This window comes from Xiphias gladius, chromosome 19 (assembly GCF_016859285.1).
Source record: "Xiphias gladius isolate SHS-SW01 ecotype Sanya breed wild chromosome 19, ASM1685928v1, whole genome shotgun sequence".
Classification (NCBI taxonomy): Eukaryota; Metazoa; Chordata; class Actinopteri; order Istiophoriformes; family Xiphiidae; genus Xiphias; species Xiphias gladius.
Genome location: NC_053418.1, coordinates 15,339,930 through 15,461,825, shown reverse-complemented (window position 1 = coordinate 15,461,825; position 121,896 = coordinate 15,339,930). Strand labels below are relative to the sequence as shown.

The following is a 121,896-nucleotide window of genomic DNA, read 5'->3' as shown; positions in this document are numbered from 1 at the left end:
TATGTTCCATGTTTTAGGATGTTTTTGGATCACTGTCCTGTTGTAAAGCCAGTCTCTCTTCAGTTTAAGTTTCTTGTCTGACTGCGTGACATTTGAATCTAGACTTTGCAGTGTTTCCTGTGCCACCGGCTGCCACACAACCCCAAAGCGGAATATTTCCAATCCAGTGTTTAACTGATGTCAAAGGGGGTGTTACTAAGTACTGACTTAGTAGTGTACCCAAACTTTTGCACATGAAACATTTACAGTTGATTTCTATTTCTATTTTTTTTTTAAATAAGTTTTTTTTTTTTTTTTTATTTAAAGTAAAAGTGCATTAACTTTTTGAAGAAAAGCTCGTTTTTATGTCTGTTTGCTGTAGCGGCTGTATTTACTTCGTTTCACCTGAAAAATTAAATATAATAGGTAATTTGCCAAGGGGTGCCGAGCTTTTGCATACAACCGTGTGCGGATACGCCTTCAGACAGCGCTGAGGGCTCAAACGCCAAGCACGCGGTGCGCAGACTCCGGCGGGCGGTGATCATTGGTCAGTGGCACATTCGCTGCTCTGTGGAAGTTGGTCGTATTCAACAGTGTGGAGTGAAGTGACGTGGAGAACTATAGACATGACAATCAGATGTCCTCTAAAACTTCACCAACTGTGGGAAGAGTTGTGACCACATCTTCGCATATGCCGCGGTAGCGGGTTTAACACCGGTGACCTCACGTTTTCGGATTCAACTTTGACGAAGCAAGTTTTTCATCCGAAGAACAACAAGGCGCTCATCGGCTAGCTCATTAGCAACCAGGAACAGCCTCTGCCGTACCGATGGCTATCTAAAGTCAGCGTCATGCAAGTCAAACATCGTATTATCAGCGGAACCTAAACATGAAAAGGATTAAGAAAGACTCGATTGACCGCCGTTGACGTTTACGGAAACCGCAGTAGTTAGCTTGCTATTATTAGCCCGTCGACTGAGCAGGGGAAATATCCGAGCGAACTGTCAAAATGTGCTCCCTGCTCCGAGGTGAAGAGATGTGTCTGGCCCAGCTGTTTCTACAGTCCGGGTCAGCGTACGACTGCATCAGTGAAGTTGGAGAGCTTGGGCTTGTGGAGTTCAGAGACGTAAGTCCCCAAATAGAGCGGGTTTGATCTCCTGAAAGTCTCACGTCGAAAGTTACCTCTGAGTTTGCTAACACTGAAAGCACTCGACAAAGTGCAAGCATCTAACTTTACCTGTTAACTTAACGTAGACGCCGCCTATCACTGACTTTTACTTTATATCAAAGCAGATGTGACAGTTTTTCTTGTAACTTACAGAAGGAAGTCATCGATATCCCATAGAGAATATCTGTTGTAAAACACTGCTGTGAGGTGGCCCGTACAGGTACTTACTGTATGGTTTAGGATCGTTTGCCCTGAGGATCTGTGCTTGTTTCTCACAGTCTCCGTGATGAGCGGGGATGAAGATTGCTAATCTCTCAGTTCTTGACTGTCTCTTGCACCTGTTACAGCTCAATCCCAGCGTGAACGCGTTCCAACGAAAACATGTCAACGAGATCAAAAGATGCGAAGAGATGGAGAGGATCCTTGGTAAACATACACTGATCTTTAACATGCATTTTACGAGTGAGGCTCCCTATCTAGACAATTGAGTTGTAGTTGTATACAACCCTTTGGGTAGGAAATAAAATCCCTTTGCCTCAGACAGGATCAAAACGAAGCTGTGTTGGGACTGTAAAAGCAAAGCAGGATTGCATGAAGCCACAGAAGGATGTCTCATTGAAGTAAATTGAGAACCAGTGACCCTACAGTCATGAGGAATGTCAGCTGGTTGTAGATTTAGTTGAATGAAATGTCGTCCTTGGCTAAGTAAACCCTTTATTATTAGATTGAGAGAAAAGAATAACACACTGTTTGACTTTGCTTCAAATTTCAGTGTTGTTCAACGGATGTCATGGTATTTTGAAATTTTGAAACGTTTTTTTGTTTTGGTTTGTGTATGTTAGAAAGAGACTTCTCTTTATTTCTTACAGGATACCTTCTGAGGGAAATCAAGAAAGCAGACATTTCACTGCCAGAAGGAGATGTGAACCCAGTGGCTCCTTTACCCAAGCACGTCATGGCTATAATGGTTAGTTACTTGCTTGTGTATCATTTATCATTTTTGAATTTAATATGTTGATGGCAGTATTCCTGGACAGTTGTTAAATCAGTGTTGAGTTACTGCCACTGTACCTAAATGAATGTTGTGGAGTATTTACTCCTAGTCTGCGTAAAAACTGGTAGATGACATCCAAAATGTTTTTTTAAAACATGTTGTTATTCTCATTCTTATATTGCTGTCGTGCCTATGATCACTCGGTGTCCGTGTGTGTTCACAGGAGCAGCTACAGAGGCTAGAAGTGGAGTTAGGTGAAGTCACCAGGAATAAAGAGAAGCTGCAGAGGAATCTGCTGGAGCTGATAGAGTACACACACATGCTGCGCATCACCCGCAACTTTGTACAGAGAACTTCCGAGGTTAGTGTGTCATGTCATAAAGTGGCCGGATCCTTTACATCCACGTTTTCATTTTGTTTATACAGCAAGGATTTTTTTTTTTTTCTTCACAATATGGCACTTGGAATTTGCTCTTTGATTTGATTTTGGTTTTCGTCTTTACCCTCCTGCGTCTTGTCTTTCCTTTTAGCGAGAGCCCCTACAAGGACAGTATGAGGAGTTTCCCTTCCTAGAGAAAGACACAATGATGGACTACAGCAGCATGCAGAGGCTAGGCGCCAAACTGGGGTGAGGGATGAAATTCTGGTAGCCATACAAGCATTATGCTTATGTTAGTGTTTGGACTTAGAGTTTGAATTATATTAGAGTTGACAGAAGGCACTAGCTCTGTCATGGTTTATCAGCTTTCACAAATGTCATGACATTTAAAAAATGAAATAGTAATGTCACGTGATTTTTCCAGCCACTATAATATCATGAGGAAAAAGTAAATGGGTTGCACAGGAGCTGATATACACTCAAAGAAAGTTTCAAATTAGGCAAGTTGCACTTACATTTTAACTGTCTGTCTCCCATTACAAACCTTATACACAGTACACTCACAAACAGACAAGAGCCTCACAAGGTGTAACTAGACTAGCACTCAGTAGAGCGCACACCTCTGCCAAGGCGAAAAATGCCGTATCTCACTCGCAATGTTACGGAAAGTGATTTAAAAAAAAAAAAAAGGAAAAAAAAGCCTGAATCCACCTGTTTAACCGAATCCGCATGAAAATTTAATTGGTTCCTCCCTAGCCCATGCACCATCCCTCCATCTAGTTTAGTACTTTTTTGCGTAATGCTCCTGACAGATAAACAAACAAATCAACAAACAGACACGGGTGAACGGGTGCTATGTTAAGTTGAGCACAATGTGGCATCAGTAATGTAAAATTGTTTAAGTTATAGCGAAGCTATGATCACTGTGACATCACTTCACACATGTGAAAACACACACACACCGTCTCCCTCATCCCTAAGAAAGAGTTTTTAATGAAAGGAAGAAAAAAAACCCTCTAATTTTATCTTATTTCAAATAAAGGTTTTTATTTAGTGAAATAGTTACACAAAGGAGGAGATGTTTTCGAATTTGAAATGTAATTATGAGAGGCAACAAACAATGTTTAAGATGAATTTAGATTTATTTTTTCAGTTGTGATTTTTTTAAATTTTAAAAAAAAAATTTTTTTTAATCATAATATCATAATGTGATTTTTTTTTTTTAAGTTAAAAGTTATAATAAAAGTTTGTATGCCCTAGCAGGCACATATATATACACGTTACGCTGTCGGTGAATGTTTTCCTTGTTCTCTTGCAGTTTCATCTCTGGGCTCATTCAGAGGGTGAAGATCGAGGCCTTTGAGCGGATGCTTTGGAGAGTCTGTAAAGGCTACACCATCCTCAGCTATGCTGAGGTCGAGGAGTATCTGGAAGATCCTGACACGGTAGGTTTCTCAAGGCTAACTTCGTCCACGATTTGTGGACATAGTTGAGGTTTAATTACAGTACTTTTGTTATGTTTTTCCTGCATTACAGTGTGAGATTAAAATATCATCGGGGACTAATCTACCATATATACTCTATTTCCATAGTTTGTTAGGTAAGATCAAAGTGGATGTAAAACAATGGAAATAATTTATAAACTGATACACATAGATCCTTACCTGGCTTTGTGCCATGTTCAAGGCCGTGACTTTGCAAAGACCCATACTTTACTTCTGGAAAATATAATAACAATATTAGTAAAATATGAAATATTCCAATACAGTTTGTATTTTCAACATTTCAATCCTTATGCTATAATAGCAGTTTAGCATAATAGAAAAACACACACATGGGATTTATATTATATGGTGCATGGTGTTAAATATCACTAAAAAATATCAGTGTCGCTTCCCCTCATTTGTGTAGTGTTGCCATAGTGGAGTTTATGAAGAAACAGTGCAGAGGACAGATTATTGTTGAGCCTTGACAAAATGACAAATGTAGATTTGTTAAATAATGGGACAATATTGAAAATGACACTGGTGAAGCTGTTGAGAAGTCTGTTCTCATCCTCCTTGCTGTTCTCACAAACAATGAGTGCTGTGATCTTGTCCATTCACACTGAGTGACAGCACTAATCCAGTTATCCATTTCCTCTGCTTGGCCAGAAGACAGGCACGCAGGGCTGCGACTGATCACTAGTGGAATGTTAACATGGGTTGCTGAATGGTGCGAAAAGAGGAGGCTTGATATTAAGCTAAAAGCACCAGCAGTCATGCTTTTTCAAAAGTATGAGTAGAGAAAGCAGCGCATTTCAGCTGCTGTGTCCAAGGTCAAGAATGGACTTTCAAACTCAAGTACTTTTACAGCTTTGTTTTGGTAATAAACAGATGGGTTTTACAAATATAAATGCACATTTTCGGTTCATTTTTTATGTAGTATACATTTATTGAACAGATAATGAAACCGTCATTTGAAAATGTACTCGAGGTCTAAAATGACACTTCTCTATTATGTTATCAATGGAGCACGTGAGTCTTTTCATCGATATACAACAAATCCTCCTATTTTCTTTCCGCAGGGGGAGCCTATCAAAAGTGTGGTGTTCCTGATCTCTTACTGGGGAGACCAGATTGGCCAGAAAGTGAAGAAGATTTGTGACTGGTAATTATTCTGCAATACCTTATCCTCTGGTTGCCCTATTAATGGCAGAAAAAAGGGCTTATATCTGTTTGTTAAGCTTTGTTTTTTCTTTTTTTTTCTTCTTCTTCTTCTTTGTTTTATTTTTTTTACTTGCCTCAGTAGTAGTAGTGAGTTGTGAATAACGTACTTTTTCCCTCCATAGCTACCACTGTCACTTGTATCCCTATCCCAGTAGCAATGAGGAGAGGAATGATGTTGTGGAAGGACTAAGAACTCGAATTCAGGACCTGCACACAGTATGTCTAACATTTTTTAAAGGATCTAATTATGCAGATGTTTAAATAGTGACGGGAAAATAAGTTATTCTGTCATTCACTAAAGGTTTACTTTTTAAATGTATTTGCTTTCATCTCCCTGTTAAAATACAAGCTAGATCATTTCAGTTGGAGCTCTCCAGGGTTGTTTTTTGTTTTGGTTTTGTTTTTACTGGTGGTGGGTTTTTAAGATAAAGGAATACAACATTTTTAAAAACAGGCTTGCAGAAAATCTTGTGTTCAGTGAATCACATTACATCTAGTAAATATTTGTCTTCCTTACCTGACTTCTTATGGTAAAAGAACAAAGAACTGACGAACAAAATTAAATGGCTTATTTATTTTCTAAAAGATTAACCCAATTGTTCCTCCTGTGAGCCAGCCCTGCCAGTTATAGGGTCAGTTGAGTTTCTGTCTGGGGAAGTGCAACATGAATCATTTGGTAGCTTTAACCCACTGTGACTGAAAAATAGAATCGCACTCGCCCCCTGTAGCACATGAGCAACATGAGGCCTCAGCTGGAAGCTTTTTCATGCATGTTTTTCTTCACCCTCTCCCTTTTCTTGACTGCTTCTTGTCTTCCTTATCTCTTTGTCTGTTAATCACACAAAAACTCAGATGCCTCCTGTTTAAAATGTAAATGTTTATTTTCCTCTGTTAATGTTCCACAGAAATTCCAAAAATATGAAGTCTGTAAACTTCACCCTTTCTTGAAAGTCACGAGTATCTTTTAATATGATGCACCACACTGTTTATCTCTTACTGTTTCCAGGTACTTCACAGGACAGAGGACTACCTGAGACAGGTCCTGATTAAGGCCTCAGAATCCGTCTACACCTGGGTCATCCAGGTCAAGAAGATGAAGGCCATCTACTATATTCTGAACCTGTGTAGTTTTGATGTTACTAACAAGTGTCTGATTGCTGAGGTGTGGTGTCCTGTCAATGACATTCCCACCCTGCGGAGGGCTCTAGAAGGAGGCTCGGTGAGGAAACTCTTAACAAAGTTGCTCTGTTTTTGACTTTGGCCTCACTGCAGGCTTTCTTTTTCTGTTTATTTAACCGGCGAAGTTGCTTCATGAATTGCGATATTGTTATCATAAAAGCAAGCACTGTATGAGGGATTGATTTTATTTGGGCCCTTTAGTTTAAGAAACAGAAATTTTCCATGACTTGGTGAGGGTACTGAAAGACCACTGTTAATTCAGTTTGCAGGCTTAGAAGGACAGAGTTGTCAAATGTTTCAAGAAAATACGGTGAAAATAGTTTATGTTGATATGCTGACATTTTGATTTGACATTGATATTTCAGAGAAAAAGCGGAGCAACAGTTCCTTCCTTTGTTAATCGTATCCCCACCAATGACACTCCCCCCACCCTTATAAGGACCAACAAATTTACCTCTGGCTTCCAGAACATTGTGGATGCCTACGGAGTGGGCAGTTACAGGGAGGTCAACCCTGGTGAGTGGGATCTTTTGTTTTCCTCGACACCCCCAAAAATGACTAACACTCAAACTCTGAGTTTGTGTTTTTTTTTTTTTTTTAAAAGACTATCTGAAAAGCTCGGGTTAACTTCTTCAGATTGCCTTTTATGGAAATGTGATTCTATAATCGTTGCACATATTATTTAGCTTTTTTGGTTTTAATTCAGTTTAGTATGATATCTTTTTCTATTTTCAATTTAGGCTAAGTTGCAAATTAAAAATAGTTTTGTTCTTGTTAGTTTTTATGTCCTGTGTTATTGCTAATGATTTTAATATCCTGTTATCGTTATATCTTTCATTTTTTTTTACTTTTTAGAAGTGCTATAGTATAAAAATAATTTTTTTCCCCCCCTTTTTTTCCTGTCTGTCCCACTTATTTTTAGCTCCTTTCACAATAATCACTTTCCCATTCCTGTTTGCTGTGATGTTTGGGGACCTGGGCCATGGACTTATCATGGCTCTCTTTGCTTTCTGGATGGTTCTGTACGAGAGCAACCGCAAACTTAAAAACACCAGGAATGAGGTGAGAGAGTATTCCAAAGCTATTTTTTACCTTATACTCATTTAAAAGCTCACCTGAGTAACCAAACGAATGCCAGTGTGTGGCCAGTAACACTTCTCATCTGAAGTGTTACTGAGTGATTTGATGTGTGTGTGTGCAGATCTGGAACACATTCTTTGAGGGGCGTTATATCATCCTGATGATGGGCCTGTTCTCCATCTATACTGGCCTGATATACAATGACTGTTTCTCAAAGTCCCTAAACATCTTTGGTTCTGGATGGAATGTGACTGCCATGTTCAGTGCCAAGGTGTGGAGGTGAGTATTTCATGACAAAAAGGACTTCCTTATAATAGTAAAAACAGCTAAGCAGGCCCAGAAATGTTTAGGTAATTTAAGAAATTTAAGAAAGTGTTTAAGAAAATTTCATGAACATTTCATGTACCTTTTGTACGCGTTCAAAGATATAAAGATAAGATGACGTTTTTTGGATTTGTTTCATAATAACATACATTTAACACACTGGTCACTTTATTTGTGCTTAACAGCAAAAATGATCTCCATGGGAATCGTTTTCTTACTCTGGATCCAAATGTAACTGGAGTTTTCACTGGACCGTACCCTCTGGGAATTGACCCGGTCAGTACAGAATATTGACAAGGAGTCATCATGTATGACATCATTTATCATATAATAGCTCATGTACATAGATTTTAATCATTGAGGTTGTGGTGGATTTGAAGAGCCTTCATGTTCATCGTACTCAAAATCACAGTAGAAAGCATTCAAAAATGTGTTATTTCAACAGACCCTGTTACACATGCATACATACATGAGTATTTCTTTGTGTGCATACATAATAGCTGAAAAAAAATGCTAATCAGCTTCCTGGTTTTGCCACAAGGGTTGGCATTTTGCATGTCATGGATTTCCCTGAACAATGAGAACGACTTAGTTGCTCCATAAATTACGGAAATGGCCTATCAAGCAGGTCAGATTTTTGTAAGCGTATTTCAGAATCTAGGAATTCTATCTAGTATTTCTATATCTAGTATTTCTAATTTAGCAATTACGCGAGAGCATTTTATCTACTATTAGAATTCAAGATAAAGAGTTCTAGATGGACCGGCCGTCTCTGTGTGATAATATGATACTGAATCCCAAACTCGGGATATCGGCTAATACCAATTAACATCTGGATACAGTGCAATTTAAAATCTTTATACATTGCTGTGTGGAGCTGATTAGGATCATCTTCTATGTGTAAGGCAAGATGGGTGCAATTGAAAGTTTGTAATTTTTATAGAGTTGGGACTTTCATACCATAACATTCTTCATGGGCTTGTGAAATTTTAATCATATTTTTTTAAAGGGTTTATAAAATGGTACTGGTTTCAGGACTATGAAAGAGGCAATAAAAAAATTGTAAATTGGATCAGTTCACCACTATTAAAAACCACTGGTTATTTAGTTTATAAGTGGTAATGTTACTCACACAGGGACTCAAATTGAAATCCCGGAATTGAAGGGATTGGATCATTTGGATAAAAATAAGATTATTAGATCGCCTCCAGGAACAACAAGACATTACATCCTTATATTGCTATTCCTTATGGGATTTAAATAGCATTGCTGGAGTTAATCTTCTACCAATCAAAACTACCCATTGTATAACAAAGAGTATGTCATCTTTCTGTTGCAAAGATTTGGAACTTGGCATCCAACCGCCTAACATTTCTGAACTCCTATAAAATGAAGATGTCAGTGATATTGGGCATCGTACACATGAGCTTCGGAGTCATCCTCAGCACTTACAATCACTTGTAAGTACCAGTTAGTTCATTTTTTTTTTTTTTTTTTTTTAGTTTTTATTTTTTTTAAGATGTTATAGTTTTTAATAGCCTGCCTTATTTCCAACAAAAACAGGCACTTTAGGAAAAAGCACAACCTGTACTTGGTATTTCTCCCTGAGCTCCTGTTCCTGCTGTGTCTGTTTGGCTACCTGGTGTTCATGATATTCTACAAGTGGCTGGTCTTCTCTGCTAAGGACTCCAGACAGGCCCCGAGCATCCTCATCCACTTCATAAACATGTTCCTCATGCAGGGTGATACAGTGCAGCCGCTCTACCCAGGACAGGTGAGAAGCTAATGTAGAGCTCCCCTGCTGCAACAGTATACCCTATGTCCCTGTTCTTACTGAACAGATTAAATCCAATGTCGTTTAAAATACACTACAGATGTCACTGAGACGGATCATAACAATGTAATGCAATATTGTATTTTTCCTTCTCCAGGCTGGCCTGCAGGTATTTCTGGTGGTCATTGCTGTTCTCTCAGTGCCTGTCTTACTCCTAGGGAAGCCCATCTACCTTTATTGGCTTCACAATGGAAGCCACCGCCTAGGATTGTACAGGGTGAGGGTTTGAATGCATTTATGCCCATGAATGTTTGCCTGGATTTGAAAAATGTCTCCTAGTATTTTTTTCTCTGACCGTAAATATGCAAATCTGATTAGTTTGTCTGTGTGTTCTCAGGGATATGAGCGTGTGCGGCGTAGCAGTGAGGAGGAGTTCTACCTGATGAGGGCTCATGACATGGAGGAGGGCAGCAGTCACAGTGAGCTCTCCACTAGCGGAGAGCACCAGACAGAGGAGGTCAGGACCGCAACACAACTGGATAGTTACCTACTAGTCTTAACCATCCTTGTTGTTATTTTTTTACCGTTTTTTTTCTGAGTTTTGCTTTGTTGTTGTACTAGTTTGACTTTGCAGATGAGTTCCTGCATCAGGCCATCCACACTATAGAGTATTGCCTAGGTTGCATCTCCAACACAGCCTCCTACCTAAGGCTCTGGGCTCTGAGCCTGGCACATGCCCGTGAGTATGATGCTTTACCTTACAAAACTCAGGTAGTTTGTTCCTTTTTCAAACCTGTCCAGGCACACACTGAACGCAAAGGGAATTTGTAAAATCATATGTAACACAGATTTTGTCCCAAATCAAAGAGCCACCTCACATTTTATTCCCCCCTTTCCAACATGTAACAGTTTACTCTTGTTGTTCTAAGTGTGAACCAGATGACAGACATCATTATAATGAGAGGTGATAGCCATTGTGTGTTTGTTCCTTTGTTCACTCATAAACGTACAGTATATAACATTATCTGTAATGCACAGTCGTACAGCATGCAAACTGTAGACCAAGCGCAGCCTTGCATGAGAATGCGCTCGAAACGGGGTGTAGAGGCTGTGAGCATGGATACAGTTCACGCTAAAGCCTGCTGATGTTTCATTTGTGAATGTATAGTTTTCAGCCCTATAGAGCCCCCAATACATTTTCTGATACAATTCATTATGTACCAGATTTTTATAGGATTATGGCTACCTATTTTATAAAATTCAACAGCACCCAAGCATGATCAAAAAATATCATTAGGTTGTGGCCCCTTTTTCACTTCCTGCATTTGCTCACGTTGTAGGTATGAAGCAGTTCTCTAGATTTTCAGCCTGTAAGAACTGATTTTAGGTGAAAAAATTTAGGTGGACTTATCTGATGGTCTGACAAAGTTATTTTCAGGTTATTGGTTTTTTTTTCTTTATTTTGCTACACTGGAAGGGAAAAAAAATCCTCAATGAAAGCACATTATGAGGCGATGAGAGAACATCTTGAAATGTGCTCATGCACAGTATTTAATGCTTTCTTAAATTGATTTGAATTTCATTTTGCATAACAAATTATAATTAAATGGAAAATTGATTGCACTGCGGTCTTAAAAAGGCAGAACCAAACAGCCATTTAATATCTCTAATAGGATGATATAACCCTATGTGTGCAATGTAGCTATTCTGTTAGTATGACGTCTAATCATAATTTATCTGTAATGGAAGTGTTCCAGAAATTTTAATAGGTCTTTTCTACTCAGATTACTGGCATGATTTATACAGGAAATCGGGCAAATGGACCTGAAGGGTAGTTGCTCAGAACAAATTTAACCCTCAAGTTATTTAACAATTTTATGCCAAACTCATTCAGACCTATTTGCAACCTTGGTCATGACCAGGGACAGTGATGGGAGTCTAGATCAAAGCCAACCAATGTAGATCAATGACAAGCCTGAGTTCAGCCTGAATATTAGTAACCGGCCTGTACCCTTTGTCTCTCTTGTGATTCCCGAAATGGATGGTGCACACGCTCTTTTCTCTGCCCTCACAGAGCTGTCAGAGGTACTGTGGGCCATGGTGATGCGAGTAGGACTTCGAATGGACACAGGTCTAGGGGTTCTATTCCTGGTGCCTGTGTTTGGCCTGTTTGCCGTTCTCACTGTATCCATCCTTCTGGTAATGGAGGGTCTGTCTGCATTCCTTCATGCGCTTCGGCTGCACTGGTAAGATAACAGTAACTCCTAAAGTACTTGTGTCATTGACAGGGTAAGATTATCTGTTTTACAATCATAGCAGCGGTTTGTTTTCTTCCTCAGGGTGGAGTTTCAGAATAAGTTCTACAGTGGGACAGGAGTCAAGTTTTGCCCCTTTTCCTTCTCTCTCCTGCCTTCCGCCTTTGAGCATGAAGGCTTACTGTGAAGGGACTATCTGGTAATACTGTTAAATGGTAAACAGAGCCAAAAGAAGCCAGCAGTGTTCTGTGCTCATACAGAAATGTTCCATACATTTCATGAAGTGATTTTGATTTTTCTTTTCATCTTTTAATAATTTTTCATGTAAAAAAAATTGTATGATGAACTTCAAAGACTTTGGATTGAACGCTGCCCTCCAAACTGTTTCAAGAACAGACAGTGCAGAGTGTAATGTTGAGAAATTAATGTTTTTCTTATGGCAAATTTATGTAACACAGAGTATTTTGTACCAAGATCAGTAGGTTTCACTGCAGAACATTTTGTGAGGTTGAAGTGTGAATCTCAAATTTAGAATGTAACTCGTATACTTAAAAACATCAATTCTTTTGAGGCATTATCGGTAACGATTGTTGATGTCACTTGTATGGAGAACCACATCCCCCAAATTTAGAATAAATAAGTTAAACATTTATATGATTTTAGTATGAAATAACAGTAATAAGCAAATGGTTGGCCCCAACGTTTGGCTACACAGACAACACTTGATAAGATAAAGTTGTTGCTGTTTTTGGTCTTTTCATGCAATATTACAGATTAAATAAGATAAAAGATAAAAGAATGTCCATCTTTATCATCTCTTTTATGTATTTATTTCTGTTTCCTTCCGTTTCTTCACTATTGTAACTAGTTATCTTGTCATTAGTTTTAGCATAATTGTGTATATTAATACTGTTATTTTGACTTTTTTTTTTTTTTTTTCCACTGAGTTTTAGCTTTGGCTGATCTGGTTTCCATACACTGGGTAGTGAGCCAGCTTTCAGTTACATAGTTCTTCTCATATTTCTCAAGTTTTTGTTGCACTGACTGCCTTATTGAAGTACAACCAAATGACAGCATACTGTATTTTTCTTCAGTTTCCCCGTGTATTCCTACTTTGTGGTACCAAAACACTACAAAGGATCTTTGACCTTTCAGTATTGAAAGTGCTTGGCCAGGTGTGGGATTAGATGTATATACTTTTACATAATTATTTTTTAAAATTTATTATATTTTAAACTGTTGCATCAGAATTAAAGATGAATGTTAACGGGATGTGATTTTTACTTTTATGCATTCACAGTGTTGCCTATGCTTCCACTTACTGTACAGTTTAACATTCCATGCATAAAAAAGTGAAATCATTGATATTTCGACCCAGCTCTGCTGGTCAGGAGGCCCTTACTTCGAAAGATCTAAGATCTATATTCAACACAGTGGCTGGGCTTTATTAAATCTTATTAGGAGGAGATTGAATTATGTACTAATATCAGTTGTTAGTAGTATTTGCTAATTTTGTGAATTTGTTAGTATTGTATGGAATTGGTATTGGGTTTTTTTCCCAAGGGAAGGAGACATAATTGTCGTTTTATTATTGACATTTCTGCACTTTTTCAATGGCAACAAAGTTTGCTACAGTAAGATACTGTCACATGTTTCAAAGTCATGACCTCGCGTATCAAGTTTTAAAAATTGAACAATATGGTGTCATAACTTAATGATACAAGTGGCAATCACTGTTTTATTGGGATGGAGTAATGAATGATTTGCCATAATTAACAATGAATGTTTATGGGTTGGTTGAAAGGGTATTGTTATTTCCTTTAATACAGCCCTTGAGAACCATCTTTTTTTCATTATCAAACACTCCATGCTCTAGTTCTTTTTTGAAAACCCCATTTTCATCATCATGTCAATAATAAATTCTATTTGTTTGAGTTATTCTGTTTTGTTTTTTGTTTTTTGCACCAAACTGTTACTTTGCTCTAAGATGGGCTCAGTGAGAAGACCAGATCAGTTTGCTGAGAAACAGTATTTTTGGCAAGTTAAAAAAAACAAAAAGATATATCACAAGTAATATTATAATAAGGCATGCACTAAATAAAGCACTTTACTAATCAAAAATGTAATTATTTACTTAGAATAACAAAATTATATAAAATATGTTTTCATTACCATGTATTAATTGTTTAAACATTATGCCATAAAATAATTTGATTATGAAAAATTGATAATTTTCCCCTAATATGTCCAGTTATTTATCTTTGTGGACTTTTTTTTTTTTCATTATGCTTGTCCATTGATCTATTGATGGAGTGACTGGCTTGGTAGTCAATACCGTGCAGCTGCAGTGCCATCATGCCATTTAAAACACTTAATTTTAGACTGATATATCACATTGATATGCAAGTTACTTTACCACGCGAGGTTTGCGATTTATTTATGAAAAAATCATCAAGGTGTTCGGGTTAAATGGTACGTGCGTAGGATAGTCAGGCAGCTGCCTTCCAGCCCTCACCCTGGGAACCAATGTCCCAAAGTTCAGAACGCCGTAAGCGACGTTTGATGGTTGCCGAGGCAACGTGAATCCGTTAAGCAAAGCTACTGACCACCGCCAGTTAATTTGGACAACGGTACAAATGGCGACGTGTTAGCCAGAAAGTAGTTAAAAAATGGTCCACGACGATTTAAGAGTGGAGTGGGTTAGACAGCGGGTATCTGCCGGTTTCAATTTGTCGGACTGTCCCACCTGTTTTGACGAACTACTGAGCCGGGAGGATGGAGAAGAGGAGGAGAAAATTATCCGGTATTTGAACGATGTCTCTGAGGAAGACTCACCTTCATGTCTTCTGTTTTTCAAAACTGTAAGAGAGGAGGAAGTCGAAGTTGAAATTCCAGGCGGTAAGTTGGCTAAGGTGTAGCACTGGTTTTCTCTCTTTTTGTCAAACATCTTTTACTCTGTGATCATAAGAGGATACAGAAACATGAGGAATAAAGCTAGTAACAAGAAAAGGGCTACATACGTACTTCAATGAAACATTTTCAAGGCATTGTAGATGACCGCTTTCTGATTTGTCAGCTTTTAGCGCTTCAAAGTGAGGTTTCATTTCATTCTTTAACTGGTGAATTTGAAAAGATGTGAGCCAATAATTTTGCATCGTTATCAATTAAAGTTATGGGTCTCCAGTTATCAAGCAGTAACCGATCCTTTTGTGTTTGTGTTATCATTTAATTAAACCTTGGCACATAGTTGAGGGAAGCTTACAAAGTTGTATAGCCCCCCTAACAACATACAGTAAAAATTCAGAAATATGACCTTGAAGTACCTTATAATATTTGCCTGTAAGACCATCGTTACCTGGGGAATTATCTTTCAGTTTACTACTGTTCTTTTTCAGTTCTTCTAGGGACAAAGCTTGATCACAAGCTTCTTTTTGAGTTTTCCCAATACCTCGTGCCTCATTTCTTTATAGAAGAAAAAAACCCCAAGATGAGCTATGACTGCTATTTTGGTCAGAGTAAAGTTTTTTATAAAATTCTTTCACAAAGTTAGATATTCTTTGGGGGGCTTCAGAGATCTGTGCATCAATCATACATTTATGTATATTATTAAAACTGGTATTTCTTTTATCTAGATTATGAAATTATTTTGTGTTCCTTTCACCGTGTTCCATTGACTTCCATCTAGCTTGGATAACGCATCCCATGCCAAATTTTGATAAATATTCAACTCAAGATTGTAATGCAGTTAAATTTTTGATATCAGTTTAAGAGAGCTTGTTATTTTCACAAATAGAAATTATATCCCTAAGAAATCTGTCTTGTATAAGTCTTTTTTCTTTAGCCAATTCCTTTCCCCTTTTAATCGTCACGTTACGAATCTGAAATTTTGTATATTCCTGGTGTTTGCCATATAGTTTTTCTTCTTGAGCTTTCCTCTAATTTCCATTAATGATTTCTATGGCTTTTTCTTTGAAAAGTTTTTTACACAAACGTGTATTATTTAACACACAGTTTTTACAGTAATTTGAATTACATTTAACCGACAGGTTCCTTGTATGCAATATTAAAGAAATAATCTTGTGATCAGTAAATACTGATGGTTCTGTTTTGGCTTATTTTACTCAGTCTATTAACTTGTTCAATATGAGTCAAAAGTCAATCCTAGATCTCTTAGATAAAGCTGTTCCAGGTGAACTGGATTTGATGCAGATTTTCAAGCCTCCATATATCACAACAATTTACATGCAGGCATAAATTATTAAATTCTCCATATGTGCCTCTTAAAGATCTTTGTGGGTGACAGTTGTTTGTGGGATTATTGAAACAATTCCAGTCCCCTCCTAATATTAGTTTAGTATTCAAGAAGGTATTCAATAAGACACAAATTTCTTCTCCAAATTCTTTGAAAAGGATTGTGTTTCTATGGCTATTATTATAACCTTATATGTTACCCAAAACAAAAAAATAATCCATAAATTCAATAATTTAAAGAATCCATCTTCCAGAATCATGAATAATATTTTTTTAGCACTTTTCCCTGAAAGTATCCTTTCAATATAGCTACACCAGCAGAGTTACTATTACCATACGCCATCCTAATGTTATCTCCCCACTGATCTTTCAGTCTGAAGCTAAAGCATGTGTTTGTTGTAGAAAGTAAAACTGCCTTGAAACTTTACCAAAAAAAAAAACAGCCGTCCTCTTTATCTGTTCCCGGATACCCCTCACGTTAAATGAACAGAATGACAAAGACAAACTGAACAGTAGAACAGTAAGTTAACTCAACAAAGTTTATACCTTAAAATTGTATTTACCTAAAATTTTGTTTGTATTAGCATGCACAGAATAACCCGATAAAGCAATTAACAAATCAAAAATTAAATAATTTACATAGTGTAACAAAAATTATAAATTATGTATTAATTATCATGTATTAATTGCTTAAATGTTTTGCCAAGGTTTTAGCACTGTATTTTTAATTTTGTTAACATTTGAATAATAAGACTATATCTAACTAAAACCTTTATAACCTCAGAAAGGAGGAAAGACATAGACTCTTCAGATCTTAACAAGAAGTCTTGGACCCAAAGTGGCACAGAGATAACCTCAAGCTCAGAGGAGACAAATGAAGAAAGTCCCAGCCATGTGAGATCAAACTTTAATTCATACCCTCTTGTATTAATGTCTTTCACATTGTGACTGTGTTTGAAATCATCTATCAGTGTATTCGCAATGGAGCGGATAGAGATGATACAAATCTTTAACCCATTTCTGGGGTTGTCTTTTCAGATGATTGAGGTTAAAGTGGTCTATCACATTGAGCTTCATGTAGCAGTAAACAAATACCCAGAGAGATTTTTGAAATCCCGTGTCTTCTACTTTCTCAGGAACACAAAGGGTGAGAAGACAGTTCAGTATCATCACAATGAAGTATGTTCAAGCTTCTACAGCATATAAAAAGGATTAACCGATAGATTATTTGTGTGTTTTAAATAGAGACCATCGTTGAACCACTGGACATGAATGAAGCCAATATCCTGATGCCCAGGCAATTTGACATTGGCATGCATAGTGGAGACCCTCTTCTTGTGCTGCAGAACAAACTTGCCAATGTAAAATATAAAACAATTCACAAACAACCAAGCACAACTACTATCAGTTAGACAAAAACTTAAGGCACAACATCAGAAAAGCTGTAAACATCAACCATGTATTTCAAACAATTTCTGATTTTTTTGAATAATTAGTACAGGATGCATATTTCCACTGTGTTTCTCCTCAGGTGTACATACCCTTGCTTACTGTCCACCGGATGAAGATAACTGGTGCAGGTTATCAAAGCGGGGCGTATTCTTCTCAGGAGGAGACCAGTGGTGAGGGTGAAAAGGAGAGTTCAGCGAAGTTAAGTAAGCAAGTCATGATTCGTGATGAGTTGCTCCACAGGACACACAAGTTTTTGGGAGTGGTCAACACAACTCTCCAACACCTTCAGATACAAGGTTTGTTTTATGTAATAGACCGAGGGCTTGTTATTTTTAATTTCATGAATTTATCAGTATTGGACTATCAAAAAATAAGTAAAACTGTTATTGAAGCCTGCAGAATAAAGGGCAAGCCTCAAATATACTGCTCCTACTTTTTTTTAATACTCATTTAATCCCATTTCATAATAAACAGTAAAATCTAAAGATCACTCTCTTTGTCGCAGATGAGAGTACGCTGCAGATCCCTGAGATAGACCTGGAGCTGGAGGTGGATGTTCTGCTTTCTGATCCAGAGACGGTAGAGAAGTTGGAGCAGTGTGTGATGAACTGGCAGACTCAGATAACCATTTTTATTGAGGAGCAACAAAACAAAAAGCCACAGGTTTGTGACTCTGCCTGTATTCTGAGTTTCAACACAGGCAGACTTGGTGGTATTGAAGTTAAGGAACGTATACTTCAGCTGAAGGGCCTGTGGTGAAGCCCAGCATTCACATGCATAGTTGCTGCTTGAAATTTTGGAACGATTACCAACAGGATTAAATCCCTGTCAGCTCGAAATTAAATTATTAGGTAGCAGAAAGCATAAAACATACACGGTGATATCCCTCTACCAATGTGAAACATTCACTTTCCATTTTCCTCCAGGCACCTGGCCCTATGGCCGAGATAGCTTTTTGGCAGGAACGCACATCCATCCTGAGAGCTCTGTGTGAGCAGCTCAAACAGCCTGTGGTAAAGAAGATCTTGGAGGTGATGACCAAAGCAGATGCAGGCATTGTTCAGACCCTGGAAGGAACAGTTGCTGAACTTATTAAATATTATGTGGAGTCAGATGATAATTTACGCTTCCTCAGAACACTGGAAAGACACTTCATGGTGAGCTGCACTTTTGATAAATGCACTATTGCCAAATGTTCTTTACATTGACTTACTCTGTTCTCAGTCAACAATGAACAGTGTAACTACCAAGAGTTGGTAGTTATATAATACATACTTGCCAAGAATAATTTTAATATACATAATATATTTTTTGATTGTTCTGCTATTCTCACTTTCAGTTCTTTCAAAGTTACCATTGTCTGTTGTAGAATCTGGCTACTGGAGCAAATTTTGATGTCATCCTGGAGACCATCCCTCCTCTGATGGATAGCCTGCAAATTGTGTGGATAATCTCTTGCCACTATAACACAAATGAACGTATGGTCCATCTAATGGAGCGTATTGCCTGGCAGCTGTGTGAACGTGTAACTCAAGTCATTGATGTCCACACGTTATTCAAGTACGTATGGATACATCTAAATTTTAAATTTGGAGGTTCAGATCTTAGATCAAGTTTATAACTGTATTTTATAATGTCATAATTGTTCATAAGTCGGTCAGAATCCTTTATATAAGTAGGTTTTTTTGTAGTTTGAGTATAATTTAACAATGTGCTTTGCCCTGGAAAGAGAGAAGAGGGAAGTGGCAAAATCCAAGGTGCATGCTGCTAAACAGGTTCTGGACCAGTGGAAGTCATCCTACTTTGAGGTGCGCGCTGAAATTGAAGAATCAGGAAGGGATCCACGCTGGGAATTTGACCGCAAGAGACTGTTTGAGAGGACTGAGTACATGGCTACCATCTGCCAGGATCTGTACAATGTTTTGCAGGTCACTGTACATACACTTCATAAATACTGACCTCTCACACAATAAATGAACATGTGAATGTATTAAAAGCAGCTCTGAGAGAGTTCTCCCGGATTTCTTTTGTGCAGATTTTGGAGGAGTTCTATAACATCTTTGGCCCAGAGCTAAAAGGTGTGACTGGTGACCCAAAATGCATTGATGAAGTGCTGTGCAGAGTGGATAGTCTGGTTTTGCCTATTGAGGAGGTCAGTTTTAATCCTTTCAACATCTGTAAGATGAGCAGTTGGAAAATGATCATGCAAGACTTCAGCACTACAGTTCAGGTGAGTTCAGGACATCGCAAATGCAAATGTTGTGAAAATGTGAGTTCTTGATAAAAATAACTGTTTAATTAAGCATAGTAGTGTCAATGTACTTGTCAGTTCACACCAATAAAATTGCATAATTTTCTGTGTTCTGTACCGCAATCATCAAGCTGATTCATTTTTTACATGTATTTGCTCAGGCTATTGAGGGAGAGGCCATCATCTTCATTGATCTGTCTTTTAAGACACTGCGCTCTTCAGCTGTTGCCTTTGACATGCTCCTGAAATTCAAACACATCCGCTCCAGAGAGGCTATCAATAACCATTTGATGAGAAAGTTTAATGACATCCTGGCTCAGTATTGCAGAGAGGTAGTGCACTGTGAAATCAAGAAAATGTGCTGGTTGATATTTGACTTTGCAGTCTAATTTGAATTACTATCAAAGTATGTGATAATATCAAATCATTACAAAGCTTCTGTTGAGAGGATACATCGAGGTTAATCTTATTAATCCATATAAGACGTGGAAGTTCGTTGAACGCTGCTTCCATTTACTAAAATACAAGTCAAAAATATACTTTATCATTATAATTTTGAATAGAATGAACATGGTCTGCCACAAGCACTTTTGTAGAATGCCTAAGTATTTTTGTCTTTGTTGTAGGTTGACAGCATAAATGAAATCTTTGAGGCAAAGAAGGATAAACCGCCGCTACATAAGAATGAGCCTCCTGTGGCAGGATCCGTCAGATGGGTTCGATCTCTTCTCCACCGCATCAAGCATACCATCCTTCCCTTCCTGGAAGTGCCAGAAATGCTTGAGAGTGAGCAGAGCAATATGGTGAGTCATTTCATTGTTGCACAGCTGTATAGGTCATTATAAATATTCGACTGTTTAGACACCAAAATGTCATTGAAACCCTTTATGTGACCTTTGCTGCATTCTGCTCAGGCCAAGAACAAGTATGTGGAAATGGCCATGCAGATCAGGGACTATGAGGAGAGGAAGTATGCCCACTGGGTGGCTGAGACAGAATGCAACTTGCCATTGCTAATGAAAAAACCCATTCTGGTCATGATTACCACTGAAAACCAAATCCAGGCAGAACTGGTATTTATCTCTCACTATTTACTTACTTATAACTGTTACTCAGTGTTTTGCAAAAATACTTATACGGTAACTATTCTCATTCTCTTCTTTTTCTCTCAAATTCCCTGCCTTTGTTTTGATTGTTCTCATTTTCAGGCTGTCTCTAAAGATGTCCCACCAACTGAAAGCAGCCTACAGAGGAATGTGCGATACCTTGTGAACTTCGCTCCAGAGATCAGGGAAATCATTTCTGAGACACACAACCTTGTGGCACTGGGCTGCTCTGTGCCTTATCTGGCTCAAAATGTTACTCTACAGGAGCATAAACTCATCAGGTAATGATGCTCACCAGTAACTGCATGCAGAGTTTATACCAAACAGCAAAACCACTGATTAATGTAATCTCTTGCCTGACCTGTTTCATCCTTGGTCTTAGGTATGTTGATGATCTGAACAACCTTGTTAACTGCTACCACTCTATAATGGACAGCCTGAGTGAGGCAAAGTTCATTATGCTGGCTAAACAAATCAAAACAGTCCAAAAAGAGATGCATTTTGGATGCAAAAGACTCAACTGGAATTCCTTAGGTATGGTGCACACAGAGGCGGAAATGTCTGTGTAATTTCATTTATGCATGCTTGTGATCTGATGAAATTAATATTGTCTGTAAAAATGAAATCAGATAATATGTGGTATTTGATTTTAGGTATTCCCGACTTCATCAACAGAGGCATGCAGGCTGTCTCTAAATTTGAGTCAGTTGTCAGTCAGATTCAAAAGAATGAGAGGGATATTGATTCCAAGTTGCAATCCATGGTGATGGCCAACTTAGTGAAATTTCCAGTCACAGATAAATCAAATGACTTACCAGGTAGAACCAATAAAAGGATATTATTTATTAGATATAATAATTCAAACTTATTTTCATTGATTTAATTGAATGTTTTTATTCCAAGGTGTCAAGGAGTTCTGTGAACACATTGAGCGACAGCGAGTTAAAACTGTGAATTTGCTGAGTAGGAAGTATGCCGACATTGGACCTGTCATCACTAAAACAGAACATTTGATCATGGAAACCAGCAGTGGCAAAGCCAAATGTATGGCAGGTTATTACATGTACTGGGAACACAAGGTGCTAGATTCCCTCATAAAGATGGTGCTGAGGTAATTACATGATGTTAATGTTTTTGAAGTTATCTATTTTGTGAGCAGTATTAATCACTGCTCCTTTGAGATGCAGTACAATATCTGTCTTAACCATTGTAACATCCCTCTTGTTGACCTTTACATTTAGGAGCATTCAGGCCTTCAGTGTGGCACTGATGGGAAGTACTGCGCTTTTCCAGATCGATGCCATCCTGTCTGCCCCTAAGATTGTGTTGCAGCCCCAAAGCAATGAGATCTACTGGCTGATCATGCAGTGTATCAGAGACTGTGTAGAGAGCACAAAGGTGGGTTCATCGTGATTCTCTTATGTATCCCCGCTTTTTTTTTTTTAAATATTATTTGTAACACTTTAACACTGACAGTTTGACTTAATTCTGGCCAAATTTTGTGTTTCAGCAATTTGTGCGCTGGATGCGTGGGACCTGCATTGAGTGCCCTCCACAACGTGTGGGTGGTGAAGACGAACTGGTGACATTTAGCTTCTACAGTGACATATGGCAGCATCCTCAGATAAATGAAAGTGCCATGACAGTGTCCCAGAACATCCAGGAAGTGCTACTCTCTCTGGATCGTTACCTTAACCACTGGAAACGCTATCGGGCTCTTTGGGAAAAGAACAAAACCATTGTCAATGAAAAGTTTGCTGCAAGAAAACCATCCTGTGTCATGTATGATGATAAACTGCAGTTCCTTGCTCGTATCAATCAGGAGGTGATGCTGGAGCCCCTGTTTAAGAATGAGCACATCATCCATCTAAACCTTGAGCCTCTGGCTCACACAGTGCATGACACTGCTGAGTCCTGGATTAGTTCACTGGGTAGCCTGCTCAACAAGCCTGCCAAAGAGGATCTCTTCAACCTGAGAGATGAACTCATGGTACTGAATCATGCTACACAGTGTGTGCCTCATGTTTTTATGGTAAATATTTTTTGATTTTTATATGTGATTTTCCTTGATTATTTTATACAAAAGCAACTCTCTACGAAGCTGAAACAGAGCCCGGACACTTTTGAAGACCTGAAGTCTGTCCTTGGTACCATCTCAGACATCAGGGACATGTCTCTAGATGTGGAGCTGAGATTCACTGATATCAAGGAAAGATACAGAACAATGGCCATGTACAAAGTGGAGGTACCGTGTGTTTAATGTTAAATTACTGTCCCTTGAAAGCATAAGTTTTTATTGTTTCCCTTGTTGAAATTCTTGTGCTCTATATTCTATGCATAGGTTAGAGAGGACGAACTGGAGCTCGTGGCCAGTATTGGCCAGATGTGGAGTGACCTGTTTACAGAATCCAGACAAGTGGATCGAGGATTGACAGATGTCAAGAAATCATTTACTCAGGTAAGACATCAAACCTACTCAGTCTGCTTAAACAGAAATTAAAAGTACGTTTTTTAGAGATTTACATTTACAGTTCTCTTCCTATTCTCCCTCCAATACATCCAAAGATTACAAAGGAGAAGATTGAAGAGTTTAAGATGGAGTTATCTGTCTTTGCTGAAAGCTTCAACATGCATGGTCCTGGAGCTGTGGGAGATGATTTGGAGAAAGGTACTTGAACCCTGCCTTTACTTGTTATATCCAGAAGAATAATAAATGCTTTTAAATCTTGAAACGTAGTGGGGGAACCACTGCCTCTCTTTTGTTTTCTTTGCAGGACTGACCATTATGGGAACATATGAGGCAGACCTTGCCAATATAGTGTCAGGACGGCAGGAGCTAGCTAATGCTGAGAAGCTGTTGGACCTACCAGTCAGTGTGTACCCAGAGGTTATCAGCATGCTGAAGGATATGAAGGGCTTGAGACAAATATATGATGTATATAAAGCTCAGAAGGTGTGATGTGGTGGCTGTCAGTTAAAATTTTCAATTGGGACACAATTCTGATCAACATGGTTTTTCAAGTATTTAATGTTTGTCCCTAAATTTTCTAGGACGCAAAGACAGAGTGGTCTCAAACCTTGTGGGTGGATTTGAACATCCAACTGCTACAGGAGGGTGTTGAGGATTTCATCAAAAGCTTGAGGCAGCTGCCCAAAGATGTGCAGGCGCTGCCTGTGGCCTTCTTTCTAGAAGGACGCATGAAGGAGTTCAGAGAGTCTCTGCCTCTTCTGCTGGACCTGAAGAATGAGGCCCTCAGAGACAGGTCAGTCTTCAGAAAACAAAATGCCAGTTAATAATAGAGTATAAAATTTATATTTAGACCAGGATGTAAAAACGTATGTTTTTATTTTATTATTTTGGGCTGCAGACACTGGATGGAACTGATGGAAAGGACCGGCACTAGCTTTGAGATGAACCCTGACAGCTTCACTCTTGAGAACATGTTTGCTATGGAGTTGCACAAATATGCAAATGTTATAGGTGAAATTGTCACCTCTGCTGTAAAAGAGCTCAGTATTGAGAAGGCAAGCATCCGTCTTTGTGAATGATCTCAAACTAGAGTTAGGAATCATTTTATCAGTTTATCGGTGAAATCATAAAAACTTACAAAACATGTTATCTATGTGTGGGTGTTTGTATGTGTGCCTCCAGGCAGTGAAGGAGATGGTGGAGACCTGGGAGAACATGAAGTTCAGTGTGCAGAACTATTTTAAAGGGACCGAGGAACGTGGTTCTATTCTGGGTGCAGTGGATGAGATCCTGCTGAATGTGGACAATGATGCCATGAACTTACAGAGCATGGCAGGCAGCCGTTTTGTTGGACCCTTCCTTGGCACCATACAACAATGGGAAAAAGACCTGTCCCTTATTAGTGAGACCATAGAGGTCAGTGAGAGCAACCAAATCTCTCATCACACTTTAGCTGATCCGTAACATCCTTTCTGAAAAATATTTCTTACACAGGTATGGCTTCTGGTACAACGAAAATGGATGTACCTGGAGAGTATATTTTTTGGTGGAGACATTCGCTCGCAGTTACCTGAGGAAGCCAAGAAATTTGATAACATTGACAAAAAGTTTAAAGAAGTGAGTGTTGCCATAATATTAGCCTGATGAAAGGAAGCTACTCTGTTACTGCAAATCTCAAAATAATATAATTTCCTTAATTTCTTGTGTAGATAATGACTGACACAGTGAAGGGCCCAAACATTAAGCGGTGCTGCCTGGTTCCCAACCGGTTAACAGACCTGCAGGGCCTGAGCAATGGTCTGGAAAGGTGCCAGAAGAGTCTTAATGACTACCTGGACTCTAAGCGGAACGCGTTTCCTCGCTTCTTTTTCATTTCTGATGATGAACTGCTCAGCATTCTGGGAAGCAATGACCCTGCCTGTGTCCAGGAGCACATGATCAAGGTATCAGCCTTATGATACTTCACATACTCATATACTTCTTCAAAGTAGGGAGGAATAATGCTTTCCATGTGTGTGAAACACTTTTCTTGATTTTTTTCTTTTCTTTGTTTCACAAGATGTATGACAACATAGCATCTCTGAGGTTTGATGTGGAAAGCAGTGGGGAGACAGTAGCTGGAGCTATGGTGTCTGCTGAGGGTGAGGTGATGGAGCTAAGGAAGCCCATACCAGTGGAGGGCAGAGTTGAGGAGTGGATGACGGGAGTACTGCTAGAGATGAGGAGGACTAATAGACTCATCACAAAGGAAGCAATCTTCCGCTACTGTGAAGATAGGAGTAGGTGTGTGTAGACTGATGGTGTAGATGTGAGCAATTTTGCCGGTGTCTGTGTGTACAAGCTGCAGTAAATTTGTCATTCCCATGTTTCTCAGGGTGGATTGGATGTTGCTGTACCAGGGCATGGTGGTGCTGGCTGCCAATCAAGTGTGGTGGACCTGGGAAGTAGAAGATGTCTTTAAAAATGTGAAGAAAGGAGAGAAGCATGCGTTGAAGAACTATGCTAAGAAAGTGTACCAGCAGATTGATGAGCTGGTAACACGCATTACACAACCTATGAAGAAAAATGACAGACGAAAGATCAACACTGTGCTTATCATTGATGTCCATGCAAGAGACATTGTAGACAACTTTGTTCTAAACAGGTAAGCCTTTGCCAGCCTTTTTATCTTTATTCATTGTACATTGTGTTTGAAGATACACTTAATGAAAAAAAAAATCTCTTTCCAGTATAATGGACGCACAAGAGTTTGAGTGGGAAAGCCAACTGAGATTCTACTGGGTCCGGGAACACGACAACCTATTTGTGCATCAGTGCAGTGCTTCTTTCTCTTACGGATACGAATACATGGGGTTGAATGGTCGGTTGGTTATAACCCCACTGACAGACCGGATCTACCTCACCCTCACCAAGGTCTGAGAAGCTTTGCACATTTGTATAAACAAAACAAATGAATAAAAACCCCCAAGCAGAAACATGTAAATTGTTGTGGCAGCTTGTTTTGACAACACGTTGTCTGTGAATCTGGGTTTGTATTTGTGATGCAGGCCCTTTCCATGTACCTGGGTGGAGCTCCTGCTGGACCGGCTGGTACAGGAAAGACAGAGTCCATCAAAGACCTTGCCAAGGCTTTAGGCCTCCTCTGTGTGGTTACGAACTGTGGTGAGGGCATGGACTACATGGTAAGAAGCTTGCGCTTGAGGAGCTAGCAGCTTCTGAAAATACAGTCTTAGTACATTTAACATGTTCTGTGATGTTTTCCTCAAAAAAAGGTCACAGAACACAGAACAGTACATTCACTTCCGGGCATGTGCATGAACATACACATGCATTAACCACACTTTGTCTGCATTTTTTTTCCTTGAACCCCTCTCTCCTTGTTTGCAGGCCATGGGTAAGATCTTCTCTGGCCTTGCCCAGTGTGGAGCCTGGGGCTGCTTTGATGAGTTCAATCGTATTGATGCCTCAGTGTTGTCAGTTATCTCCTCCCAAATCCAGACCATCCGCAATGCTCTCATTCTGCACCTCAAAAGGTTTCATGTGAGTCTGTTGTAGTTATGCAGAACCAGTAATGAATACATCAAAAATTATTCCAGATTTTATGTAAATTCAAACATTAGAGATTAAAGGTTATTTCATTTGTTGACCTTTATTCCCCATAAACCACCTCCTTCTTACTATGCACATCAGTTTGAAGGGCAAGAGATCAACTTAGACAGCCGAATGGGGATTTTCATCACCATGAACCCGGGTTATGCAGGACGCACAGAGCTGCCAGAATCAGTCAAAGCCCTCTTCAGGCCTGTTGTGGTCATTGTGCCTGATCTGCAGCAGATTTGTGAGATCATGCTTTTCTCTGAGGGCTTCCTAATGGCCAAGGTGACGGAGACACACACAAAACACAAATGACATTGTTACTATTTAGCTGCTGCTCTTATCCCTAGTTATGTATAATAAACCATGTATATACAATATTACTATAATTTACAAGATTTATATTAGTGTTCTCAGGTAATTCAGAAAAGCAAGGATAATATATAATGGATTACTTTGAAAATTCTTTGCTATTCTTAAGCATGAAAATACAATTTTTCATATCAACATGGCTAAATCTGTCACTCTACACTAAAAACGGCTTGCTGCTTATCTACACATATACATTTCATACTAGGGATTTTATCTCTTCATTTTTGTTCAATTCAGGTGCTGGCAAAGAAGATGACAGTACTGTACAAGCTGGCTCGTGAACAGCTGTCCAAACAGTCTCATTATGACTTTGGCCTGCGAGCTCTGAAGTCTGTCCTAGTGATGGCAGGAGAGCTGAAGAGAGGCTCACCAGACCTCAGTGAGGTAGAGGCCAAAGAACATTTTTCATCTTTCATTTTCATTTAGTGAATAGAAAACTTCTCCTTTTGGCTTAAATTCAATTTGGAACTAGGGAGATATTTGTGATCCCACAGGTATAGACTGAAGCTTGATTGCTGTTGGGAAAATTTGGGGAATTTGCTTCGAGTGCATGTTTTAGATGAGATTTTATGACAAAGATTCAGGTAGTGTCCACCATTTGTTAATGCTTTGTAGTCTTTTGTCATTTATTTGCTGTTATTTACATCTTTTACTCTCCACAGGATGTGGTGTTGATGCGTGCCCTCAGGGACATGAACCTGCCAAAGTTTGTGTTTGAGGACGTGCCTCTGTTCCTCAGGCTGATCTCAGACCTTTTCCCTGGACTAGACTGCCCTCGTGTTCGCTATCCCAACTTCAATGATGCTGTGGAACAGATCCTGGAAGAAAACAAATATATCATACTGCCTAACCAGGTGTCTCATTTGGGTCTTAGATTTGTTTCTTCTTATTCAGGCTTGCTTACGCAAATTAAGGACTGTTGAGTTTCAGTGGCAAGATTTAGTTTCAGCATACGAGCGGATAGATGTTGATATACCCTATTCTTTATGCTGTCTTTGGTTTCAGGTGGATAAAGTGGTGCAGATGTATGAGACAATGATGACCAGGCACACTACCATGGTTGTGGGCCCAACAGGTGGAGGGAAATCAGTTGTCATCAGCACATTATGTCAAGCTCAGACCAAGTCAGTGTCAGTTTACATCACCTAACTTTACACCACCTTCCTGATCTTTTGTGTGGACAATTGTAACCTTTATTTTATCTAATTATCAGATTGGGATTGCAAACCAAGATGTATCCCCTGAACCCTAAAGCCATGAGTGTCATCGAACTTTACGGTGTTCTGGACCCTGACACTCGAGACTGGTCTGATGGGATCTTATCCAACATCTTCCGTGACATCAACAAGCCTACTGACAAAAAAGAGCGAAGGTTAAAAAAAAAAAAAAGACTTAAAGGAGACATTTGATCAATCAATCAGATGTACAATATGCCAATGATGCCATTCATTCATTCAAACATTGAGAAAAGAAGAAATAATTCTTGTGAAATACAAAATAAAGACATTAACTTTGACTCACAGGTACATCTTGTTTGATGGGGATGTGGATGCTCTCTGGGTTGAAAATATGAACTCAGTGATGGATGACAACAAGCTCCTCACTCTAGCCAATGGGGAACGGATCCGTTTACAGAGTCACTGTGCCCTGTTGTTCGAGGTTTGTCTGAATTTCAAGATTGCTGTCAGAATACCTCTCCCTACACTTTTCTACAAAGCAACTTTCAGGGCATATTATAAGAAAACTTCACCATTACAGGTTGGAGATCTGCAGTATGCTTCCCCTGCTACTGTTTCCCGCTGTGGGATGGTTTTTGTTGACCCCAAAAACCTGCGATACACCCCATACTGGCAGAGATGGGTGACCAACAGACCTGACAGGGTATGGGAAAAAAACATATAAACTATGTAATAATTGTACTGGCTTATAATTTTATAATATCTCGACATAATCTTTTTTTTTGCTAGGAACAAGAAGTGCTCAACAAACTGTTTGAGAAATATGTGCCCAGCTCTATTGACATGATTATGGATGGTATTATTGATGGAAAACAGGGCCAGAAACTGAAGACTGTTGTCCCTCAGACAGATCTAAACATGGTAGGTTAATTTCATCCATCTCACATGTACCCCAGTACCCGTGTTGTCATATTTATGCATGAAGAATTGAATGAAGATCAGTATTGTCCCATCTTCAGACTACTTGCATTAATTGCACATGTGTTGGTGGTATGTTCAGGTGACTCAGCTGTGCTTGACACTGGATGCACTGCTTGAAAGTGCGAGCAGCAGTGCTCAAGTCCTGGAGTGTTACTTCCTGGAAGCTCTGTACTGCTCACTAGGGGCCACATTGCTGGAGAGTGACAGGATCAAGTTTGATGAGTTCATCAGAAGGCTTTCCTGCTTAACCACAGTGCATGATGAGAACGCCCTGGCTGGACCTGGTGAGATCCCAGGTAAAAAGCAAGAATTTGTAGAATTTGTATTAGCATTCACTATCAAAATTATATATTTTTAATGCACGCTTTTAGGTACAGTTTGATTGTGGGAACATTTCATGTTGTATACTACAGAACAGGGTTGGGAGATATGACGCTCCAGTACACAATACTATTATATATAATATGAGATTATTAAAAAAAAGTTGTTTGTCCATCTTAGCTGTCACTGTTGAAAATCAATGAGTAGGACTGCTTCATGGTTTTAAGTTGAATTAATAAATATCATGATGAAAACAAACTTTTTTTTAAAACATTTTGACATTTTTATTCTCCACCTGAATATGTGCAAATGCATTTTATTGTATCACTTTTCTATCTTATTACTGATAGCAAAATGTCTGCATCCATACAGGATACTTGCCCACTCTGTATGATTTCCATTTTGATGGCACACAGGAGAAGTGGGTTCCCTGGAGTTCCTTGGTCACCAAATATATCCACAACCCTGAAATGAAGTTTGCTGATATCCTAGGTAAAGATCAGTTCTATGAGCTGTCAGGAAAAATTGTGTGTTCTTCATACATGTATAGGGATTTGATATGTCGTGGCCCTCCCAAGCTCCTTCCTCCACTTTGATTTCTTCATCCTCCATCTTTGATTTAGTGCCAACTACTGACACCACGAGAGCCAGCTGGATCCTGGAACAGATGGTGAAGACGAAGAGGCCAGTGCTTCTGGTTGGAGAGTCTGGCACTTCCAAGACTGCCACCATTCATAACTTCCTCAAGAACCTCAATGCAGATACACGGGTGTGTTAACTATCTAGCAATGTTGTCCAGCGTTATGTCATTTGAGTATAATTTCTTTAAATTTCTTCCCTTCTGTTTCTAGATTACTCTGATCATCAACTTCTCATCTAGAACAACTTCAATGGACCTGCAGAGCAACCTGGAAGCCAGTGTGGAGAAAAGGACCAAAGAGACCTATGGGCCTCCTATGGGGAAGAGACTGCTGGTCTTTATGGATGACATGAATATGCCAAAGGTACCTGCTCCAAGCTCTCAGCCATCTCCTTAACTGTAGTGAATGACAGTGCTCGCACGTTTGACATTATTATAATATACTATATGCTCGTCCAGGTGGATAATTATGGCACACAACAGCCTATTGCACTTCTGAAGTTGTTATTGGACCGAGGAGGCATATATGACAGAGGGAAAGAGCTTAACTACAAAATTCTAAAGGACCTTGGCTTTATTGCTGCCATGGGAAAGGCAGGAGGTGGGAGGAACGAGGTGGATCCCCGCTTCATCTCGCTCTTCAGCGTCTTCAGCATCCCCTTCCCTGCAGTGGAGTCACTCCACCTTATCTATGCTTCCATTATCAAAGGCCACACCAAAGTGAGCATCTCTTTCCTACATAAATCAATAAATATCAGGATCTCAGTCATTAAATCTAACCACTCAAATCTAATAAACTTGATCAAATATTTTAGCCATTTGAGGATGCCATACAGAAGGTTTGTGATAAAGTCACCTTCTGCACACTGGAACTGTACAACAACATCATCAAAGATATGCCACCCACTCCCTCCAAGTTCCACTACATCTTCAACCTGAGGGACCTGTCAAGAGTCTACAATGGACTGACCCTCACCAAACCTGACAGGTCTGATCTAACACGTACACTCTATTAACAGAGAAACAGAGACTTTACTGTTAGAGGTTTATATTTCTAAATGCCTTTGCTTTACATGATTTCTCTCAAACAGGTTTCTGACTGTCACCCAATTTGTGCGAGTCTGGAGAAATGAGTGCCTGAGAATCTTCCATGACAGACTCATTGATGAAACTGACAAAGCCTTGGTAATAATAAATAATAATAAAAATAATATTAGTAGATATTTACTGTAGATTCTTCTTTGTATTGACTGCAGGGACCAATACAATATGTGTAACTGTTCCTCCAGCTGTAATTGTAGGCTTAAAATCTACTGCATACTAAATAGTTTAGCAGTTTTGTATTTCAGTTTTCACATGTACCCAATGTATGTTTTTGCCATCAGGTGCAAGGCCACATAAAGAACCTGACTGAACAGCATTTCAAGTCAGACATGGAGGCAGTCATGAGAGACCCAATACTATTTGGAGACTACAGGACAGCCCTAAGTGAGACTGAACAAAGGGTCTATGAGGACATACAGGACTATGATGCTTCAAAAGCCCTGTTTCAGGTATTGTCAATTGTAATAGGAAAATAGTTTTTGACAGTTGTTACAATTATTAACTCCCATATTTTGTCTTTAACTATACTGAAAGACCTTTGTGTTTTTGCACTCTGCAGGAAATTCTAGAGGAATACAATGAGAACAAGTCGAGGATGAAACTAGTACTGTTTGATGACGCTCTGGAACATCTGACACGGGTGCACCGCATTATCCGCATTGATCGTGGACATGCACTGCTCGTCGGTGTGGGGGGCTCTGGCAAGCAGTCCCTCACCAAGCTCGCTGCCTTCGCTGCCGGCTGTGAGGTTGTAACAAGTGAAGGGTGTGATAAAGGGCTTAGGATTTGTAATGATGAACTAATTTAAAATTTTCCTTTCTTTGGACTTACAGTTTGAAAAAAGTAAATGTTATAAATGGTACAGTTATGCTTATGGCAGAGCAAATAAACTTTTTATTAAAGTCTTGAAGTGGCGAAGACGTTACATCAAATGTTTCATGTCAAGCAATGGGGGAAAATGTACAAAAGACACAAGACATTTAGAGTATTTCCATTCACTGCCATAAGAATTTAGCATCTTAGTTTTAAAAATTTGTCTCAGTACAATCATAGCTTCAGTGACGCTTTGGAACAATGTGGAAATAGCAGTCGTCTAACCCTAAAGCTGCTAAAAGAGAGAAACAGAAAGGGAAAATTAGGATTTGAGGGGTTAAGCAGCATTAATCTATATTTGCAAAGAAATCACATGCAATTATTAATGGAATGTGCTTTTCCCAGGTGTTTGAGATAACACTAAGCAGAGGATACAGCGAGTCAAACTTCCGTGAAGACCTGAAAACACTGTACTTGAAGCTTGGCATTGAAAATAAGAAGACGGTGTTCCTCTTTACTGATGCCCACGTTGCTGAGGAAGGCTTCTTGGAACTCATTAACAACATGCTCACTTCAGGTTGGATATCACTCTAACTTCTTTGCTCACAGTACATTTGTCTTTCTTAAAAGCTGCAACTGTAGTACTCTGATCATGCTCTCAATAGGCATTGTTCCTGCATTGTTCCCTGATGATGAGAAGGAGTCAGTTCTCAACCAGCTTCGCGATGAGGCTCTAAAGATGGGAGCAGGTCCTTCTAAAGAAAGTGTGTGGCAGTACTTTGTCAACAAGAGCACCAACAATCTACACATTGTTTTAGGCATGTCTCCAGTGGGAGACACCCTGAGGACACGCTGCAGGAACTTCCCAGGTGAAATACGGTGTCAGGCTGCACTTGATTGTAATATAATTTCAGATTTTATTTTACCAACTGTGTGTACTTTTTTCCTCAGGACTGATGAACAACACTGTGATAGACTGGTATCTGCCATGGCCTCCACAGGCGTTACTTGCAGTGGCTCAGTCTTTCCTCGGTGTGTAATTACACACATTTCGATCTTGCATTTGTTATGGAAAAGTTTGTTTTCAAATATCCATTTAAAGACTATCTTTACGTTATTTAGTTGTGATCAGACCTACAGCAGGAGTATTATCCCTAAAAACAGATTTTTCTTTTCAAGAAATTCCCAAAGTTTTGTTTATACTTTCTTTTTACAGGGGAAAGTCCAATGATTCCTGAGGTACACTCTGCAGAAGTGATAGCTCATGTATGCATGGTCCATAACTCTGTGGGTGACTACAGCAAGCTATTCCAGCAGAAACTCAGACGTAGTAACTATGTTACTCCAAAGAACTACTTGGATTTCATTAACACCTATTCTAACCTCTTGGAGGAAAAGGACCAGTATATCCTGGGTGAGAAGATGGAACATATAAATTTGGTATCTCTGTGGGAAGTGTTAGGCTGGTACCATATGGCTGTGCATTAACATGTATATGATGATTTGAGAGACTTTGTTTTGTTAACTTGCTCTCTCCCAATCCAGCTCAGTGCAAGCGTCTAGAGGGAGGTTTGGATAAACTGAAGGAGGCTAGTGAACAGCTGGCTGAGCTGAATGTCAAGCTAGCAGAGCAGAAGGTGGTCCTCGCTGAAAAGTCCACGGCTTGTGAAGCCCTGCTGGATGAAATCTCCACAAACACAACTGTAGGTCAGTGAGTAACTGCATCTATTAGTTTAGGGCTATAATTAACACAGTGTACTAAAGGCTTTCGAAAGTGAACACAGCTGTTACAAACCACTTATCAATAAATTTTCCTTCTAGCTGAGGAGAAGAAGACGCTGGCAGAAGACAAAGCCAAAGAGATTGAGGAACAGAACAAAGTGATCGCTGTTGAGAAAAAAGAAGCTGAAAGTTCCCTGGCTGAGGCTCTGCCAGCATTAGAGGCAGCCCGCAACGCACTGCAAGACCTAGAAAAATCGGATGTCACAGAGATCCGGTACACTCTCCTCCTTACTCAGAGCCTCATTTTCATTCTGTAGTTGAAAAAGCTAGCAATGAGGATGAATGAATAGATAAACAGTGACGTCTGTAATTCACCCAAATTCACACACCCAAACTGAACCTCAGTAAAGAAAATAGATGATAACCCAAAACATGTTGTATAGGGGGCTGATTAATATTCTAGAATTTCTAATTGAGCACATCTTGTATCAGTGACAGAAAAACAAATTTACACCATCTGTTAATCTATCCCCTCTTTCTCTCTGCCTTTATGATGGTGCGTTTTGCAGATCCTTTGCCAAGCCACCGAAACAGGTGCAGGTGGTTTGTGAGTGTATCTTGGTACTGCGTGGCTACAAGGAAATCAATTGGCAGTCAGCCAAGGGGATGATGTCAGAGGCTAACTTCCTGCGCTCGCTGATGGAGATGGACTGTGATTCCATAAATATCAACCAGATCAGGACTGTCAAAGGTAAGTCAGTGATCAATGGAAACCTCCCATAAAAATTCCAAATAATAATACCCATGTAGTGTATACATTTGCGTTTGTCAAGTATTCCTCAGTTGTTTTCTTTGCCATTTCACCTGGCTAGGCTTCCTGAAGAATCTCCAGACGAGCTTTGAAGAGATGCAAGCCATCAGTAAAGCTGGCTCAGGAATGCTCAAGTTTGTGGAGGCTATCATGGGTTACTGTGAGGTTGCCAGGGAGATAAAACCCAAGAGAGAGAAGGTATTGTAAAGTTTTGAAAGTGCTATTACATCATGCGCTATAAGAGGAACACAGATTAAACAGCTATATTTCCAATGTTTTTTTAGGTGACACGTCTAGAGAAGAACTTCTTTCAGAGTAAGCAGGAGCTGGAACACATTCAGAGTGAGCTTAGCAATATCCAAAAAGAGCTGCAGGCTCTTGGAAAGAAGTACCAAAGTGCAATGGAGGAGAAACAGCTGCTACAGGAGGAGGCTGAGCTCATGGAGAGGAGGCTGATAGCTGCTGACAAACTAATCTCAGGCCTGAGCTCTGAGAATGAACGGTGAGGCTGTAAGAGACACAACACATAGAGTCAGAACACTTGCCACTATGAGCCTAACCAACCCTGCTGCTTAGGGTTGCTTATTTGCTTCATTTTAATCTAATTTTCTTCATCCCTTTGCAACTCCACCTATCCCTCTTTACTACTCAAACTTTTCAACTATCCGCACTCAGGTGGACACAAGATTTGGAGGAGTTGAAGCAGAGACGCGTACGTCTCTTGGGTGACTGTCTGATCTCTGCTGCTTTCCTGAGCTATGAAGGGGCCTTCAGCTGGGACTTCAGGAATGAAATGGTATACCAAGTATGGGTTAAGGATGTGCAAGAGAGAGGCATCCCCTCGGGCCAGCCTTTCAAAGTGGAAAGCCTTCTTACTGATGAAGTAGAAATCAGCAGGTGAGAAGGAGTGTGTGCTCTCAACAGATTTTGAAACTTGAGGGGACAATATGCAATATGAATTTGTCCTATCAAATGAAAAGAATTATGCGTTGTGGGCAGGTGCTTATTGCAAATAGGTGGATTTCTCTTTATTTTGGCTTTACTCGACTCTGACTAAAGGGACTGCGTTGTTAAGTAGTTGTCAAATAAAACCTGTATGATGCTGTAGATGGGGATCAGAGGGCTTGCCTCCAGATGAGCTTTCAGTGCAGAATGGGATACTCACAACCAGAGGGAGCCGATTTCCCATGTGTATTGACCCACAACAGCAAGCCCTCAACTGGATTAAGAAGAAGGAAGAAAACAATAACCTCAAGGTAAAAAACATTTCATGCTCATACAAGTTATGTTATTCCCCTTCCAAGTCCCAGAAGGACTGCTTTAGACAGGTTCCCACTGCTGACAGCCTCAGAGTCAGCACTTTGGAAAGAGTAAGGACATGTGCTCCTGACACTCTGATCATCCCTTTTTCCCCAGATCTCATCTTTCAATGATCCAGACTTCCTGAAGCAGCTAGAGATGGCCATTAAATACGGTTTCCCATTCCTTTTCCAAGATGTGGATGAGTACATCGACCCTGTGATTGATAATGTCCTGGAGAAGAATGTAAAAGGAGCAGAGGGAAGACAGGTCATCATGCTGGGTGACAAGGAGGTGGACTATGATCCCAACTTTAAACTGTATCTCAACACCAAACTGGCTAACCCCAAATATTCCCCATCAGTGTTTGGAAAAGCCATGGTCATTAACTATACTGGTAAGATCCTTTGGCATGGCAACCAGAGTCTTTGTGTATAACATTTGAACAGCATGTACTAAATCCTTTGTCTGTCTGTGTTTGTCCATTCTTTGTATCTGTGCTTCATGTAGTGACCCTGAAGGGCCTGGAGGACCAGCTGCTGAGTTTTATCATGGGCTTTGAGAAGAAGGAGCTGGAGGAGCAGCGTGACCGTTTGATCCAAGAGACAAGCAACAATAAGAAGCTGCTGAAGAACCTCGGTGACTCCCTGCTAAGAGAGCTGGCCACATCTACAGGCAACATGTTGGATAACACAGAGCTGGTTCACACATTGGAGGAAACAAAGTCAAAAGCCAGTGAGGTCAGTCTGGCTACAGCAAGCATCAGTGAACTCATGGAAGAAAACCAATCTCACTGACGTCATTAATCCCAGTTTTTTCTTGTTTGATGTTGTGATCATCAGGTATTTGAGAAACTAAAGTTGGCTGAGAAGACATCTGTGGACATTGATAAACTCAGAGACGGCTACCGACCTGTTGCAAAACGCGGTGCTATTCTGTTCTTTGTACTAACAGAAATGGCTCTGGTGAACAGCATGTACCAGTACTCTCTAGCCTCCTACCTGGAAGTCTTTAACTTTTCACTGCGCAAATCTCTGCCAGACTCGGTTCTGCCCAAAAGATTGAAGAACATCATGAACACTCTAACTTACAGTGTTTATAACTATGGCTGCACAGGTAAAATAATTGATGCTGAATAATAGAATGCATGGAAAAGGGTCAGTTTCTTACAATAAAGCACAGTATTTATGATTATTTTATAGATTTTATAACCTGAACTGACTGCCTATCCCTAGGTCTGTTTGAGAGAGACAAGCTGCTCTTTTCCTTTAACATGACCATCAAAATTGAGCAGGCAGAGGGGGGAGCACCTCAGGAAGAGTTGGAGTTCTTCATCAAGGGTGAGATATCCAGAGAAGTTGAACTCCTCTAAAATGTTCAAGTATATTTAAGTGATCACAAATACACACAATTGAAAATGCACACAATGTTCAATGAAAATTGTATATTTTTCCACCACATGTGTGAAGGTAATCTATCCCTGGAAAAGAGCAAGCGCAAAAAGCCTTGTGACTGGCTTCCAGACCAGGGCTGGGAAGACATAGTGAAACTCGCAGAGCTCTTTCCTGAGCAGTTTGGTTCTCTGCCTGATGACGTGGAAAAGAATTCCACTGACTGGAAGTCTGTAAGTGACCACAGTGACAGGATTCGCTATAGGCATTTTACTTAATAAGTTGAGAGTTTAACCCTCATTCTTTTTTACCTCAGTGGTATGACTTAGATGGACCACAACAGGCTCCATTCCCCATGAAATATGAGGAGCACTTGTCAGCCTTTCAAAAGCTGCTGTTGCTGCGCTGCTTCCGTGTTGATAGAGTCTACAGAGCTGTGACTGACTACGTCACTATCACCATGGGCGAGAAGTGAGACTTTTTCTGTTCCATTAAATGCAGTTAAATGTGTTTGTGTGTGTGCGTGTGTGTGTGTATATACAAGCCCTGAGTTTCCTCATGTTTTCTTGTATTACTGCTCAGATATGTACAGCCTCCTGTGATCAGCTTCGATGCAATTTATGAACAGAGCACACCTTCCTCCCCCATTGTCTTCATCCTGAGCCCGGGCTCTGACCCAGCCAGTGACCTCATGAAACTAGCTGAGAGATCAGGCTTTGGAGGCAATAAGTTCAAGTTCCTTGCTATGGGCCAAGGCCAAGAGAAGGTACTGAAGAATTCTTTAAGCTTTGAGTCTGGTCAAGTGAAACAAGTATTGGGATCACTAAGTAGTCACAAAAGGTAACAATAAAAAGTAAGGAAGCCGAAGGTAATTGACCTCCCTACCTGTGATAAAGGTGGCACTGCAGTTGCTGGAGAGAGCAGTGTCCCGTGGTCATTGGTTGATGCTACAGAACTGCCACCTGCTTGTAAAATGGCTAAAGGAACTGGAGAAGTCCTTAGAGAGGATCACCAAACCCAATCCAAACTTCCGCTTGTGGGTCACCACCAACCCCATTAAGGATTTCCCCATTGGCATACTGCAAAAGTCCCTAAAGGTGAAAAATATTTTCTCTTTGCCTTCAGCAGTGTTGTCTTTAGATTGTTTGTAAATGGCAGGGTTAACTATCTAGGATCCAGTAGTGGGCACCTGGATTTTCTCAAGACGGTTTGTTATTGGATATTTTTAATTTATATGTTGGGAATAGTGTATCACCATGCTTTTTCATTTTCCATACAGCAAGGGGATACACTGTTTTTTTGAACTTTACACATTCAATGAGCATGGAAGAAACAGTTACATACTTCCAATAAATATCAAATTGTCTTTTAGAAACTGGTGTAGTCATCTCCTTTAACCTGTCTTGTTTAAATATATTGTAAGTTATTTGTAAAAAAAAAAAAATATCTCGAAACAAGGGAAACTACCATTGGAACATCTTAGTGTATGTGTTATCTTTATACATATGTATTATTTTCCTAAGAAAAGTAAGTTTTAAGGCTGAATATGAGACCACATGGACCACAAGACTGGACGGTGTGTTTACATGTAACTTAACATTGTGTGCAGGTAGTGATAGAGCCTCCCAATGGACTCAAGCTCAACATGAGAGCCACGTACTCTAAAATCTCCCACGAGACCTTGACTGAATGCCTACACCCTGCCTTCCGTAGCCTGGTGTATGTGCTGGCCTTCTTCCATGCTGTGGTGCAAGAGAGACGCAAGTACGGCAAGATTGGCTGGAATGTCCCCTACGACTTCAATGAGTCCGATTTCTTTGTAAGTTGCACGGGAGTCATTTACAATATGTTGGAAATAACTGATTGAGTTAGATTTATAGACTCTACTTAAGAGCCATAATATCAGTTGTATTTCACTTTTCAGTTGTGTAAAGAATGTAACTGCGCTCAACAGGTGTGTATGGAGATCCTGAACACCTACCTGACCAAAGCTCACAACCAGGGAGACAGCAATATTCCCTGGAAAGGTCTTAAATACCTTATTGGGGAGGTTAGGCTGAATTCATTGTGTTTTAATAAACTGTACATCTATTATCCTTCTAGCTGATCCTGTAAGTTTAGTGTGTATGTACATTGTTTTATAGGTGATGTATGGTGGGCGAGCCATAGATAGCTTTGATCGCAGGATCCTGACTGTCTACATGGATGAGTACCTTGGAGACTTCCTCTTTTACACCTTTCGGCGCTTCCACTTCTTCAGCAACAAGGATGTAGATTACAAGATCCCTCCAAATGGGCCCAAAACAGTATATGTTGGTCAGTTGTTATTTTCACTACTCTACATTCTCTTCCTCTAAGAAAAGTTAATATTCTGTCACCACTCACACAATTACCCTGTTATGTGTTACAGATGAGATTGAGACCCTGCCACTGGCAAACACACCAGAGGTATTGGGCCTTCATTCTAATGCAGAGATAGGATACTACACGCAGGCAGCTAGGGACATGTGGACTCACCTAATAGACCTGCAGCCTCAGACAGGTATGAGTTGGCATCTTTCCCACCTCCACACTGAACATCCCTAGAAATAATATTTGTTATTTTTCGGAAGTACAAGGTGTTCCATACTGTTGAAGGGTGTTTATTTTACTCTCTTTGCAACCATGCTGCCAATTCGTTATCTGTTATTGCCTTTACACACTCTCTTTTGCCTCAGGAGAATCGGGTGGAAGCATCAGTAGGGATGACTACATCAGCCAGGTGGCCCAGGACATTCAGAAAAAGCTTCCAAAGTTATTCGACATGGATGTGATCCGTAAAAAATTTGGTACAGACATTTCCCCGACCTCAGTGGTGCTGCTTCAAGAATTAGAACGTTTCAACAAACTAGTGGTCTGCATGCAGAGCTCTCTGGCTGAGCTGCAGAGGGTGAGAAGGAGGCCCAGACGCCAATAAGATATTTGGAAAACAAACCCACTTTGTGACTCATACAGGTTTGGATTTGTTCTAATTGTCTTGTGTCGCATAGGCTTTGGCTGGTGAGGTGGGTATGAGCACTGAGTTGGATGAGGTTGCTCGGGCCCTTTTTAATGGTCACATCCCTGCCATTTGGAAGAAGTTGGCACCTGACACACTTAAGTCCCTCGGCAACTGGATGAGCCATTTCAAGAGGCGTTATGAACAATATGACTACTGGGTGAGGATGAACACTCACGTACTCATATAACCTCTTACATGTAGCCTTCTGTAGAATTAGAGAATAATTAACAAACAAGTTGAGAATATATTTTCATGTTTGATGTAACTGTGTATCTTGTGTTCACCAGGTGGATGAGGGAGAGCCAAAGGTAATGTGGCTATCAGGACTTCATATCCCAGAGTCCTACCTGACTGCCCTGGTCCAAGCTGCTTGCAGGAAAAATGGTTGGCCTCTGGATCTTTCCACACTGTACACACAAGTGACCCAGTACCGCAGTGAGGCAGAAGTCAGTGACAAACCTGGGCAGGGTAATGAAATTACAGTTACCATTTGCAGCATGATCAGTGATAAGTTACAAAGACTTATAGTCTTTTTCTCTGCAGGCTGTTTTGTGTCTGGCCTGTATCTGGAGGGAGCGGACTGGGACATGGAGAAGGGCTGCCTAGTGAGGAGTAAACCAAAAGTTCTGGTTGTTGAACTGCCCATCCTCAAAGTCATACCCATAGAGGCATGCCGCCTCAGATTACAGGTGTGGACCACAGGCACTACAGGCCGCCATACTATACTTTAGGTCACTATTTTGATGATTTTTCCTAAAAATCGTGTGTATTTTCATGTATTTTGTACCACAGAATACACTGCGGACACCAGTGTACACCACGTCCTTGCGGAGGAATGCAATGGGTGTGGGGTTGGTGTTTGAAGCAGACCTGTTCACCACCATGCACATCTCCCACTGGGTGCTCCAGGGAGTCTGTTTATGCCTAAATGCCGACTAAAGACAGCCCTCTGCCTCAATGAGCTGGTTACCTTTCACACATTCTGTTCCAACATGTTAATTAATAAGGATGATGCCGACAGTGTCTGCTTTTTTAGAGAAGAAAATGTAGATTACAGGAAAACAAATTAGTTATGATTAAAGATGTTTTAAAAAAAACAGAAAACTAGATGGGATTTTTGACTCACTATCTACTTCATTGCTTTCATTATTTTCTCACTAGATGGCAGCACACAACAGTACTGAGCTAGTCATTATGGGCAGTGGCCCCAGGGATTTCTCCTTGGTGTTACAGTGGGCTAAAGTGCCATTAGGCTACAGTGGGTCCGGATCTTTCAGACTTAAAAGTCTACTACTGTTTGGTAATGGATAAATGTTTGCAATTCAGTTCAGTGTTTAATTTTTCTCTCTCTTTAACAAAATATTTCGGAATTCTGTCTTTTCTTAAAAAGGACAGCAGATAGTGAACATTTCGGCTGAGGTTGTAAGGGGAACATAAGCTGCCGCCTAGAGAGGAAAATGTAACATTCACCAAAGGTTGCGGAAGTTTTCCACTTTACCCAAGTAGCTTTTCAGCTTTTCTCTGCAGTATAGGCAGCAGTGTACGCTTTACTGTATCATTTTCTACTGCAGCACTGAGTAATTGAGGCTGCCGAGGCCATGATGCCAAAGCAGGTGATGTTTACTCTAAAAATCAGGCAGGCCCTGGAGGATCTGGCAGCTGGTGTGGCAGTGAGGTAACTGAAAAACAGAAATAAAAACTGCAACAGTTTTCAGCCATAATGTGTGCAACATACATCATGTAACCTGAGTTGTGAGAGTGCAGCTGTAATCCGGGATGTGCCGTTTTGATTAAATTGTGGACAGAAATTATCACAAGGCCAACAACCAGCAACATGAAAATATGTTAAATTTACTTAAGTCTCTTTCTTAAAAGTCGCTATCCTCATATGAGATCAATGTCATGCTTTTCATTGCTGTATTGTGTAGCCTAAAAGCCCCCCCTCTGAATGGCGGAGGGGAAAGGTTAAACAGGTCCCCTCTCAGTTTGAACTGGTACGGGTAAGATTGAAGATCAGGACATGTTTATGACCAAACACGGGAGGGGAAGGGTTGTGTTCCCCTGATGAAAAGAGGAAGAATGTTGTGCTGTTTAATTATGCCTACACAGACACAGACAATAGGCAATGCAGCTCTTTCTCTTTGGACAGTAAAAGGGAAGGAAATTATGGAAGCAGGAGAGCAACTACTCAAGAAATGAAAGATAAATAAAATCCTCTCAATGGACCCAGCCCCCATCTCTCTCCTCAGAGGTCAAATTATTTTCAGCTGCTCGAGACTGGAGGGATTTACTTTAACCCTACACTGCTCCAGCTCCTTCAATGCACCGTTACCTGCAACGAGTGGCCTCGTAAAATGCCAAGGGTGCCCTGAAACAAAAAACTGACACACCAAACCCCCAATCCGAAACAGTTTCCGTTTGCTGTGATTGAGAGCAGGTGGGCTTACTCAGTCCCATTCAAGTGCATGCACTGTTTGCTGCTTTCTCCAAGTAGTGTAGGGGGTGATTAGTGCTAGTCTGAATTCACCCCTGTGAGTGTCAAAGTGTTAACACCATCTCTCAACAGCTGAGGACTTCACCAGAACTACAGCATACTAGCCAGCTGCACGAGTACTCTTTGCAGACTGCAGCATCTTTCGCAGCTGGTGAGACTCGCAGCTCAGCCCATGGGGCCTGAGAGGTGTAGTCACCCCAACCACAGATACACATCTGGGGCCCCCAGTTTTTGGTTGCAGCACCAGGTGTTTACTTTGGAGCAGGACCGCAGCCCTGTGGTTACTGGCTGCTTGCGCTGTAAACCTACTTGTCCCACATGCATGGGCAGAGGGAGGTTACAGTAACCTCAACTATTCTATTGCCACTGTCCACCAGCACACTGATGGCTTTGATAGAGGGGCTACAGAACACAGCTGCATAAGGCAACCATTGGTCCAAAACATCTTAGATTCTGTAGATAGATAGATAGATAGATAGATAGATAGATAGATAGTGGAAATGTTGAGGCATATATGATGGTAAGAATACAGTGAGGAATCTTACTTTATGGGCTTTTAAATAAAGCCTTTCACATCCAACTGGGCCAGAACTTTGTCATAATTTGTTTTATATTCACTTGTGTTCTCCAAAAAACAGTAACTCATCACCGACACAGCTCCAGTGACTTCAGAGGAACCTCGGAGAAGCAGCAGCCCATATTTCATTTAGAACAAATACCATGCGTAACGTGCCGTCGCCTTGAGCATGCATTGTGCATCGTGAGAGGTTGAAACGGGGCAGGGTAAAAAAAAAAAAAAAAAAAGACCCAGCAGGCTGTGCTTCTCAAAGACCCGAGGAGACTATAAAACTGGTTCCATGCCCGCTGCTGCAAAGGCTGGGCTCGATACGCTCACAGAGAGAGGGAGGTAGGGCAGAGCAGAAAGAGAAAGGAAGAAGACGCACACTTTGATCAACACTCCCCCCCCCCATACCCCCCCACCCCCACACACACACACACAGTATTCAAGATTTATTTTCAAATGTCGGATCTCTGTCACAGGTAGAGGCAAACGCGCAGCGGGAGTTTATGGGGCGGCATTTTCCTTTAGCTCACCCAGGACTTTAAGGGAGCCTATTCTACAGAGAAGCGAGCGCCAGAAATCGTTTTTTGTTGTCCACAGCAGTGCATGTTCGCTACTTTGGTGAATAGGATGCGCATCTTCTCCAGCCGACCCGGCGCTGTTTGACACCCCCCCCCCTGCGAGCTGGATCCACTAACCGGGGGGAGTTGGGCTCTTTAAAAACTTTGCTGTCCGTACTTTTGATGCCACGGAAATGGGACCGTGCCAACGGGAGAGCGTGTCCGCGCTTCGCGGAGAAAGTTTGCTTTGGACTGTGCTGATACTCTGGCTGACCACGTTTGTTGACGCGACCTGGAAGACGGGACTTTACAAAACCTATTCAGCCGGGACGCAGCTGAGCAGAGACCAGACCGCCACCTCTCACACCTCAGTCTACCAGAAAAGGTAAGGAAAGCATCCACTTTGTCACTTCATTTTATTTTAATACCTACATATGCCGTACTGTATTTTAATCCTCAATAATGTCGTTATATGCACATGTTAACCCCTTTTCGTTTTGCTTCTACAGTCTATTTTTAAACCCAATAGCCTCGCTTGTTGTCAGTGCATGACTCTGCAGAGCTACTCCCATCTCCATCCATCTACCAGCTCCTATTGTCTTCCTGTCAGTCGGTTTCCTTTTTCCTGTGCTGGCAGCGCACATTGCTCGGCTGTCCCAGCTCTCCCGCGTTCTCTCCGTGCGGCTCCCGAGAGCACCTCCGCTGTCTCTGACGCGGGTTGGGTGCTCTGTTATCCCCGCAGCAGCAGCAGCGGGCGGCGGCGGCAGCAGCAACATCGTCTGCTCCTTCTCAGCTGTCAGCGTGCTCTTCACAGCACCACCTTCCGTCGACAGATCTGTCTGCGTCGAGCGGGCTCCCATGTGGGTTCCAGTGGGGAGGACAGGATGCATCTTGAATATGTTTTAGACTGTGAATATATGTCTGTAATAAAGTGCAGGAGATTAATAGCTTGAGCAAAGGTTTTCATGAAGTGATTGATCCTCTGTGAGTTGTTGACGAGGGTGTTTCTGAAAGAGGATCACTAGACTAAACACACAGACAAGAGCGTTAACCAGCCCTGCTTCCCTCCTGGACTGGGCCAATGTTTAGCTCGGAGACTAGCCATTGCTAAATGATGAGAGGACGTTTCCCATCTCACAAATATTTATGCTGTCATGTTGTGAGTGCGTGTGCAGATTGCGGTGTGCGGCTGAAACCCCTTCTCTCCGATGAGGCCCTTTCTCTTGGGTGTGTCCAGGTGGCTTTCAGCCTCTCCCAGCCTCGCCTCGCTTGCCTCACCTCCCCGCTCAGCTCCCCTGTCACTCATGGCCAGAGGTTTGTGGACGTGTTTACTAAACACAAGCAGCTGGGACTCCACTGCATCTGGCCCTGTTTCGGGAAGGGGAGGTGAGTTTACAGTCAGTTTGCTGCTGTTTGTAAGTGGCAGTGGAAGAATGGCAGGATAGACAGAGGGGAAGCTGCTCTTAGTCTGAGTCAGCCATTGTCTTTAAAAGGAGGCAGAGAGGTCAGCGGATGTGAGGTGACATGAGAGGAGCTAAAAGTCGCAGTCCACCTGCTGTCCGGCCTGATCTGTGAAAACAGCAGTTTATGATGTGTCAACAAAGCCGAAGAGTGGCAGCGGGATTTCAGAGAGCAGGAGACTCTTGTAGGCATTAGCAACTTGAACTCCCAACTTAGCTCGTAATTGTATTTCAGGCACTTAAAAACGAATAATTGTTCATTTTAGCAGACTGGGAAAGGATTCTGTCACGGGAAAACCTTCACTATGAACATCCTGCCGTACCAGCCTGTCTTCACACAGTGATTATCCAAATCAAAGGGGATTAACAGCTCTTGAGTAATTTCTTGACTGGAGCGGTGGGTCTGTAGAGGAGCTGATAAAGTGTTCGTTCACCCTTGGCGTTCTTAACAACTATATGAGCTCAGTGCACTGAGGGGTTACGGAGTTAGCCGCTTCTTTATTTCTTGTCTCGCCCACTTCTTTATCCTCCCTCGGAGGACTTGTCATGGTCTGACAGACAGTCTGAGCCCCGTTGCCGCCCTCATTCCTCACCCATCTTACCCATATCCACGTTTTCTTTGAGCATGGGAATGAAGATGACAGAGATTCCAGTAGGCTGAGCCCTGAGTGGCTTAAAGCAGAATGGCTTTAGATTTACCCATTCAAATAACCTCAATTAATGTATGTGCTCAAGGAAAACTTTTCATGGATATTACGAAACAGTCACCAGTTGAGGTCCATTAATAATTAATTACATTAATCAGGACGATTCTCAGGGAATGAGAACTTACACCAGTGTAGAGCTGCAACGATTAACTGATTATAAACCAAAAAATTAAACTGCAACTATTTTGATAATCAATTAATTTGAGTCACTTTCCAAGCAAAACATTTGATGGTTAAATCTAGTTCAGTGTGAGGATTTGCTGATTTTCTCTGTTTTATATCATTGTAAACTGGACTAGTGGCTGGACAAAATAAGACATCTTAAGACAACACATTGGACTCTTTTCTTTCACTGTTTTCTGATGTTTTATAGGCCAAACTATTAATCAAAGAAATAATGAAGAGATGAATTGATAGTGGAAACAATCGTTAGTTGCAGCCCTACATTTTCACAGAAAATAAATAAATAATCCAAAACAATCTGGGTCTAGCTTGTCAAATGGGAATTTCTGCTTTTTTCCTTAGTCTGCTATGATTGTAAATTGTTTCTCTTTGGGTTTTGGGCTGTTGGCTGGACAAAACAAGACATTTGAAGACGTTACCTTGGGCTTTGGGAAATTGTGATGGACTTTTTCACCCTTTTCTGATATTTTATAAACTAGATGACGAATCGATTAACCAAGAAAATAATCAACAGATTAATCGATGATGAAAGTAATTGTTAGTTGCAGCCCTGTACCAGTGCCCCAGTTACATTCAGTACACTGCAAGTGAACAGTCCACAAAGTCTCATTCATGATCAGCAGAGTAGCTCTTCACTGCCTCAGAAACTTAAAAGATGCACATGCCCGTTACACAGAGACACACTCAAAGCTCACAGCTATGCAGGCCTGAAAGCTCAAAACAGACAATGACAAATGAGAGTTTTGCTCCGAGGCTGCTGTGTAGAGTCACTTGGCCCTGACCTTCAAGGCCTCGCTGTGGTACTTTCATGATCTTCACTGTCCTCTGCGCATGGAAAACACAAACACGTCAGCTTTGAAACTGTTCTGTATGTTCTGTATTATCTCATTTAAAAAGTCTTCAGATGCAAACTGAACATACATCCTGACAGTTCTATTTTCATTTTCTATTACAGTTTGTTTTACACTTTAGCCTCATATAGGCTACTCTGGTTTCTTTGTGTTTTTCCTAGAAGCTGCAGATTATGACTCCAGGAAGGTCGTATCGCCCTCTCTTCATTAATTTCACTGTGACTGTGCTCTCTTTTTCTCTCTTTGTCTGTTGTTGTTGCACCACATTTATCTTACGCCTCTTCTATACCCTGTGGGACCAAGACTGCTTCATAATTGTCTTTCCTTCCATTTCCCTTTTCCCATGGGAAGCTCCCTTGTGTGACCCTTCTGATAAAATGACCTTCCTCTCCTCTCCTCTCCTCTCCTCTCGTCTCCTCTCCTCTCCTCTCCTCTCCTCTCGTCTCGTCTCCTCTCCTCCCCTCTCCTCTCATCTCCTCTCCTCTCCTCTCCTCTCCTCTCCTCTCCTCTCCACTCCTCTCCTCTCGTCTTCTCTCCTCTCATCTTCTCTCCTCTTCTCTCCTCTACTCTGCCTGGCCATTTGCCACATCTGTCTTTTGTCCTTTGTTCTCCCCAAGTATTTTTCCCACAGACAGAAATCTAGAGAAATTCCTCTAGATTCCTATCCATCGCTGCATTTCAAACATATCTTTGACTGTTTTGCCCTCCGCCTCCCACAGTATGTGAATGGATGGGTGGATGGAAAAGGGAGTTACTGAGACGTTTTTCACCAGAGCCTCACCAGTGTTTTGCTCTTGTCAGCCCTCTTGTCAGTTCACACGGCTTAACTCGCAGCTTGTTCCTCCCCACGCAGTCTGCTGCTGAAAGTGCACTCAGTAGTGTGATCATGAAAGATGCAGACTGCACAGCGAACAAGGCGAAATGAGGGCACACAAAATAACTAGAATACAGCATATATATATATGCCTTTTGACGAGTTCATGAGCTCCCTGTCAGCATTTGCATTCATTTACTGTTCAGCACGTTCCTCCAATGTATTACTGTCTTGGCCTCTGTAGCGTTGAGGAACAATTGGGCAAAAGCTGTGATTTTCCGTCCCTTTAAAATTGTGGCTTTCTTTCTTAACTGTTGGCTGTGGCTGTGTGTGACTGTGAGAGATGGTTGATGATTTATTTAGCTTGGGCCCAGCATTCAGAGTCTGCCATGTGTGCTTAGGGACCTGATACTTGCTGAGAGCCTGCTTGGTGCTTTTGCCAGTGAAACAGCATGGTACTTGTGGGTTTCACACATCATAACACAAGGGCGCCTCCAGTAAGAAGAAGGTGTTGACTACGAATCATTTTACAGTGAAAGACTGAGTGAACCGTGCACCTGTGTCCCTTTACGAATAAAACCAGACATAATTCAATAGACCATCATATAGTACTTCTAAGCAACAATATGAGGAAAGTTATGGTTGTAGGGCTCTTAAGTAAGACAGATGTTTAATCTTTAGTCTTTTACATTGCAGAAGAGATAATGATGTTACCTGTGCCCAGTCAGGACAACTCTCTTTAGGCATCCAGGGAATATATCATCATACCTCCATCCTTTCTGCAGTGCAGAAAGTATTGTTCTTGCAGCCTTGTAATCACTATGTAATTTAGTGATCAGTTTTAGCAAGTTATAAAGGTAATGCAAGTATTGGTTGTCAAGCCATTTGGGAAACTGTAAACTCTGTTATGCCAACTGCTGTTGTTATTTCATTCACTGAAGCAGCAGCAGTTGGCATTTCTTCTTTGGTAATTGCATAAGTGCAATGCAAAGAGAGAGAGAGAGTGAGACTGTAAAATTCACCCCCACCTCCCTCCTCGTAGCCCCTGGTGACAATCTTGGCTGTTCCCAGGTGGAACCTCCTCTCAGCCTGGGAAACTCAGATGTTTATCTGTTGGGTCTGGAGGATAAGTGGTGGGGAGGAGTTGGGGTTAGTTCCCCCTCCCCAGCTCTACCTGACCACAGCTCCTTCAATGTCTGAAATTTTCCACCGATGATTAAAGCAATTTTCTCTGGGCAAGGGGAAAGCAATCATAGGGTCATCGTGTAGATCCGTGTTCATTTTTGTAGCCTTACGGCTGATGGATATATATATATATATGAAGGGTGGACCAGTATTCAAATAGCATGTGTGGCAGATGATCATCGTGGATCATTGTGTAGATCCTTGTTCATTTTTGTAGGCTTACAGCTGACACACACACATATATACATATATATATATATATATATATATATATATATATATATATATATATATATATATATATATATATATATATATGAAGGGTGGACCAGTATTCAAATAGCATGTGTGGCAGATGAATTCCTTAATCACTTTTCTCGCTTTTCTTGACAAGTTTATGATTAATTCAACCTGTGCCTTACTTTTGCACAGTGCCTGTTACTTTTTAATAGCCCCTGGAATATGGTGTCTTAGACTCAAGCCTTTTCCATTCGTAATTTCTTCTGGCCGAGTAACTTTATCAAAATGCACCAATGGCTACAGTAGTACACAGGCATTTCCCAAAGGTGCCCCCCGCTAGCTGGTGCAGGTCCGTGTGTGCGGCCACCACAACATGTGGGGATCGTTAATGGGGTCTGGTTCACGGTTGCCTTGCATCCTCCGCCTTTGGCAGTTTCCTTTATTGTAGACTGTCTCTCACAAACACAAACATATGGTCTCACATATTGACAAACAGACTTTGGTGGGAGCACCCTCCCACTCTTGCAAACACATTGGCAGCAGAACACACAAAGTGTGGTTTTGTGCTATGAGCCACAGAGTGTCCTTTGTGGTTTCTACATAGAGCCCCGTTTCTATACATCTATTGATTGTGTAAACACAGGCTATAGTAATTGTTCTCCTTGTTCCTCCTCCAGCTATAGCCATATGAAGGTAATCAGAGTATTTATAGTCTATATTGTCAATAAAAAAATAGTAACATATGATAGCTCATACAGCCTCAGTGTGTTTTCCTTATATTAAAGCCAGGTAACCACACTTCAGGGTTTTTCTGATTTAAGAAGTAGCGGGATGAGATGATATGGGCCTCTCATGCTAAACTTTTCTCATTTCCCTGTGGTATCAGGATCAGATATGTACTCCTGTTAGAAACCCCATTGAGCTCTTGGTGAGGATTAAACAAACCAATTAGCTCTCAGTCTCCGTAAATCAGGCTTTACATAATTTGGTGACTTTTAGCCTGATGGTGGCACAAATGTGCTGTAGCGGGAAGCTTTTACTGAGCAAAAAATATTTAATTTAGCTTCTAGAGGCCAAAGAAATAACTTGTGGGTGAATGTAGGTCAGTTCAATTGACCTGGCCTGCTCTAAGTGACCATATCCTCTCTATTAGATCTTAACCCTTTGACGTTTACATAAATAGGTCAGTTCCTTAACAGCTTCAGTGAATCCCCATAATGTCTTTCAAGGCCTCTCTGGAAAGGGAGTGGGCTCATGACCCAGCATTAACTCATGTTGAAAAACTCAAATCTCCGTTTTGAGACCTCGTCTTCGTCTTTACTCCCTCCTGAGGGACTTGACGTGTTCTGAGAGCCCAATGCAAACGGATGTGTATTGACAGACCAGAGACGCCAGTGTAAATACAGCCCACAATGCACTCCTGCAAATTTCGTGGCTGATTAAAACTGTGTAAACACCATAAAGAGGTTCCAAAACAAAAGGTTGGGGGAAGGGAGGGAAGAATCGAAACCACCGGGAAGACAACAATGAATGTGACTGCATGGCTAATTTACTTCTGTGAGAATGCTATAGTGTGAGTCCACTTGTCTAATGGTGTTTGTAAAATATACACGGTTCCTCCTCGAATTATTTACTTTTAAAATGGGATTTTCCTATGTGCCTAAAAATAAAAAATTCAGGCAATCCTACTGTTGTTTTACTCGAAACTCGACATTTCTGACTTTCACTCACTTTACTTCTCCCTTCAGAAACTGGTGTCCTCATACGGTCACTAGGACGGTGACGTGCCAGGTGCAGAATGGGACAGTTCTCCAGCGGGTTTACCAGACATGCCGTTGGCCACAGGGATGTACAGGCGGCAGGTGAGAAAGCGAAGGGAGCTTACCCCTACTGCTACTGCTGTACCACTGATATGTGAACCCTTTAAAGAGAAGAGCCCACTTTAAAACACTTAAAGAAATTCTTTGGAAGTACAGCCTTTGTTATTTGGTATTTTTCACCTTATCTAAACTTTAAATGTGGTGGAGTTTTATAGAAGACAAACTCAAAACCAGTGTGATTTTCTCTGTTTCTGTGACTCATTTTTTATTTTATTTTTTTTACTTCACTATATGCCACATTCAAGTCATATTGTTTAGACCATATTTACATGCAAGCGGGTCAGAAAAACCATTCATGTTAGCCTCTGACAGCTATGTGTATGCGGCGGCTTTAGAGTTTGTGTGTGTTTTTTCAGCTATAGGACCGTGGTCAGACCTTCCTATAAAGTGGTGTACCGCACAGTGACCTCCCTGGAGTGGAAATGCTGTCCAGGATTCAGTGGTGCTGCCTGTGAAGAAGGTGAGTCAAGAGAGAAGGAGGCTTTTCATAGAGTCACACACACATGCAGACAGCAGTTATACAGCAGCTGATAGAAATGAACAACAGTTAGGGCTCTCGGAGGGGGCCAGCATTGCAATCTAGGCTTGAGAAATGGTTTAGAGAAACAAGTTCCCTTGACAAGTTTGACTTCTGTCAGTTTTCTGTTTCTTTCACTGTATCCTCTATCTTCTACCTACTTCTCTGTTTCCTCTTTTTATCATTCTTTATCTCTCCAAGCTTATTCATTTCCCACCATATCCCACCCCCACCACCATTTCCCACCACCTGCGTGTGTGCCTTCCAATACACGTGTACAAGTAATACTTATAAACAGGAGTGATTTCCATTAGGCTTACATAAGGCTGCTTCTGTCTTCAAAATGAAGTTATGAAATAAGATCCCTCAGCCTCTCCAGGGTGAATCAGATACCTCCACCTTATTAATCACTTTTAATGTGTTCATTCTAAGAGTCATTGTACTACGTAAGGGCTGATTCTTTAGTGTGATTTTGACTTTTATGGTCCAGCTGGAACCAAGTTCTCATCCTCTTAAAGTGCCATACTAGCACTGATATTTTCATTTTCAACTAAAGTAGCTGCCCACCACACACAAACACACACACACGCACACACATGCAAACATACACTCCCAGTGTATAATGGCTTCCCCTGGCACTGTCCTCCGTGTCTCCGCAGTCTGGGGAGAAGGGTGGAGCGTTTGTTTATGCTGGGACCCAGGACTTGACTAGGTGTAACATGAATCAATTGAGCTTTGTGACACACAGGACAATAAGTATTTACAGTGGTTAAGGTTGTCACTTTTTTTGCGGTGCTGAAAGCAGAGGTTGTTATTCTCTTTATGTTCCCACTCCCAGGTGAGTGAAGAACAGCTCTCATCCCTCCCAGCAGCCTCTAGTCTGCTACAGTGCTGCCTCAACTGGAGAAATGTATCCAGTTCTCCTGCCTGTTCACACATGGCACACATCAAAACTGCTTGAATATCATGCTTGTTTCAGAGCTCTCCCACTCTCTAAGTCAAGAAACACATTCACAGTCAGACACAGCAGACTTTACCTAACAAAAGCAGACGAGCACACAGTTAAACAGGGAGGAAATTATCCAATTAAGTTGTTGCTGGAGGAGATTCGCCTCCAGTTGTCATGGCAGTAGGGGGCTGTCGAGCCGACGGGGATGCTGGGATTAACCACTTATCTGAGCGTCGTTCCGGGTAGCTCAGATCAGAGGCGGCGCTGATTGGAAGTGACAGGTCCCATTCACAGGGCCTTTACTCTCCGGCACCATGGATGCTATCCAGGGCCACCGGCGCTTTGTTCTGCTCCTGCCGCATGAGCAGAACCTTTTGCCAGTGCAGAACTTGATACTCCACTGCTGTCTGCCTCATTCACCACTTTAAGGAGAAATAAAAGGTTGCCACACGGGCAAAGCTGGAGACCGGCTTGTGCTTAAATCTGTTGCTAAGTGAAGTTAAAGCTGCATTCGTAGTTCAGTGGGTGCAAGTTTCAAATCCAAGGTCTTAATACCTGTGTGTGGCTCCATCTGCAAATCTCTACACATTTCTTTGTGGATTTCCAGACGGCTGTGAGCACTTGTTTGACCTTGAGTGAGGCTGAATTAAAAAGGCACAGTAAACGAAGCACCTCTGTTACATAAAAGAACAAACAGCTGTCGTCCCGCTACACTTTTCGAGATCTACTGTCTAGGTCAGACATTAAGAACATATTGGTTTTGAACTCATAACTCTCTTAAATAGTTAATACCAGCTACATATCTTTAAAGACCTCTTTTGGAGTTCCAGGGTCGGTCATATACCTTTGCTCCCACCATCCCTTTTCCTCTGCTTGGCTGCTTTTTTCAGACTGTGGAAAATGTGTATGATCCACTCATTAACTCGGGCTGCCCGGCTTTTACTTCCCCTGTTCTCTCACCAGGCCACCTCAAAAGTCCCAGGCCATGTCTGACTCCCAAGGCTGGTCTGTTTTACAGCAGATCTCACCAATATCCATACCAGCAGTACTCTGGCGCTGGGGCTGCTTTAAGGTGCAAGAGAGGAAAGAAAGTGTGTTATAAACTGAAAGCATGGTCACTGATATGGTTATATTTTAAACGGAGATGAGAGAGTTTGTTTCTCCTGTTTCCCTCCGTTCTCACCCCTCTGCCTGCCAGCCGATTGGTCAATGTCTGCAAATCGACAGGTCCAGTCTGAAGTTAAGATAACGTGTCTCTGTTTAAGTTTTGTATTATGCATTTCCAAAACCAAAGCAGCAGTGTGCAGATATAAATGAGAGATGTGGGAAGAGATCACGCCATGACGTCATCCCGTCATACATAGGTTTAAGGGGATTTTTTGGCATATCACTTTCAAACTGAGGGCTCCAGAAGCAAAACATTACATCACACCCAGGCTGATAAACAAACTTACTCCAAACAGAGGTAAGATAACACTGCATCAAACAGGCACCTTTCACATTCGCTCTCTTTTCCTTACTTCCTGAACCCAAACCCAGGACTTGGCTGGAATTCCAGGCCAGTGGTGTAATTACTGGGTCCTAATTGTTTTCTATGAGGCTTGGGAGATATTGTCTTTCTTCTGGACCTGGAGCACAATGGTCTTTATCTCTGATTTAGCCTGAGAAAAAAAAGGCTAAGTATTTGCAGATGGAGGCACTTTCATAGCCTGCCAGAAACAGGGATTTAATGTATGCCTGGTTGGCTTTGGCATTCCAGGAAGGTAAAGGCTTGTTTACAGATGGGATATCCCAACTTATGCTACATCAAACACACATATCAAAATTATACCTCGTTTAGAGGCAATTTTGTGATATGAGAATATCAGATGTAAACCCTAAAACAACATTATTACATTAGAGCCGGCTCTCAAAGACTCTGTCCCATACAGGCTGCGTCAGCATCAACATACAGTACGTCAATAAAATGTGATTGCACACTTAGCAGTCGTGGAAATCTTTAAAATTCATAGGCATTTTGGACTTTTGCCCTCTGTCTGCTAATTTTGATGGAGTCTTAAAAGTGGGAAGATGACACTAAGAGACAGCAGTTGACATCTCAGCCCTGTTTTGATTGATGGAGGAAAGTACTTAAAAGAAATATGGCTGCAGCTTATCGCAGGAAGGGGCCGCCTTGCAGCAAAACATATGGGGGAACGCAGACTTGAATTAGCATGGCTGTCAAAATTCTGCCGCGGGGGTCCCCATCAAGCCATATCTCGCAGCCAAGCGGAGGCTGCGGTTTTTGGGTTGCAATTACGGTATGGCTGGGAGGCAGAGGCGCGCTGTCTGTAATAAGCCGCAGAAATGGTAATCTCTGTTTTCACAGCTCAGCGCAGCTTATCACAGGCCTACACTCTAAACCCCGCGCTTTAAACATCAGCCGGCTGCAGCTTGCCATTAGCAGAAGAAGAGTGGGAGTGCTTCGACATTGGTATATGTGTCTGTCCGACTGCCAGAATGAATGTGTGGGTGGGAGAGCGAGGCGTTGAGGATTTGTACAGTGAGGGATGCAGCTGTTCAGTCTGATTAGCTGCTTTCATGGCAGCAGGCTTTAGTAGCTGTGAGTGAAGGGACCACAGCCTCAGGTCAGAGGGGAGGGAGCTGAACAAGAGCAGGTGACCTCCACTCCCACTCCTCGTAGACCACACAGAGCAGCACTATCAAAGTCATTACGTTGACTAAACATAGAGTCACCTTTTCAGTCAGCCCTCCTCTTTTCTTTCAGTCACATTCCTGGATTCCCCTGGGTTTTTGCATTAGCAGGTGTTAAATACGTTAGTCTGTCTTGCTCCAGTTCATTCACAAAACAGGTTTGATGTCAGAAATAGCTGCACTCACACCCACATCCAGCTTATTTATCAATTCAACAGAAGAGATCTACAAAGACACATAAATTGCGTACATGCAGGGAGGCAGGCTGCAGCCAGTGAGCAGGAAAGGCCACACCAGCTGATATTCATGGTTATGTAAATGGCAAGCGGAGCACAAGTGCTGAGTCCAAATTGGAAGCAGCTGAAGTTAAGGCGAACTGGGCTGAGGGCCCCAGAAGCGATTAGACATGGGAGCATCCAGCCCTTTCAACCCACGCTGCTCCGCTCAGGGGAATCGCCATGATAGTCATTAATTAACAAACAACACCGCTGAAAATACCGACCAGCCAACCTAAAATGAACTAAACCAAACAGTGGAGGGAAGCTTTTCTTCTCTTCTCCTATCTGCCTTTCTTTCCATACTTTCTTCCTCTTATGTAAGTGTGTGCTGATATGTGTTTCAGGTTTATGAAAAATCCCCAAATTATACTTCATAGGGGGGTTCATGTATTTAAATTGGAATATAATTATGATGACATTATTATGACATTATTGTTAAATGTTCCATGCAAAACTCATACAGAGCACATGCTGTACAGCACAAAGCTTTCAGGCTGTGGAATAAACAGGGTAGGAGTCATTAGAATGTTGATTATAACTCCCCACGCCTTTATGGTTTATGTTTGTCTATAATATTATAAAAGCAAAAGGTAGTCACAGTAATGGTAGAATACCATTTTCCAGCACAGTCAGGTTCATTTAGACTTGTAGGAGATATGACTATACATATTATTTATCATTATATATATTTTATTTATGTGATATTCTGCCTGTGCATAAAGAACCATATCAGGTTTAATGTTTTACGCTCCATTTGTTGACCTGCATCTTCTGGTGTTTGTTTTAGTCTATTTAAGATTTGTGTCAAATCTAAAACAAATGGCAGGTAACTTCAAGAAATACAGATGCACAGATCTTTCACTGAATTATTTTTAAAGTTTCATACACACTTAGCCTTGAATTTGAGTTAAGTTTTTGTATCTGGCTGCTGGACTGGAAATGCCTCTTCTGCTTGCTGATTTATTTATTATTTCCCAGGAGTTCCCCCATGGGAGTGCATTGAAAACAATTTTTCCTGCAGTCGGAAAGAGATAAAGTGGGCCGAATCAGCAGTGCAACACAAATTTTAGGAATGAAAATAGACATGCACACCCACGCCATGGCAGCCGGGTTATTCTACTGTCCCCAGTAATGCAGAGGCATTCCTCCTCACCCAGTAGTCTAAGTGGACTGGTCTGCTGAGTGAGTGACCCACAAACAGCCAGGCTCTTTGCAGCCTGACAGATCACACAATCAGGAGCAGAGAAGAAAGATACTCTCTACCTGGCCAAGATAAGGCCAAGTGAAATGGCAACAGCGCTTTTATCACGTAGAAAGATAAAAAAAACTTTTTAAAATCCTGACCTTTTTAAATCCTCCTCACTAGTTGAGTTGTGGGCTCTACCTTCTTTCTCTCACCTCTGATCCACTTAGCAACTGATATCATTAAAGCTGCATTAACCCGTCTGCTCCCTGTCATAACACATCACCATCTCTCAGCTCGCAGGTAGAGAGTCGCATGATGTAGGTACTGCATAACACAGTGCTACTGTCTTTAGATCTTTAGGTCTGAGAAGGTAATGAAGCATATTTGGCATTTTGATGTCATTGCTGAGACAATAGCAGCATTGATGGAGGTCCTGTTGGTGCCACACAGCTGTGATGAGTTCAAAGGACCCAACTGCAGCCAGGATCTCTTTCACTGCCCCGGACTTCTTTCAAATCACCATCTCTTGACTAATTTGTCTGAATTCCAGTCACCTATCCACTTTTATTCAACTTTTCTCTTTCTTAATCTTCCTCCTCCCTTTTCATTTAGCTTCATAAAGCTGTACACTGTATTTTTCTTTACCAACTTTTGCTTTTACCTTCTCATCCCTTCACGTAGGGAATGCAACTAAAAAATTATTTTCATTATTTTTAACCTGATAACTATTTCTTGATTAATTGATTGATTGATTGAATTTATTTGATGATTAAAAATACAGAATAACTTTGCAGAGGAGTAGTTACAATCACCAAGGATTAAAACACAACAAAGCCTAAAGGCTTATTTCCATTGTGGTCCTCTAACCCACAACAAGCAACACAACAAAAACAGAAAACATCAGTTAAGAGAAAAAAATATTACAGTGGCAAGGTGGCACGGCTTACATTTTCCAGGGTCTTTTCATTATAAAAATTAGAAAAACAAACATCTTATCAAGGCCAAATTGAAGATGCACGCTGATGTGATTGATATTAGGCTTGATGGAAGATTATTCCAAAAATCATTTGGTCAATGAAATGTTTGGCTTATGGTGATGTATTCCCATTGCTTCCCTTGTGCATCCAAACATCCAAAACCCAAAGATATTAAATTTAGTTCCATTTAAAACAACAAAAAAACAGCAAATCTTCACGCTGGAGAAGCTGGAGCCAGCAAATGTAAACCATGAATCAATCATCAATTGATTGATTGATTTTCTCTCATTTGGCTAAGACGAGTCTCAACTCTACTTCTACAAAGATTCACACTCTCATTCTCTCGCTCCCGTTGAGTGATCTGAGTCCCTGTAAAATCCAGTTATGTCTCCCTCTTACCGCCGTCTCATCTCCATTTATAGCCACATTCTGGACCACAAAAACATAAAAAAATACAACGAAAACTGTTGCTTTTATGTTAGATATTCTTCTCTCACACTGAGTCAGACTGTGGCTTCTGTAAACTCCTAGTAGCCCTGATGATCTGGCTGCTCATTTGTCACTGTTATGAGTTTGTAAACATATACAACACCACATAAGAGAGGCTCAAGTGTTGTGGGCCCGTGGGTGGGGAATTCATGAAGCCGACCTTCAAACCTCCTCCGCTCCCATGTACACCAAACCACAAACAGTCCACCACATCACAGAGATCTTGCTGTGATGTGTTGTGGTGACATCATTTATGGCATCTTGTATCACAGACCTCCCAAACCCCCCCCCCCCAGTTGTCTTAGTTTCCCAGCCATTAAATGCTGCACTCTTGGATAAGGTGTAGAATTTAAAAGTCGTAGCCCGTGTCTGACTTTTGAACTCTACCCTGAGCTGGTCTTTGCATAATTTCCATTTGCTCATGTGGTTGATACAGTGCTCAGCGGGAATGAGGGGAGTGCTGATGGTTGTGATTAGTTCTGGACCGAAGATGAGAGTGGAGAGGAGGTTTGGATGAACTGCACCAGCAGTCAGTCTAATTAGAGACATGCCTGGTTGGCTTTTGGAGCTCAAACCTGACAGAGGAGCAGGCATTCCCCTCAAGGAGCCAATCGCCCTGACCAAAGAGAAATGACCTTACTTGATTGGCTAGAAGAGAAAAGAGAAGATGATAATAGAACTTGTCTCTAGAGATCAAATTTCTGATATATATAGCTGAAGCTTTACATGGCTGAAAAAAAAGAATCCATGGTTATCATAATTCAGGGCAAACTGTCATACATACACTAAAATCCAGACTGCTGAACACCCAGAATGGAGTCCATTATGCAGGTTACAAGAAACACTATGAATTCTAGCACGTAATCAAATAGTTTACAGGTTACCCATACCAATCAAAAGTTGTGAAATACAGACCTAGAGAGTTTGTAGAAGGCTGTGATTTGCGACAATGGCTATCTCACAAGATCTGAGCAGAAATGTGATTAGTTACTGTAATTTGATGTAAATCCGTCATCAGTTTTCTGAATTAAATTATTGTACAATGAATGCCCGATCATCCAGTTGTCATAGACCTCGCACCACATAGGCAGGAGAACATGTAGATGTTAGGTTATCCTCGGCCGAGTCAAAATTGGTTTAAAACTTTAAACTAAACCTTAAGCATTCATCATTATCCACCTTGCACTTACGTCCTAAGCTCCCATCTATAAATGTGATTAACGAGGTTTAACATCCGTGGTACTATTTCTTATTTAATGTTTTTAATACATTTTGTAAAGCATATTGAACTGATCATATGTATAAAAGTATGCTATTTAAAATAAGCTTGCATTGCCACGTGCTACACTTACAGCCGTCTTCAGTGCCGCGGTGTTCCACAGAAAGTGTGTGTATTTCATGTATGTGGAGTGCTGTATACCCTGCACTAACAGAGCATGTAAGACATGCATGATTTAGGAAAGAGCTCAAATCTGCTTTGCACACATATGGGCCAGCACACACATTCAGACATACGCATTCTGCAGCACTCTACAGACCATTTCAACATGGCATGGCACTTCCTTTTACTGTCTTCCTGTTCACTTGGAGACGCAGACGTCTTCTTGAGATCATCTCAGGGCCAAACAGTTATGTGCAGGAAGTGTGGCATGCTTCAGTGGTCTAGGTCTAGTCTTTGTGGCTGGTGGTGGCAGTGCTGGTGTGACGGGTGAGGCAGTGTCAGGGGCTCAGAGCCAGAGAGGCCCAGCGAGGTGAGTTCATTAACAACAGGACGTACCCCTGAACCTCTAAACCCAGGCCTGCATTCCGTCCGCTCCAGTGCCCCCTGGGACTCATCCAGGGGGGCTTTAACAGCCCCAGTGTTTTGGTTGGACCCTCGCCCACAGCCAGAGCTGAGCTGTGCATGACGACTCCCCCCTCTCCCACTCAATCGGGACCATAAATACAGTCCAGAGAGAGGGTGTCTGTGTGTTCCTGCTTCCTCAGGTGTTTATGGCTCTCTCACTCATTCACGCTGAGCTCACAGCCAGGGCCTAGCTGCAAGCAATCATGCACGCTCGCACACATTCATGCATGTTCAAGGCATCAAAAACACCTGCTCTCACGAGCACAGGCACATATATCAAGTTTGTATGTACAGACAGACACGTGACTCACACTAAAATTACACGCAAATTTTTGCACCACGGATGACTCGGGTCGAACAACCAGACAAAAAAAAACCGTGAGCTGAACTTGCCGAGTCGCTGTAGTCAATAAACTTGATAGAGGACACAACGCCGCACTCACTGTCTCTCTCTGTTTCCGGCAAGCATACACGCTGTATATCACCTGCATGTGTGCCTTATGACAGACATGCTGACGGGGCAGTAAATCATTGGTACTGTGCCAGAGTTTGAGCTCTAACTTCTCTGTCTGCTTCTATTGTTGACTGTGGGTTGAGGGACAAGAGGATGATGTCATGGTCCTTATACTTCTGTTGGCTGCCCTTCATGTTGTCCTCCTAAAGAGCTCCGTCCCACCTAATGGGGACCGGATTTCGACTGTGCGGATCCGCTGTTTTTCTGTGTCTTATGGGGTAGTAAATCGATCATTTTTAGCTTTTGGTCTGTTGATTAGACAAAACAACATATTTGGAGACATCAGGTTGGGTTTTACGAAATTATAAAAGGCATTGTACCATGCGGGTAGTTGCAGGTAGTGTGCTGCAAACTACTACTACTACAAACTACTGTAAGGTAGTTTAGATTTTTTTAAAATGCATCAAATGACATATCCTTCTCATTTTACACATTACAGAGTTAAAGAAAACGGAGATGAAAAGTATAGGTTAAGTGTGGTTACATATTTGTAGTTTTCCTAATTTGTGTATATTGAATAAATCATTATCTGAAATTAGGTACATGCATATACTGATATGTCAGAAACCACAGTTGTACAGTTCAGAGGATGTGGTACTGAACCACTGCCACCACACAAATTAGCCTCTCTGAGCCTTTTCAAAATGGTGACCCTCTTTGGACATCCACCGGCATTACATCCTATTTACAAAAGACCAAAAGGATTATTCTCAGTTAATTCGTTTTATATGAACTCTTCACTTTGCCTGTGTAAACCTAGCTACTCGAGTAAACAGAGCCCTATTGAAGCAGAGTTACTAAATCTGCGGCCAGATGGGATCTTGACCCCGAGACAAAGTGGAGAATTACAGTTTGTCCTGAAAGTCCGAGCTCAGCTCAAACCCCTTTTCATCCCTCTGGCCTCGCTCAGAGGGGGGGGTAATCTATTCCCTCCCTCATAGTTGGAGAGAGAGATGAGTGTGTAAAACGAGAATGGCTGTACTAGTGAAAGGGTGGCACGGCTCCAGTGGGACACATTTCCCCAAGCGCTGCCTGGCAGAAAAGGCAGAGGATGTATTTTTCTCCCTCTCCTGTTGTCACAAGCTGAAACTTGTAAAGAAATGAGATGGCAATGTTGTTTTAAGCCAGACCAAGGAAAAACATTACGAGGGACATGGAGAGAGTGGGGAATGGAGGGGTTTTCTTAACTGGAAAGGTCTGTTCATGTTACTGTTAAAAGGATAGAACTGAACTGAACAGAACAGACTGAAGTAATAACCATGATGTGCATCATTCATACTTTCTCTGCGAGCCATAACCACAATGTTCCATTGAGGTGATTTTTCATTTCATAATGTAACTGAACTTTAGAAGTAAAATTAGAGTTGAGGCTCCTATGTCTTTGTATGCTCTGTCTGACGCTCTCACTGACCATGCATCGCTACCCCCCTTGGTGAGGGTGGGTAGCCATAGGGACGCCAAAGGGGTGAAAGGGCAGAGAATTGAGGGGTGCAGGGTTTGTGCTTTGCTCCAGAATAATGGCAAGTATTGTTCCTTAAGTGGTAGCACTGTATCAAGACTATCATAGGAAATCTCTTGACATACTCATTTGCGTCAGTCTTAAATTTATGAAACACTTCGGATCTGCATGTTGGGAGCTGGTCATGCTAAGGCAGTACAATGTGTCCCTTTTAGCGCCTGAGTATCAGTAAATCAAACGAATGATTAGAGCCAAAGAGAGCGCTGGACAAGTGCCTCAACATTCAGGAAAATGATTGACTGAGATATCCAGGGGTAATTGGGTGCAATTCAAATTATGTTCTTTTATCTTTAGTTTTGTGGTGTAACTGTCCTTTGTTCCACTGTTGTCTATTCATCTACACTTTTAGACTGAAAGCTGGCGAACATGGATACCTGCCACAGATGCAGACTCTCCAGAACACATTATATGTGACAGTGAAGTCTCAGCTTAGGACTAATACTTTCACTCTAGATGTGTAATTGTGATTGAGGCTTCACACACTCCCTGATCCGCATACGGACAGGAGAGGGCACACTGGGAGATGAATTGCAAACACTGCCCGGGATCATTCATCCATCAGAGCTGGTCTTCTCGCCAAGCTGGAATTCCTTTCCCCTGGCTGCACCTGACAGTGCAGAAACCTTAGCCTGAACTATCGCCAGTACACTTTTTGTTCCAAAAGTGCAGCTGAGTTTGCTGGAGCTGTTCAGGAGGTTTCTCAGTCAAGACCAAGGCAGCCTCTGTCAGCAGCAAGCAACCCGCCTCCTCTCTGGAAGTGCCCGAAGGATCGATCTGAGAGACTGTGCATCAGGCGGGTTGGAGAGTGGATTGCTATCATCGGCAGGTTGGCTCTACCCGCTGAATTGAATTGTTGATGAAAAATGTAGATGTTGAAAGGAATGGCATAATGTGGTACAGTTCACTGTGCAGAAGGTGCGATAAATAGAGACATACTTGTTAACCAAGGAAGGTTCGGCCATTTTGGCCTGAATACTTTTTCTTCCATAATCCAAGATGAAAAGGTCCCCAGAGATGCTGCTAAACAATGTGTTTTGATCAGAAACAGGAAGTCATCATTGACACCCCCACTCTCAAAATCTAAACATCACTGAATCTGTTTGGCAACTTGTGGAGCACAAAGTTTACATTTGTCTGCGTCATCTCTTTTGCAGAATGTTCCAGTATCCCACATACAGTTTAGGACTTTTATGAGAGGAACGGAAAGGGCTGCTGTAATATAGCTGTTTGATGCTTAATGGCCAAAATTTGCTGGTAATCCACTGTTTCAGTGATGTGGCTGCTACAAATGTTTTTTTCAGCTATGAGTCATACAGTGCTCAATTTGAACCCCGAAGTTCAAAAACAACTAAGGATAGGCACTGTTTTGCACCATCAGTTTTGCACAAATTCCTAAAGATATGTATGTATACTTATATGACTCTTCTCTGTCAGAAGCAAAGGCGGAAATAGACTGACGTTATAGACTGACGTTGTACTTAAAAGACTTACAGGGTCAGGGTAGAAGGATGGGGCAGCAAGGCATGCGACTTTGACATGGGAAACTTCTGTTCACTGTCTTGTTTCCTGCCAGCATTCTCCTTATAACCGTGACCATGAGCTTATCCTGTAGTTTTTGTGCTTAATGTTAACCACAGCAGTCACTGATCAGAAAGCAGTGATGTGAATCATTTTTCTAGCAGTCATTTGTAACATTTTTTGGAGACACAAGGACACTGTTGTCCTGTCATCACCCTGTCATCAGATTGGAAAATGCTCAAATCAGTTGTGTTAGAAGACAGTAAAAAAAGGCCAGATTTTGTCGTTTGGTTTAGAGGACCCTGAAAAAGGTCTGCCTAAATACTATTTACCTATCTCGCCAATCTCACGACTTCTGTGCAAAATGTCACAGAAGTTTAGTCTGCATGAGTCAGCCGGTCGACAGGTAAAGGGATCATCACAGTCACTAGGAAATCAGCCCTGAGGTTCTTTGGCTGTATCTCATGTATGAATTATGATCATTCGTAGCGCTCTGAGTTTTCACCCTCATAACTTCACAGAAATAGGGAGGAGGACTTAAGTGCCAAAATAGTCTGAAATTACTTTGATATTCCACTTATATTGAGTCTTATCATCTCAATGCCGAGTGATGTCGTGTAATTCTGAAGCTTTCATAAAGCTTTAAAATGAATTACTTTTTTATAGTGGTGTGGTGCATAGTTTTAAATAGATGGGTGTGTAAGGAGTTTTAATGAGGTCGATTTGCCTTAAATTGCCACTTGTGATTTTTACAGCTTTCATAAGTAGTTTAACAGTCAGCAGATAAAACAGAAACAGCACCCTAAGTCGGCACAATTAACGTTCATGTTTCGTGTGCAGATGGTGAAACTTGATCTCTCTGTAGTGACTTTTATGAATCAATTAAAACACGATAAGAGCTCATAAGAGGTCCCGTTGATGGTTTTGCTTGACCACTGCATCCTGGAGTCCTTAATAAGCCGCCGCTCTGTACTTTAACCTCTGTCTGTTTTCTACTAATGTGAGAGGAGTAGACGAATAGGGAGCTTCAAGTGCCACAGTTTGATATACTGTACCTCAGACATTTTGGGGCTTGGAGTCAGACAGTGGGACACATCCATCCATTTTTCCTGAAGGACAAAACGTCTGGAGAGATCAAGTCAGTTCCTGCCAAGGTCTGCTCCAGAGCCCAACTCACACTGCCAGATATCAGCGATGAAGAAGGGAGGACAGTGAAGACACACACATCATGTTTGGACTACACACACACACAAACACACACACATACTGTACATGTACACTCTCGACAGACAGACACCACAAACATACACACACGTGGGAGACATATTCAGTCGAGACAGGCCAGATGTTTTATCTCAGTATGTATGTGTCAGAGCGCTCCACGCACTCTGATAGAGGAGCGTTAATCTCTGGAGGTCTGAGCTCAGCATATCGCCACGGCTGCTGTGATCAGGACCGCGCTGATGAATTACACCACGTCGACCATGGGGGGTCTCCCTGTACATGATTTAGATCTGAAAAGCCATAAAAGACCCTATACACCATAAGTCTTCGATAGACCTAGTACGACTCCTCCCTTGTGAGTCACTTTCTGAAACTCGATAACGAAACTTTATCTTCACCTTCTCTGACTGTCTAAATATAACCTCTCATCTCTAAATCACCTTTATACTGGCATAACGGTTATATCCTTACTGTAATAACAAAACTATGTTGATATGATGATTCATATTCTCTTGCTGATAATTGTATGTGATTAAAAAGCCCAACAGTATAAATCCTATTCAAATGAATCATTTTATTGGTCTAGTTGAGTGATGCTGTCAACACCTGAACATCCTATTAGTCCTTCGAAGGACTTTTTAAATGTGTTACAACATGTGAACTGGTATATGATGCTGTCATTTTTAAACTGTGACACACCCTCAAAAACCAAAACAGATATAAGCCAGATCTCAGATCTACACCTACTACTATTTATTAAGTGATCAACCAAAATGGATACATAAAGAATTATTTGATCTTTTTTTTTTATTCATTCATCATTTTTCAAACAGAAATCCAGACATGCTCTGGTTACAGCTTCTCAAATTTGAATATTTGCTGCTTTTCTCGGTTTTATGGTATTATAAATTGAATATCTTTGAGTTTAGGACTTTTGGTTGGACAAAACAACCATTTGTAAAATTGTGATGGACTTTTTTCACTATTGGAATTGATTAATCAAAAGAACGAATGAAAGAAAGAAAAAAAACACGAGATAATTGCTGTTAGTTGCTGCTCTAGTTACATGATTGAAATAAGACTGGTTCTTCAGTTGTTATCTCTAAATGGTTAGTTTTATTAAGGGCTGAAACTTTTAATGATAGATAAATCTTCATTTTTAAGCAAAAAATGTCAAAAAAAGTCCACTGCTTCCACCTTCTTAGATGTGAATATTTGTGTTATGTCATTGACTTCTATGACAGTGAATAGTTTTGAGCTTTGGACTGCTGATCAGACAAAACTTGTGCTCTGGAAAATTCTGCTGGATATTTTTTTTACTATTTTCATTTTATAGACCAAACAATTAGTTGCTTAATCAAACATGAAAAGTAGTTACTAACAGCCTTAGAGTTCTTTAGAGGTACGGCTACAGAAAACACTGATGTTACTAAAGTGTCTACTGTGGAGTAGCTGAAGTTTTTTCCTTTCCTCGATCAGCAGTTTCTCACAGTGTGAGTGTGAGGGAGTGCAGGGGAAGGCAGTTGTTGAAAAACTTTGTGAACGCCAGCAGGGAGGAGTTTGAAGGGAGCCTGTGTTCCTTTGTAATGCACTGCCGAGATAAGGGCCACATCCACCACGTCAGCCCCCGCTGGAGCCCTGCAGGGTCGGCCGACCCCTGTTGACCTGAAACTGTGATCACACACTCTGTTTTATTGGCCGACAGGAGCAACGTGATTGATGGCTCGGCATTGTTCGCTTCTCGTTTGGCCTGTTGTTTCTCTCTGCTGCTAAGGCGGTGATGGTCCTGCTACGTTTTGATCTGTGTTTCCCCCCTCCTCTGATCCTGTAATCTGCTTCCACTCCCCTGCATGTGCGACTCTCCTCTGTATCTGTGTGCTTTCATCCTTGTGTGTGTGTATTCACACAGTCAGCTCTGTCTGTGGGCATGTTGGGTTGAAGTACCTTTCAGAGATAAGACCCTCATTCTGGTGTGATGGCAGAAGGGTAGAGGATGTAGGGAGTGAAAACACTGTGAATAGAAGCATCACTTCTTCCTCCCTGTTTCCCTTTTTCTTTTCCTCTCTTATCGTTACACCTTTTTTTCATTTTTTCCCCAGCAGTTTTCTCGTTTTTCTCTTTGAGTGAACAGCAGCAGAGGCAGTAAATTCCAGTGCACTTTGAAACTGTGGGAGACTATCTGGGTCTCCATCGCAGTCTTTAGCCTGAGAGCGATGCAGAACGGATGTCACATTAACACTGGAGCACTCCATCACCTAGCAGCATCTCTGCCTTGGCAAACTGAGACCGGGCGAGAAAGAGTTTGACGTGAAATAACATTGACGGATGAATAGTGCATCAGTGAGAGCTTTCCTAGACTGAATCATCCAGCGGCCTCCACCGGTGTGTTATAGCCAAAAAGTGAGCTAAATCCCAAATCCCCACATCTGCTCTACAACTCGGAGCGCTCATTCTACAGTTAATAAATCTGCCTTTGAAGCATAAAATACCCTCAAGTAAAACACTGTTGGTTTTAATGTTTCAGCTCATTTCTTTTCCCCAGACTAATTTTTACATTATCTTTTGTTGCTGTATTTATTTCATGGTAGAATTTGAGGTAGTATTATTTTGATTATAAATGGTATCAAAGCTACCAAATGCCACGTGCTGATACACAGTGCATGACAGATCATAGTATTTTGTTCTATTGAACTTTTAAACCGACAAAATAGCAGCAGTGCTTGTACTTATACAAATATGGCTGTTAATGTTATTTAGATTTTTCATGTCTGAGATTTTTAGATGAAAACATAATTCACACACACAAAACTCCAGCAATACTTTAAGTTTATAAACTTTTAGCCTTCAGCAAGTTTATGTAGCACATTGTACAGTAATTTCATAGTATGTCATACTTAAGAAGCACTTTTTGGGAAAAGACCTCCTCCATTATATACCATTCTTACACATCCATGTGTGAATTCCCATTAGCTGGTGTATATGCTTTTATATTTATTTAACTTTTTTGAATTCTTTCATGCTCATCCTATGTAAATGTTCTTTGCAATCTGTTGTAAAATATGATGACCCCAATGAAGGTGGTTTTCTTTTCTTTTCTTTTCTTTTCTTTTCTTTTCTTTTCTTTTCTTTTCTTTTCTTTTCTTTTCGCTTCTTATCTTATCTTGTCTTATCTTGTCTTGTCTTGTCTTGTCTTGTCTTGTCTTTTGCTCTCGTGCCCAAACAGTCCAGGAACCTGATCTGGAGATTGACTTGTAGAAAAACACACGCAATCCCCTGTGTCTGTATTTTTGTCCTCTGCACTACTCAGCTCTGGATGCCCCTCTTTAGCTTATCATCCCTTTGTAAAGTGCACAGAGCACGCATACTTATCTACAATGGTGCAAAACACAAACAAACCATAGCCCCTGCATGCATGGGGGCCCACTTTATTTCCATCTGTCAGAGGAAGCAGACATGAGACAGAACCACATGTTGGAGTAACACTGCTCAGACCTGAGATTTCGTCACTGGGTTTGGGTGTGTGGGCGTGGAGGCTGGTGTTACTCCAGACAGAGAAGAGATAGAACATGAAGATGCAAAAAGACACCTGTACAGAGGGCACATGAGGCGCACAAAGGGCCTTCATGGATAATAATCTTCCATCTGTACTGATAAAACAAAGAGCAGGAATACGCCATCAAGATAACTCACTGCAGCTTAACTGGCATGCACACACAATCAGCATTTGTTTTGTGTCTGTGTGTGTGTTTGCCAGACCATGACTGTCATGATTATGCTTATCGTCAGGGTGCTGAAATCCTCTGAGGGTCAATTTGTTTATTTCCAAGGAAGTTTCCAAAACATGCTATAGGGATTCTCATCAGGATTGAGATGCCAAAGAAAGCTTTGGCTACGCATTGATTAGCCCTTAAAATTCCTACATGCAGTTGTTAGTGTCATCCCCTGCCTGCACAGTGTCTGCGTCTTGGCGTGAGTTTTCTCCCTGAATATTGCACACACTCAATTCCCATTTATATCTGAGTATATTTGAGGATATACTCCGTTTATTTTCAGTGTGCCCAGAGGATGTTAGCCAAGCTAATCCTGCTGTTTTATCTCTGAAAGAAGACCAGAGTTCACTTCTCTTTAGCATGTCTGTGTATTTGTCTTGCTGCGGGCTGTTTTGGTAATTCAAATACTTTACACATTGTAGTGTCAGAATGAAGACTTCCTCCACTTCCTCTGTGTTGCCTTAAACGGATTAAAGAAAACTTCCTGGTTTTTTTTCCTGCCCGGGTAAAGGTCAGACGCTGTATGGATCTGTTGAGGTGTTCTGAGGGCACTGCAGATCAGTCATCATGTTTGTTTTGTCTGTCTCCTGTTTTTCTGGATGTAAGTTTAGCCAGTGTAAAACCTGCGGTGTGTGCGAGTGATCAGGAGAATGAAGTCCAGATTGCTGCATAGTCTGTCACATATGTTTCATAGCACGACGGGATCATTCACGATTAAAAGCTCCCTCGGTCGTGATTTGCGTTATGTATTTTTGTACGCAAACCTTACCATACCTCCTGCAGGCCAGCCATCAATCAGCACTTTGACAGTTAGCACTGTGCTGGGGTTTGACCCCCACCAGGTGTGTGCGACCTGCGTCAGCGTCTCACGTCTTGCCTTGAGGTGACGTGTTCCCCTGATGCCTCCCTGCGACTCTACCTGAGAACGGGGTCACTGTTCCACACGCTATCACCCTGAACCCAAGAGGCCCAATAAGCTTTGATCCCACCTCGCGGCCCCTGGAAGTGAGTGGGGTCTAATCCCCAGAAAGCCTTAGAAAGACACAGAGGAATGCCTGGCACACAGCACACCATTCACCCAGGGATTAGACTGAGAGGAGCTCAGCTACTCCAATCACTCTGTGTGAGTATATATGTGTAGGTTTGTGGTGTGTGCGTGCATATGTACGTGTATGCAAATTCCGCACGCACGCATGCATGCACAAAGGTTGACAAAGTAATCCCAGAACCTCAAGAGGACTTTGCTAACACTGCCAGAAAGCCAGGTCATATTAGGCTGAATGCTAATTAGCAGTATTTGCCAGTAATAAAGGAGTTTTGGCAATCAGCTCTTTGATACTTTATGCCTCTGTGAGTTTTCAGAGCAGCAGGAGTTCCACAGAGGCCAAATTATCGGTGCCAAGGCTGAGGGTGTACTGGGGCTTGGTGACATAAAACAATTCAATATTTATCATCTTAATAAGATTGCTTTTCCAATAAAAATATACAGACAGAATCACACATAAAGTAATCACATTGATGTCCTCCACTGTTTAATTACATCAGACAAAATACATGTAAAACAAAACCCTCAGTTACTCATTTGTTAGTTTGTAACTCAGAATCATTAATTTGGAAAGAAGAATTTTTGTAAAATATTACCACGATATGTTCATACCATCATGATTAAATGATAACTGATCTGCACTTATATAGCACTTTTCTAGTCTTATCAACCACTCAAAGTGCTTTACACTACATGCCTCAATCACCCATTCACACACACACATTCTATACGTACAGCGCTTTTTTATACATACACACACACTCACCGATGATGCATTGGGGGCAATTTGGGGTTCAGTATCTTCGACATGCAGACTGGAGGAGTCGGGGATCTAACCACCAGCCTTCCAGTAAGTGGACTACCCACTCTACCTCCTGAGCCGTGAGTCCACCGAAAGCCGATAAAGTATAATGTTGGACATCTCGGAAATTTTGGCTAGTTAGGGTTACGTCCGATTTTAATCACTTTTTCCCCAGTAATGATGTAACTGTGTTAATTTGTCAATCTGGAACCTGAAGCATTTTCTAAACATCTGCAGCCTGGAAATTAATAGCAGCAGATCACCATTTCGATCATGCCGACACTCCTCTGAACAGATTTTTTTAATACTCTATTGATCCTGGAAGGAGAAAGCTGAGAGCCGAAAATGCAAAACTCGCTGCTTGTAGTTAAAGTTTAATTTTCTGCAGCAGCAGGAATATGTGTGTCTACAAGAATTACTGAATGCGGAGGCCTCGTCTGTCAGCACACTGACAGGAGGGATGCATTAGTATCAGGTGCATGACTGTGTTATTCAAACTCATGTCACAGATGCACAGTACCATGGTCAGTCTCCGTCCTGTGTGTGTGTTTTAACAGGTGCACAGTTGCACGGAAATATATAATGATGTAAAGAGTGATGCTCAGATTTAGCATTAAGTGGATGGTGAAGACAATGAGGCAGCAGTGTGCTGCAGACTCATCAATCTTACACTGAACCTGGAGTGTGGAGGGAGTGATGTTGATCCTGGCACTCTGCCACTGCTTTGAGAGCTTAGCCATATGTGATGTTTGTATGTAATAGAGCACCAGTAGGTTGACTTCATATGATCTAATGGAAGGGACGTGCATCTGATGTCAGTCTAGTTTGTGATTCTTCAGCTCTCTTACCTGGGAGTATTCCGCTCCATCCTGTGGTTTTTTCGAGATTTTTCACTGTTGTTCTGCACTCAAAGGGAAGTTTTTATTTGAGGAGAAGATATGATCCTTCTAAATAAGGGGCTTTGAGTCCCTGCTGTTGAACCAAGTCTGTGCCTACAGTAATAGACTGTATGTAACTCCGCCAGGTCCACAACAAAGGATTTCTTCAAACATGCAGCAGGTCGAACACACAGACACAGCCGACTATGCTTTGATCAGCCAAACTTCCCTGTCTGCTTTCCTTTCACGCATGAATGTATCTGCTGTCAGGGAACCTATCATGGCACTGAATTCTCCAAGTGCAGATATAACAGTGTCTCTGTAGTGATACACTGCAAGAACCTATGAACACTAAAGGGTTTGGTATGCTTAAAACAAACTAGTTTGTACAACATGTCAACCGCCCACATCTAAATGCTAAAGTGTTTGTGGCTGTTTTGGATCGTGGGGGTGAAAACCTGGCCATCAGCAAGAGTGTTAAGAAGCAGCAGTTGTTCAAATGGTTATGACATTGTACACTTTTGGAAAGTCTCTGCTCGAAGGCATTCATGGTGTCAAATCCTGTTTACTTTCTCTCCACTGCACACCTTACAAAATGCACCATTAAAGGTCTGCTGTGGAGTTTTCTTGTAAACAAAGTTGTGCTTACATTCCGTTTTTCACCAAGACACACTGTATGTCTCCTTGCAGTCTAAAAACGTTTTGACTACATTTCTTTCCTCGTAAAACTTTTGCAAAGTCAATATTTTTTGGGATATTTTGGGACCGTTGTTTTCATTCATGTTTGCTAGCGAGCAGTCCTTTTCTTTCTTGCCATTTGATGAAGAATTGCTACATTCCTATGGTCATTACTGCCACCAACTGTCGATCTGTGGAAGAGTAAGAAAATGTTGGCAGGAATACATGTCATGTCATCTACGTACTCGTGTGAGTACATGGGCATTGTCGTACGTTTAAATGAGATACAAACAAAATAGGGACTTGCTCTTAAAAACATTGCTCCATAGTGTTACTAGCGGTCAGAAATTCCCTGAAATGGGAACATTTGTCAGATTTTTGGTTTCAAAAAGTGGCAAAAATTGTAGGACATGGCACCCTCCATTCTGACATCACATAGGCGTCAGCGAGAGCGGTTCATGCACAGTTTGGCAAACATCAAGCACTTTGTTTGAGGCATAATGAGGCCTTCAATTTTGGTAATTTTCATAGTTTTTATAGCATTGAAGGATTATATGTTGACCCTGTAAACTGAGGAAATCTTATTTTTTTCACCTTTGAGTTTCTAGAACTGTTTCCAAATCCCATCGCCATCTCTTCAGATAAACACAATTCCTTCATTTCAACAACAGTGAAAAATGACAATAAACGGGTCATTCTTGAAACTGTGACACTCTAATAGAGGAGTTTTTACTCAACGGTTTATGTTTCTTCAGACTGTTTATATTGGCAGTCAAGCATAGTTACAATGAAGAGGGGAGTATCTAATGAGAAGAGGTTGAAAATAAAATTTCTTCTCAAAGACTCCTCTGCCTCAGTCCCATTTAAAGGTATGTGGTGAAACAGTGGTCTGCAGCTATTTCAGAGTGTAGCATCTAACATTCTTCACCCTCCACAGTAAAATGATCCAAACTTATGAAGGCAAAATGGAGATTAGGGTGTTATATGAGATGTCCCAGAGGAAACTGACAAATCAAATGATTTGTTATGGTGGAGGAAATGGACAATGCTCTCCGAGAGAAGCTGAATCGTGAGGAAAAATGAAACAACAGTGAAGAAAGATTTGGCCTACTTCTTACCACACATGTCTGTTGCTCTCAGTTCATTTATAGCCCTGCAGAGTGAGGCAGGTTTATGGTTTGCTATTGAAGCAGAATATCGTCCTAAAGGGAGCTGGAATGGCTACAGTCTGACAATCATGTACTGGCTCTGGATGGACGAGTGCAGTCACTATCACACAGTCATTGTGTTCGACTGGAGCTTTTTTGTTTGGTTGTCATGGATCCTGCTGCACAGTTGCCAGCGGGGGCTCGATTGTTTTTAGTATTTACATGGGTGGTTAAGGAAAAATACAGGTTATTGAAATCGTTTTCTTAACAAGACGTAGTCTCATGTGTACACACGCACAAATCACACCACAGGAGGGAAATCAAATTTGGCTGGTGTGGCAACCGTAATATGTGAGCGTTCAGACCAACCTTGGACAAATAAACCCTGTGTTGGACTGGACATGTCCTTCAACCACTGAGGGCAAAGGATTTACTCACCCAGCGCTGAGTGTGTATAGAAGAGGATATGGGGCAGGATGTTTAGCTGAAGGTTTGTGGATTGGCCTGCACTCTGCTTGGCTGCAGCTGTGGGCAGAGAGCTGCAGTGCTTGTCAACCTCTGTATGGTAATGAACAGGGTCAGAATAAAGGGCCTGTTGGCCAGGAATTCACGAGCATGTTTTTGCAGAGAGCAGCAGCGTGTAAACTCTAATTCTCCACTGCTGTTCCTATCGCAGTTGGTTTGGTTCGACATATTTTCATTGTTTAGTCTTTGCAACCTCTTGTTTGGATATTTTTGATCCTCCAGAACTTTCAATTGTTGCATCTCATCTTCCACTCTATTACAACTATGGTCTTATTCAGTGTTGGGCAGTAACGCAGAACTTGGGAACAAGTTACTTTTTCAGTAACGAGTAAGGGATTATGACTTAAAATTCAGCGATTACGTTACAGTTAGAACTCCAAATAACGCAACAATGCATTTGCATTTTAGAGGTGGGCTTGTTTGCTGTCTCAACAGGAGTTGGATAGGGGGGGTGCATTCAGTGGAGAAACAGGTCTAGGACATGTTAGCTTGATGCAAGGGCTTGAGGGCTCCTTCTTTACAAGTTGGGTCATCGAAGTTAGTCTTTTTTTTAGCAATTGAATAATTACAATGTTACAACTTTTTCAGTGAGTAATACGTCATAAGTAAGTTATTACAATTTTAAAGTTGCTTACCCAACACTCTCATTAATGAAGTTTTAGCTGTCATTTCTTTCAGAAATAAGATTGTGCTCACTATGTTATGAGCTGAGATTTCTGAACACGACTGCATTGCAAAAACAAAAGTCTGTTGATGATTGTACAAACCTATTTGAATGAGAAAAACAAAGGCGAACAGTGGAATTATTTCCCAAACTGCCCATGATAAACATCCATCATTGTTTACAGACTATATGAGCTAGTGGTTTTACTTCCAACTAAACTTAAAAGTAAAGCTTGTCAGCATCCTGTCTACACCCTTATTGTCTGTTTTTTTGCCCCATTGGTTATAAGCCCTGTTCTCAGAGCTCAGCGGTCATTTTAATGAGTATGATGATGTCACAGTTGACAGAAATGACAGCCAAACGTTAGAAAATAAGCCCCAAATTGTCATAAAGCTTAATTATCCTTTAAAGGAAAACCAGCTGTACATAATATTGATGGGGTTTTCCTATTTTAGTCACAAAGGCTTATAAAATGCAAACTGTTAAACAGCTCAGTGCATGATATTTAAACTTGTGTAGTCAACAGCAATAACTTGCAGTTGATATGTTATTGTACATGTATGTGTGTAGATGGAGGTCTAATTCTGGCCCATTGCTTTTAGATCTATTGTTTCTTAGCCACTTGCGGCAGTGTGTTGGCTGAGAGGTGTGGGGTTCAATTACTGCGGTGTGTGGGGAGTGTTTTATAGGGAGACGTCAAAGACAAGACAGACCCCTCCCTGCCACTCTAAAGCAGCAACAGAGGAGTGTGTGGTTTCATCCAGTCAATCCTGGTCTGCAGCTCTGCAGTCCTGTTTTTACTCGTTTCCCCGGTGACCGTAGGAGGGACAGAGATTGAGAGACGGGGGAAAAGGTTGCACATCCCTGGATAAGATGCCAACCAAGTTCACTGAAAGGGAGAGTGTCGCCAAGGAAAAGTTTACAAAGCAGCTATTATTTGGGTCAACCAGGTTCATTAGGGAGGAGCCGGGTCTCATTGGGCCTCTGTGTTATTGTGTCTTTCTTTATAAAAGTGAAGGGTGGGAGCTGGATCCTCAGCCTCTGCCACACGCTTTTATTAGACATCTGCCGCTTTCAAGTGGAGGAAATGTTTAAAGACTGCTGGGTGGATTTGTAGTGCAGCCTGTCCCGACCACATACTATCTCAAATCAGCACGCTGCAATTCAACAGATGTGCCCACCACTAAGTTTAGCCACTTTACGCAGACCGCAGCATTGTTTGCTTTCATGGTACAGAGAAAATTGTTTCCATTTTGCCCTATACTGAAGGTTTTTGTTTTTGGATACAACTATTCCAGCAGCAAACTGGGTTTATTCCATTTTGAAATTCACTCAAAATTCTTGGGGTTTTATTCTCTCATGTTTGTGTAAACGCCACATTCTCTTTCTGTTTTGTGACTCTCTTTGAACACAAACTGCCTATCTTGCTGTTGTGGACATTCAGGCAGCATGTTGCCCACTGAGACGGCCAACAGTCGCTCAGCCGTTCGATGAAAGGACAGAACACAACGCGTTCCTACACTCGGAAAAAAAAAAGGTTAACAAACAGTGGAGGCAGGTCTGCTCTGCTCAGTAATTAGAGGTGAATGTGTTGAGTGATTGTGAAACAAAGCTCAATTTTCCTGTAATTAGTATCTACAAGTGCCTTGCAGGTATGCTCAGCAGGGGTAGGTAGTTACGGGTCTCTTGTGATGAAACCTTCTGGAAAATACAACAAGCAGGGAGCCTGATGGGAGGGAGGTTATGGAAGGTGAGTGCTGCATCCTGTGCAGAGAGGTCTACCCTACAGCTGTCTGTGCCCAGTAAGGCCAGTCTCCTGTCGCAGAATGCCAACGGGAGCATATGTCCTTAGGCCAGACAAACACCTCTGTCAGCAGACCGCAGTCACCCCACCAGTCAGACTACTCGGCTTGGTGCTGCTCTGTAATTACACACCACTGCCTGCTAGGGAGGGGGCAGGAGGGGCAGCCAGACTGAGATGCAGACCCTGTCACTGCCATCAGCATCACTACAGGCATGTGCTGGAAAAACAGAGAGTAAGACAAATAGGGAGAATGAGTGAGAGGGAAGGTGAGGTAAAGACAGCCCTGTCTGGGACAGAGAGGCGGGAGGAGAGGCGGGAGACCCTCCTCCTTCCTGTGAAAGATTAGAGACTGTGTGTGTGAGCACATCTGGATTGGTTGGAAGAGCTGAAAGGACTGATGTGAGAATCGACAGAGCCAGAGGAAAACTGAAAAAGATTAGTGAGGCAACACTGTTGGTCACTGAACAGGCTTCTACAGCAAAAAACAAAATTGACTTAAGTTTGCACTTATTGTACAGTTTTGTAGTAAATTTAAGTATTTTTTCTGCATATCACAGTCAGAAAAGACAGCAAACTGAGGATTTCTCTATGCAGTGTAACTTATTCTCTGTGCATGTGACAATATTAGTTAAAGTGTGGTGGGCTTTGTGTTGTGTTATTTATGACAGACAAATCAAATCATGAAACGTACATTTTAAAAACAAGATATAGTTCAAACTCTTATTTTTAAGTTTAATTAAATTAAATTAACTAACTCACAAAAGTGAACAAGGTAAAACCAGAAAGCTGACAATATTCATGCTCAATATAATGGATGTAGGATGTAATTTCTTTGAGGTACACTTCAAAAGAAGTGTACTAAATAAAGACGTACTAAAAGTAGACTCACTGACTTTAAAACTACTTCAAAAAGAACAAGTATATGAATCATCTCCTCAGGTGCAGTAACCAGACTAAATGTAATGAATTATTTTCACCCTTGGTAGTGACCGAGGGAGGCCTTGCTCCGTGGAGGGTGTGGTTAGGGTGGTGTGGCGAGTGTGCGCTCTGCCCCACACTGCCTTGGCCTAAGTGTCTGTGCTGACTGATGAGGTGAGATGTGTGTGCGTGAAGTGAGAACCTCTCTGACCCTTCGTGCTGTCACCTCAGGGTCCTGGAGGCTATAGCACGGTTTCATTTGCAGCAGGTCTTTGCAACACCTCACCTAGACTTGTAAACCAGAGCAGATGTAGACTGGTTGCCTCGGTGCACTTGTTTTCAACTGAAACACGGTGTGATGGTGAGGATTCAGTCTCGCTGAGCTTACTTTTTCCTCTGGGTTGAATTACCTGACCTATTGTTGTAGCAAGGCTGCACTTCCTTCTCACCTGTAATTACATTTGAACCTGTCCAGTGTGTGGGCTGCCCCCCACTCTCAGGCTGAGTGGTGGGGAGGCAGAGTGGCAATTCCAAAGGAAGGAAATGATGAAGTGTGTCCCGCCCTTTAAGTTAGTCACCTAATAAAAGAAACCTGTGACCCTGGGAAAGCACAGTAAACACTGGGATTCAGATGCCGGTTTGCACTGGGCAGAGCACCAAGTACTGATGACCAGACTAAGACCCATCAGCTGCATGGGAGGTGGAAGCTGCTTTAATACATTTTAATGCTGGCTGAGATTGATTTGAGTCGACCATCAGTGAAAATGCTTTCCCTTGGTCAAGCAACCTGTGTAGAGGGGAGGCGTGCACCACATCTTCCGATGCCAATGGAAATACCTTGGCTAAGGGTATCTGCTGATACAAAGTACTGATCTGATAACCAGTGCTTTATTTTTCCGAAGATGTAAAATCTGTACACTTCACTGCAACAAACTCGTTGGAATAATTTTTATCAACAGTGTTTACAGCCTGCAAAGATTGAATGAATGTACTTGATTGCAAAAGTACTGAGTAGTTAGAGTAGTGGCACAAATCCTTAATACAAGACCCATCTCAAGATCAGGGTCGCAAATGTGTGTGTGACGCACTTTGATCAATGACAAAGCTGTTGACGCAGGTTGATTGATTGCTGTAAATGGATGAGACACAATGCATGTTCTGCTCCTCTATCACTGATAAAAAGCCTGACATAAAAATCTTTGATTGCTTGTTTGGGTTCTAGTGGCTGCCACATAATAGAAATTAAAAGAAAATGAAAATAACACGCCATATATTATTGTCTTACTTATTAAACTGATTACACTAAAGGCTATAGTTTTGAACCAGCCGTGAGATCTGTTCCCTGCCACCTGCGCTAAACTGCTGAACAGCGACAGCATCATTTGTAAAAGTTAAATTGCTTCACTTATGGTGTTTTGTCTCTTAAGTGATTTATTTACCAAATGTAACTTTTGTGAATCCAGGAATTGATAACTGAATGGCCATTACATTACTGTCTTGACATCTGGATTTTACAGAATGTAGCAGGGTCTGCCCAGTTTTTTGGGCAGACCCTTCTTTTCTGGAAAAGGAGTATTGGCCAAGCAGAGACAGAGTGTGAGAGCAGAATGAAACAATACCAGGTTCAGATCCCCTCACTTTGTCTCTTTTTGATTAAAAGTAGACAAAGGAAACGGTTCGTTCAGCGAGCGCATGTTCTGAGTAGACACCTTGTTCAGCTTGGCTTGGCTTATTTTGAAGAGTACAGTGTTCTCTATGAGTGGACACTGTGTGTGTGTGTGTGTGTGTGTGTGTGTTTGTGTGTTTATCTGAAGACAGCAGCAGCAGTCTGTCTGAGGCAGCGCAGAGACAGAGACAAACGCGTACCCTGGTCGGCTGTCAGCACCTGGACACTAATGATGCTGCAGCGCTGAGCTCAGCTAATTGACCAGACAGAGATGGATCAGGACCTGGCACCCTTCTGTGTCTGCTCGCTGCAGTGTGTGTGTGTGTGTGTGTGTGTGTGTGTGTGTGTGTGTGTGTGTGTGTGTGTGTGTGTGTGTGTGTGTGTGTGTGTGTGTGTGTGTGTGTTTTGATGTATGCGTTCACAGCTGGTACCAGGCCATGTACTGTATCTCCCCACAGCAGTTTCAAACTTTGAGATGACACAGTTACACTCAAGAAAACTGGACTGATAAGCCTTTAGAGGCTGTGCAACACAATTTCTCCTTCAGAGCTGTCTTCATACTGTATATTCACCCACACTCTGCTGCAGACCATATGAGAAGACAACAAAAGTCTTGCTCATACATTCATAAGGCTCCTTAAGGGTGGCCTGTCTACAAGCTGCCGAATCTTTCTGCAGAAGCAGAGAACAAATAAACCTCAGTAGGTGATGAGCTTCAAGGATCAGGCAGTCAGTGCAGCTGAGCTAGAGATCTGTGTTTAAGGGCTCTGGTTGGCAGGGCTAACTGGGCTTTTAGCATGAGGGCTCTGGTTTATTTGCACTGGGAGAGTATCACTCAAGGAAGGACCTTGGCCCATTAATAATACAACCACTGTGTCTGTATGTGTGTGTAATTGTCACACATGTACTTTCACACACACACACACACACACACACACACACACACACACACACACACACACACACACACACACACACACACACACACACACAAGCACACACGCAAACACACAGACAAAATCCTACACAAGAGTACATGCACACGTACCTTAGTTTGTAGAGTGAGAGGTGCAGCTGCAGTCCTGGTCACTGTGCCCTTGGCTCTCACTCTGGTGGTGCCAGCAGAGCTCCAAGTAGTTTGTTAAGGCCGGTAATAATAGCTTTGGAAAAAAGCTGCCATAATAAGAACAATAATTTAATGAGAGTAGCAGGTTCCTAATTGTTTCTCTAGAATCCAAATTGAAAATGCTGCATTCTGTTGATTGCAGTCAGTTCAGTTTCAGGGTTTCCCTCTTCTGTGCATGGCATAAATGTGTCCTCTGGTCTTGGCACACATTCACTCCCCTTCTGACTGAATTGTCGTGTCCCACTTTTGTTTCAACGTTTTTGGAATTTTTATTCAGCAAAGAGCCACTTCAGTCCTTAGTATGTTGTTTCTGGCAGAAATCGCAGTTTGCCTATCAGTAAAATGTGAGTGGGAAAGTGAAATATGACAACAAATGAAAACTGTGTACACGTTTAAGGCACATTCATCACCACATGTGAAAAGCAGTTCGTCTCATCTGGATCTGGACACTGTTTGGATTCAAGATACAGAGTCTGATCAGAGAGCCAGTGTAATATTGATGCATTATACAACGAAATTCAATTTAAACAAACTTATATCCATTACATTATAGTTGAGTTACACTGACAAGAAAATGTTTTCTTTTCATTTGACAGGCTATTGGTCAGTTCACTCACCTTCAGAGAGTAGTGTGAAGCAGAAAAAGAGAGAAAGTCCCGTCTGGGTTTCATCTGAGGCCCATGGGGCTACGCGTGTGGCTTGGCAGACCTATTGCACAGATTTCGGGAAACAGTTTCATTGGTGTGTCTAACCCTAGCCCCCGGCTACATGCTTACAAAGACGGTATGCTGTAAAAGCTCCCGTAGAATTTTGGATGGCTTGAGAGCTCCACAATAAACTTTAATTTAGATAAATTCAGTCTGAAATAGACGTTCTGCAAAATCTGATTTGCTTTTTTTAGAGGCTTCTTATCAACTGCCAGAGCCTTTTCCTGCTGCTTCAGAATACCTTTCTATACAATATACAGTGCATATCAGAAACAATACCTTAGGCCCTCCTTCATAACCGCCTCAATACACACTTTCATTATGAAATAGAAAAACACAACCTTCTCGCTATGATCTTTGCTCGTATCTTCCTCTTTTTCCTATGAGGTTATTGCGCCAGCAGGGGCAAAGATTGAGTGTTTTTTAACACATGACTAAACTCTGTAAGTGTGTCTGTGTTTGTGTGACTGTGTGTGTGTGTGTGAATGAGAATGAGAATGAGAGACAGAGCTGATGTCAGGACTCTGACCGGCTGAACTCTCTGGGGGTTATTTCTCTAATGAAGAGCTCTGACTCAGTCACTGATTAGGGCCCAGTGCAACATGGAGGCAAAAGGTCAAATAGATTCACACATTTATTTGACCGTCCCCCACCGAGAACAAAGAGTGGATACAATGCACCGTGTCCAGCAGGGGGCATTCTGTAACTGTGATGATGTTATTGTTGGCCAAGAGAGCGATGGATCACACTTCACACTTGAGGCATCCAAGTCATCCTCTGTCTTCTGGTCGTAGTTAAACACAGCCTGGATGCACACACCCCGCAGGCCTTCTAGTTAACAGACACTGTCACAGGAGAAAGCTGAAGAAAAGAGGGGTCTGGCAGGACTTTAAATTTGTTGTTGCAAGACAGAGAGTGGGAGTGTGTGTGTGTGTGTGTGTGTGTAAGAGACAGTTGTCCTTGTGCTAGAGATGGCTTAATACTTCATACAATAGCTCAAGTGTGGGTGAGGGGATCTTGGAGCTTAAATGTTCTTTTCTCTTAGAGGAAGAAGAGGTGCCGTTGGGAGGGGAGGGGCGAGAGCTAGATTTCCTATCCACAGCCCCCTTTGTAATTGAATGCAGCCATCTACACGAGCAGAGCGTCGTGTATGTGCACACGCATACGCACCTCTCTCTTTGTCTCCGCAGTCTTCCCTGTGTGGACTGAAGTGAGGTACAGATGAGTGAAGAGCGGATCAAAGTGTGTGTTCTCCTTGTCTCTGTGCAAGCTTTATATTTTTATCAAAATGTGGAAGAGTTTTCTACAATCTAGAGTGCATGCCATAATATATCAGTCTCAGGTTTTACATGGTTTAAATCCATCTACACTTGTAATCCTCTGAGAAATACCCAGAGCCCAAAACAGTGAAATCGTGAGCAGAGGTTGAGGAGGGGGGATTATTGGAGCAGTCTCGATTTACCCTAAACCATGTGTTCTGTGGACTTTTCATACTCTTCCTTTGCCCTTTCTCTCTCCCTCCTCCTTGGGTAATCACTCGACCTGTTATGCTTTCCTGTCTTAAGTTCCCCAGCGTTTATTTTTCCCCATGACAATAGGCTCTCCGTTTTCCTTTTCTGGGTCTGCAGTGAACAGAGACAGATCGTGACATGCGATGTTACAATAAGTGAAGGTGTTTAAGAAGAATACCGTTCTCCTGCTCCAGCTCACTGCTGCAGGTGCTATTTCGTGGCTTCTTTTAGCAAAGCACTTGGCGTTGACTGTGGCTGCCGGCCACTGAATGGAAAGACGTGCGTCCTGGTGGCTAATGAGCTGCTGACGCCAGCCTCTTGTTTGTATCAGGAGCACCTGGGCCGCCCAGAGCCAGACCAGGCCAGACAAAGGAGTCAGTCTAGCATTTCCACCAAGGTCTGCCCATTCAATGCATCCACAATCTAGGGAAACAAACTCCCACACTTCATACAGTGAAGGCAAGACATAATGTGAGCTGAGACTCTCAGCACAAGGAAACTATTGTTTATCCTGACACGCCCTCTCTCCCAGGCCTTGCGATTTTATACTCCATAATGAAACAAGGCAAAAGGAAAGAAACTTGGAAAAGATTCAGCATATACAATGTTTGTCTCTTGGAAATGTAAGAGAGACAAAAGCTGCAATTGGAGGTGATATCTGGTGAAACATCTTCATACAACCAACAAAACAGTCTACCCTCCATATCACTGGAGTGAAGACATTACAGTAAACCGAACATAACATACTGACACCTCTGGCCTATCAATGAGTGTTTAGTAGTTTAATCAGCTGAGTATCGTGGGCAACTATTTTTGCTTTTCTCTTTTTCTTTAGACTCAGTCATTTTTCTGTTGTTTTCTGTTCAGACTTCTGACTGCCGTCCACAGTCATTGCAGCTGTCATGTAATTCTGAGGATACATGGATGATTAATTTATTTGCATCACCTCAGTACTTCCATGAATAAACATACTGTATGTTTCTGATATTTTGTCCATCTGTCAGCTAGCGCTAGGGCTGCAACTAACCATTATTTTCATTATCAATTTATCTTTACCTGTCTTCTCAATTAATCAATAATTTGTTTTGTCTGTAAAATGTCAGAAAAAGAGTGAAAAATTATATTTTCCCAGAACCTAGGGCGATGTCCTCAAATGTCTTGTTTTGTCTGACCAACAGCCCAAAACCCAAAGATATTAAATTTTCAATGATGTAAAACAGAAAAGCACCAAATCCTTTGGATGGATTAATTCTTTCAGCTCTAATGTAAGCAGCATACTGCAAAAAACGTTTGAACTGATTTCCACTAATGTGGGGGACAAAAAGTTATTGGGCCAAGAGGTAACTGAACAGTTCTTGGTGGGGATTTAGATCTGTGATTCCCACCATTTGATTCCTATCTTATGTACGAATGGAGATAGAAACTTCCACATCTAAAGATGATATTTTAATGTCAGGAAATACATATAAGTTCAAATCCAAGCCATAGAACCTACATTTTTCTGTCTTTTTGTCTTCTATTAAAGATGCTGGGAACCAGCTTGTGGCTCAGGAGGCAGTGAGGAAACCATCTATGCTTCGCCGGCCGCCAGCACGCACAGGAGAGCCAATCTCTAGTAAGAACTGTAAACATGTTACTACTTTGACTATACAACGCAATGGCAGAAGTATATTACATGTTCAGGTGTCTGATATCTGAAGGTAAAGAGGGCAATTTTCTGTTTTTTTAGACTGTCTCAACTGCAGTCGAATCACAGCTTTGAGTGACAGGCTGAACACACTGGAGGCGAAGGTAAGATCTGATGCTTGAGTGATGACTCATTCAGCCACAGCATGTGAATCACTGAGAAACAAGACAAGTCTCCATTAAACAAGCATATTTTTTTAATTTCCCATACTTGTTTTATGTTTCCCTGTACCAGGTCCAATTACTCACTGTCCCAGCCACCATATCGCATCGCCACCTTCAGGGTAAAGGAGGAAATGCACCAGAGGCCTCGTTACTGATGGGGGCCGTGCCATCTAAGGGAGCTCCTGGTGAGCAGGGCCCTGCAGGTAGGTATACCACACTGTCATGCATGGATACGTTTTAAGTTAAGAAACAGTGCATATTTCCATTATGGGGAGTCCAGGGTTTTGTGTTTTGATAATTGAGTCAGCAATCCTTCATTGCAGCTTTTCTCTGTGAGCAGCAACTCTTTTTCTGCTCACCTCTGCTCATATCCTTTTTCCTCCTCTGCACACACTCATTTCCTTTAGCAAAAGTCAGAGCCCAGTTGTCTGTGCCGCTCACTTTCAGCGCTCTGTGGCTGTGTGGAAAGCGAACACTTCAGAGCATGAAAGTCCTCTCCTTCCCTGGCGTCGAGCCCAGCGCTGGCTGCGGCTAAAAACACACAGTTCATCAACCCTGCTGCACTGTCAGAAGAAGTTTAGAGAAGTGTACCAGTCATATAAAAATGTATCCTCTATGTGAGGGAATTTTGTGTGATTATATAATATTTCACTCTATGCACAATTGTTCTGATGGCATAAGTTTTCATTTGTAGAAAAATGCGACAACCCCGGTGAAAACAGATGCAGTCTATGGCAGTGTCAGAAATCACAGCCTCGTTCACTCATTCCCTACTCCCTAAATGTTGGACACTCCGTAGTTTACTCTATAGTGAGGCTTCAGACACTGACCCTCATAACTGACAGGTGTAAAGTCGCACAACAGCCATTTTTGCCTCTGTAAAATGCAACGCATTGGATTGTGGGATTGTTAGCAGAAAGTAGTGTACATTCCATGGACGCTGCACTGTTGTTGCCAACACTATATAGTGAACAAGAGTCAAGCTCAGAATTTGAAAATATATAAATATATAAAACACATAAAATAGCTGAGGGTACAAATAGTGCACAAAATATAGTAGGGAATATTTAGACACAGTCTACGTGTTGTTATCTGTCTGCCACAGTATATTTTTTATGCTACCACTGGATGGCTCCAAAATCTGAAATTTTCTACTTTTACACATAGTGGCTTTAAGCTCTGTATATCAGTAATCATGGCTGAGCACAGCAGAAGAGTTCTGCCAAAAGTTCCACATGTAAATAAGAAATAGAAAATTAAAAACGGCCACATTTACTGAAACCATTCATTTTACCCAGAGGAGAAACCTTTTCCATTTTGGGCACTCTGTGTTAGCTTTCCTTTAGTGCCACCCTCAGGCCAAACTGCATCGTTGCACACAAGATAAAGCATGTCATAATCAAAGGGGGAAATTACTATGAAATTTGCTGAGTGTATTCATGATCCCAAGGGAATAAACCCTTTTGATTTGAATACCTCTGTTGCCGTTCCTCTAGCGCCACTACTTGTTAAGGCTCTAAGAATAGTGATTAGTGTTATTATGTTGTTTGTTCTGATGTGGGGTGTAGTTAACATTGTTGCCTCTAGGGACTGCTAACACAGCTTTCATGTTGCTCCGGACTTGAAGCAGAATTATGAGGACTCCACCGATTTAGCATTGCAATCCTATAACATTTTCTGACTTGAAAAGGATCAAAATCTATCCAGCAGAACCAAATGCATCATCTTTTTTATTTCACACATCCTTTTTCCCTTTTAGTGGCTACACTACCCAAAATGCAACTTGATTGTCGACAGTACAGTTGGAGATTTTATGGGTATCTTATTTTAGCAGCGGTTAATGTAGACTCGAGCCACTAGCCTCAAGCAGAGATAAGGGGCATGCTAAGCTCATTGCTTTCCTTCTAACTCCACATCCCCAGATTCTTCTCCATTTTCAAACTTCAGCCCAAACCGACAATGTCTCAAGTGACATCACTTGAGGCAATTTATCAAACTACGTGAAGTTTTGTTCACGTAGGCAGTAATTACTATGAAGGACATGCAAACAGAATTCGATGTGTAAAATTGGAGTTCCCCTTTTACTCAGAGAGACTTATTAACATCACTGTAGCCAGAGCTCTGTGTCGAACCAATCACTAAAGGTCTATTTAAGGCCTGCTACAATTGAAATCATTCACGCGACCGTCCTTTTCAGAAATCCATTGGCTGAAAACACGTTAATGAAAAATCTTTTTGCTCTATTAGTTGGAGATATTTCAGAGAGTTGCCCCTCATAACTTAGTGGATTTTACACTACCTCTTCTCCAAGTGGTTTGAGCTCAGAGTTTTCTCACAGAGGTACATTTCTTAATTAAGCCATCTCTCTGTTTTCATTACAGGTCCTCAGGGTGAAAAAGGGAGAGATGGGCTTCCTGGCAGAGATGGTAAATTGTAATTATAGTTGTTTCAGTCAGTGTAAAACCATTTAAGATGTAAACCAGTTAAGGCTTCATGACTCATGACTGTTTCCTCCTCTTAGGGAAGCCAGGGTCTCGGGGGCTGCCAGGTCCTAGTGGGCCTCGTGGGGAGGCTGGGGCAAGGGGCCCATCTGGAACTCCTGGATTGAAGGGATCCCTGGGACCAGCAGGTAAGAGAGGACTGAATGTAGAAATACACACAGCTGGCTGAGCAGAGGAAGAAATTAACTTAGTTGTAGTAGATGTTGACACAGTTTGTCAATAAACATGTCGTAAAGATTTGAGAGAGATTGTTGAGAGTCATTGAGAGAGAGATGGAGGGTATTGCAGGGCAGTTGTATACTTGCCTATCCACTTAACCTATTGTCTGTAGAACAAGACATTTGAATGGGATACTATTGATCAAAGACTTGTGGAAACAACAGTGGAAAAATCAGAGAGATCTCCCACAAAAGACTGACCCATGATGTCCTGCTCCAGGATGTTTGTCTTTCTCTTAAAGCACTCAGTCAACTAACAGGCCCTCCGTACTGGAATTTGGGCATTTTGTTGGTTGGCTATTAAAATCATATGTTTCTAAGAGCGCTGTTTCAGTTGGCAGCAAATGCATTTGTTTTCAGGCTACATATAAACTCCCCAACATGTGCTGCTGTTCATGGTCACCTGCCAGAACAGAAACAGAGGTATATATCATATCTGTTCTATGTATTCAGACTTCACTGCTTATGTACAAATAATAAATGACCTGATGGGAAAAAAGTGAATCCAATGGAAGCTGGGACTTGAAGGATAATAAAGTAAATGGTAGTATAAGTTTGTCACAACATCTGCTCTCACTATAGGCTGTTATTCGTCTGCTCTGGATCATGAAGGGAGTGGTGCCTCTCCGTTGAGGCTAACATATGACCCCTGCTCTGTGCCTGCTGCTGGGTAAAGATGAGATTTAGAGCAAAAGTTAAACTACAAAACCACTTTCCTAGAAGCACCATGTGACTTCAATCTCAAATGAACATGAGCTATATATACACAAATCCCAGGTCCTTATGATTTCCATATGCCTGTGGTGTTATTGTTTTTTCTCTCTCCATTACCAAACCCAGTGCTATGCCTTGCATCCAAAGCTATGTTTCCTTATTGTGCTGATTTTTTTCATTTTAAAGAGAAAGATAAACTCAGGATTGGGATGTGTCCAATGTCAGGCAAAATTTAGACAAATATGTTTTTGAGCCAGGGGTTATGGGAAACATGGGGAAAAATTCACTTGTGATGTTAGGAGAAGTGACATTATAGATTATGATGAGTCCTGATAAGTTACAGGAGACTTGTATTACAAACTGTGACTCATATTTTGACGGGGCATCCCACGGCTGCTCTAGGGGACCATTATTCTGCAGGAAAAAAGAAAACTGTTTTCCCAAATATGTCACATAGACTCTAATGGGCCAATTTGACTGGCCATTTGAGCCACTTTGGTGCGGATTGTATCATACAGTCTCTCCAAAGCAGCCAAAACACAGCCAGTCATGCTGCAGTGTTTACCAAGGCTAAGTGGAAACGGCCCATAGAGGTGTCAAATCAGAGTTGCAATAACATCACCTTGCAAAGCAATAATTAGAAGACTGTCATTGTTAGTTGCATCCATATACAAACAGAAAGGTGGTGAGAGTGGGTCTGTTGTAGGGCAAGAGGTGGTATGTAGGGTGCAGCATTACCTCAGGAGAGCCTGAGCAATGAGGTCAGATGTAGTTGTGGTGGTGCTTTTTTGCCGCCTTCATAAAAAGGGCTGGGGGAGGGGGAGGAACACTTTCACTGACCCGCACCTAGCTACAGGCTGTTAGTGGTTCACGCACATGTGCAAAAGCTAGCGGCGTGTGTGCAGGGAGCATTTAATTTACTATGAACCAGTGCCAGTAACACTTTGCCGAATTGAACGGTGTTTATTTGAGTTTTCCTGTGTCCCTGAGTAAGTTCCCAGTACCAAGTCATTAAAGACCCTCCTCCTGTTAATTACAGGGAAATGTTGGCCAGTTCATGCACTTCTCCTCCTCTGTCCAACTGTTGATTTTACTCCACATGTTCACATACAAAGACACAAAGGCACACTCACTCCTGCCAGACACTATTATGATGTATCAATCAGCACTTAATCTAATCTACTTCCTCTCTGTTCTTTGTCATAGTGTATGTTCCTATCATCACATAACCCACAGTCATTTATTATTACCAGTCTAACCTCTGTGCTTTTCCTCAAGAAAGACACCTTAAAATCATATTGTGCTATGACATATTTCTGAAGTACAATATGTCTGTCACCACAGTGATGTTTCTGTCATCCCTGCTCTCAGGCCCCCGTGGTCCACCAGGACTCCTGGGAGAGAGGGGTCTACCAGGACCGCCTGGGCCTCCAGGGCCTCCAGGCCCTCCAGCGCCAGCCAGTTCCCACATCCCAGAGCCTGACCACAGTAAGACCCTGGTCAACTAACAGACTCCATACAGTAACCATGATTCACGCTCCACACCAAATCTTTAAAAGACTCTTTGCATTTGTTTTAAAATAGTACTATTCCATGCATACTTCTTCCTGATCAAAACCTGGCACCTGCATTACCTACAATGCAACTCAACCGCTGCCAGTTTAGTCAGAGATTTGGGTTTGTTATGCTTCTACCGGCTAATGTAGCCTTAAGCCACCAGCCTCAAACAGAGATGGGGAGTGGGCTACAGAGGTCTAGTAAGCTTACTTCTGTTTGACTCCACAACTCCAGATTTATTTTCATTTTCAATCTTGTTGTCTTCAGCCCCAACCAACACTGAAGGGACAATTTACATGTATACAGGGTTTTCATATATACAGAAGTAATCCCCAAGACCTGTAAGCAGACTTTGCAGTGTAAAATCAGTGCATTTCCCCTTTATTTGCTGTATATTTAATTTTAATGTCATTTTTTTCCTTTTTGTGGGTTTATAAAAATTGGACAACTGCTATGGTGCATCTTATAATTCTCACACTTTGTTTTTATGGACCTGGACCTGTCCCAAAGGTCAAAAATCCAGATGGAGAGTATATTCATGTCAGACTATCACTTCACCACCTCCTCCATGAATGGAGAGGTTTCTTTCTGGGGGCCATACCAGACAATGTTATCCCATGTCAAGAAAATAAAGCTTGCGATGAACCCAATATGAGTACATGTACACAAATTCAATCAAAGCCTTTGTTCTCAGGCAGGGTGACAGGTTTTACAGACTTCTAGCTTGATGTTCATGCGTCTTTAGCAGCCTCATTGACATGTTCGCTCCTTCGGAGTGAGAGCCCTCACAAGTTTTAGGACTAACGGTAAACAAAAGTAACAAAGGGAATGAGAAACAGACAGGATGACGGTAATCCTTTAACAGCTACTTGCTCCACATTGTCAGCTAGCCAAGTAGAACAGAATCAAAGAGTATTAAATGGAGGCAGAGGCAGTCTGAGATTGACACAGGCTTCACATGCTGGGATGAGAACCTGTCCACCACTGATGTCACTCAACAACTTCCAGATGTAGGCCACTCAGACAGCTGAGGGGGGGGTGTGAAAGACGGATGGGGGCCTGTGCCGGCTCTTTCAAGGTCAACACATCGGTGGGTTTTATGTGTGGATTCAGAGGTAAAACAAAGTATGTAGCACACGGGTTTGTAAGTTCTGGGTTCCTGTGGGTACGTTGAGGTTGGCATGGTGATTTCCGAGACTGTGAGCCATTTCTTTCACATCAAAGTAACAGCAGGGAGTATAAGGGCTGGGGGGTGGGGGTGGAGGGTTCTGTGGTGAGCTTCCTTTGGAAAACACAGGCTTATTTGGCTTTTACGTCTGCATCAGGAGGTTGGAATTCCCTTCTGCAGAACAGGAGAGGGTCCCTACACCGGCAGCAGCCAGAATATTAAGCAGGGAAGAGGAGGACCTTTCAGTTGTTTACAAGGATGATATCAGCGTTCCTGAATGCCCCCACACCTTTTCATTTCACGTTATGCCACAGATCCCGATGTGTACTTAGCAGGGCATGACGAGAGTGTGTAGAATTAGACGCAGACACAGGGAGAGTGGCCCTGGTTTAGATGTCAATTCTGGTCTTGATCTAGTAGTGGTGTGCTGCGATCTGGCAGCTGGGGGATGTTTCTGGCTGTCATCCCCTCCTCCTCCTCCTCATCCTCCTCCTCCTCATCTTCCTCCTCCTCCTCTTTGTATCTCCTGAGGTCTCATGCTATGATTTGATCTGTGTTTCCTGTCAGTATAAAATGACCCAATGACCGCACACATCCTCTATGGCTTGCATGTTCACCACCCTCTTCCTCTTGTCCTTCCTCTGCATACTCATGTAGTTGTGTGAGTTTGGTCAGTGTTGTGACATAGTGGATACTGATTACATGTTCTTTAGACAATATTGCATAACTTTTTTTAATGAATGTGAAACTCTGATCTACTACTGACAGTGCCTTTGAATACATTTTAGTGTAGTTTACTCCCCTGCTGAAGTCATTAGATGAAGTTTGAGTATTTTTTGGAAAACACTGCCCTCTAGAGGTAAGTCTAATTAGTGAAAGTGGCACTTAATCTCGCTGAGTTGAGTTTTCAGGCAGCATCAACAAAGTGAGGTTAACACGAGCTTCTGACAGCGGGCTCATACAGCAGCAATCACAGAAGTAAAACACTGCACACTGAAAGGCTTGTATAAGTTTTATTTCAGCAGTTCATATTTATTAAATCACAAGTGCAACTGTGGGAACAAGGCATTTTGCCACAGGCTTCTTCAGGTTCACTTCTCAGGCAGCACTTTCTCTCAGGCCACATACAAGTCATGCGTGGCCCACTAAAATTTGTCTCCCCAGATGGCAACCGTGGACCCTAACCCTAAACATCACAATCTATAAATGTAACCAAAATAGAACCATTTGATTGGTGGAGCGTATGGAGGTTTAAGTCCCAATGATTCCCTGAAAGGCAAAATCGAATTGATGTAATTGATGAAATAATACATAAATAATACAATAACACATACTTCGTACAGTAATTGAAAGCTCGTTTGGATAGTGAGGCTACAAAATCAGATCTTCTGTCACAGAATCTGCACCATGCTGTGTAAAGGTATGACAGGTTATTATCCCAGATCAATCAGATACTGATAAATCTGTCCTTAGCCAGGAGAGTAGCTTCTACATCCCATTAAACACACGCATTTTGTTTCAACTCCAGCTCGTGGAAAAGACCCCTTCTTCACCAACACATTCCATGACTCACGAGGGTTGCCTGTTCCAGGACCTCAGGGCCCCCCCGGGCCTGTTGGTGAGTGTTTATCAGTCTTTCTTATTGTGTTTATCCCTAACTGCACGCATGATGTTCGTGTTGTGTTTGATAAAATTCTCTCCCTAGACTCAAAGATTACAAAACTGAAAATGCTTTTACGCACAAAATACAGTAGATGAACGCTTATTGTCTGATACTTTGTACTGTTTTTTCCAGCACACTCTTTTTCATACAACTTTCCCAATCAGATGTTAGTTGGTCTCTAACTGAAGTCCCCTTTTTCCTCTTTCAGAGGGTTTTGGGTTCAGTTTTTGTGATTTTGTATGTAAATATGCTTATTCTTAACCACAGGGACCAAAACTAAATCAACACCCAAAGTTGAGTCAACACACTGAATGCTACTCTTAAGCTATATAAAGTCATGAACAGCTACAAGTACTGTATATATGTATGTCAGGTTGACAGCTAGAAACCAGCACCAACTCCTCCCAGGGGGTGAAGGTACTCACTGCTAATATCATTCTTTCTATCTATTATGCAGGTCCCCCAGGTCCCAAAGGCCCAGTAGGACCTCCTGGCCCACCAGGACAGAATGTAAGCTTGCTCAGAGCACAGTGGTGCACTGCGGTAACTTACCAGGTTTAGCACTGTCAGATTTATTGCCTTACAAATTTATTTCTGTTATTCTGAATTTCCTCTCTGACTCAATACAGGGGAAACCTGGAGCTCCTGGAACACAGGGCCCTGTGGGACCAAAGGGAGAACGTGGGGAGAGAGTGAGTACACTCAGAGCTGGATAATATTCGGTAGGTTTTCTGCATTTAACCATACATCCTTAAACAAACTCTCTGAGACATGCTTTTGGTTTTTCAGGGTCCTTTAGGTTACCCAGGAGAGAGGGGCTTCAGAGGCGAGCCGGTAAGCCACCTCTATCCTGCTGCGTTGAAGATTGTGGCCTGAGTAAACAAATGTATAGGGGGAAACATCAACACATGTCATAGCTGGTTATATTTCTGTAAACTACACTATCCAGCGGCACAATAAACTACACTGACCAGTGACAACAAAATCTCAGAGAGAATGAGCTCTTTCTGTTGGGGTAAACTGCTTAAACTGCTGCACTGCGTTTTTTTAATGTTTTGAAGTCAAACTAAATTTTTTCTTTCGGTAATACCTCTTCACAGGAGCACCGGGTCCCAAGGAGAGCCAGGAGAGAAGGGCTTGCCGGTAAGAAAGTAGTTCGTGGTAGTTCACGGTCCACATGGTGACACAGGGCCTGTGGGACCAAAGGGAGAACGTGGGGAGAGAGTGAGTACACTCAGAGCTGGATAATATTCGGTAGGTTTTCTGCATTTAACCATACATCCTTAAACAAACTCTCTGAGACATGCTTTTGGTTTTTCAGGGTCCTTTAGGTTACCCAGGAGAGAGGGGCTTCAGAGGCGAGCCGGTAAGCCACCTCTATCCTGCTGCGTTGAAGATTGTGGCCTGAGTAAACAAATGTATAGGGGGAAACATCAACACATGTCATAGCTGGTTATATTTCTGTAAACTACACTATCCAGCGGCACAATAAACTACACTGACCAGTGACAACAAAATCTCAGAGAGAATGAGCTCTTTCTGTTGGGGTAAACTGCTTAAACTGCTGCACTGCGTTTTTTTAATGTTTTGAAGTCAAACTAAATTTTTTCTTTCGGTAATACCTCTTCACAGGGAGCACCGGGTCCCAAGGGAGAGCCAGGAGAGAAGGGCTTGCCGGTAAGAAAGTAGTTTGTGGTAGTTCACGGTTCACATGGTAACACAGGGCCTGGACAGGAGGGGTAGTTAGAAAAAAAAAAGTAGAAAAAAAGTTTTAAGATTTTTTTGTTGAGCATTAATCGTTTCTCTGTGTCTATCTAACCTTTACTTTTCTTTTACCTCTTTCTCATTTTACAAGAGCAATCTAAATGTAAGATATTTTTAATTTATGTCATCATGTGTTCACTTTGCAATGCTATGAATCTACTCAGTGACCTAAATTAAGTCTAACCATGACCTACATCTCAGGTTATGGTTTCTCTCAAGCCCATACTTTCCTACCTGTTGATAGTCATAGTGTCTGTCATACATTTTTGTTATTGTTTGAATATATATGATTTTAGCTGTTTATCTGTCTAATTTTGTGTGTGAAATGTTTTGGTGTTAATGTATCTTTGTTTTTGTTGATCTTTGGGGTGTGCTCTGGACTGCTGTCCACTGTCACGACACTGTCCTCTTGACCCTAAAGCTGTCTGACTCCCTCTGCAAGCTACTGTCCCCATGGCTACCTTTCACAGTCACCCTTTCAGCATCTGACTTTGGCATATACATATAAATATACAAAATATGATAAACAATGTCAATATTGTCACACCACCATGCACCAGCTCTGGCAGAATGAAAGAATGTAGCTGTGTTGTCTTACATCCAATCAATTTTCTTTGATTTTACAGACCTCAAAATGTTTCAATGAACCACAAAGAAAATGTGTGAAATGTATATGCCAAATCACTCCATATGTGTCAGTGGTGGGTCCCGTTGGGCTTAGAGGTGTTGTGCTTTGATGTGAGTGGAGTGGATACAGCTACCCTCTTTTATTCCACAATGCAACCTTGCATGATTTCATCTTTACTTACTCACTGCGTCACATAAGATTTCTTTTCTGGATTTGAAAACCGACTACAAAATGAATCTAATGAGTAAAATAACACGGTGCTGTTAAAACAGAAATAAGGCAAAGTGGCTCTAAATTCCCAATTGTAATGTCATTACTTTTGTGGGCATTTGGCAATAAACCAAAGACTTTAAAATAAATAAAATGGATTAAAATTTTTACCTGATGATGGTGCGAGACAAAAAGTGAGAGGATCATAATATTACAGTTGCCCACTCTGAGGGGAACATGAATGTCTGTACCAAGTTTTATGGCCATCCATCCTAAAGTTTTTGAGGTGTTTCAGTCTAAGCCAAAGCGGTGGACTGACCAACAAACTGACATTGCCATCCCAAGAGCTTAAAACTAAAATGTAATCAGTAACTGTATGACTTGTGAAACTTTGCCTTTTTTCTTCAAAAATTGAGTATGTCCTTGGTTTTCCTTACTAATCAGAGCAATTCATAGTGGAATGAGTCACCTGGGCACCAAAAGCTTCAGCTATTCTCTGCATGCCTTCTATTGTGATGGGATTGTTTCAGTTGCCTCTGTCTGCTTTACTTCTCTTGTTCCATTTCTTTGGTTATTATTGAAGGTATGACTCATGAAGCCAATGCTTTATCCTTTAAGAAAAAAGAAAAATCAGCTTTCATTGAAAATCTATATTGGCTTCATTCTGTCAGATAACAATGGGTAACTTTTGTGACCACAGCATTAAGAATGAATGCTGTTTTGCTGAAAATACTTGCCTGGCTTAACTGCTACCCAGACAAAAGGAATGCAGATGGCATGGTCAAATCTAAATCCTGGGAGGCTGTAATTCAACCGTGTTATGTCACCAACATGAGCCTGGTCTGTAATGTGCATGCTGATGCTGCCCGGCCCAGCATGGCAGAGACTGACTTCATGCAGCAGCATGGCCAGAGAATGAGGGAGATACAGAGAAATACAGGGAACAGATAATGTCTGAGAGTGCTGGGCAGATATGTGGACTGTTTTAACCTTCTAACTGCTGAACTGTATTAGGTTTTAAGATTAATGACTTGCATCTTGGCGAGCAGTTCTTTGGCTTGTGCTCTTTACCTTGACGGCTGTATCTATCTTCACAGGGGGACGGAATACATCAGATCAGAGAGGCGCTGAAGATCTTAGCCGAGAGGGTTTTAATCCTTGAGACTATGATCGGTATTCATGGTGAGTAGGAGGCCTGAGGCAGGGTCAGCTTTAGGCAGGGGTCAAAGGTGAAAGGGGGGGGCGGGGCTCAAACTCCCACCATACCTCACTGCTGGGACAGGGAGTGGAAACAGTCGTGAGCAGCCCCAGGACTCGGGCTGGTGTTTCCACCCCCTCACACAGTCCCCCTGTCACTGCTCTCTGATAGGACGTTAGCTTGCAGATGTTCCACGACTTGCAGGCAGACCTTGAGCTTCTGGCCCGCAGAGTGACACTGTTGGAGGCTATCATCTGGCCAGGTAATGCTGAGACATCCTCACCCACAGCTCTGCCGGCCCTCACTGACCTTTCTGACAAGATCTAGAAAATGTTGATCGAGTGTAAGAAGCATAAAATTTCTGATTTCCACTTGTTACTGAATTGTTGATTGTTGATCTAGTCACTGAAAAGTAGATGCCTTTTAGAAATATATTACTATGTATAATTGTTTTGGTTGTGATGATGCTACGGTATGATGGCAGCACCGATATCCCTTTAAAGGTCCTGAAAACCTAATTTCTCAATCAGCTTCTTACTATGGGGCTCAGTTGGAAAAAGATGATACCACATAATTCAACAATTGCAACATTTGAATCAAAATCAGATGAAAAATGTTGTTTTTTTGACACTTGTTTGGTTACTGATGTCGCAAGCACTATCAATCCAATCTGATCAAACCCACCAACACACCCAAACAGACCTGCTGAAGATTAGCTGAGTTTCTGAGTTTCAACACTAAATAAACTCAACGAATTAAATAAATACCTAGGATTGTTTTTTGTTTTGTTTTTTTAATTTTAACTTTGATTTTTAATTGAGTCATGAATGTTATTAAGATTTAAAACCAAGTTTTCCAGGGTTTAATTTTAAGACCAAGATTAATCTTGTATAATCATGCTTTGTAGGTTAATGTGTACAGTACCAATGGATGTAAAGTATGTTAATCTAGCCAGTAATGCTGTAGTGATTAGTAAATATATTTTGTCCAACGACAGAAAATAAATCAACCACAATTTTGATAATCGATTAATTATTTAAGTCATTTATTAAGCAAAAATGCGAAGCAGTCGAGGGTTTTTGCTTCTCAAATGTGAGGTTTTGCTCTTTTGTATCCTCAAAATTGCATATCTTTGGGTTTTGGACACAACAGGCAATTTGTAAGTCCTTTGAACATTCTGACTAGTTAGCTGATAATTAATAATTTTGATATTTAAAAAAACTGGACAACTGGTATCCATGCTAAATAAGAACCCCACTCATGACATAGCTACATCAGAGTAGACTTCGATTAGGACTACAGAGTGCACATGTCAACACACACTGATGGACAGGGAGGCCCCGTTCCAACTGCTTTCTTTCTTCAACAGAGCCTGATCTAGGGTCTGGGGATGGACCGTTTGGCACAGCCTCCCCTAGTTTCTACAGGGATAAGCGAGCAGGTGCAATTCCATATCGGCTTGCTTCTCCTCTGTCCTCTGACACCAAGGTTCGAGGGAAGTAGGTCCCCCTGCTCACCCTGAGGATCGCAGGCTGGGTTGACTGCCCGTCCTACGGGTCTCATCGGCACTCAACAGATGTAGACCTTATCTGATACCCTCTCTGGGCTTTGCCGTCAGATTTAGGATGGTGGGACACCTCAGGGAAACTCCACTGATACGCCACAATGCTTCTCCTCCATCGGGAACCTGAGAGCTAGTTTGAACTCCACCCATTACCATAACCAACACTTCTCTATACATAATACACCCAGCAGTTCCTTCTGTGTCTCATTTGTTTGGCTACACAACATAAGCCTCAGATGGTGTTTGAAAAATCTGAATCTTCTGTTCCGCTCCTCGAGCTACAGACAGTTCAGGACAATAAGGGTTATTTAGATTAATCAATTGAAGGAGAAATCAGATGTGAGAAAAGAGACTGGATTTGAGTTTGTATTGCTTTCACAATGTAACTGCAATCCGAAGGGATTACATTATTTAAGTATATTGAGCATGTACAGTTTGCAGGACACAATTATACACACAAACCTCTTCTATTATTAATTTTGTTATACTTCTATCATATTGTTTAACTCAATGTTATGTAGTGCACTAAAAAATTAAGTCATCTCTACTCTAACTGAGATATGTGTTGCTAACAGTGAGTTTTAGTTTTCTGTTGTGAGTGTTTTTCCCCCTTAAAGTACACACTGATAAAGTGATTTAATATACAATCGTATATTGACATTTAATCCCAATATTTAAACATGTGCATTTGGATTTGGCTGCATATCATTGGAAACAATCATAAATATTGTTGCGTTCTGGTAAAAAAAAACAAAATGTTGAAATTAAACCTGGCTGTCCATTTCTTTAACACAAACACGTGCACGCACAAACACATGCACGCACACCCCCCTCACACACAGAGGAAATAGCAAAACAAAGGAACGTGAACATGTTTTTACCACTGCTGTGTTGGTAAACTTAGACTGCTTAAACAGTCCTGATGAAAAGACTTGATAATTGTTTTTTCATCTTATATCAAACTTACTTGTGAAACTATTTAAAAATGATCAGTTGTAGTTTATTTTGTATGCTGTTGTGTAACCATTTCATATTTTGAACATTTTTCTTGCATATGTGTTATTGTGTTCAGATAATCCTGCCTAGATGATTGGTGTAATAAAATAATGTTCATTGTTTTTTTTTTTTAACATGTCACCTGTCTTCATTAGTCTTACAACAATATTCATTTAAACACTGTCATAATGTAAATAAATTACATCCAGTCTCTCCGATGTACATCTTACGTACAGATACAGAAGCTGTCTCAAGTCGTTAAGTTTGCATTTACCCTTAAATATACTCACAGTCGATGAGGAAGAACAACTCGGTCTTTTCTGCTCCACTTTTCCACTGGAATTCTGATCATTTAAATAGTTCAATAAGAAGCCCACAGGGAAAATCCTCAATATTAAAGCTCAGCAAAACCCAAGCATTATTTATGTCTAGTTTACGGCATAGATGCAAATACTATTACAGACTCAGTCCTGGAGTGTGAGGTCGTCTAGTTGCTCTGCAGGGGCAGAGGGCTCTTTCCCTTTGAAACCACCACAGCTTGTTCACCAACGCTGTCATCAATAAGCAAAGAGATGGCGCCATCTAGCTGTTTTGAGGCTGCTAATGCCACTACAGCTTTCTCTGTGGGGAAGCCCATCTTCTCCAGCTGCTGGAGCCTGAGAGGAAACACTGGTCTTTTAGTCAACTGTGAATGATTACTTTAAATCACAAAAATGTAATGTGAAAAAAACATATCTGCCCATTCAAAGAGAGTGCAACATAACGTACATGGTAATAATCAATTATTACTAACCGCAATGACGAAACTGATGATTTAGGAACTTCCACTTTTGCATCAGGGTCATCAGGAGCTTCCTGTAACGAGGCCAGTATCCCTGCCCTTAGCATCTGCTCCTCCAACACCTCTGCCTCCGACAGTGCAGTAGACTCCTCCATCATCCAGGCAGGCATTGGCTCCATCCATGGGTGATGGTTCGGAACAGAGAGGTCCCTTGCGGGGGGAGCAGCTGCCTGATCTACAGGCATCATCTGAGAAAGTGATCTAGATCTGTGACAACAGATGAAGTTGAAATGATAAAATTGCCACTGTGGACATTCAATCAGACTTTTCTTGTGAGTGAGACAAATCGCACCTCTGTGAGGTAGTGTAGGTGGGCAATCTGAACTTCGCTGAAGTGGGAACAAATGCCCAATCAGGAATGAAATCCATTACCCTGGCCTCCTCCAGCTCCTGTAACATCCCAATGAAGGGCTGATGATCTGAGAGGTATATTAAGTAAGATAAAAAAAAGACTTGAGAGGGAACCGTTATGTTATTTATATGGAAATACAATTGATTATAGAGTTGTTGAGGAAGGGCAGACTTTAGCTCAAACCCTCAGTTACAAATAACACGCCTATATTCTGTGTTATCTAGACAATTAGATTTTGTATGCAAAGATTCTTCATGATTGAATTATGATTGAAGACACATAAAAGGGTGTCCAGGAATTAAGAAAGATAATAGTCATGGTTAAATACAGTAAAAAAAAAAAAAAAAAAGTGTTAAAAATTGCTCAGAGGGGCAAACTTTAAGGAAATATAAAACATTTAAATTTGTTATAAAATACCTTTTAATGACCCTGCACACCCACTCTGATGTTTTCAATCACTGTGGCTGATTAGACCTCGGCTCTGGTTGATGTTTGGAGGAGCTATGGCGTAAATTACAGGATGTCTTCCTTTTCAATATATACCAGTAAGAATGGAACAGTTGATGTCCCCCCCTAAATAGCTGAACAAAACTAACAGCAAACAGTGAGACAGTTGTCAGACAAACAGTCTGTCCACGCCAACATAGTTCTCAGTTGAGGTCTAATCAACCAAAATAAGTGAAAAAACAAGTGTGTGGTTGTACCTTGGGCATGTAGAGGCTTTAAGGTGTCCATCAAGGGAAGGAATAAGATATCACATTTGCTTTAGTAAAGGTTAACTATGCGGTAAAAGGAAAGGATACAGTTATGTCCGATGCATATGGCGCAGAAGTGAAGCAGGGCAGGTGTCCCCGGCAGCAGCAGCAGACCAATCAGCAAGTGAATCCAGGGGAGAAACCAGACCGGCAAACACCTCAGCAGCCGCTTCTGTGTCACCTGACGACACTGCGCTGTAAACAGAGCCAGATGGATGGCAGAGTAGCCACAGATCCGACTCGCCTCACCACTACCTACGAAGAGGACCAGGGTGTAAAGGAGAGGTAATATGGTCATTGTCAGGATGGAGAGGGCAAGGAAGGCGAATGTTCCCCATCGACGCTCCTGACACGGTCCAACCAGCAGCAGGAGTGCAACACTGACCAGCAGAGCAGACAGCTCATCATGACTGAAAGCATACAGGAACAAATCTGAGGAGATGGGGGAGAAAAAAAAAAAAAAAAAAAATGTGTTATGTGTTTTGATTTCACCAACACTCACTGAAATATCATATTTGCATGTAAAGCCTCACAAGACGGTTACCTCTAAACCTTGGGAAGTCTCCACCTGGACCTAAACTGAGACTTGCCTGGATACCCACAGCATACATCAGCAGCACGAGTGTTATCAGTGAAGATGTTCCCAGGCAGAATCCTGGGCGATCTGATCCAAACCAGAACCATACTGAGAACATGCGACCATGCATTATTAAGGATCAGCTGTAGTTTCTCCACTCACTTGTCCTTTTGTAGCACAGTACTGGGATACAAACATCTGTTCCCGTCCATGACAAGCACAGCATCTTGTGGAAATGAAAAGGATAGTTACAGATACAGACCTGGAGACTATAATAACAGCATAAATCTACACTGCTCAAAAAAATTGAAGGAACACTTTGAAAACACATGAGATCTCAATGGGAAAAAAAAAAATCCTGCTGGATATCTATATACCTCTATATCTCTCTAGATAAATAGATAGATAGATAGATAGTTAGATAGAATAGATAGATAAAGACTGGGTAATGTGTTAGGAACGAAAGAATGCACATCATTTGGTGGAAATGAAAATTGAGGGCTGAATTCAAAGACACCCCGAAAATCAAAGTGAAAAAATTATGCGGCAGGCTAGTCGATTTTGCTGAAATTCCATTGCAGCAACTCAAAATTGTACTCAGTACTGTGTATTGCCCCCACGTGCTTGTATGCATGCCTGTAAACATCGGGACATGCTCCTAATGAGATGACGGATGGTGTCCTGGGGTATCTCCTCCCAGATCTGGACCAGGGCATCAGTGAGCTCCTGGACAGTCTGAGGTGCAACCTGGGAGCGTAGGATGGACCGAAACACAATGTCCCAGAGGTTTTTTATTGGATTTATTGGAGTGTGGGGGCCAGTCACTGGTATCAATTCCTTCATCCTCCAGGAACTGCCTGCATACTCTCGCCACATGAGGCCGGGTATTGTCATGCACCAGGAGTAACCCAGGACCCCTGCACCAGCATAGGATCTGACAATGGGTCCAAGGGATTTCATCCCGATACCTAATGGCAGTCAGGGTGCCATTCTCTAGCCTATAAAGGTCTGTGCGTCCCTCCATGGATACGCCTCCCCAGACCATCACTGACCCACCACCAAACTGGTCATGCTGAACAATGTTACAGGCAGCATAACATTCTCCACGGCTTCTCCTGACCCTTTCACGTCTGTGACGTGCTCAGGGTGGACCTGCTCTCATCTGTGAAAAGCACAGGACACCAGTGGCGGACCTGCAAATTCTGGTGTGCTATGGCAAATGCCAAATCGAGCTCCACGGTGCCGGGCAGTGAGCACAGGGCCCACTAGAGGACGTCGGGCCCTCAGGCCACCCTTGTGAAGTCTGTTTCTGATTGTTTGGTCAGAGACATTCACACCAGTGGCATGCTGGAGGTCATTTTGTAGGGCTCTGGCAGTGCTCATCCTGTTCCTCCTTGCACAAAGGAGCAGATACTGGTCCTGCTGATGGGTTAAGGACCTTCTACGGCCCTGTCCAGCTCTCCTAAAGTAACTGCCTGTCCCCTGGAATCTCCTCCATGCTCTTGAGACTGTGCTGGGAGACACAGCAAACCTTCTGGCAATGGCACGTATTGATGTGCCATCCTGGAGGAGTTGGATTGCCTGTGCAACCTCTGTAGGGTCCAGGTATCGCCTCATGCTACCAGTAGTGACACTGACCCTAGCCAAATGCAAAACTATTGAAAAACAGTCAGAAAAGATGAGGAGGGGGAAAATGTCAGCGGCCTCCTCCTGGAAAACCATTCCTGTTTTGGGGGTCGTCTCATTGTGAACCCCTCTAGTGCACCTGCTGTTAATTTCATTAACACCAAAGCAGCTGAAACTGATTAACAACCCCCTCTGCTACTTAACTGACCAGATCAATATCCCAGAGGTTTAATTGACTTTATGAAATACTCTGCTTACAAAGTGTTCCGTACAAGTGGCTGCAAAGTCCTCTGCGATTTGTCTGGTCACATCCTCTCTGCCAACGACACTGAACTCGTACGAAGAGCCTACGACTTTAACTGATGTTCTAAAATAATTATAGCCCTAAAACTTGAGTAATACATTCTTTCAAGTAAGAAAACTCCCAGCCTGAAAATGTTTACAAGGCTAAGCGGATGCTCGCTTCCTTACCAGGTTACGTAGTCCTCTTCTTTGTGTTTATTGGCAGTTGGTAACTTAGCGTAAAGGTGCATTACCGCCACCAACAGGACACACTGCAAGTAGGTAAATTTCCCCTGTGTCTTCTGCATCTTTCAAACATTTAATTTTATGACCATTGCTACTGAAACCATTAGTTAATTTATCAATTTGTCGATCAACAGAAATTAACCTTTTATCAAGCATAATATCAAGTTGTTTCCAACTTCTCAAGTGTGAGGATTTTGCTGGATTTCTCTGTTTTAAACAGGAGAACAATTAAATATCTTTGGGTTTTTGGTTGCAAAAAACAATCAGTTTGAAGATGTAACTCTAGGTGCTTGTGAAGGGCATTTTTCTCTTTTTTTCCAGTGTTGGAAAAATAGTATTCTGAGAAAAAGTAAAAGTATTAATACCACACTGTCAGAGTATTCCATCACAAGTAAAAAGCATGCATTCAAAATCTTACTTAAGAAAAAGTAGCAAAATTGAATGGAAATTTGTATTGGTTCAGCAGAATATATGCCTCCTGTAATTGATATTTTGTTATATATTACATTATAAGATATTTAATACTGATGTAGCAATGTGTACGCTGTGTTTTACTGTTGTAGCTCCTTAAAGTGGAGCTTCTTTAACTTTTTTTATACAGTGTATTGTTTGGTAATTTAGCTCAGCGGTTCCCAGTCTAGGGGTCAGTGTGTTTCGAGATAAATCTGAAGGCTCCTGAGATGACTGATGGGGTAGAAAAGCAGAACAAACAAAGTTCTGATACACAAATTTAAAAAAAAAAAATTCAATTTTTTTTTTTTTTTTTGGGGGGGGTGTTCTGATACTTTCTTTTTGTTAAATATTCGATAATTTTACCTCTTTAGAGGTCAAACGGTCATTTAAATGAAACCATCTGAGAAGTTTATTGGGGAAATCACTATTTGCTTGTACTGCAAAAAACTTACAGACATCTTAAACATGACAAGGGGCCCCAATTAGACACTGCTCTTTTGTAAGGGATTACAAGCTAAAAATGTTGGGAACCTGGGTTGAATCCTTTACAATGAACAGTATTTTATAAATTTGTCATATGATTTGAATGTAAAATCCTAATCTGGAGAGTAATGCTAGCTGTCAAATAAGTGAAGTACAGTAAAAACTTCAATATTTCTCTGTGAAATTTAGTGGAGTAAAAATATAAAGTGGGCCTAACATAGGGTAATAGGTATACTTGAGTGTAGTACTTACGTAATTCTACTTAGGCCTATACTTCCACTACTGCTATTTTCTGACATTCTAGGGGACTCTCGATTGAAATATCGTATTTTACTTCTTTCATTGTTACTTCCGTTTCTCCTGTACAGTTCATTTCAGTCCCCGGTGGAGCTCAAGCTCCACTCACATCAGTATCTACATGCTTTTATACTTTATGTAGATTTCTATAGTGATATACTATAATAGTGAAATGAAACATGGAAAGATTTAATATCTTAGGTAATTAATTTTATAAAGTGAAAGTGATTGCTATTCAGGCGCCCTTTTACTGTTCAAGCAAGGACTCGTAAATCTCGCGATATTTTGTGGTCCCTAGGAAGAGAAGAACACTTCTCAGGCAGCCAGCTCTATCCAGTCGTCTTGCACAGGAACACTGAAATGGCGTCGGCTCCGGGTGAGTGAAAAATTGTGATATTTTATGAGTTTAAAGAAATTATGGTATTTAATCTAAACTAAACGTGAGTGGATTTATTTTAAAAGATATTATGTCCGTGTAATGATTCTTTTTGGTTTATATTAAATTGAACATCGTGACAATTTGCTAGCGCTAGGCACAAGGCCTAGTCGTGTTAGCTCCTCGAGTCGATGCGGTCTTTTCTACCGGATAATGTGTGCATACAGAGATTGATAGTGGACGCGAGATTACCAATTTTAGCACACTTATTTATTAAGGGCATTTGCCCATAATTTCTAGTTAGTTTTGAAGCGCCGTGTTGTTTAATTAGTATCTTAGTGAACGATGCCGTGGTGTCGTTGAATGGCGACCAACGACCGGTCGTCGTAACGTGCTGCTCGCGCGCAAACTGTTTTGTGCGAATGTTGGGTCGTTAGCTAACCAACGTTTTATCCGTTGTTGAACAGATTACAGCTCCTACAACCAGGCCAGCGCTCAGCAGGGGTAAGACAACTCAATCCTCAAAGTACACTTACTTGTAAAGGTTTTTTTTTGTTGTTTTTTTTTAAATAAATCTCTGAGGGTTTTTTGTAAGCATCGGATGCGCCATGGTGGAAAATAAATAGTACATTTACTCAAGTACTGTATCTGAGTACAGTTTTGAGGTACTTGAGTATATCCTTTCTTTCCACTTCATACTTGTACTCCAACATTTCAGAGTTAAATATTGTAATTTTTTCTGCACTACATTTATCTGATGTAGTCTCTAGTTATCAGATTGAGACTTTACAGGAAAATAAACTGTTTATAAAATACAATACATTGTAAACCGGTGGTTCCCCACATTTTTGGGTTGTGACCTGTTGTGAATAATGCAATATTTCACAAAAAGTCAAAGATAAGAGAAGTCCAAAAAAGAAAACAGATTTGTTATCAAACCCTTTTTTTTTTTTCTTCTTTCCTCTCCCATTAATCATGTCCCGTCCTCTGTTTTATCTGGTGACCCTTTTTGGAGGGGCCCTGACCCCCTAAGTTAAGGCCCACTGGACAAACGGTTTAACTGTATATAAAGATGTTTAAAACTAGCGCCACCTCAAGCAACTACAAAAGCAAAATGCTGCTTACACATTGATGCATCGGAAGTAACAATCTGGTAATGTCAGGTAGAATAGAGTACATTTACTGCTGATGCATATAAGTGCATTTGGCTGATAACTTTCCTATGTTTACATCAGTAGGTTTTTGAAGGTGGCCCTATTACTTGTAGTGGAATGTTATTACATTGCTGTATTGGTATTTCCACATCACAAAAGGCTCTGAGTACTTCCTCCATCACTATGGATGAATTTATGGCCTTACTGCAGTGTTACTATGGAGAAAAAGAGTTGATGATAATAATTAGTAATGTTTAGTTCTGAGGGGGGCCCTATTTTCTGACACTAAAACTTTTATTTTAATTTTTTATAGGTATGCTTCATACGCTGCCCAGCCATCACAAAGTTATGGGCAGTCAGCGCAGGTGAGATTTAACATAGCTGGCTAGTTGTCTGACTATAGCCAATTGCTTTGTGCTGAGCCAGAGATTTTTTGGAAAGATTGTGATAATTCTAAATTTGTTAATCCAAATGTACAAATAAAAATTGAAAAACAAACAGTTTGCACAACATTTAAGGGGGTAACTTAGCAATGGGAAGACATTTTTAGCCAGCTACAGGAAATCTTAAGATGTTTGTCTGATTTAAGAAAGTTCTTTAAAATGGGCTTCAAGTTATCAATATTCAAGTTAAATGTCTTTTTTAAGCATAGTAAATCATTACTATTTTTGCTTAATGTTTAGTTGATGTTTATTCTGCCAGGCAGAATAAACATATAGTATTTCCTCTCCCTTTCAGCAGACCTATGGCCAGCAGAATTATGGATCATATGCCCAACCTGCTGCTGCTGACAGCAGTTATACCCAGACAACACCTGCTGCTGGAGGCTACCCTCAACAACAGCAACAATATGGGTCCTCATATGGCCAACCAGCTTCAGGTCAGTTATTAAAGAAGGGACATTTGACTCATTTTAATGTGGTTCTGCTTAGAACTCTCTGGCGTGGGCTGGGTTGGACTGAACAAAACCAAGTCACACAAAAACACAAGACTTTGATTAATTTTATTAAATGCAGACACAAAAATCACATTGAAAGTGCTTAGATGCACATCAGATAAAACTCACATTCACAGGGCATTTGAAATCTGGCTACCCAAGATTACAGTTTTGCATGTTGCTTAACTGTACAGCATTTGTAGTTATTTATGCCTGAACATGCCTATCTGACTTGTCCACTGGTAAATAAGATATATTATAGAATATTGAATTGTAGTTCAACATCTGGTTTATCCGCAGTCTGGACAGTTTTTGTTCAAAAGAAGATTAGAAATTAAAAGATGTACTGTTAAAATCTAAATAATCATTGTCATTTCAGAATTCCCTCAAGTTTTAGATTTGTGACCAAAAAAAAAAAACACGCACAAGTAAAGGATTTTTTGCCAATGGTGTGTTTTCTACAGCTGGCTATCCTGCTGCCCAGTCTACCACTCATAGCTACTCACAGTCAGCCCAGGGTTATGGAGCCAGTGGTTATGACAGTACTCCAGCTGCTGCTGCTCCAGCTGCTTCCCAGTCTTATGGCTCTCAGCCAGGGTACACTGCCCAGTCTGCTTACCCTGGTTATGGCCAGCAGGCTGCTCCCACTGCACCACAGAGGTATGTACTCCTCCGTTAGGAACCAAATAACGAGTGAATTCCACAAGAATGTAGTTATGTTTTTACTTTAAACTCTGCCTTGCTTTGTCTCAGTTACAATTCTAGCAGCCAGCCAGCTAGTTACAACCAAAGTAGCTACACCCAGCCAGCGGGATATGGCCAGCAACAGCCTGGTTACCAGGCCCAGCAGGCAAGCTATGGCCAGCAGCAGGGGTACCAGCAACAGACCCAGCAGCAGCAACAGGCTCCTCCTGCTTACCCTCCCCAGACTGCTGGTTCCTACGGGCAGCCTCCAGCCAACCAGTATGGCCAGCAAGGTGGACCGCCCAGTTACAGTCAGTCCAGCCATTACAGTGAGCTTTGCTTTTCATCCTTGCTGAACTTTTCTTAATGTTCGTTCATACTGTTCAGTTTAATGTCACAGTAAACATACATCGATGACTATGTTTTGATGCATTTGTGCTCCTCTTTTGTAGGTAGTTACAGACAAGATGGCCAGGGTGGAGGTTCTGGTTACTCTGGCTCTGAGCCTTCAAGGTACCCAGGGGCAGGGGAGAGCAGGGGCCCTGGCAGGGATGGCTTTGATCGAGGTGGAATGATGCATCGTGGGCGTGGAGGCATGGGCCGTGGTATGGGGTAAGTGTCTTTCCTTAGCACTTAACCTCACATGTATTTTGACTCTGCAGGTGCTGTGGCCACTTGGGGCAGGGCTGAGACAAGTTCCCATCAGAAACCGTTGTAATATATCAACAATTTATGTGAATTCATTCTTTTAAAATGGGAAGGTCATACTTTATGAGCAGTCAGTGCTGATAAATTATGCGCCTCTCCAATAATGCCCGAGGACCACGATCGGCAGGTGTAGTAAGTGCCTACACTGGCAGCTATTGTAGCCAATGTCATCCAGATTCTCTCAGCCCTGCCTCTCATTTGGTTAAAGGTAGGAAAACGGTTTGTCCCTTTTTGATCAGAGACCTGTGCATAAACATTTAGGTTGAAAATCCTATAACATAATTTGACTAAGAGCCCAAATTAAATCAAAAAGTTTTAGGGTAACTGAGAAGTTGCAGAATTTGATTGTTCAGGGAATGTGATAGAATTGTGTTGAAAGAACATTTATCTACATATTATTATCAAAATGATAATGGTTTTCCCTTAAAGAACGTTCAAACACTGTCTCACCAATACCTTTTTAAATCAGTTTCTCACCATGGTGCATCATTCCACACTTTGAGTTGGTACAAGAATGCAATTAGATGTTGCATAAATCCTGCAGTTTTTTGCAGTTATTGTGGTGCTGGATACCTTAAATAAACTTTAGTTTGTCCTGCATAACCATACAACACAGCATTGATATTTTAAGGAATTTATAAATAGACACTGGCCTCATACAGTACATTATGTTGCATTCATATTAATGCTTACTGAAGTGCAATTTTTTTTGGTTAATGTATTTCCCCTTGAACTTTTTTTTTTTTTTTTTTACTTACAAACACATTCACTTGTGTTTTTCGGTTTGTGGAAACAAGGCTGTCACTGGCAATAAATATTTGTCCTCATTTGACTGGCCTTAGGAAGTAACACACAAATCACCAAGATTTAGTAAGTAAGTAAGATGTGCTAATGGTACTGTAAGACCTCAGTAATAAATTGCACTACAGAGAGACTAAGAAAATGAGGAACTATGTTTTCTGAAGGTCCTTAGTGAATTTTCTGCTTGTAGCTTCAACATTGGTCCTAGAAGATGATCAGAAGTCATCACTTTATACCACCTGTTGTACCAAAAGAAGTTGTTGAATCTCTTAAAATGGGTTTATGTGGTCAAAGTTTCAATATCCAGCCAAAGTAATATATTCATCAGTGGAAACTGTAAAGTTGCATTAAGGTCAAAATAGATTGAAAGCAATTTTGATACAAATTACACACGTTTCTCTAACACATCCACTGTCTTTATTTGCCAACCATGTACCGGCAGTGTCATACCTCCTTGACAAAATTAGAAGAAAACCCTGTTCTAGTAATATTAAATGATATGGGAAAATACAGGACTTATTAAGACTTTGTACACAGACATACAATATTTGGTTACTTTAACAATATTTTAGGAGTGCTCTAGGGACTGTTAGTGCAGAGACCTTCAGTCCATGGATTTTGGTTTAGTGTGATCAATTCTAATCTCAGCCTGTCTACAAAAACTGGCATTCAGGTATCCTTTTTTTATTTATTTATTTTTTTTGGTACTGTATGTCTTACATACATGTATATCCCTTATGATAGTGAAATTAGAACTCATTTGAACTGGTCCTTGACATATTGACTCTGGTACCGTTATTGAGGCGCTAATCAAATTTGCCCTTGATGTAGATTGGGCTTTTGAACAGTTGTTCGCGTTGTCTGTTCTCTGTAGCTGGAAATGGTTTGACCCAACTCCAAATCAGAGTCACTGACATTCAGCTCCCTCTAAAAGAAACTGAAATGGTTACCAAGAGAGAGGCCAGGGGTATTAAGGATCAGAGATTGTACTGTGCATTTGTTTGGGTTTAGAGTTATCACTGCTGTAAAACTAAAAGATGAAAAACTTAACATTGCTGAATCAGCATATTTGGTTTCTCAAATACTACAGAGGCCCTCCACAGTATAAATCTTGATAAAAGAGATTTTCATTTTTAGGATTTGGTATTGGGAAAGAGGGTTTTTTTTTTTTTTTTTCCTTTTCTCCCCAAGCCTTGATTGAAGACATTTGGGTCAGAAAGGGCATGTGAATAATCAGTTCTAATTTCAGGTGTTCTTTTTTAAGATGTATAGTTTTTTCCAAGAGTTTGGTTTCTGGTTCAGCAGTGTAAACCTTTTGAAATAGTAGAGTTCTTCATGACTCGTTTCTTCCTTTTTTTTTTTGGTGCAGTGAACACACACACACACACACACACAGAAATGAATTTTATACAATTAGATGACTCTAACTGAGCAACTCTGCAGTCTCACCAAAGTAGTGGTAAATAAGAATGCATAAAAAATAGATTGTATAAATAGTAATACAACCCCTAATACATTCATAAATTCAAATGTAGTATAGATGTTTTTATACTTAAATTATCATTTTAGCGTAATTTTAGCTTTGCACAGGTATATTTGTGTTTTCTGGGTGGGGGGGACATGTCATTTTGAAATGTTTAAAATTGTTTTTGTGGTTTGGAATACAAATGTTTGATCACATTCTTTTTGAGCACTTTTTAACATGCTTTGTCACATTTATACCGTACAGGTAACAGTGAGAGCCATTTAAAACCATCTATTCTCTAAAAAGTATCTGTACTCAGTACAGAGCCGCCAGCTTAAGCAGCAGGAGGGAGCTTAAACAAAGATTCGGGGTCTGCCTTTTTTCAAGAACTGAGGATGGTGGTTTATATGAGCATGATGGGTATACAATTGACCAAGTCTTTGTTTTTAATTTAACATAACCATGGTAAACACTGTAAATTTTTTTATTTTGGTGTTGATTTTTCTTGAACATTGTATAATTGTATTATTAATTTATTCATTTATTTTTATTACCTGGTCAATGTGATCACCTGACCATCTTGTGAAATTTCAGATGCATTGTGTTTTTACACTTGTACATATCTGATTCAGCTGTAACTTTTGTTAGAATTAATGTAATTAGGGTGTTGGCTTGTGTCTGGGTACATCTATGTATGCCATCGATGCATCTGAAATCTTTCTACCTGTGTACAAATGTTTGGGTTTTGTCACATTTTCAAAGACAGTGAGAATGTTAGTCAAAAATATTTTTGCACAAATGTATCCACTACTGAAAACTGTCACTGAGATTGTACTCAGATAGCTAGCTAAGGAATGGCACATAGTTAATACTTATCCCCTCAATTAGATTGTGTATTTATAATTATGGGGAGTTTTTAGTTGCTGTTCGACTAGTTAGAATGTTTTGATTACTCCCTCAATCAAGCCACTTTGCTCGAGCCATGGAAGTGGCTGTAAAAGGGAAACGCCTTCATATCTCCATTTATTCCCCCATAGCGGCGCTGGAGACAGAGGTGGCTTCAGTAAGCCTGGTGGTAAGTTAACGAGTATTACACTGGTTAGTCCTTTTAAAAGCCTTAAACTTTTTGAGCAAATATGCTTCGAGTATTGATGTGTCTTACATTGTGGTATTCAAAATTTATTTACATGAACATATCTGAAAATATTGGGGAATTTTTTTCAATGCCTGAGACCATTTTCTCTGGGGTACTTGGTAAAATTCAGTCACTGCTTACGGTTTGACAATGAGTTTTTGACAGGTTAATGACAAATTTTCACTCAAATGTGTCTGTTACTGCTTTAACAACTCTCATGAGCTGAATTCTTGGGTTTTTTTTTTTTTTTTTTTGAGGATTTCTTACTGGTCTTAGAGGCTTTTCAAATGAGACACAATTATTTGCCAAAGGGTCTGAGGTGTTCTATTTTCAATTCAGTATATCACTTGTGGGAATTGTGGTGTACCATAAGGTGCCATTTTCAACTTCCCAATATGTCTGACTGTGTCTATAAGGGAGTTTCTGGATTTTCTGTTGTAGTACTCCTCAGGTATTGTACATTCAACTTCAGTTGCGCACACTGACTTTACTCAATCTGCTTCTCTCCCTCTCAACTGATGGGACTACAGGACCTATGAACAGCGACGAGCGTGAAATGGGTGAGTAGACTCACTAGACCCCTTATTACTCCTTGACATTGCTGGTTCACAACCAGAATACTTTCTTTTTAGTAATATTAGGAAAGGTTGCAGTTTTTACTGCATATTTTGTGGTTTTTGTATTTGTTGTAGGACGCCCTGAGGAGCAGGATGACTCTGAGAACAGCACGATCTACATCACAGGTCTGACCGAGAAGGCTAACCTGGAGGAAATGGCTGAATTCTTTAAACACGTTGGCCCAATCAGGGTAAAATTAGTTCTTCACTCTGAATGTTGGTGTAAACAAAACTAATGTGGAAATCAAACAAAATTCAAAATTAATTCTTGTGTGTTAAGATTAACCGCAGACTTGGCCAGCCAGCCATTAACATATACACAGACAAGGACACAGGAAAGCCCAAGGGAGATGCCACTCTGTCCTATGAGGAGCCAATCTGTGCCAAAGCAGCTGTGGAGCACTTTGATGGTGTGTTTCCTTGACTGCACATCAGCCATAAAATAATTACATAGCTAAATATATGATTCTGAAAGCACATCTTAAAATGCATCCAACTAATATAACTTGTGAATGTTTGTTTTTTATCTTTTTATGTTTTTTCTTTTATCGTAGGGAAGGAGTTCCAAGGCCGAAGGCTTAAGGTATCCATGGCACGCAGAAAGCCCATGATGGGTGGAATGAGAGGTGGCATGCCCATGCGAGATGGCATGATGGGTCGTGGAGGTAAGTCATTTATATTTGTTTTTTTTTTATTATTTAAGGGAATTTTCACACTATTCTTCCCTGTCAGATGCTTTTGTGATTTAGAACCCACCCGACTTTCCTCCGACATTAGTCTCCATAAAATGTCTGGGTTTAGGCTTCATAAGAAGCAACTTATTTAAAAAGTTAAAATACCATTTTGGCCGACTAAACTTGAATTTTGTAGCGTATTGAAGATGTAATATAGAGCATATTGGCAGACAACTGCATCGTTGTTGGAGACATGAAAAATATGAAAATAGTGTGAATACAGCCAAATGATTAAAAAGTGGATGTCATTTCTTCGTCTCATTAGGTATGATGGGCCGTGGAGGAGACCGTGGTGGGTTTGGCCCACGAGGTGGTCCACGCGGCATGGGTAGAGGTGGACCCACAGGAGGCAACATGCAGCAAAGAGCTGGAGACTGGGAGTGTCCAAACCCGTATGTCTTACTTTTGTAGTGCAACGTTTTCTTCGATTCCTTTTATGTATCAAAGATGAGTTTCTAATTTATTGGTCTGTGTTACCAGGGGTTGTGGCAACCAGAACTTTGCTTGGAGAATGGAGTGTAACCAGTGCAAAGCTCCCAAACCAGAAGGGTTGGGCGGTGGCCCTCCATTTCCCCCTGGAGGTGACCGAGGCAGAGGTGGCATGGGAATGCGTGGTGGAAGAGGTATGGACCGCGGTGGACCAGCAGGAGTAGGAGGCCCAGGTGGCCCTGGAGGTTTCCGTGGAGGTTGGGGCGGCGACCGTGGTGGATTCAGAGGACGCGGTGGAATGGATAGGGGAGGGTTTCGTGGGGCTGGACGTGGAGGACCACCCATGGACCGAATGGGTGGCAGAGGTGGAAGAGGAATGGGCCCACCAGGTGGCAAGATGGATATGAGGTAGGATTAAGTTCCTTTGACCAGTCAACTAATTAAATGTTTTCTTACACTTGCCATTGAGTAATTTCAAGACGGCTAACCGGAATTATAATTTTAGATGCAATTTGAAAAAATAGCCAGTGACTGCAAATCTGTGACCAGAACTTTGGATGTCAGTGTTGTTGTGAAAACCAGATGTGCGAATAATAAAAATGTTATTCTCAACCTTTCTCTTTTATAAGGGACCATCGCCAGGAGCGCAGGGACCGACCCTACTGAAGGAGAACTTCATGACTGTTCCTCTTGTGGAATTTGATTTTTAAGACGAGAATTTTTAATTTATGATTCCGTATTTTGATGGTTATAGAACTGCTGTCAAACATCCTGTGCAGTTTAATTCTACTCGTGTTTCCATTGTTTTGTTTTTTTAAATTTTAGTTTACCCATGTTTATGCTGCCACTGGTATTGTGCATGTTTTGTTTTTTTTTTTCTTTTTTTTTTGCTGTTGTTTTTTGTTTTTGTTTTTTTGCTTTTTTTTAATATACAGATTAGGTTTGACATTGTATTGTAAAATGCAATATTTTTCATTCATTATTATAATTGCCTCCCCTTTCCCATAACTGACAATTGTATGATGACAAATTTGGGAAATAAAATTTTACCGATTTCATGTCTGAGATGTGGGCTTTACTCAACTTTACAAAATGAAGTCAAACAGGAAAAGCAAGAGCAGATATTAATGCAGTTTCTTTGAAAGTTGTGTTAACCCTAAAAATGAATTGGGAGCTGACAGCAGTGGTTGGGATTATGCTTTTGTCCTCTGTGTCCAAAGGTGGCATGTGTGATTATGTTGCTGCTGAAGGCATATTCGGTTGGTTCTTACCGTCAAGGAAATGAGGTCATAACGACTATAATTTAATACTGAAGTGGAAACAGACTCCTATAGATAATGCAACTTAAGGTCGGGATCAAAAGATAACTGAACAAGTTAAGACGGTGTATAACCTGAGTAGTGACGATAAACAGTCTTCGATCATGGTAAAGCAGTGTGACGGTCCTGCTTCCATCTAAAATGATTCGTTTGTACAACAAAACAAAAAAGTCCAATGATCCAAATATTTTTATAGCTGGTGTAGAGGAGTTGCACACTTTAATGAGTCAAATACACTGCAGTTCATATCTGGAGATGATGAAAGCAGTTGCCCCTCTGTTACATTCACATGACTTGGTCAGTTGGATGCTTGTTCCACCACAGATGATGATTTAGATAAATGCTAATGCTATTATTCCTCTGATTTGTGTTGACTTCAGAAGTATAAAATGTCATTTCTCTCCCTGGAGGCCAAAGTGTGCCTAAATAGAAGACTTGTGCCACAGCATTCTTTGGCTTGCCATCCGCAAGGATACAGACTTAGGTATGGTTGAGTAACCTGAGAAATGTTTTCTCTGTTCCTGTTACATATCCTGAAGAGCATTACTGAATAGTCAAATTCTTTAATTCATCATCAGCTATCTGCCATTTTTAGACCCAGAGTACTGCTCTACTTCTTAAAATTTTTCTTTTACTGTATATTTCTTATCTGTAGATGGAGCACATCTGCAGGTCTTAAACCACTGCTGCTGTTACTTTTCTCGGCAATAGGTGGTGCAGGTTTGACTCAAACTTGTGTTGCAGCTCTGAACCAAATGATACTGGTTTGACGAGCTCTGCATCGGTCACACTGTGTGTCCTTGTTCACAAAAGATTGAAGTGACTGACCTGACAAAACAGCAGTAGCACACAGGACTTTTTTATGAATGATTGAATTTACTTTTTCTCCTCAGATTTAAGTAATAGGTTATTGCAGTTTGTTTATTTTCTGCCTTTATCAGTTACTGTTGCCATGCACAACAATTAAAATCATCATAACTAGAGAAAAAATACACAATGACCTGTTCTTTACGCTGGCACCAACTCTGAACTACAGATAGCTTAAACATTTTTCTCTTCTTTTTCCTCAGTTTCCCATTTTAACTACATCCAGGCTTGGGTCTCATTGCCCTTAAATCGAGCAGTATTGCCTTGTAAAGAAATCAGGTTGAACTAAGTGCTGTTATTAATTACAGATGTTGATCCTTGGCATATTTTATTTTTAACATCTGTCAAACATATGGCTGTTAAATCCATCCTACAGCTCTTTGATGTTTTCTTTTCATACACCTATTGTATTACTGCTGAATAATCCTGACTGTGGGATCTCATTTGGTGAGACAGTATGATAGATCCTTTGCAGTATTCTCTATTTAGCAGTCAGGATTTGTCTACAAAACGCTTTTTGCCAGTTTGCTGGTGTAAAAATACAGGCGGCAAATGCACTTGTATGTTTTTATACCTGTGTGGAAAAAACTTTTGAGCACAGCAGCTGGCTTTCTTTCAGAGCAGCCAAGTTTAAGCCCTCTGAAAGTGCTTTAGGGCAGAACACAAAATCTTTTCCAACTCCAGGATTGCTGTACTATGACCTCCCTGTCAGAGCACTGGGGCGAAACAAAGATTTAAATACTCTTTTCTTGAAAATTAAAAAACCGATAGGTCATTCTCTTATGAAACGCTCTAACAGCTCACATCTTTGTACTTTAGAAGTGGTCTGACCTCACAGTCTTTTGATTGATGAGACACAGTAATTGAGGTTCATGTACGTGTGCATGTGCCTTTGTGTTGTTTTTGGGGGTTTTTTTGTTTTTTTAAACTTAAGACCCTCTAAGTTATCCCTCAGGGAAACCCAGTAACAGCTGACATCTTGAAGTGCTTCTCATTTGCTGTGGCCAGTTGCTCATGTGGATTAATAGAGCACTGAATTCTGTCCCTCTCTCTTTACTGACAGAAAAGCTGATTCATCCAGGCCCAGAAAATGATCTCATCAACCCCCACCTTCTCCCTCTCTCTCTCTCTCTCCACCCCCCCTTTCTCTCTATCTCTCTTCCGTTCCCTCCCTTCCTTTCTTTCTTTCTTTCTTTCTCTCTCTCTCTCTTTAACAGACACATGCCTCTTTTTAAATGAAAACAAGCCCTCCCTCCTGGCAGTGGGCTTTGCTTTAATTCAAACAATCACACATTTAGCAGAGTACATGAGCCGCTCCACCAGGGAAGAGCCCACAATTTAAAAAGATTGTTTAAAGGGGAAATGAGATGGTGGAAAAGATTTTTAAAGGCACAGTCAGAATATTTTGAGCATATAAATTGCAGGTATATACACATACAACTGAAGAGTTGATGAAAAAAAAACGAGGGTTTCTTTGCTTCCCAAAAACTTTCAGAACAAAGGCCTATGTAAATAATGATCAAAACATTACAAACTATCAAGAGTACCAGAAAACATTAAAAGCCTACACTTTGTTGAGTTTGTATTAAAAGACCTGTTAGGATTGATAGCAGTTTCTTATCATGTGGTTAAAATTTTCGGTTTTAAGGCGACCCTTTTGTTTAGAGTTAGCTCAAGGACTGTGCCTTTAAAACTCCAAGAGAGTTTCCCCGATGTTTTCAAAATTCTAACGTACCATCAAAACCTGAAAATCAGGTCTCTTGTACCAACATTTGGCCTTTGGTTTGAAACATAAGTTTCAAACCTTATGTTCAGACGAGCCAATAGACCTGGTTATTAACAGTCTTATGAACTCTCATTCTGGTCTTTGGTACTTTTTTAGATGATATAGAAGAAGGAGAGGAATCTTCAAACTTTTTCCTCAGTTAATGTAACACTAAAGTTAACTAACCATCTAAGGACCCCCTAAAAGTTGTCTGCTGCCCTGCCCTGCGCTAGCAACTGCACCCTTGTGCAGTATGTGACAAACACACATTTCCAATCATGCACGCATTAGATCATGTGCTCGTGAATTGGCTCCTCTGTCAACAGCCTGTTGGACTAGACCAGATAATACTGTCCATCAACTGTATATCTCACTATCTCCCCTTTTTAGTCCCCAATCTCCCGCTGTTTCAGGTTTTACAGAATCTGTCCTCCCAGGTGTGAGATCTTTGATTCATGCAGTGGCTCTTACAAACCTGTAATCACACATTCATTAAGAAACTTGCAAGGGTTTTAGACAAGGCTGCTAAAGCTCAACTAACAGCAGAGATTCCTCTTCATCATATCCTTTAATCATTGGTCAGATTATACAGTGGGAATGGAATTTTTTGAACTAAGCACATTGGCTGTCTCATGATCCTGAGATGCTAGCTTTAAATGCCTTTATCACTTTAGGCTATCTGGTAAAGAGGCCACACAAAGACCTCCCTATTGAGCGACTATGCAACAGTTTATGTATTAACCTAAATGAAAAAAAAAAAAAAAAAATCATAAAAATGTAGTACTTGTTTTCTCACAGGGTGAACAAAAGACCATTAATATACAAAGTGGTCAATCCAACACCATCATAAACTCAAAATAAAAAATGACCATACAGTTGAATCACCACCCATAACAGTCTCAACAAAAATGGAGCAAAATAAGCTGCACAAATATACGCTTGTTATCCGCTGAAAATACTGGGCTTAAGTACAATTTTGAGGTGTTTGTACTTTATTGAGTATTTTTCATTTTACTTCTAGCTTTTCAGGGGGAGACCATGTACTTTTTTTTACTACACTACAAATTATTTGAGAGCATTGGCTACTTTTCAGATTCAGATTTATCATGAAACATGATCAGCATTTCAAATATGATGCATCCCTTTTAGATGAAATTACCCATTTCTCCATCTCGACCAGGCTACAATTACACATTAATGCTACAGCACTTACAGTCCAATACCATAACATACAACGTGAAAAGGGCCATTCTGAATCAGGAGTTCTTTGACCTTTTATACCAATGAATAATTTATATTTTATATAAAATATTTTATATTTTTTTACTTGATGAGCAGTAATCACTGGTAGCAAAGATGGTAAGACACTGCTTTATTTTAATGTATTTATTTATTCATTAAGAGTCAATGACCTTAGCTTAAAATGTTTGGCTTTTGAGCCTCATGAATACTATTTGTGGGCTTGCAGTGGCAAATGTATGTAATGATAACCCCCGTTATCTCAGGCTCATTGGAAACAAGAGCATATGCTGACTTGGTGAGTATGGGGTTAAGTTTTCCTCCTCCGCCGAGCGTTTATCCCTCATAATGGGATGTGCCACCGAGTCGCTCTGCTGGTCTCGGCTACAGCAGGTCAACATATTCAGTGCAAGAGGCGGTGCAACATGGGCTGAGCCTATTTGCAGGGAAGATGAGCTGTGGACTCAGTGCTGCACGGTGGTCGTGGTTTCATCGATGAGGAGCTGATCCGACTGACCGCCTCCGAGACGCGGACATGGTGACACGTGGATTTTTGCGGGCGAGGGGAGCCACCGGCCACCGCGCGGATTAACTGGTCGGCGCACGGGTGTGTGCGTGTGTGCGTGCGTGTGTGTGTGTGTGTGTGTGCGTGCGTGTGTGTGTGTGTGGCCGTGCCGGAGAGCTCCGACTTGATTCTCACTCCGGGACCCGGTTCTTTAAAGGAAACGGGCTTCGCAGAGACATCCGGAAAACGCATCCATGCGCCAGTGGCACCCCGCGTCCCGAAATGCTTCTGACAACACAAAGCCCGGCTTCAAGGAGCTCCGATAAGAAACCGCACATGCAAATCGGCATGGGTGCGTCAACGCGGTTATTTCGCTGTGTTTTGCGGATGAGGCTTTGGAGCGCAGTCGTGCAATGAGACAATCGGGAATGATCAAGTAGACTTTATTGATACATAATCCGACAATATGGCTGATCAGAGCAACATCCAGTCCGCCGCCTCCAAGAGTATACGGCCCTTTAAATCCAGCGAAGAATACCTGTATGCCATGAAGGAGGATCTGGCCGAATGGCTGATCACCTTGTACGACCTAGATATCACTGCGGACACCTTTATGGACGGGCTGGAGACGGGCTGTGCCCTTTGTCGGCACGCCAACAACGTGAACCGCGCCGCGCAGGACTTCCAGCTGGAGTACCCGGAGGCTGCACAGTCCATGAAAGTGCCATGTAAAGATGTTGTCTTTCAGTCTCGCAATGTGGTGCCCGGCTCGTTTGTGGCGCGGGATAATGTGTCCAATTTCATCACTTGGTGCAGGCAGGAGCTCTGGATCAAGGACGTGCTCATGTTTGAGACCAACGACTTGGTGGAGAGATGCAACGAGAAGAATTTTGTTCTGTGTCTCCTTGAGGTGGCGCGACGCGGATCCAAGTTTGGCATGTTGGCCCCCATGTTGATCCAGCTTGAGGAGGAGATCGAGGAGGAGATCCGGGACCAGGAGAGCTCGCGGGTCGACGCAGGGGAGCTACTTGAGCAGAGCCCGCCCAGCAGGTGTTTCGGTCGGAAGGAGAGCAGTCAGAGTGTGGAGGATGAAGATGAACCCGCTCCAGAGCCGTTCATCTGGCAGCAGAAGAGAGTTTTATGTGACATGCGAAATTTGGACGAGTTGGTGAGTTGCCAGTGAAAAGATAAACATTCAAGCCACTGTATATTAGTATTATAATTTAACTACTCTGATTAACCCTAATTTATACCATAGGAACCCAGAATGTTTCATAACTACATTTTGATGCAGGCAAGTTGTCCTAGACTACCTGTAGTGTATTGACCATCACTACTCACAACTTAGTGGGAAATGCAGTAGATTCGCTGCAATGTCATGCTCCAAGGATAAATATGAGTCAGTTTTCCCACAAGCTTCTCATCCTCTGGCCTTGGTCAAAAGAAAATATCATCCAGTGTGTTTTGTCTGGTGCTAAACAGTATGAAGCAGCTGATAGAAAACTAATCACTCCCACAATAAAACACAGAAATGTGTCAAAAGTGAAGCACCTTCTCTGAAAAGAGGAAGACAGGCACCATATAGATTCCCCGTGGTGTGGGTGTGTGCATGTGTCTATGCATAACTTTGTTTTAGACTGTGCCGTTAAATTCCTGCTTGCCAGTACGGTCAATGTGTGTTTGATGCCTAAATTCTTGTGTTCTCCCACAGGAGAGCTCTGAAAAGTTACAGGTCAACTCAGTGACATTTGTCCTGAATTCTTGTGGAAATGTCAGCTCAGCCTCTACAAGAGGTTCCCAGAGATTGAAACGTTTTCATCACTGGTGACAGTCATCTTCAGCCTCTTCCATGTAGCTCGTCTATCAAGAATAATCAATACAATATCCTGCTGGCGAGGAAGATAGTTAATCGTCTGCTACTTCTGCAGCTCCTTCACCTGCACTACTAAAAATGTCCCTTTTGCCATTTGGGTTCTGTTACATAACCTGTCCTATGGAATTCAAACCATCAACTCTTGCCATTTGTCCTGTCGCACTGGTTGACCTTTGCCAGGCCGTGCCAGACGTGACCGCAGGCGTAAGGCAAAGATCTCATTAGGGCAAAGCTAATGACTAGACAGACCGGCGGAGCACACGCTGGGGTTGTGGGTGGAGAGAAGTTCATATTTTCAAGTGGATGAGAAGAATAATGTCTGTCTTTGACAATTAAAGACGTAACGGACAACGTAGCGGGAGGAAGGGAGACAGTCGACAGTCATACACATGCTGGTCAGGCAGGAGAGCAGAGCTCTTGTAGTGTAACCTCTGTGGACAGAAATAGGAGAGCATGTGGAGGAGGAGGTGCGCTGTTCGTATCCAAACTGTCTGGGTCCGCACACTCCCACTCATATGACAGTGCTGAGGATTGTACAAGCCGACTACATCTTGGGACAAAAAGATCTCAGGAAAGCTATCTTTCTGTCTTTCCTTTTCTGCCTTACGCACTACCACATCCCCCAGCACACGTACACACATGTTGTATACCGTTTCATCTGTTGCATTGTGACAGCCTTCGACTGATGTAGGATGTGGCATTCCCAGTCATCATGTGTCTGGTGAATAAAATGACCTCCATCCTCCCTGTCCACCCTTAGAAAATTGCTTGCATGTACGCTGCGCTGAACAGTCCACATGAGCAACATGAGGCTCTTCA

General features: G+C 41.4%; 6 protein-coding genes across 16 annotated transcripts in view; 5 read left to right on the top strand and 1 right to left on the bottom strand.

The window, feature by feature from the left end:
* Positions 1–487: 487 nt before the first annotated feature.
* Positions 488–13,767, top strand: atp6v0a2b (ATPase H+ transporting V0 subunit a2b). Its single transcript, XM_040155296.1, has 20 exons — positions 488–1,105; positions 1,495–1,573; positions 2,017–2,114; positions 2,365–2,502; positions 2,672–2,769; positions 3,839–3,965; positions 5,087–5,169; positions 5,351–5,444; positions 6,235–6,447; positions 6,773–6,923; positions 7,330–7,469; positions 7,609–7,766; positions 7,997–8,087; positions 9,153–9,271; positions 9,375–9,585; positions 9,743–9,862; positions 9,983–10,102; positions 10,207–10,324; positions 11,660–11,831; positions 11,925–13,767. The coding sequence occupies exons 1-20, from the start codon at positions 989–991 to the stop codon at positions 12,025–12,027; spliced, it is 2,550 nt and encodes an 849-aa protein (XP_040011230.1). The 5' UTR covers positions 488–988; the 3' UTR covers positions 12,028–13,767.
* A 742-nt stretch (positions 13,768–14,509) lies between these two features.
* dnah10 (dynein axonemal heavy chain 10) lies at positions 14,510–41,575 on the top strand. Its single transcript, XM_040154691.1, has 78 exons — positions 14,510–14,738; positions 16,876–16,985; positions 17,130–17,238; positions 17,337–17,452; positions 17,623–17,713; positions 18,049–18,206; positions 18,470–18,700; positions 18,913–19,103; positions 19,273–19,471; positions 19,579–19,773; positions 19,956–20,126; positions 20,421–20,597; positions 20,709–20,828; positions 21,003–21,181; positions 21,283–21,434; positions 21,554–21,718; positions 21,804–22,011; positions 22,142–22,298; positions 22,411–22,890; positions 22,987–23,150; positions 23,247–23,358; positions 23,466–23,568; positions 23,675–23,853; positions 23,952–24,163; positions 24,269–24,425; positions 24,553–24,786; positions 24,865–24,987; positions 25,080–25,313; positions 25,430–25,653; positions 25,745–26,014; positions 26,100–26,283; positions 26,418–26,552; positions 26,758–26,910; positions 27,061–27,249; positions 27,574–27,720; positions 27,999–28,190; positions 28,342–28,460; positions 28,550–28,708; positions 28,860–28,995; positions 29,095–29,217; positions 29,304–29,435; positions 29,575–29,791; positions 30,189–30,308; positions 30,440–30,585; positions 30,668–30,820; positions 30,916–31,176; positions 31,272–31,444; positions 31,548–31,641; positions 31,842–32,009; positions 32,120–32,308; positions 32,779–32,950; positions 33,039–33,242; positions 33,325–33,405; positions 33,590–33,787; positions 33,919–34,080; positions 34,195–34,369; positions 34,665–34,846; positions 34,968–35,104; positions 35,191–35,408; positions 35,582–35,803; positions 36,015–36,162; positions 36,323–36,602; positions 36,716–36,945; positions 37,048–37,321; positions 37,441–37,545; positions 37,675–37,829; positions 37,913–38,067; positions 38,179–38,362; positions 38,493–38,693; positions 39,206–39,415; positions 39,551–39,646; positions 39,741–39,912; positions 40,007–40,138; positions 40,314–40,525; positions 40,626–40,793; positions 40,924–41,104; positions 41,180–41,325; positions 41,429–41,575. Exons 1-78 carry the CDS (start codon positions 14,510–14,512, stop codon positions 41,573–41,575), a joined length of 13,587 nt encoding a protein of 4,528 aa, XP_040010625.1.
* A 2,459-nt stretch (positions 41,576–44,034) lies between these two features.
* On the top strand, positions 44,035–98,563 carry emid1 (EMI domain containing 1). 3 transcript variants are annotated; one of them, XM_040156260.1, is made up of 16 exons: positions 44,035–44,637; positions 51,441–51,554; positions 51,929–52,032; positions 84,051–84,140; positions 84,255–84,316; positions 84,447–84,579; positions 86,758–86,802; positions 86,898–87,005; positions 89,181–89,297; positions 92,063–92,152; positions 92,655–92,707; positions 92,827–92,889; positions 92,987–93,031; positions 93,830–93,874; positions 96,169–96,259; positions 97,367–98,563. In XM_040156260.1, the coding sequence occupies exons 1-16, from the start codon at positions 44,447–44,449 to the stop codon at positions 97,498–97,500; spliced, it is 1,485 nt and encodes a 494-aa protein (XP_040012194.1). In that variant the 5' UTR covers positions 44,035–44,446; the 3' UTR covers positions 97,501–98,563. The 3 variants fall into 3 exon arrangements, with proteins under 3 accessions (XP_040012194.1, XP_040012195.1, XP_040012196.1); XM_040156261.1 differs by lacking the exon at positions 96,169–96,259 and adding an exon at positions 95,897–95,981; XM_040156262.1 differs by lacking the exon at positions 97,367–98,563 and adding an exon at positions 95,897–95,981 and having other exon boundaries at positions 96,169–96,286.
* A 96-nt stretch (positions 98,564–98,659) lies between these two features.
* On the bottom strand, positions 98,660–103,283 carry rhbdd3 (rhomboid domain containing 3). Of its 3 annotated transcripts, none has more exons than XM_040156265.1 (7): positions 103,180–103,283; positions 101,245–101,308; positions 101,050–101,169; positions 100,554–100,937; positions 99,691–99,817; positions 99,351–99,605; positions 98,660–99,213 (listed from the first exon to the last, which is right to left on the bottom strand). In XM_040156265.1, exons 2-7 carry the CDS (start codon positions 101,306–101,308, stop codon positions 99,045–99,047), a joined length of 1,119 nt encoding a protein of 372 aa, XP_040012199.1. In that variant the 5' UTR covers positions 103,180–103,283; the 3' UTR covers positions 98,660–99,044. The 3 variants fall into 3 exon arrangements, with proteins under 3 accessions (XP_040012199.1, XP_040012198.1, XP_040012200.1); XM_040156264.1 differs by lacking the exon at positions 103,180–103,283 and adding an exon at positions 102,981–103,166; XM_040156266.1 differs by having other exon boundaries at positions 101,050–101,308; positions 103,180–103,244.
* On the top strand, positions 102,934–114,567 carry LOC120805734 (RNA-binding protein EWS-like). 7 transcript variants are annotated; one of them, XM_040156256.1, is made up of 17 exons: positions 102,934–103,120; positions 103,217–103,268; positions 104,768–104,845; positions 105,313–105,349; positions 106,313–106,364; positions 106,738–106,879; positions 107,401–107,596; positions 107,690–107,949; positions 108,073–108,232; positions 111,632–111,669; positions 112,248–112,289; positions 112,422–112,537; positions 112,627–112,756; positions 112,901–113,011; positions 113,346–113,472; positions 113,561–113,917; positions 114,139–114,567. In XM_040156256.1, exons 3-17 carry the CDS (start codon positions 104,830–104,832, stop codon positions 114,173–114,175), a joined length of 1,821 nt encoding a protein of 606 aa, XP_040012190.1. In that variant the 5' UTR covers positions 102,934–103,120; positions 103,217–103,268; positions 104,768–104,829; the 3' UTR covers positions 114,176–114,567. The 7 variants fall into 7 exon arrangements, with proteins under 7 accessions (XP_040012190.1, XP_040012188.1, XP_040012189.1 ...); XM_040156254.1 differs by having other exon boundaries at positions 103,217–103,272; XM_040156255.1 differs by having other exon boundaries at positions 103,192–103,268.
* Positions 114,568–119,350: 4,783 nt separating this feature from the next.
* gas2l1 (growth arrest-specific 2 like 1) overlaps positions 119,351–121,896 on the top strand; it is a 23,660-nt gene continuing 21,114 nt past the window's right edge. Inside the window, exon 1 of the mRNA XM_040156334.1 lies at positions 119,351–120,372. Within this exon, the coding sequence (XP_040012268.1) occupies positions 119,671–120,372 (702 nt within the window). The 5' untranslated portion in view covers positions 119,351–119,670. The remainder of the gene's footprint in view (positions 120,373–121,896) is intronic.

What these genes read in the sequence shown, in the direction of transcription:
- LOC120805734 (XM_040156256.1), top strand. An exon ending in CAGGCCAGCGCTCAGCAGGG is followed by an intron (nt 105,350 to 106,312) that starts GTAAGACAACTC and finishes AATTTTTTATAG; the next exon opens with GTATGCTTCATACGCTGCCC. An exon ending in AGCTGTGGAGCACTTTGATG is followed by an intron (nt 112,757 to 112,900) that starts GTGTGTTTCCTT and finishes CTTTTATCGTAG; the next exon opens with GGAAGGAGTTCCAAGGCCGA.
- rhbdd3 (XM_040156265.1), bottom strand. Translation starts at nt 101,308, where the DNA reads ATGCTGTGCTTGTCATGGACGGGAACAGATGTTTGTATCCCAGTACTG. An exon ending in CATATGCATCGGACATAACT is followed by an intron (nt 99,818 to 100,553) that starts GTATCCTTTCCT and finishes TATACCTCTCAG; the next exon opens with ATCATCAGCCCTTCATTGGG. An exon ending in TCATCAGTTTCGTCATTGCG is followed by an intron (nt 99,214 to 99,350) that starts GTTAGTAATAAT and finishes GTTTCCTCTCAG; the next exon opens with GCTCCAGCAGCTGGAGAAGA.
- dnah10 (XM_040154691.1), top strand. Translation starts at nt 14,510, where the DNA reads ATGGTCCACGACGATTTAAGAGTGGAGTGGGTTAGACAGCGGGTATCT. An exon ending in TCGGATGTCACAGAGATCCG is followed by an intron (nt 34,370 to 34,664) that starts GTACACTCTCCT and finishes TGCGTTTTGCAG; the next exon opens with ATCCTTTGCCAAGCCACCGA. An exon ending in CTGAGCTCTGAGAATGAACG is followed by an intron (nt 35,409 to 35,581) that starts GTGAGGCTGTAA and finishes ATCCGCACTCAG; the next exon opens with GTGGACACAAGATTTGGAGG.
- emid1 (XM_040156260.1), top strand. Translation starts at nt 44,447, where the DNA reads ATGGGACCGTGCCAACGGGAGAGCGTGTCCGCGCTTCGCGGAGAAAGT. An exon ending in CTGGCCCACCAGGACAGAAT is followed by an intron (nt 92,708 to 92,826) that starts GTAAGCTTGCTC and finishes GACTCAATACAG; the next exon opens with GGGAAACCTGGAGCTCCTGG. An exon ending in CAGGAGAGAAGGGCTTGCCG is followed by an intron (nt 93,875 to 96,168) that starts GTAAGAAAGTAG and finishes GCTCTCTGATAG; the next exon opens with GACGTTAGCTTGCAGATGTT.
- atp6v0a2b (XM_040155296.1), top strand. Translation starts at nt 989, where the DNA reads ATGTGCTCCCTGCTCCGAGGTGAAGAGATGTGTCTGGCCCAGCTGTTT. An exon ending in GGCTTGTGGAGTTCAGAGAC is followed by an intron (nt 1,106 to 1,494) that starts GTAAGTCCCCAA and finishes CACCTGTTACAG; the next exon opens with CTCAATCCCAGCGTGAACGC. An exon ending in AGAGATGGAGAGGATCCTTG is followed by an intron (nt 1,574 to 2,016) that starts GTAAACATACAC and finishes TATTTCTTACAG; the next exon opens with GATACCTTCTGAGGGAAATC.